The sequence below is a fragment of the Pseudopipra pipra genome, chromosome 16 (genome assembly GCF_036250125.1).
Source record: "Pseudopipra pipra isolate bDixPip1 chromosome 16, bDixPip1.hap1, whole genome shotgun sequence".
Classification (NCBI taxonomy): domain Eukaryota; kingdom Metazoa; phylum Chordata; class Aves; order Passeriformes; family Pipridae; genus Pseudopipra; species Pseudopipra pipra.
Window position 1 is genome coordinate 13,891,567 of NC_087564.1, and position 138,497 is coordinate 14,030,063.

The following is a 138,497-nucleotide window of genomic DNA, read 5'->3' on the forward strand; positions in this document are numbered from 1 at the left end:
TAATGGGTTTCTCCAAAGTATTTAATTTAGGGCCATGTGACATTTTCATTTGTAAAACTTGCATTATATGGAGTCAGCAGAGCAGACATCCGACGGCTGCACTGGCAGCTCCGGGGTGGTGGCCAAGGGGGCGAGTAATGGAGGAGGCTGAGAGGACCCGAATTTGCATGGGATGATGCTTTTAGCAGGGATGCTGAGGTGAGAGGGGATCACAGGGGGGTCCCCTCTGCCCAGCCTGACAGGCAGGGCCCAGCCTAAAGGTGGGGACACACGTGTGGGAACAAAAGATACGGATCTTCCCTGCTAAAGCACGGTGAGGTCCAATGGCAGCAGCAGCCACAGGACCCAGTGATAACCCAACTGGGAGGGTAATTAATCAGTTGTAGGAGAAGAGCATGAACTCACAGACATTTGGCATCTCTGGACAAGAGGAAAGCTCTGCTTGGTGGGGCAGGATTTACTGTAGCTTCTGGGAGAAGTTCAAGCCTCTGTGTGTGTGTGAAACCTGCTCTGGACCATCCTCATGCTCTTTTCCAGCTCCATGGGAGCTGCATCCTCCTCTGTGGGATGCATCAGCTGTACTTGAGTGCTGTGGATTTCCTCCAGTGGATAATTTGGGTCCTTTTATTTTTTCCAGTGAGAAAAATGGAATTGGATGGGGCTTTGAGCAACCTGGCCTTGTGGAAGGTGTTCTTGCCCATGGCAGGGGAGTTGGAACGAGATGATCCTTAAGGTCTTTTCCAGCCTCAACCACCCTATGATTCTGTGATTCTATGAAAATCAGGCACAGGAAAGGCAGGGCACAGAGACAGTTCCCAGGGCAATTCCTGGGAGACTTTCCCTCCATCCATGAGGGTATTTTTCACCCTATATGGATTTCTAACCTGTGGATTTCACCCCTGTAAGACACAGGATGGCTTGAGGACCATTCGAACCTCCCTTGATCAGTGGTTCCCCTGCCAGATGTTCCCCAGGCATGGCTGTGCTGGGGGCTCTGGACCCCCACACAACCAGGGGCTGCATTCAGCATCCTACAGGTTGGAGCAGGGCAGGAGGATGGGAGCCCTCAGAGGTGCCACTGGGTCCCAGCCTGAATCCAGAGGGGATCCCAGGGCTTGCTGGCTTTAAACCACGACTCCTGCCCTCTCCCCTGGGCATCCATCTGTCTGGCTCCACTGTAATGACGGCGAGGTGGCGGCACAGAGGGATTAAATGACTTGCCCAAGGTCCCGTGGGAGCGATGGCCACCCGGGAGGAGCACCCGGCTGTCCTGCTCCTGCCCCGGCAGCGCCTGGCCCTGCGGAAAAATGTGCTGCATCACAGCTTTGCTGGCAAAACACGGCACAGCCACAAGTGCCACATCCCCATCCTGGTACACCCTTGTGAGCAGAGGCAATGGATGGTCCTGGCGGGATATCCACACCATGACAGGGAGTGGGTGCTGCTCTTGTCTCACTGGTGTGTTCCCAGAGCTGGAGGGTTTTGCCGATTCCCTTCCCGGGCTGAGGCCGGCACAGCCAGAGCTGGTGACTAACACCTCCTGGTTTTCAGCTTGTTTACCTGGCGCTGGGGCTTTGGTTTGGATGGTTGACTCACCATGGCGCCTTCCCCCTCTGCCACTGCAGAGCTCTGACAAATACTTTCCATTTTCCCATTATTTTAATTGCCCTCGTTGGAGAAAACTGCTCCATACTGGCTCTGGGCTGCAGAGACCTGTTACACATGGCAGCCCCAACCTGTGGCGGTGGCAATGGGGGGATGATGGGGTGGGACACTCATCTCCATGGCACATGTGGGGGCCCTTGGTGCCATGGCCGTGCCAGGATCTGGGGCATGCAGGGAATGTCCTCAGCAGTGAGTTTCCAGCAGCCACCGAACGTGGCACACGAACGCCGGCTCCGCGCGGCTGAATGCGGCCCGACAGGTTTGCGGAGAAGCCCGTCCCGTTCAGCTGGATTTTTGGAGAGGCTGGAGCCAGCCCCAGCAGCAGCCGCTTCCCGCGAGGTGCTGCCGGCTCTGGCAGGGCCGTGTGTGGCGCCAGGTCATGGCCCCGAGCCACGGAGCAGCTCGGCCGAGTCTGAGGGCAGGCACAGCCTGAGGATGAGAGACGCTGTCCCTGCTCCCTGCTCCATGCCCTGTGCCAACACCGTGCCCTTTTTTGAGGAGACAGTGCCCTGTGGCACTATGGGAAGAGCAGCCCCTTTGCTCCTGGAGGGACCCTCTAGTCTGTGGGGTCTGTGCCCCGAGGAGGTGGAGACCATGAGGACAGCACATAGAGGTGTCCATGGAGCTGCAGAGGGGCTTTTTGATGGAAAGAAAAAGCTGGGCATCTGTAGGAGCTGCGGGATGCAGGGCACACCAAGTGGATGTGGCAGGGAATAATCCAACGCTGGGGATGAAAGGAGGGGGGGAGGAAAGTGGGATCAAGGAAGGACAAAAGCTGGTTGGGAAAATCACCCGCCCTTCTCCAAAGAGCAGGACTTCTGCAGTCATGTGCCAGGTGAACCCTGGACCCATGGCAAGGGTGGCAGGGTCTGTAAATCCCAGAGGGGAAAATCCTCCCTCCCTGGGGAAGGGTTGGGATGCTTTTATAATATTAGGATCAAGGAAAAAGAGGGAAAATCCACCCAAACTGGTGATGTGTGTGGGGCTGGTGGCCACGTTCAGCCTGGGAGCATCGTGTGGGCTCGAGGCTGGGTGAGGTTGCACAGGAATCACTGGTGTGGGAGTGGGGTCAGACCCACAGATCCGCTGTCCCATCCCCATCCGTGGCACACGGTGCACACTGCAAGTGGCCATGGCAGGGAGAGAGAAGATTAAAGCTGCCTTTGATGGAGCAAAAATTAATAAACAAGCAGGCAGTTGTGCTGGGCTTTATTTAATGGGAATGACAGCACGGAGCCGGCGTGGCGAGGCCGCCGAGGCCAGGTCCCACATCAAACGGCGGGGCAGCGCCAGGCGCAAGGGGACCACGCCACCGTCTCTTCTCCAACGGGTTTTTCCTGGTCCCAAAAATCCAGGAAGGTCCATGAGGCTCTTCCTTATAGCAGGGCCCTTTCCCATGCCAGCGGGGAATATTGGGGTGAGCAGGAGACACTGTGTGCCACAGCGGCATCTGGGTGTGGCGGGACGTGCCGGTCTTGGGGGCATTTTGGAGGAGCCACTTGGCACCTTTGCCCTGTTCCCCTGCTCCAGGGTCAGCATTCTCACCTTTCTTCTGCCCCAGTGATGTTCCACGGGCACCAAGGTCCCTGCCCTGGTCCTTTTATGCAAAGTGGGGGCTCTCCAGGTGCAGAGCTGGGAGGCCAAACCTGTGGCCTCACATTGGGTCCTTATCACCCAGTCTGGTGTATTTACCTGCCGGTTTCCACCGGATAAAAACTCACTGGACAAACAGGAGTTCCCAGCTGGCCCCGGGGTGGTGGCACAGCGGGAATGTGGCTGAGGTGGGACGTGCAACCCCGTCCCTGCTTTGTCCCCAGCTGGTCCCCAGTGCTGCAGGTCACAGAGATGCTGCAGGGGTGTGAGGCCGTATTGCCCCCACCAAATTTGGGTGTTCAAGGGCTGATGATCCCCAGTGTGCCCACCTGTGCCAGGGCTGGGCTGTGCCCAGGGCTGGGGATGGAGCTGGGGTCAATGGTTTGTCACCTCAGGGCAGTGCCACCGTGTGTCCCACTGCTGGGGGGCCCGGGCTGTGTGTGGGGCTGTGGGGGGTCACGGTGCTGTAGGAGGGGGGTCTGTGCATGGCAGGGCAGAGCGCAGGGGGCAAAAGGCAACTCCTCCTACAGGGGCTGAGCTGAGCTGAGCCAAACAAAGCTTGGCTGAGCTGAGCTGAGCCAAGCCAACCTCATCTGGGACAAGCTGCACTGAGCGAAGCCCAGCTGCAATGAGCTGGACTGGGCCAATCTGTGCTGAGCTGTACCAAGCCAAGCCGTGTCATACTAGGCCGAGCTAAGCTGAACTGAGCCAGGCTGAAGGGAGCTGAGTTGGGCTGGGCAGAGCTAAGTCAAGCCGAGCTCAGCTGTGCCGGGCTGAGCCAAGTCAGGCTGAACTGACTTGGGCCGAAGATAGCCGAGCCGGGCCAAGCCGAGCCGATCTGTGCCAGGCTGAGCCAAACCGAGCCTAAAGGGGTCCAGCCTAGCCAAGCCGGGCCCAGCCGAACCGAGCCCAGCAGCGCCGACCCCGCCCCCAGCTGTCATCGCCCCGCCCCCTCTCACGGCCACGCCCTTCCCTCGCCTCGTTCCCCATTGGCCGAGGCGGCCTTTTGTTAGCAGCGGCCGTGCTCCCCCATTGGTGGGTGGGACTGTCCCTCAGCTCGGCGGCTCCGCCCCCTTTTCCGCCTGGCTCCGCGGCGCTGGAAACTTTGCGGGCGGCGCAGTCGGGAGCGGCTCCCGCAGCGCCCGCACCCCGTCCCGCCCCGCCCCGCACGGACCCCCGTCCCCGCACCGCACCGACCCCCCCGCGCCGCCCCTTCCCGTCCCACCCGGCCCCTCAGGGCGCGGGCAGCGCCGCCCCTCCCCGCGCCCCGCCGCGCCGCCCGGGCCATGCGCGCCCGCTGAGCCGCAGCGGAGGCGGCCGCCCTTGCGCTTCGCTCCCGGTTTTTAATTTTTTTGCCTGCTGCGTTCGCTGGGGGGTTTTGTGCCGGTCTCGGCGCTGGCTTGACGCCCCCCGCGGGCGCGGGGCGGCGGCGATGGGCGCGGCGGGCGGGCGCTCCGCCGGGCGCTGAGCGGGCGCGCAGCGGGCGCGGGCCGCGCCATGGCCGCCAAGGACAATCCCTGCAGGAAGTTCCAGGCCAACATCTTCAACAAGAGCAAGTGCCAGAACTGCTTCAAGCCCCGCGAGTCCCACCTGCTCAACGACGAGGACCTCAACCAGGTGGGATCTTGCCCCCCAAACCGCGCCGTTTTCTCCCCGAAATACGCCCCTGGACACCTCCCCCAGGGCGTCCTGGGTCTCCGTGGGGTCTCCGCTGGCCCCGTGGGTAGCCTGAGGTCCCACAGGTTCCTTGGGGTCCCCTTGTCAGCGTAGGGTCCCATGCATGACCCCATGGATAGCTTAGGATCGTATAGATAGTATAGGGTCCCATGGATGTCCTGGGATCCCATGGATAGCACAGGGTCCCATGGGTGCCTGCTGGTCCCGTGGTTAGCACAGGATTCCAAGGGATTCCGTGGGGTGCCTGCTGGTCACATAGATATTGTAGGGTTCTGTAGGTGCCTGGTGCTCCCATGGGTGTCATGGGCTGTCAGAGGTGCTGCGGGGTCCCATGGAGTGCCCGCTGACCCCAGGGACAGCACAGGGACCCACAGGTATCCATGGATCCTATAGCGTGCTCAGGAACCCTATAGGTGCTCTGGTGCCGCAGGGTATCCAGTGAACCCATGAGGTGCCTTCTGACCCTGCAAATAGCACAGGGACCCACTGGTGTCCCGATATTCCATGGAGTGTTCAGGAACTCCATGGGTGCGCTCTGGTCCTATAAAGTGTCCGGGAGCCCCATGGGGTGCCTGCTGACCCCATGGATAGCACGGGGATCTGCAGGTATCCATGGATCCTGTGGGGTGTTCAGGAGCCCCATGGGTGCATACTGGTCCCATAAAGTGTCAAGGAGTCTTATGGGCTACCTGCTGACCCCATGGGTGGTGTGTGGTCCTATGGGGTGCCCGTTGACCCCACAGATAGCACAGGGACCCAGGTGTTTGTGAAGCCCGTGGGATGTCCAGGAACCTGTGGGTTCTCTCTGGTCCCATAGGGTGTCCCGTGATCCCACGGGATGCCTGCTGACCCCACAGATTCCCAGGTGTCCAGTGGGACACCCGCAGTCTCCACTGGTCCCTTAGGCCATGGCACACCCCAGTGCCACCTCCCCTGGGGCCTCACCCCCTGAGGCCATTTGGGGCCCAGCGCTGGCACTTGGGGTGATCCCGTCCCCTCTTAGGGTGCATGGCAGCAGGTGGGAGGTGTCCTGTGGGCTCCATCAGGCAGTCCCAAAAGTCCTGGGAAAAACTCGGCTGCAAACAAAACATTCCCTCCGTGCCGGACATGAACCCCCTGCCCTACAGCCCCTAGCTTTCCCGGGGACATGGAAAGGGTACCCTGGTGCCTTCCCGAGAAGGGCCGAGCGCTGGGGGGCTGCCAGGGCTGGGCCTTCCTCCTCTTCCCTCTCTTCCTCCTCTTCCTCCCAGGCCCGACAGGGGCCCAGGACGCGCGCACTCATGGCAGGGGGCACGGAGGGTGTTTTGGGGCACGGGGGCCCATCTGTGGTGTCGGGGTGTGGGGGAGCAGGGCCGCCCTCCCTCCTCCCACACCTTTCTGGGCCAGGGCTGCCATCCCCGCTCCCGATCCTATTATGGCAATGAGATCAGACATATTGCTGCGCTCGCTGGGGGGGCGGCGGAGGGGGGGGGGGGGCATCGTGAAATCTGAGGGCTAATATGGAAAAAATGTAACTGGAAAAAATGCCGTGGTGTGTGCGGGAAGGGGCGGGCGGCGGGGAGCGCCGCGGCCGTGCCCAGACAAAGGAGCCGTCCTGGAGGGGGGCTCGGGAAGAGCCCCCCGCTCCCTTCCCGCTGGGGGAAGCCGGCCCCTTCCCGCTGCCCCGCTGGGGGTTGTGCTGCCTGCTGGTGCAGTGTTATTTATTTTCCATTGGGGAGGGGGGCTCGGAGCATTGCACGCACCCCCACAGCGCCTGCCTGCCCTGCCATGGGGGGGCCTCCCGCCTCCTTGGGGAGCCAGGGCCCAGGGACGTGTTTCGGGCAGCCCCTCGCTGGCTTTGTTCCCGCCGGGATGGTGGGTGGCCCTGGGGGGGAGCTGCTCCCACGTCCGGCCCTCACGGGGTCGGGGTCAGCCCCGCGGCCGGATCCAGGCCCCGCGCGCGGGGGCTCCGGTTGGGAAAACGGCGCAATCCCCGCTCGGCTTCTCCCTTGCAGCTGGGGTGAAGTAATCCCGCTTCCCAGATAAGATGGTGGCTGTGGTGGCGTGTGATGCACGCACGCACCCTCCCGCCCCGCCGAGCAGCCCCAGAACGCTGCCCCCCCCGGCGCTTCCCCGCCACCCTGCCCATCTCCCCTCCCGGTCTGTGCCCCGTGTCGGAGGTGCTGCAGCGAGGAGCCTGGCTGGGCGTGGGGGTGTGCTCGCTCCAAAGCACACCCAGGAATAACGGTTCATTTAACAGCTCTGAATGCTTCTGCCTTTTTAATTCACTTTTTTTTTTTTTCGAGCTTGGCTTGGGTCGGGGGGCGTCCACACAGCAGAGTGGGGGCTCCATGGTCAGCGTGTCCTGCTCGCCCCGTGGACAGGGACAGTGTTGGTGATTACCTAGAGTCAGGCTAGAAAAGTCTTTGGGAGTCATCTGACCTTTGTACTTGGCTTGCAGGAAAGGTGAAGGTACTTCACACTTACGCACTCGTGTCTCTTTTGGATTTTTATTAGATAAAAATACCTGTGTGGGTGTCAGGAGCTGCCCCCACTCCTTCCCGGCTGCTCCGGGCTGATGGAGCTGCTGGGGCAGAGACTCGGACTGTGTTTGCAAAGAGTCACAAATATTTAGTGGTAGTAGTGGATTTCCATCGTACTTGGGAACTGGCTTAGGAATGGGGCTGGGAGGGGGGAAATCCAGCCCCAAACATCAGGATTAATGAGCTGGAGCTCTCTAATAATAATCAGACTTAGCGCTTCCAACTTCAAAGGGCTGTGCGGACGCTAAGTCCCTAATCCCGGGAGCGCTGCGTTCACGAGTTGTTTTTGTGCGTGGCTCTGCTGCCGGATGGGGATCGGTGTGATTTGGGGCAGCTACATGTGGTTCCCACCACCTGTTGGAGACATGACTGTCCCCCCCCGCCCAGGGCTGCAGGTGGGAGGTGACGTTCCCTTGACACCCACCCACCCCCAGCCTAATCCATGTTTGACCTTCTGGGGTGCATGGGAAAAACTGGGTCAGTCACCGCGTCTGTTCTCCCTTTGGGAAAATCTGTTGTGGGTCATGGGTGATCAGAGCCCTGTGATCCTGTGCAGGATGGCAGGAACACCCTGTGATCAGTGGCAGGATCTGGCCGCTGGTCCCTGGCAGACACCATGCTGGTAGTGGCTCTGTCCTGGCTGTGCCACCCACCTGTTGCCAGCTCACCTTATGCTGCTCCTTTCCCAGCAAGGGAGAAATTCCCTTTTCGTGGGAATTCCCTCTTTCCTGGCAAGACGTGCCTGTGTCAGTATCACATGGTCCCTTGTAACTACCTGCAAACTTTGTGTGGAGGTCAGCTTTCCAGAGCCTGCCCTGGGAAGATGGATGGTTCCTAGGGACCATATCCAGGAGAAAGCCAGCCTGGCCAGTGGGACCCTCTTCCCAAGCAGCCACCCAGGGTTCTGCAGGGCTGTGGGGCTGTCACTGGGGGATCCCTGGTCTCCGTGCCAACTGCCCTGGGCCGATCCATGCCTGCACACGCATGCCTTTGGTTTGTAAGATGAAGCCCCCACAACATGGGACAGGCTGGGAATTAACCTCAAAGTTCTGCCTGGCCTGAATTGGAAGAAGAGCGGAGTGTAAAACAGTTACTTTTAATTTTCTCCATGCGTGTGCTCTCCCGGGGCATGGGGACTGGCACAGATAGAGGAATTTGAGGACGTCTTTCCAGCTACCAGTATTTTTTTTGTTGTTGTTTTTTTGTTCCCTTTTTTTTTCTTTTTATTTGAGATCGTGGCATGGATGCCCAGAGGACCACCCAGTTAGAAAATGGAGCTTGTAGATTTTTTCCCACCGCCTCCTCCTGTGACACCCCTGCCCAGTGGCGGCGGGTGGTTATTTCCATCACTTCTCCATTGGACATTATCACTTTCCTACTGTTTTGGATGCCGAGCAGCTGGTGGCCAGCAGCCCTGAGGCTGGAGTGTGTCAGCGTTGGGTCGCAGGCTTGGCTTTGATCTGGGACATTGCATCGATGGAGCCGGGATGCCCTGGGCCCGGGGTCTTATCCTGGCTTCATGCCTTGTCCAAAGGGTGACAGGGTGAGGGATCATGTCCTGGCCACGCTTTTCCCTCTACCCCTGTTCCCTGGGGGAGAAAAAGCCCTCGCTTTCCTGGAAAGCAGCCCCCGCGCTTGCATTCCCTGCTCCCTGCTGCTTGTATCATGCTGCAAAAATCTGCCTCTACTTGACTAATTATTAGGACTGAACAGGGGGAGATTCTCTCCAAATGTCAAACTCGCCTGTGATGGTGTCTGTGGAGGGCAGGGACATGGGGGACACAGCCTGGGGGGCTGGGGTGGGCAGGGTCGCGGTGGCTGTCACCCCTGGGCAGCATCCCACCCTTGGAGAGTGATGGGAGAGCAGCAGGAGCTTGGGATGGGTGTCACATTGGGTGCTGGGGTCAGTTTGGGGTGCACTTAACCCACCGCATGTCCCAAGGGAAGGGACGTGGCGGCGCCTTTGGGTGCTGGAGCACCGTCCCCTTTGCACACTGCCTTGCTGCTGGGTTTTTGCCTGGCGCCGCACCTTATCTGCGCTGGCACCCGGCGAAGTGATAAATCCCCTCTCCAGCACTCTGGAGAGATGTTGCGGCTTCTCCCAGGCGCTGAGGAAGGCCAGTGGTGGGAAGTGGTTAGATACGCCTGCTTGCTGCCGGGCACGCCAGCTTCGAGGCTGCTCCAGGAGGAGCTGGAATTGCAAAGTCTGTTCTGTCCCACTTCATTTTGCTGCTGCTTTACAAGTTGCCAGTGCACGCTCCATCCAGCCTCATACAACTCCTGCTCCGACTGCCCAAGCTGATGGCAGCACTCAGACCCAAGCACAGCCCTGGGACCAGAACTGGGGTGTTTGCAGAAGGAGGCTGGCTGTTTGCATGAAGGGTGAATTGAACCTTTCCCCTTCCTGTTCCTCTAGTTGGTCAGTCAGTCCTGCTGCCCACGCAGCAAACTGCCCAGGCAGCTCCGTCCCTTGGGGGTTTGCCAGTGGCTGGGTTGGTGCTCCTGGTGTGCCAGAAGGGCTGTACCATGCACAGTGCCTGCCAGCTGCCCCATGGCAGCAGCACCTGGTGTTCCTCGTGCCCAAGGTCTAGTCTGTCCAGTCTGGTTTTGCCTCGTCCTGCCTGTGGAGCTGTGTTGGTGGTAAAAGCCTGGCCTGGGATTTGTAGCTCTGGCAGCAGTCAGCTCATGCCTGTGCTGGTGCAAAAATGTTTTGACAGGAGGTGGATGGAGAGGGGACTGTCCCCACACATCCAGGGTGGTCCCCCAGAGATGCCCAGGTCTTGTCCTGGAAGAAGCACTGTTTGGTCTGAACCCAGGGGTAGCAAGTGGCCACTTGGATGTGGAGTTGAGAATTGAGAGGGCTTTTGCTCTGGGAATAGTTGTGGATGCTTGCTGGTGGCACCACAGCCTCTGCTCTGGGGCTTGGCCCTGCTCCCCTGCACGTCGCCAGGTGACAGACAGCAGAGGGGAAATGCTTTGTGGGCAGGGAAACAGGGATGTAAGCGGCTTAACCACCGGGGCTGGGCTACATCCCGGCCCTCGGGATTGCTGCTGGAGCGCAGGTCTGCACAGCGGTGTTTGCGGAGCCTCCCGCTGGCCGGGGTCACAGGTCTCCAGTGGTCCTTATGGCATCCTGCTGGGAGCACGCAGGATGTTAAGCGATGCCTACCTCTCAGTTCCTAGAAGCTGTGCTGTGGGCAGGAAAGCCTGCTTGGGCATCGCATCCCATTCCCTCCCTGAACAGCATGTCACCTTCCCCATTCCTGCCGGGTGACGGCTGCTCCGACTCACCCATCAGCGATGTTCTCTTGGCTCCAAGGTGTGCAAAACTGAGAGCAGAGCAAAGCTGAAAACGCCCAGATTTCCTATTTTGAGGTTGCAACCAGTGTTTGTGGTGACTTTTCCCTTGAGCTGTGCCAGAAACAAGTCCCTGGCTCTGGGGAGCTCTGAGTGGGTCAGGAGCCAACACACAGAGGACAATGACCTTACTGTCCCTGCTCTGGGACTGTGCTCTCTGTGGGTCTGGCTGAGAGCTGTGACCCTGTTGTGCTGCCCTGGGTGTGGGGAGCAATAGGTACTGCTGTCAGAGAGGCTCCTTTGGTGAATATTGGGGTGGTGGGCTGGGTACTATCATGGGTTCACACCTGGTCCAGGTTGGGGACGTAGTTTTCTCCTGGGGCTGCTGGAAGCCCTGGCACTGCTTCCCTGGTGTACAGGGCTCTCTGCTCTCAGTGCTGCAGGCAGAGCCTGAAGCTCCACTGCAACAATCCATTTTTCTTCCCCTTCCCGCTCAGTTGCCAAGCCTGAACAAAACAAACCCTGCCTCCACCCGAGACAGGCTGATTACGTCTGCCAGCAGCCTAAACAGATTATCCCTCCCGCCACGCGCTCGGAGCCAGGAGTCTCTCCCGGCGATGGATTCGGACTTCCCTTGGAGCAGATTGGGGTGGGTGGGGACTGGCTGTGTGGGCATCCCAGCCCACCCAGGTGTCCAGCACCCCAGTGGGGATGTGGGTGCTCTGCCCTGGGGGTGTCAGGACCCTAAGAGGGTAAGTGGATGCTGGTACAGCTCTGCTGTTCCACCTTGTGCTGTGAGCTCCTGCAGACACCCAGCATGGTGCGGCTCTGCAGGGTGCTGCTGAGCATCCTGCTTGGCTATCTGGTCTGCACAGGGCATGAAGAGGTGATGGTACCACCAAAAACACAGCAGATGTGAAAGCTTGTGCAGCAGGCAGCTGGTTGGTGTCACAGCCCACTTCTAGCCCCGTGATCTGGTGCTCCATGGGCTGCCACGCTCCTGTGAGCCATCCTGCCCTCTGGAAGCAGGTGCCCTGGAGCTCTGGCGATGTGCAGGGGTTCCTGTGTCACCCTGAGCTTTGGGAAGTGCTGAGTGGCTCTGCACGTCCTTCGAGCCCAGTTCCCCTCTGCTGGGAGTCGCATTCCCAGTGCTGGTGGAGCTGGTTGGGGTGGTTTGTCCATGCCTGGGCAGCATCAGCACAGCAGCCTGACAGCTTTGTGTAAACCCAGCTGGGGCCGCTTCCTTCTCTGCTTCCTCCCACCCGCCGTGCTGCCGGCGCTGGGCTGGAGGCAGCATCCTCCCCCTGGATACACCTTAGGCCTGTGGGCCGAGGGGATGAATGCAATGGCTGGGACAGTGACCTGAGAGGCAGGTGAGGGGCTGTGGCTGCTCCACAGCCCAGCTCCAGTGGCGGATCAAAGGTGGGATGGAGGACTTGTACACTCCCAGAGGTGTGACAGGAAGTGGAGAGGTGACGTGGGCTTGTTTCTGCCTGAGTCAGCTTCCACCAGTCCCACTGGATCAGATGGAACTGGGCATCACCCCACTCCACCCCAGCAGCCACCCTCCACTCTGCTTTCCACGGCATTTTGTGGCTCACCCTACGGCCAGGTACCTTCTGGATAAAAGCAAAGCCATCCACCCAGTGCCCGAGTACCTCGTGTGGCTGCTACCTGTGGAGAAACTACCTGGAGCTGCCCCTCAGATATCCCTGGAGCTTCCCTGGGAACCCCGGGGTTGCTCTAACGCCATCCCTTAACTTGAGGTTGGACAGATCTGCTTGGAAGAGGGAATTTTTTTGCTCTGAGCTCTTGCTCGGTGCTGGGTGTTGCATTTTCCTCCTCTTGCTGAGATTTCCAGAGGAAGCCAAGCTGGTGTGAAGCAACGTGTGACTCCAGCTCCATCCTGGTGCTGCAGCACCCCCCGGACCTGCCTCCCACGTCGGGTTTATTTTAAACCTCGCTGCAGCAGGGCCATTCCAATGCAGGTGTGATGAGTTTACTTCAGACACTTCATGTTCTACTTCATATCCCTTTTATTTATATGTACCTCTCTGGGCATTTGCTTGGTTTTAGCAGGAGCTTGTTTTGGTTTGGCTTTAAAAAGCGCTGCTGTGTGTTCATCTGTTGATGGGTGGAACCAGGCTGCCCACGCTGCCTGGCTCTAATTCATACCTTTCAGCTATTTTGGTTTCAATATCTGAAATTGGATGCTTCTGCCAAATTAAGTGTAGCCCACTGGTGTTTTTTTATGACGCTGGTGCAGAAATGACCATGCTCTGTGTTAAGGGTGTGTATTTCAGGTGCTCAGTGCTTTATATTTAGACAGTTGAGCCAAAATTGGAGTGGTTGAGGGCAAAATAATGTCTGCTGGGGGGTGTGAGCCAGGCTGAGGTAGGGCAGGGCTTTCTGCCTGTGAGTCTGCTTGATGCTGGTGATGTCCTCTGTTTTGGTTTCATGGTTACCTCATCCCTGATGTGGCACTGGGACCTGCCTGCTGCCTGTCACACAGGGGGCTGTGTGGGACTGGGTGCTGTGGGGTGCTCAGGGTGGTGTGGGATGGCCCTGTGGGAGGGCTACAGTGTTGTGGCTTTTGCTAGGGAGAGATTTTGCTCATGGGGCTTCGCTGGGTTGAACACTCAGCTGTGCCCAGGGACAGTGCTGGGGCACGGAGGAGAGTATTGGGGGATGGAGGAGGGCTGAGCCCTGCAAGCAGCTTGGCTGCCTGTAGCATCACCAGTATGTCACCTTGGCATGGTGGTGCCAAGTGTTGGGGATGCTGAGTCCTGCCATCGCTGTCATCCTCTTGTTCCTGTGTAGTGGAGGCCACTTGAAAGATCTTCTCAAGCCCCAGAGCTGGTTGCTCAGGGCTCTCATGGGAATTTGGAGACCCCATTTCCTGTCACAGTGACCCACTAAAGGATCTCCAGTGGGCCGCCTTCAGTCAGTTATTTGCAATTTTGCTTTTTGCCTGTAAAACGGGAGAGAAATTTGGGAAATTCAGCTCTTCCGAACTGCCCTTGGCCACATGCCAGTGTGTGGTGGGGATCAGTGGGATTCCCCACTCCGAAGTCCTGCCGTCCCGCGGGATGGGCAGGGACGCGTCACGGGCGGCTCTGGGTGGGGTGTGGGGCGCGGTGTGCCGGGGGAGTGGCAAACGGGGCTCACCTGCCCTCACCCGCTGGCAGCGTGGGCGGCACAGAGCCGGGTGTGGAGCCAGTGCCGGGCGGCTGGAGGTGCCATGGGGGCCATGGGCGAGCAGGGCACCAGCATCCAGGTGAGCTGGACAGGGCTCACGGGGGTCTTGGGGCTCCTCACCAAACCAGGGGGGCTGCGGTGCCCGTGGGTGCCTTTCTGTGCCCCCAGCGGGGGTGAGGCTACCGCTGGTCATGGGAACAGGCGGGTGTAGGGGTGCCCTGGGATACAGGAAAGCAACTCCCCAAAGTTTGGATCCCGCTCCCAGCGCTCCGTTTTCATTGATTTTGATCCCATTTAAAGGGGGAAGGAAGGAAGGTCTTCTCAAATAGTGTTTTCCCAGCTGCTGGCAGAGCAACACACCGAGCTGGTATGTCACGTTGTGGAGGGGGATAAGAGATTTTGTTATTTCTTTTCACTTTATAAACAGTAAAAGGGCTCCTCCGGCGTGTTTCCAGTTTGCTTACTCAGTGCTTCATGCATTTGACAGTTTCTGGTGCATAGGCAGTTTCTTCTATTGTTTGCAGGGATTTTTCCAGAGGGGAAACTTTTTTTTAACATTACAAAACCACAGAAACTGGCAGGAGGAATCTAAGGGAGGTAACGAATTGGAAACAGTTTTAAACTTTAAGGAACAAGAAAGAAAAGAATGAAAGCAACAAGATGAACTGAATCATTTTAGAGAGGAGCTGGGAACGTGTGTCCTTGTCGCTGTTTGGCTGGGCTGGGCTGGACGTGCGTGGATGTTTCGTGGTGGAAAGCAGAGTTCCCAGACCCAGGGGCTCCTGGAACTGGATCTGCCCTGGGTTTCCTCCCTCCTGGCCTGTCATGGTATCTCTGTGAAGCCGCCTCACTGGTGTGGCAATGCCTTGCCACTCTTGCACCAGGATTTGGCCCCAGCCCTTGCCAGGTGTTGGCTCATAGTTTGCATCTTGACAGGCAGCAGGAGCGGTGCCTGTAGGACTTTGTGTGGGAGGACATTCCCAGTGCCTATCCCCATCCCACTGCTTGCCATGGCGTGGGCCTGCTTCACCCTGACCACTTCTGCATCTAAACCACTGGTGGAAGGAGCCTGGATATTCTTTTTTCCACTGATAAACGGCAGTGCTGCAAGTTTCTTTCCGGGTATTCTTTCCCTTTCTCTTCCCGGCCGGCTGAATGAGCTGTTTTCCCTCCTCCCGGCTCTGACCTTCCTGTGTGCTCAGCCGTGGGCTGCTGGCAGGGAGGAGCGGGCTGGCAGGGGCTGCCCTTGTGCAAGGAAGCAGGAGTTGGATGTGCACGGCACGGGAAGCGGCTGGGAGCTGGCGAACTGCCAGCGCTGGGTAGTTTTTCCTCTCTTAATTAACAAACGGAAAACACCGAGCTCTCCTTTGGAGTGTGTTATTGCTTTGGAGTAGAGGCACGCTGCCGATGGCGAGGAGAAGGACGGTGAGGACGGGCTCTGCAGCCTGGCAGTACCCGGGAGTTGGTGCTCTGGGCACGATGCCACGCAGGAGCAGCTGTGTTTGGAGTCTGTGCCTGGGGTTTTGCTTCCTCCCAAGTTCTCGTCTCAGTCCCCTTGGCACATGGCATGTGTCACATCACGCGTTGCCATCAGGCACCGTGTTCCCCGCACTGGGAAAGCTGACATTGCATGTGTGCAGGAGGCTGAGCTCACACAGCTGCCTTCGTGCTGAGTGCTGGTGCGGTTTCCCGTGGTCCATGACCATCGATTCCCTGTGGTGCTGATCCATGTTGAGCCGGTTTCCACTGTGCCTGAGTGTTTCTCTGCTGTTTCTTTGCAGGCCAAACCCATTTATGGTGGCTGGCTGCTGCTGGCCCCGGAAGGAACGGACTTTGACAACCCTGTCCATCGCTCCCGGGTAAGTGAAGCTGAGACATCCTCTCCCCATGACGTGGGCGGGGGTGGCAGGAGGAGTAGCAAGGGACTGTCCCTGCCCACAGGGGTGGCTGTGACCCCAGGAGTGCTGCAGGCGCCTCCATGCACCCATCCCCTTGTGCAAACCAGGAAGCTGGAAGATGTTTCCTGCAGCAAGGCTTGAATGCCTCCTCTGGGATGCAAGGTTTCCTGTTCTGGGCAGCAGCCTGGGGCGCTGCAGGTGCTGGTCAGGCTCAGTCTGTGCAGTTTTATTGCTTGTTGCTGTTGCTTTTTGATGCTGCACTGGTTGGCCTGACACGTGTCGTGCTGTCAGGAAGGCTCTCAGGCCAGTGGACTGTGGGCTGTGCAGCTCTGAGCCATGCTGGGACCATCAGAAGGCTCCTAGTTTTCCTTTGGGGCTTGGAAACAACTGCTTTGTTTTCTGCAACTCATCATGGGCATGCCCAGAGCTCTGGAGGGAGGCTGCATCCCATCTCCTAATGTGGATATGCTTGTGACAGGCAAGGAAGGGGCTGAGGGGTGGTTGCCATTTGCTATAACCCTGCAGAGCTCTGAAGCCAAGTGTTGGCAGCAGGGACCTGCAGACAGAGCAGGACACACTCAGCTCCTTCCCAAAGGGGTTTACTCATGGCTGGCACAAACACCAGCATCATGTGGGGTCGAAGCATTGCCCACTTTCCTGCCCTGGGGGGTGTGAGGCCCAGAAGGATGTGGCCAAGCCAGTGTCCTTTCTCTGCTGGCTTGTGACGAGCACTTTCAGCCTGTCCCCCAGCTTGTCTTTCACGGAACTTGCTGCTGGGGCTGCCAGGGTAGGGCTGTCTTGTGCGTGGGAGGGATGGCAATGGTCCCTGAACCCTCTGTCAAGCAGCCAAAATGCTCTCAGAGCTGTTGGTAATAAAAAAAATCGCTCCCGAGTGAGCAAGCATTGGGTTCTGAGTTCAGCCTGGGGTATATGGGTCATTATTTGGAGTCACAGCTAGTACCAGGCTTGCTGGCCCACCATTAAGGGGACGTGAGACCCTAGTTCCCTCCAGGCTCTAGGCTGCCTGCTCATCTGGGGCTTGTGGAAGTGCACAGGGCCCTTGGTAGTTTTGCTTGTCCCAGAGCACTCTGGACTTTGCCCAAAGGGCTGAGAAAAGCAAGATAAGAATTGCTGCACTGGGGCTATGAATCCAGGACCTTTTTTATTTCAGCTTGCTGAACCAGTTTTTGCTCTTGGCTGAAAACAAGCTGGCACACATGAAAAAAGCAGTTTTCCAGCCAGATCAGTTCTCCAATCTGGTTTGCTGTGCAGCTGCAGAAACAGCAGTGCCAGCGTGGTGCCAGGACCGCCTGGGCAGTGCCACCCTGGAGGTACTGCCACCATCCAAATCGAGCTCATGCACTGCTGGGGGACGTCTGACATGACACCCTGTCACCCTCCAGCACTGGGTGCTGGAATAGATGATGCAGGATGAAGCTGAGGGCTGGGAGCAGTTACTTCGGGAATCCTTCTGCTGTCCCTGGTATTCCTGGCATGAAGCTGAGTCAGGAGAGGTTCAGGTTAGATATGAGGGAAAGGTTTTTCGCCTAGTGGGTGGTTGAGCACTGGAACAGGCTACTTAGGGCAGTGGTCACAGCCCCAAGCCTGCTCAAGTCCAAGAATTGTTTTGACAACGTTTCAGGCATGTGGTGGGATTGTTGGGATGTCCTGTGGAGGGGCAGGAGTTCGACTCGATGATTCTGATGGGTCCCTTCCAACTCTATATATTCTGTGGTTCCTGCAGGTCTTTGGTGGTTTGGAGAGCAGTGACAGGGCTTGTGGATGTCTCTGCTGGGAGTGGAAGAGTCTTTTGTCTTTAGTTATTTTTGTCCTCTGTATAGTTAAACCAGGGCAGTTTGGGGTCTGTCTGAATGCAGAGAGGAGCGGGGTGGGGAAGAAACCCCAAAACAGCCTCCTTTGGGTGCCCACAAAGCCAGACAGTAAATTAGCAACGGGCAATGTGGGCCTGGTGCACGCAGACCCCCAGCTTCTGTGCACTCGAGGGACTGGTTGGCACTGCTGTGACCCAGCTCTCTGTCTTCTCTTGCAGAAATGGCAGCGCCGGTTCTTCATCCTCTACGAGCACGGGCTGCTGCGCTACGCCCTCGACGAGATGGTAAGTGCTGCTGGGCAGAGACACAGCCGTGTCCAGGATGTGGGGATCAGCCAGGGTTGTCTTCTGCCCTTGGAATGCTCTGCCAAGCTGGAGGAGAGTTGTGCTTGCTGGGTTTGGCTCAATGCCAGGCTAGGTTTGCGTGGGAGCTTGGTGGATGGTCTGCAGAGGGTGGTGGGTCCCGCCTGGTGTGGGATTGCTGGCAGGAAGCACTGGGGGAAACCCTAGTGTCATCCCCCCCGCCTCCTTCCTGCCCTGTTCCTTGGAGCCAGCTGGGTTTTGGTGGTGGTGAATCACCTTGGCAGTGTCCGGGAAGAAGGCCCTGCCTAGCGATGCCCGTGGAAAGTAGGTCAGCTGGAATGCCTTCCCACTGCTTGCCCGCCCCGGAGCTGCAGCATGCCACCAGCACTGCTCCTGTTGGAGAAACAGAGGAGGATCAAAGGAAGGGAAACCCCTCCACAGTGAGCTGCAGAGTGGGGCTGAAGAACCCAGCGTGTCAACCCTGCCCTGACCACCCTGGGCTGCTGATTTATCCTCCTGGCTACAGCAAACCTGTGGGAGGGTGCCTGAGGTTGTGTATTCTGGCATGGTGGGTACCCATGTGCTGGGATCCACCTGGGCAGGAGGTTCACAAAACCACTGGGCACAGTGCATCTGTGGAACAGGGACATACAGAAACCTGTGTCTGTGGCGGGGAGGCTCCCTACAAGGTCAGTGTGCCTTGGTCCTCCTCCAATGCCTCCTGCGAGGGCACCGCGGGATGGGGAGGCAGGGCAAGTGCGGCTCAAATTTCATGCCGTGTGTTTGTTTGTATTTTCACTTGGGGTTGGTCCAAGTGCCCTAAATAATTTAAATGTCTTCCGTAGGAGCGGGGGAGGCTTTAATACATTTTCAGTGTCAGCAACCTGGCTCTGCGCTGGGCTGGTGTTTTCTGTCCTAACCCTGATAGGACAGTGGTTTGTGTCTGGCTGGAGCAGGGAGATGCCCCAATGTGAGGCAGAGGTACAAGGATGCTGGGAAACACAGTCTGGGATTTTTTTTGCCTCTTTGCATCCTGACCTGCCCCAGATTCTGCTGCATCTGGGCAGAAGCACCTGGGCAGTGCCCCAGCCCTGTGCACCCTAGGGGACTGTTGCCAGAGAGCACGCAGAGGACAGCAGGAGCATCCTGTGGTTCTCCAGGCGTCTCTTGGGCTTTTTCCCCTTGAGAAGGGAGAAAGTGGAAAAATACAAACAAAAAGGGAACGTGCACATGTGCAGCGTGGGATGGTGTCCTGGACAGTGTGACATCCCACCGTGCTGGCACCTGGACTTGCTGCCCCCATGGCCCTTTGTGGTGCCATTGGAGGTGGTCAGGAGAGTCTGGCCTTGCCATAGCTGAAGGAGACAGTCACGGATCCTTCCTCCTCATTGGAGTCTGACACATGGTGTAAAAATACTCTCCTGACCTTTCTGTGGAGCACGTCCCTGCGTGGGATCTGTGCTGCTGCCTGCACCAGCTCTGCTGTCACTACCCCACAGCATCAGGCAGTGATGGCTGGGTGTTAGGGGTCACTGGAGGGGACTGGTGGCACTCAGGTCAGGCTGTGGGGGATGTGAGGAGCCAGTCCTGTGCCCCAACACCTCAGGCATTGCTGCAGAGCACTAATTCCTCCCCTGAGGTGTTCTGCTCCCTGCCTGTGGCTCTCCACTCCTCCAACTGTGCCGGCTCCTTGCCCACCACCTCCACAGGCTGGGAAGGAGTAACAGGGCTGGGGCCTCACCCAGGGGGACGCTGGTTTTTCCGTGAGGGATCCACTTTGCAGCCCATGCAAATGGGATGATCTACCCCCAGTGTGCCCCAGTTCCCCTCGGGAGCTGAGTGGGGGTCCCGTGGGGGCCTCGGTGCGGAGCAGCCTCCACAGTGTGCGATAGCTGGGCAGCAGCTGGCCAGAGACCTCCCAGGCAGTTCCAGGCTGGGATTGAATGGCTCTGCCTTGAACCTTTTAGACATTAATTTTGTGGGTTTGGCAATTTCTGCTGTTATTAAAAATGGGATTGGAGGGAGGGGTGAGCTTGGGAGGGCAGTCCAGGGTTGGTGATGGTGGTGGAGACGCTCCTATGCCTGCCCAGGGAGACTCTGCTCCCCGCTCCCAGCAGGTTGGAGGGCAGTGGGGTGTGGAGGGGTGGCTCAAAGGCACAAGCTGGGGAGACCTCAGGGGTCCCAAAAGATGTCGGTGCTGCAGAACAGAGTAGCCTTGGGCACAGGGGCCTTTTACCATGGGATGGGTCAAGTTTGGTATTGGTTTGGAGCATTTTGGGCATAGAAGGTGGGACAAGCAGGCACCAGCCACCCCACTGGCATCCAGCTCCCTCCTGAGACTTGAGCTGATCCCAAGTCTATGCTCAGGCTCAGCCTCCTTCTTTCTGTATGTCCACCCTTCTGTCTGTCCTTTCTCTGCCATATTTCTAGTCTGAAAACTCAAACTTCCGCATGATGGCCGCGATGGGGAGGATGTGCACAGACCTTTATCCCCTTGAACTAGGCTGAGCTGCCAGACTCTCTCTCTGGGGTCTCCCTCTTTCTGCTGCATGCAGTTGCTGGCACCCAGAGCCTGCCTGGCCCCTGGGAATGCCAAGCAGATCACATCCCCTTCCCCTCCATGGGGAGTGTGCCAGCAGCCGTTCCCAGCTCTGCTGAGCCCTGGCTAAGCCGAGCCTGCTCAGACGTGCAGAAATTCCTCCCTCCCAGCCGCGGGTGGATATGGAGGCTGTCTGATCACTCAGGGTTGCCTTCCCACGCTGAACCCCCGCAATTACCCCTCAGCACTGACTTGCTCCTGCTGTTTGATAAACCTTCATGCTGGATGATGACAGGGGTTGACGTTTGTGTGAAACAGCTGAAGCATCCAGCAAAGCCTGTCTTCCATTGAGGGAAGGCAGCAAAGAGGGTGACAGGAAGTCAGGGACAGGCTTGGGATTGAGCTGCTGTGTTGTGAGTGTCCAAGGACAAGTTTCAGTTCTCCTGGTAAAACACCCTGTGGTCCCCAGTGAAACCACAGCAGCTGCTGCCACGGGAGAGCAGCCTGGCACCACGGTGCTGGGGTGGTTTGGAAGGTTTTGGTTGGGATATGGGAGCTGCCACAAGAGCAGTGCCGAGCTAAGGGGACGGAGCCAATGAGTGGCAAGTGCAGAGCTTCTGCCTCCTTTTGTTTTGATTGCTGCGATCTATAATTAGCGGTCGAGGTCTCTATAAATAGAGCCCTGCTGCGTGGGAACGTAGTGGAGAAGAGGCAGGAGGGGCTTTGTAGGGATGGAGAGCACTGCCTAATCCCTCCCTGGACCTGCAGGTGGGCCCATGGCCTCGGTGCAGCCTGGGGATGGATCTAGTCCTGTGGCTAGAGCAGGTGAGAGGAGAGGGTCTGGATCTCCAGCACAGCTTGTTGATTATTCATTACATGTCCATGGGCCAGGCCTTGTCTCTGTGCTTCAGTTTGCCCCTGTGCCACTTTTCTTGAGCTGGGATTTTTACTAGGTTGGCCTTTTGCATCCTCCCTGGAGGTATTCTCATGTCACTGCAGGCCTCCTTTCAGTCTACCTGAGACTAATAATTGTGGGGGTTTTTTCCTTTGTGCATATGGTGGTTTGAAAGTAGGACAAAATTCAGGCTCACCTGGGAGCATCTCAAAGGTGTTGTGGATAACTAATGCCAAGTGATAGCATCTTCTGGATGGACTTTTCTAGTTGCCTTGCAGTGGTTCAGGAGGAGCATCCCTGGACATGGCATATCCTTCTCCCAACAAACTGGTCTCGCTCCGTGTCTGGCACCTTCCAGCGTGGTAAAGTGTGAGGATGGGCTGTGAGCCCTGATTCTACCCCTACCCCCTATTTGCTGGAGTCAAATTGCTTTCTAAAATTGGGAAGGGGTCTAAGAGGATGCTTAAACCACCTCAGTACCAGAGGTTACTGGGGTTGGGTGGTTGTGTTCTCTGTGGCAGCATTGCAGACTCTTCCTGGGCTCACAGCACAGTGGTCCTGCTCCTAAATCAGGAACTCAGATGGATCATAATATCATTAACCTCAGTACAATGAAATGGACATCCCTGCTCCAGCCTGTGATGGCAGGGAAGGAGGTCAGGAGGGAGCCAGGAACTGATGGGACTGGGGTGGGATGAAGAGCAAGGCCAGCCTGGCATCTGGGAATGGTTAGGGGAGCACTGGGACCCCTGGGATGGGTGTATAAATAGGAGAAGAGAGGCCAGCTCAGAGGTGGGAGGTCTGGCACCGCACAGGGGGCTGCAGGGTCACATCTGGAGCCCTGCTCGGCCCCAGGCCCCGCTCCTGGCCATGGAAACCTAAGGAATTGATAAATGGTTAAAAAAGGAGACAGATGTAAGCATTGGTGGCTGCTGGAGGGGGATCAGAGGGAAGGAGGGATGTGTGCTCGGTGATGCTGTGATCCACAGACCTGTGTAATTGTTTCCTAATTGACCCCCTCCAGAGTCCTCTTTATTTGGAGGAAAGGGGCATTTTAAAACGTCACTGTCAGCAGAGCTGCACGCGTTAATTTTCATCGTAGTTGCCTCCTTTGTCATCTGTATTGTTTTAAGAAGCCAAGAACCCGTGTGTGTGTTTTTCTCCTCCTTTTCAGATCAAAGCAGTTTATTTCAGTTTTGGCACAGAATGGAAATTCATTGGCAGGGATTAAAAACGGACCTTAAACATCCTGGCCTCTCTGTCCTTACTTTTTCCACAGGTTTTGCCATTTAAGTGTTTCCAAGCTCTCCCTGCCCCCTCCTCTGCTGGAGCACCAGGCTTTACAAACCCTATTCCCCTCGTCCCCAGTGGTTTCCCCCCATGGACATAATTTTGCCAGTGCCTCTGTTTGCCAGATCAAGACTTTCAGTTTCTGTTTAGCATAAAAAGCTTTTGGCTTGAATCAAAGTGTGTTTGAAATTTAAAGCAATCTGAGACAGAAAGGCTGGAGGGGAGTGAATGTGCAAGACTTGGACAGTGGCAGGGACCCCCATCCCAATTTTTTTCTGAGACTGGATGGGATCAAGTCAGAGTGGGTCCTGCAGGGTGGATGATGATCTGTGAGGAGGTTTCACCTGGGATGTTTAGTGCATATCTCAAAGATGATGCAGTAGCATCTTTGAAGGATTTGTTATGTTTAATTTTCAGTACTGATTTTGGGGAAAAAAATCCATGAACCTACAGGGAGCCCTGAGAACTTGTTTCCCCGGGCATTGCTGAAGCCAGGACCAAGCAGCCTTGAAGGGGGTGTGAGAAGGATACACAGATTTTCCTTTGTGGTTTTATATTAATGTCTTGCTTGATGCTGATCCAAATGTCATTACTGGGGTTGGGTGTGGGGATCCTGTAACAGTGACTTTGGGGTTCCTGTCTTCCCATTTCTTTCTGCCCAAAGTGTCCTGCCCCGGGTGCTGCTGGAGGTGGGTCCTGGTGTCAAGAACCTGTGGGCTCCTTCATGACTGGTTCCTACCCTACTGTGCCCTCTTGTGTTTTACCTCTTTTAGTTTGGCTTAGTGTGTTTGGGAAGGTAAAACTGCTGAGCTGCAGAAGGGCAGTTTGGGGAGGCTGAGGGAACAGGAAAGGGCTGCTCCAGGGATGGCTCCAACACCAGTCCTGGTGACCATTGATGGCCAGAGACCATCATTGGGACACCAAAAGTGCCTGGGTTTATTGTGAGCTTGGAGAACACTGTTGTCCCCATCCCAGTGCCCCAAGAAGGGCATTTGGTGCCTGCAGGACCCGCTCGGGAGAGGCCCAAGTGTGAAGCAGTCCATGGCGGGAAGTTTGGGAGTTAACAGGCAGTGAGAGGATAAAAGCAGAGTTGAGAGAGCTTGATCCAGCCAGCGACCTCCTAACACAAGCTGCTTTGATGACCTGGCCCAGGTGCTTCCTTCCTGGAAACAACACAGCCCCCATTGTCTTCTGCAGGGCGAGCCGCAAAGCTGGAATTGCTCTTAGGCTGTGCAGTGAGGACAGGTTCAAGTGGCTCCATCCTTCTGCTTTTTCCCCACTCCTCGTCTCTTGAGACCTAGCAAAGACATTTGTGTAGAAGACGTGTGCCAGACCAGCGAGGGAAGTGAGCTGGAGTTTAGATTGCATTTATCTTGTTCGCGGGAGGCAGAGTGAAACAGGCACTTAAAGCAGCTGGAATGACTTCTGGAAACCTGGGCTCCATACCCGTGGCCTTCAGCCTGGCTGTGGGCTCTTGGTGAAGGAAAGATTGTGATTTACTGTAAAATGTTAACGTAGAAATCAAACTGATGGCATTTAGCAGCAAAGATGTCAGGGCTGGCAGTGAAGGGACACAGCTAAGGCCGAGCACAGTTACCAACACATGAGCCCTGTGGTCCCCCTCAGGCAGCAGAGGAAGTGGGTGCCTGGTCCCAGCTCTCTCCAAGCCAGGGCAGTCCTGGGCTTCCAAGCAGCTGTGCCAGTCCACAGGGACAGGAGTGACCAAACCACCCAGGGAACCAACAAAACCACAGTTTTTTTGCCCTGCTGTTGCCTGGTGCTGGAAAGGGGGTGTGAAAGGAGGTGTCTGTGGTATGGCCCCGAACCTGCCACCTGCACTCTGTGGTGAGGATGGGCTGAATTTAATTCTTTCCAGCCCTGTCATTGGCCACCAGATGAGGTTGGCAAGGACCACCAGTGGGTAATGCTGGGCAATTGTATCCCTTTTCCTGCTGCTTAAAGGAATCTTTAGAAGCAGCAGCATCCCAGTGGCTGGCAAATCCCTGTTCCCGCCGAGGATCCCATCCCTGCTGGGTGGCACGGGATATCCTGGCGTTGCCTGATGGGATTCAGTGCCGCAAAACCCTCGGTGACAGCTCAGAGAGGAGGACGAGGACGTGAATGGAACAAGGCAACAAAGCTGCTCCAAAAATCAAAGCGCGTTCCCCCTTTTTTTCCCCCGGCAGAGATCCTGTATTCATTGATTGTTGACATGACATATGTGGGTTGGAGAAAGGCAGCGGCAGCTTCTGGCAGGGGAGGAAGGGGCTGGGGGGGCCAGAGGGGCTCTGCAAGCCGAGATGCTGATTACCAGGGGCAGCAAATAGCTTGCAGCTGCCTCTGCTCAACACGCTCTTTGTGGCGCTTGCAGCCACTCTTTGGACGCAGCTATTTTTAATTTCCCCAAGCGCGCACAAAGCAAAGGGGGTGGGCGATGCCGCCGGCGTCCCCCCTTCCTGCCCCCCACTCCCACCCCTTTCCCAGCCAGCCCTGCGCTTCCCAGCTTCCTCCCAGCCTCCGGGGAATGTGGGGAGCTGCACTCCCCTGGTTTTTTGGGGATTTTTTTTTTTTGGGTCCGCGTTTGGGAGCTGGCCTTGGCTTTCCCCCCGCCCTGCGCCAGTGTGTGCGGGGAGCTGGGAAAATGCAGAAATAAATAAATACGCAATTAGGCAGCCGTCCAGCCGTGGAGGGGGGGGTGTGCTGCAAAAAGAGACTCCGGCCAAATTTTGGAATGCCTGAGAAAGCGGCTGGAGCCGTGGGCGAGCGCGGGGTTGTGGGCTTCCCACCACCGTGGGCTTCCCACCGCCGCGTTCTTCCCGACAGAGAAGGGGCTGTGACCACCAAAGAGGAGGAGGAGGAAGGAGGGTGGCATCTCCCAGCCTTGCTCTTGGGGGGTTCCCCCCAAGGACAAGGCATGTTTGTGCTGAAGGTGTGATGAGAGTGAGGGGTCTCAGCCAGCCCCCGGTGGGCTCTTGCAACAGCTCAAGAGCAATTTTTCTTCCACCAGTGTTTTTGGGGCCAAAAGCCAAGGTGTGCCCTCTGTTCAAGCAGCAACACGGTTTGGGGTTAATAAATTACTTATTTGCAGTCCTTGTTCCTCTGTTAGGTAAGCATTGGTGAATATGATATTTCTGCTTTATCCCAGACATGAATTATTCATCAGGTTTGGAGTCTGTAAAAGGGATGTTGTCAGGTTAAAACTTGCGTGGAGACAAGCCGAGGTCTTCAGTGAGGTTTTGTAAACGGCTTTTCTCAGGGTTTTTGCTGGAGTCTTCCCCCTTTTTTCTGTGCTGTTTTGAGGCATTTTTGGTGAAAAGTGAGAATTTCCAGGCCTGTTTGATTATTGGTCTTGCTCATTGAGTTATCATGGACTGTAAGATATTAAAAAAAAAAAGCCATCAAAATACTCTTTTTCCTTCCTGCTGGACCAGGTAAACAGCGTGTGAATGTGCCTTTGGTAATACATGTTTTATAAGACCTTTTTATTTTGCCCTGTTCCTTCAAAGGTGTGGAAAAGACTTATTCCTGCAATCATTGAAGTCTGACTGCAAGTAGGCAGCAAGATAAAACAGCCAGACAGCCTTGCTGGAAGTTAAAATTACCATAGGTAAATCACGTGTGCAGCAACTTCATTTACCCTTCACCTCCTTCCTGCAGGATCTGATCCAAGAGCTGGTTTGTTGAAGTGTGTGCTAACAGGCTTGTACCCCTCCACCCACCACAGGCAGCTCAGCTCTTCCAAGACTTCTTCCACTGTTATGGGAGAGCAGGTCCCTGGGGCAGAGGTGCTACCTGTGGGACTTGAGGTGCTGGGGAGAGCTGGGAAGGTCCCACCTACCATGGAGAGTTTTTTCCCCCATGTTTTCCTGGCATGCACCCCACAGCCATGACCTGTCTTTGCTGTCATGGTACTCCCTGCCATGGGGCTGTGGGGAAAAAATCCTTCCCTGTGAGGGTGGTGAGGCCCTGGCACAGGTTGCCCAGAGAAGCCGTGACTGACTGCCCCATCCCTGGAAGTGTCCAAGGCCAGGTTGGATGGGGCTTGGAGCAACCTGGTCTGGTGGAAGGTGTCCCTGCCCATGGCAGGGGATGGAATGAGATGGTCTTTTAGGTCCCTTCCAACCGAAACCATTCTGTGATTCTATGATGTGATCCTGATCCTGTGTCCTCACTCTTGCACAACCCATGCCTTGGGTGCCATAGCTGTGGGTCTCCATGATTTTATGGCCAAACAGTGCCCTGGAAACCTGCAGCAAGGCCAAGGCTGCTCTTGCACCGTGGCCCACGATTGTCACCACTCTCCTCCCCGTTCCCTTTGCTGTGGGTGATGTGGTCCCTGGGCAGAGGAGGCAGAAGGGACAGGCCTGCAGGAGTGATTTTAGAAGTGTCCCAGCAGCATCCTGAGCTCACACGGGATTTCCACCTGTTGTGGTGCTGTGGCTGGGGAGAAAAGGTGGGGTTTTGGAGCACACCCAGCCTTGGCCCTTTCCTCCTCATTTCATCAGCTGTGTTGCGATCACATTGATAAAGTCACAGGGATCACCAGGGCGCTGGGGAGCTACTGGGATATAATTAGGGTTTTGGTTCACTTTCCTGGCTGCTTTCCCATTAGGGGAGGGGCAGTAGGGATTATGGATGGAGCAGATGTGTGGAGGGAGGGGACGTTTGGCTTGCATGGGAGGTTAATGCTGTGCACAGGCTGATGTTGGGGGGGTGAAGTCTGTCATCCCAGGCATGGGGGATGGAGAAAATCTTCTCGGGCTCAGCCCCCTCGGATTCCTCAGGCCCAGATTGCTCCTCTCTGCTGGGGTCGAATGGCTGCTTCCAAAGGAGAGGTTGCAGAGTGCTCCTGGGAGCAGCTCACGGCTGTGAACTGCCTCCTCTCCCTGAACTCCTCTGGAAGTGCAGGAGCCAGATGTGAGCAGCAGGTTTAGGGAGAAAACACTGCTCCCCTGGGACACAGGGACAGCTCCAGCAGTCTGGTGTGTTATTCCCAATCTTTTCCTGGGTGTTTGAAGCACTTTTTGCCCTGGATGCCACTTGCCTTTGAACCTGATGGTGCCTGCCTGGCCAGGATGGCTCTTTGCTGTCTGCACCAGCACCTCCACCACACCTTGCATGTGCCAGCAGAGCCCAGCTCGAGTTGTTGCTGGGTGGTCTCCTTGCCACACAACAGCTGTGTGTGCCTGTTGGGAGCTTTTCTTCTAGGAACTGGCCCAAAAGCCTCCCATTTTGTGCCATTCAGTGGGATGACCAACAGTCAAAGTTCAGAAAACGCTCTCCAGCTGTCGCCTGGACTGTTGGAAAGGTCTGCAGAGCTTGTCAGGAAGCTTCTGGGAGCAACGCAGAGCAGGTATGGGGTTTTTTGTGGGAGTGTGAGTGTAGGGTGTAGGATGTGGGTGCTGCTTGTTTGGCCAGCCCGACCCAGCCTCTTGTGCTTGGGTCGACCCTCGCCCCTCCAACTGCAGACCCCCAAGTGCCCTGGGAGCTCTGCTGCCTGGTATTCCCAGCCCTGCAGGAAGCTCTGCAAAGCTCATAAGAGCAGCGCTGGGGAATAATGAGATTTCCAGACTAATTTGTCCGGATTCAAGAACTTCCACTGAAGCATCTGTGCCCGTGGGAGTTGCCCGAGCCTCCGGTGGATCTGGTGCTGCTGATCCCCAGGATTGTCCTCTCCTCCCCTGCAGTTGTTGAGGGCTGGTGCAAGACACTGTATTGACAGTCCTTGCGGGTTGAGGGGGTCCTTGGGGAAACCCCACCACAGCAGCAGGGCAGTGCAGGGCCCTAAATTATCCAGAGCTCCAGGCAGCAGCTTTTGGAGGTGGCTTCACACAGCTATGATGGTGCTGATGGCTCGGTCTGTCGCTGTGTGTCTGCTCCTACTCCTCTGTTCAGTTGCATTTGCAGGAGAGGTTGTGGAATGGCTGGAGACTGGGAGACCTGTGCCTCCTTCCCTTCTGGCCTGGAGGGGAGATGGATTCACTCAGGGAGGTACAGAGATTTGATTGATTTAATTTGTTGCTTTCCTTGGATGACCCTTGGCCTTGGTCGTGTTTCCCTCACCCCCATGAAGCAGAAATCCAGGTCCAGCTGTGGTGGAACAGGGCTGTCCAACACAGGTGGAGATCATTCTGCCTCGATCCAAGTTTCCAACCCCCTGACCTGTCTCCAAAATTGGCACCACTGTGTGTATAACCATCTTTGTATGGGGGTGACCTTCTGGGAACATGGTTTCTGGTGTTTGGTGAAGCCCCTTGCTCCTGGGGAGGGACATGGGAGCCGGCATTCCTGGAGGTGGTGGTGAGCTCCTGCACATGTGAGCCTGGCAGCGCCGTGCAGGGACCACCTGGGACTTGTCTCCTACACTGAGGGGGTGGAGGATAAAGTTGACAAGGCCAGTTTGGAACAGTGCAATTTAAAATTCAAACATCAAGATGCAAATGAAACCCGTTTTTTCTTCCCACCCCCAGATGACTGCGTTTCCCTCTCCAGGCAACTCTCCCGCCATAATCCCTGCACCAAGCTCTGGTCCCTCCTGTATTTACCATCCTAGTGCGTGGTCTCACCAGGTTTTTGCCATCGGGCTGATTACCATGACAACTCCCTGGAAGGCTGTAGATATCTGCTTCCCCTTTGGCTGTTGAGCCTGTGCATTGGGGAGTGGGGAAGGTGCCACGCTGGCAGCTGCGAGCAGATGGGGTCGGATCCGTTATCATGTATTCCTCCCACCCTCTTCTAAGGAGGGGAGGAGGACATTTTGCATTTTAAATGCATCTAAATCCCGGAGAGCAAGAGGAAAGAATAACTCTTTGGTTTGCAGGGCTGTGAGGCGGTGCCTTTGGCATTGCAGGGCCATCAAGCATCTCTGCAAAGCTTGGCTTCTGCTTTGGTCTCCAAAGAGCTGGGATAGGGGTTGAGCGGATGCTTCAAGCTCTTTGTGCAATGTTTGGCTATTGCTTTGGCCTCCAAACAGCCGGGATGACAGCTCAGAGCAGCCTCTCGACCCCCATCCTAGTGGGACCTTGCTCTCATTTCCGTCACGGTGCCGATGTTCTCTGCATCTCTGTCCCTGTTCCCCTAGAGTGGCGTTGGATGTGGAGTGTGCATATCCATGGGCGCAAGTTTCCCTGAAGGACTCCCTGGATTTGGCAGTGCTGTTGAGGATGCACAGGCTCAGACCCTAGTGCTGAGGGAGGTTGAACCCACTTGGTGACCGCCACTGGGTTTGCTGACCCTCCTTGCCAGGCACGGGTGGTTGTGCCAGGACAGGATAAGGCTGTTCCCATCATGCACGGACCCCTTGGAGGCCGTTCAGCAGGAAAGAGGTTAACAGGAAGGAGGCAGGCTAGGCTCTGGCTGCCAGCTCCGACCCTGCTTTGGAGTGGGGAGCAGCTGGGAGCTGCAAGAGCAGTGCGAAAATAGCCTTATAAGGCCAAGACAAGCCGACTCCAGCCTCCGCACAGCCCCGGCCGGGCTTGCTCCGCTCCAGCACCCGCTCGCCGGATGGATACCCTTGGGGGCAGAGCTACAGATGGGATGTGTGGCACCGAACTTGCTGTCTGGGCACCCCCAGAATGGGAGCTGCCCGTGCCTGGCTGAGGTGGCACTGGGTGGGAGAGGAGCCCGAGGGTGCTCCCGGGCAGTTCGCAGGCAGCTCTCGGCCTCGCTCAGTGTTTAGACTCGCTGTCTGTGGACATAAACACCGACTTCGCTTAAAAGCGGCCCCTGGCTGAACTCTCCTGCCCAGCCCCTGCACTTCAGCCCCTTCTCAAACTGCTCCCAGGGAAGAAAATTCCTTCCCACTGGCAGAAGTGGAGCTGATGTTGTTTTATTTCCTGGTAGAGGCTCAGGAGGGCTCTTTAGGGGCCTGGCATGCAGAGACAGGCATGTGTGGCACTTGCTAACCCATCCCACCTCTTTGGGGTGGGTGACCTGGAGCCATGGGGAGCTCCTCCACTAAAACAAATTTCAGGAGCCTGCAGTCAGCACCTGTGATGAACAAGCTAGGGTCAATGGTGGGGAAATATGTGATGGGGCTGGAGAAGGGTTATGGCGTTTATCCAACTTGGGAGGGTGTTCCTGCGTCTCTGGCTGCACACCTGGACAGCTGTCCTGTCCCCTCCATGTGCTGGTGCAGGTTTGCTGCCAGTGCAGAGCCACATTGGCAGTGCCAAGGCCAAATCTGCAGAGGTGCCTTCTTCTGTGAAAGGGGATGATGGCTTCTGGCAGGCTGGTGAGTCCAGGTAGTGGTGAGATTTGGGGGCATCTTCCCCTGTTTCTTGCACAGGGGCACAAGATGTGAATGCAGATGGGCAGGGAACATGTGTTGCTTGATAACTCCTTGAGGATGTGGCACTTGAGGACATGTTTTAATGGTGAACACGGTGGTGGTGCTGCGTTGACAGATTTGATGATCTTAAAGGTCTTTTCCAACCTTAATGATTTTATTATTCTGTGATTCCCTTGCCAGTGGAAAAAACCTCCTCTTCCTTTGCCTGGTGCATGGCCTGAGCAAGCTAGAGGTTTCTCAGTGACTTCACCAAGCAGTAGATGCTGATACAGGAAGGGTCCACGTGGGAAAGGTGTGCTGAGGTGGCCAAGAAAAGATACTTGGATGGCACAGGGAGAGCAGAGCGCTGCTGTGGGAATGGGGGAGCCCATGCTTCTGCTGCCCTTTGATGGGGGACTGCTCCAGTCCATCCTTTTGCAGAGCCTGCAGAGGTCGTTTTCAAGAGCCTTTGTCTAATTTAATAAATCCAGGACGCTCAGCCTGCCAGCTGATCTATAAGTGTAATAAAATCCTCCTGCAGCAGCACTCTGGCTGTGGTGTGGCTGTATCGATAGCCTGGTGCCTGGTGGCAGGAAGCCTAAAAGGCTCATTAAAGCCCTGCTGCTGTGCCAGCCGTGCTCACCTGGTGCCTGGGCAGCTCTGGGCACACCGTGGCCACTCTGCCAGCACTGGAGCCAGCCCGGTGTGTGCATGGTGCATCCCCCAGTGGGGTTTGGGAGGTGCATCCTCCTCTGGGGTTTGACAGGCTGTGTGTAGCCTCACGTGGCTGAAAAGGGATCCCTTACAACTACCTGAAAGGAGGTTGTAGCCAGGTGCGGGTCAGTCTCTTCTTCCAGGTAACAAGTGATAGGACAGGAGGAAACGGCCTCAAGTTGCTCCAGAGGAGGTTTAGATTAGAAAAATTTCTTTACTGAAAAGGTGGTCAGGCATCGGAACAGGCTGCCCAGAGCAGTGGTGGAGCCCCCTTGCCTGGAAGTGTTCATAAACCATGTAGATGTGGTGCTTAGGGATGTGGTTTAGTGACAGACATGGTAGTGCTGTGGGTTAATGGTTGGACTCAATGATCTTAGAGGTCTTTTCCAAGCTTAATGTTTCTGTGAGTTTTCAAGGAGTTGGTGCTTTCTTGATGGCCTCTGGGCAGGAATGGTGGATGTGGCTCTGGTTTGCGTTCCCAGTGCTGTGCTGCTGCCAGGAGCTGCCTGTCCCAGCTGCATCAGTGCCCTTGCCCAAGCCGTAGTTGTGTCCATGTTGCCTGGATGTGCCCATGGCCATGGGACAGCAGAGTCTTGCTCCCTCCCACCCCACAGCCCTGCCAAGATCTCACTTGCATCCCACCTCAAGCACTGGGCACTGGGATGGGTGAAGCTTTTAGCAGGCACAGGAGCTGCCAGTTGCAGAGCACTCGGAGTGCTGCGAGTGAGCAGCGCACTCGGCAGCCGCCCTCATGAATATTTTAGCTCAGAGAATTAACATTTGTCGAGACGAATTTATGGAGGCAGCGTGGATGTGTGGATGTCTCTTCCCCAGGCACCACAGGCTTGCTGCTGCTCCAAGGCAGCACTGGGAGCCAAGACAGAGCCAGCCAGAGCATGAGCCCGTCACGGCAGAGTGGGACAGCAGAGCCATGATCTCCCCCCGGGACAGCCAGGCCCCGGTGCCAAGGCAACCACCCTGCCATGTGGGATAGACAAATGGTTGTGGCGTTTTGTTTTTTTTTCTCTTCCCCTCCTGGTTCTTGGCAGAAAGTAAAATGTCCCTTTTGTTTGGTTTCCTCCTCCCCCTGCCCCATCGCCTCTCTTTAAAGGTTGTGTTCCAGATTTTGTCAACCCACGTTGTGTAATAACCCCGGAGAATGGTGTGGGCATTGACTGTGTCCCACTGAGGCCGTGGCAGAGCCAGTCCTTGGGAGCTTGACCGTGGGGTTACCTGCTCCAAAACATCCTGTGTACAGCTGCTGAGCAAAACTGCCTTGTATTTTGTACTGAGCTCCCATGATCCATGTGTTAGAAATGACGGGGAAGGTACTTGGAGAAAATTCTGAGTTTTTTGAATCTAAATAATCCTCTTTTTCTACTTGAGTCCTGCAAAACCATATGGAAATTAGGGACTTGCAGATAAACTCTGTTAACTTTCAGCAGCAGCCATTGCACCTGGGAGCATCCAGCACTGTGCAGGAGGATGCAGTAATGCCCTGCTTGGGATTTCTTGCTTTGGGCTTCTAAGAGGTCCCTGTTCTTTCTTTCCCTCGGTTCTAGTGCCCAAAGAGGGGGCTGCTGGAGTTTCTGGGCTCTGCATCCTACAAGTATCCATCCAAAGGTCCCTGCATCTCATCTGGAGGCTGCTAGGATTGTTGATGTGGAGAGCATGGCGTGACTCACGTCCTGAGCACCCGGGGAGGGAGAGGAGGAGGAGGAGAATGTACTATAGGCTTTGTGTGTTGTGGAGAGGGACGCTGAGAGCACGTGTGTGTCAGTAGGGATCTGTCATTCCGAAGGGAAACAGCAATGCAATTGTTTCTTGGCTCCAGTTGCTCTGCTGGTACTGGCAGCATGGAGAGCTGTAGCTGCTCATGTGGTGCAAGTGCTCCCTTCCTGGTGCTAATGAGGGGCAGGTCTGTTGACTGGACTGGAGATGGCTCATGGCACTGAGGAGAGCTGGTAATGGTGCCCATAATGGTGTCCTCTGTGCTTCCAGAGGTGCACTCTGCTGTGCTTCCACTCCTAACCCCAGTTAAATGACACACCCAGGCACCAGGTCCAGTTCTGTGCTCCATCCCATTGGCAGCAGCATGGGAAATGGCAAAGGCAGGGCCCCAGCACCTTGGGGACGGGGCTGTCCCTGAGCTGGGGACCGACAGCAGCTGGAGCAGGAGCTGAATCTGAGCATCCACTCCTCACCTGGACACAAAGCCACCCCGGGCTCTGACGCTGGGTTCAGCCTTGTATCAAAGCATCTGCTCTTCAGAGGGCTGGTTGAAGTCCCAGCCTTGTTGTTGTTGTTTTGGTGTCTCTGCCATACGACACCTCCCTGCTTCTGCATTGATTTATTCCCTTACAATTGCGGGACCCACGCAGTCCTCACCTGGCCTTGGACTAGCCCAGGGACCAGCTCTGCTTCCTTCCCCAGGGATCCCCAGCCCTGAGAAACCCTCCAGCCTAGAATGGGGTGGTCAGAGGTGGGGATGGGATCTGAGTTGCCTCCTCCTCGGTGGAGTTTGCGTGTGTGCGCACACGCGTTTCCACCCGGCTCCATTTGCATTTCACTTCAAAGTGCCTGTGTTGCCTCCAAGGAAGGAAATAAATGGTGTAAAGGAATTTACATCCCGAGCGAGCAAGGCTGCTGGTCCATCAGGTTTCATCTGCTGCTGACAGGTGTGGAGGTTCAGGGAGGCTGCTGTGGGATGTCAGGTTCATCCCTGGTGCTGCAGGTGCCAGAGGGTCAGTCCTAGCTTTGCTCCCAGCCCTTTCCTGGCATCCTGGCTCAGAGGTGTGGTGATGGACAAGAACTCATGTGTCAGGCTGTGCAAGATGCCAACGTTCACCCTCACAAGGAGGGGTGAGTGGCAAAACCACTTTGCAGGGCCAGCCTGGCGGTGAGGGGGCCCCAAACCGGCTCCTCCGCTCCTGGCACACTTCATTCAGGGCGGGGTGTGAGCTCCAAGGGAAGCCGCCCTGAATGCTGCCGTGGGGTTAAAGAGGGAGGAGAGCAGGCGAATTTTGTCTCTTCCTCTCCTCCTGTGCCAGCTCCCTGCCAAATCCCTGTGGGGCCTTACAGGGAGTCAAGCGGTGCCTGTGGCAAGAGGGACTAAGTGGCCCAGGGCATCCCCGAGGGACTAGGGCTCCCTCCCTCCTCCTCGTCCCCTTTTCCCCCTATCCTGGTTTCATTCCCTTGTGCAAAACTACTCTGGGTGGGGAAGGGGTTGGACCTGGACCTTACAGTCCTGGAGGCCTCGGCTGTGCCAAAGGCCAGCAAGACAAAAACGGTTCTAAGACTCCACTTGGAACAGGAGAAAGTTTTTCCGTTGGGTTTTTATAGCTCCCGGAAAGCGGGGTTTTATTTTTGTTGTCTAAGACAAAAAATCCTCTTAGGAGCTAAGTACCCGCGGCGGTGCAGGGCGGGAGGCTGTGCATGCGCCGGGCCGGGGGTCTGGGCTCCGTCCCTGGGGTCTGAGCATGCTGATTTCCACAAAGGAAAAGAGGAGGTTTTGTTGTTCCTGATGTACAACTGGTCCCGTTTGCGTACACATTCGCTGCAGCACCCATGATGGCTCCGTGCCACCCCTGGGCTGTCAAAGGATGCTCCCACCCAGGGACACAGCTGCAGGAAAAGCCCTTTTCCTGGGGAAAGGGTTTTTTTCCCACTACTTGCAGGAGGAGTAAACTGGGGGCTTTGTGGGGCTGATCTGAATTTCCTGGGGTTGTAGGCTGGGACCATTGAGCTCTCCTCAGTCGCCCTTTCTTTGCATAGCGCAGGCTGCTCTTGGAGGGGTTTTGCTGGCAGGGGAGCTTGTTTCCATGGTAAAAACCTTAACAGCATCTGCCAAAAATCCGTCTCCTTGTTGGCCCGGCCATCTGGAGGGCACAAGGAGGCTTTGACAGGGTGACAAGGTGGCCACGGGCTGCTTTGGGTCCTCCTTTGGTGTAGTTGGCAGCTTGGAGGGGTCCCTCCCTCAGTCATTTATGCCCCAGGTGCAGGTTTGCTCTGGGATGCTGTAGGGCCCCCAGTGTCACCCAGCCTGGTGGGGACAGGCAGGCTGTGGATGGGGGAGCCATGGCATCCGTGCTCAGGGAGGGAGGGCTGCGGGCGCCATGCACCAGGAGCGGGTGGCCACGTTGTAATCGGATGAGCCAGCACTGCTCCAGATGGACCTGTCAGCTCTTGTCAGTGCTGACACCCCTCCAGGTGTCCCTCTACATCCCCTCAGGCCACAAGGGCCACCGCCTGTCCCACTTTACTGGGTCTCTTTGGAGCAAGGGGGCCTAGAGGTGACACTGTGTTCACAAAACCCACCGGACAAATAAGGTGCCATCCATGCTGTGGTCCTTCCCTGGCAAAATCCATGAGTTTTTTAATTTTAATGGGAAAAACCTGGCATGTGTGTCTGTCTGTCTGTCCCTGAACCGTCCTGTGGTGAGGACAGTGGGACCTTGCTACTTTGCCACCCCTTTCCCCAGGTGCCACCCCACCACCCCCGATGGTTCAGAGCTGCAGACCCAAAGCCGGACACGCGGTGCCTTTCCTTGGGATCCCTGTACTGCACCAGGAGATGCCCTGGATATTGGGCATAGGAGAAGTGTCTTGCTGGCAGCAGTGGACCAGACTGGGCTGGCAGGACTCGTACCTGCCCAGATGTGTGGCACAGGGCTTTGCTGTGTGCTGGCACAGCATACAGATGGGTCTGGGAACTTGTGATCAAAGCATCTTGATGTGTACGATCCTGATGTCCACCAAGAGAGGTTTTAGGGCTCAACTCTGCACTCTTCTGTTCTTCTCTCCTTAAACAATACCCGTTTCTCCTTCCCCTTGCAGCCGACAACCCTCCCGCAGGGCACCATCAACATGAACCAGTGCACGGATGTGGTGGATGGGGAGAGCCGGACAGGGCAGAAGTTCTCCTTGTGCATCCTGACACCGGAGAAGGAGCATTTCATCCGGGCTGAGAACAAGGAGATCATCAGTGGGTGAGTGCAGATCCGGGGCTGAGCCGCTGCCGTGCTCTTGCATGAGCTGGGAGGAAGAGGAGGGTGAGTAGGACCTTTCCCAAGGCTGGGTGCTGTGGCAGTGCATACCCAGGCTGATCCTGAGTCCTGGGGATCCCGATGGGTGCTGGGGTTACCCCATGGTGCTTTTAGCCTTGTCCATCCCTAGGCAGACACGGAATCCTGGGGTGGATGCAGCCCACCCCCGTGGTCCCAGGGGAGCATCTGACCTGCAAGGATGATTAAAGTATCATCCCTCACAGGAGTGCCTGCTGCTGACCTGCAGGGACTCAGAAACACTGATGATTAGCCACTAAAACAAGCAAATCAGGGTAGATTTCCCAACTCCAGGTGTTGGGTGGTGACCTAGAAACATCCTCTTCCATCACTCACATGCTGTCTCGGGTTGAAGCTGGAGCTGGTGAGGGTGCAGAGCCGTGGGAGAGCAGAGCTGCTGGCATAGAGCTGGACTGTGGTGGGGCTGCTGCTCACCTGCGAGCGTTCCCCACGTGGTGTTCCCAGAGCTCAGTGCCTCCCTCCCAAAATTTGTTGACATTTGAAACTCGAGCAGGAAGTTGAAGGGATGAAGCACTCACTCTTTCCCCCTCTTCCTGAGTCACGGCGTCTCCCACCTCCCCCAGCCCTGGCAGCAGCAGAGTCACCACTTTCAGCTGAGATTTCTATTTCCAAACGTTTTCTTTGGTTGTGACTCCCCCCGTTTTGGTAAACGCTTGTCGAAATATGATATTTTTCTACCAAGAGCTTGAGATTTTGATTAGATACGTGCTATCTTGTGTTGAAACCTCCCTGCTCTACTGAGACACACGAGCATGGGTCATTCCCTCTCTGTGAACCACTTTGGGCTGGCAGACCTGTCCCCCCCGACCCCGTTCACAGCAGTGGGGTTGCAGCGGCTGCAGAGCCGGGATGCAGAGGCACAGGGGAATCACGGCACAGGGGAGCCAGCTCCTCGCCTCCAGCCAAGGCAGGAGCAGTCACTACACCCCAAACCATGGCCAGCCCCCATGCCCTGCTCTCTCCTCCCTCTCCCCACGCTCCGGTTCACAGCTCAGCCTTTGTTGCTGGTCCTGCCTGCCGCGGGAGGGAGAGGCATTGCAGAGCGAGGTGGGGCTGATTTATTGCTCATCGGCCCAGCGATGGGTTTTGAAGCAGCGCGTTTGCTCCTGACTGCAGGCATTAATCATCCCAGAGCAGTCCCACTCTGGGGCTGAGCCAGGCGGGTTTCGTTTTCAGTTGCAGCACGACAGGAAGATTTCCCTGGCTGGGGGAGAATTTGTTCTGCGTTCGTTCCATCCTGCTGGCATTTATTGCTTAACCAAACCCCACTTGATGTGGTCATCTCCAAGTGCTTTACAGCAGCAGCGTGCGAAATGGGGGGAACAGGGGGGAGAAGGAGGGACATCTGAAGCAGGAGTGTTTCCCAGCGGTCCTCAGATACCTGTGGAGTTGGCAGAGATGCTGGGCAGGTCGTCAGGCTGCAGTGGCAGGGCACAGGAGGGTCCCCCCAAGTGACTTGTGCAGGGGATGGACTCCACAATGCCAAGTTCACGCTGTTCTTCCTTGGACAAAAGCACTTTGTGTGCAGTGTGCGGGTGTTGGCATTGCTGAAGGGGGAAGGTCCTGCTGGAGGCTCTGTCCCTCTCTGCTGTCTTTCAGGATCCTTGAATCTCTGCCCCATGTCAGCCTTGGCTGTGGCCTCGCTCTTGCAGTGAGTGGGGTTTGAGCCAAAGCACCCTGAGGTCATCGCTCTGCCCCTCCTCTCCTGGCTTTTTTTGTCCCCAGGAGCTGGTTGCGATGGTTTCTGGTACTGTTCACCACACTGACCCTGACCAGGTCAATGTCACTCCCATCCCTACGTGCTCCCCCACAGCACAGACCTCACCTTCTGCTTTCTCTGCCCGCAGGTGGCTGGAGATGCTGATCGTCTATCCCAGGACAAACAAGCAGAATCAGAAGAAGAAGAGGAAGGTAGAGCCCCCAACTCCCCAGGTAACCCCAGGGAGACACACACATTGCCACCCAGACCCTTGCCTCCCTCTCAGGGCCACAGCCTTGCTTTTTTCCTGAGGGAGGTCCCCTCTAACCCTCCGGATCAACTTTCTGCCAGCCTTCTGATGCTGCCTGTGCAGAGAGTGAGAGCTGGGGTGAGCCAGGACAGCAGATCAGTGTGAATTAATTCCTGATCATCACTTCCAGGGTCACACACTGCTTTCCTGGCTGCTTTGTGGCCACGTTTCACCTCTCGGGTGCTGTTTTGTGGCGCCGGCCCTGCCCACACTGTCTCAAGAGTGGCCACAAAGCCATGCGGTCCCTGTGGAGGACCAGGGAGAGGTGCTGTTCGTGGGCCATTTCAGCAGAAACAGGATGAAATTCCATCAGGCTCCAGTTACCCCCTTTGAGATGACCCCAGAGATAGTGGGAATGAAAGGAAAATACTAAAGGCCAGGGCCAGGCTGGGAGCTCCGGGGCCGGAGCCGGGCTCTCCAGGGACCCGGCAGTGGCTTCGTGCTCGCTTTGACTATAAATGGTAAAAAGTGGGGCTGACTGTGACTCAGTCATTCCTGCCGGGCTCCCACGTGGCCAGAGTGGGGGAGAATCCCACAGATGGGGAACGTGACCCCGAGGCCACCCTCGTCCCTCGCCGGGGCTGAGAACAGCCGTGTCCCTGAGGCCGCCTGACCTCCGGGCGTGCGTCCCGCCGCCATGGGGGACCGGCTGGGAGGGCTCCTCCAGCCGAGCCGGGTTGCACACCAGGGACCAAAACCAGGACTGGGGCTCCCCTGAGGCCTGGTTTTCAGGTCCCTGTTGATGGAAGTTCCCAGGATGGTCCTGGTGCAAACTGGGCCCATGGATGGGGTTTGTACGGCATGTCTCTGAATAAGTTTCCACCATGCCGCTGGATAAAGATGTTCTGGGCAACGGGAAAAAAAAATTAGGGGGAACATGATCCTTTTTTGCACACCAGGCTGGAAGTCTGAGTCACCTCCTGCCAAGGGCTGGGGTCCTTACAGCCCCTCCAGGCCCTCGAGTGCTTACTCTGGTGATGCTTTGGGGAAAATGCCTCTTCTGTCCATGACCAAGAGCTGATGCGTTACGAGTTGTCCATCCTCAATCCCCAGGGAGAGGGCTGGTGCATTTGGGGCACCCCAGTGAGCGGATGCAGCAGGGCAGGGATGCTCACCCCATCCTGACACAACACTAAACCCAGGCTGGGTTCAGGAGGGGGACGGGGCGGAGAGAAGAAGGGGCGCAGAGCCAGAAAAACATCATTCTGGGTTACATTTCATCACCATGGCAACTTCTTGGAAACCGTACAGGATCTGAGCTCCTGAGCACCAAATAAGGGAAGTGGCTGCGGGAACGATGCTGGCTCCCCACAGACAGTCGGGCTCCCCAGGTGCTTGGGGATGGGGCAGGCATGGACCCTCATGGAACATTGCCCCTCCCGTCTTGGGGCAGGCCACCCCAAGCCTCATTCTGCTTGCTACCCTCCTTCCACCCTCACCATCCTGTCAATCCCAGTCCCGTGGTGCTGGAAAAAGGCCCAAATTCACTTTACAAAGCCAGCCTCCATGTGGGACCTGCTGCCGGACGGATGCTGCGCTGTGTCGGACACTCACAAGCCACCTGCGAAAGCAGAAGCAGCATCTTTGCTGTTGTCTCCTGAATCCAGGCAGCTGCTCCAGGGAAGGAGAGGAGATGCTGAGGAGAAAATCAGCACCAAATCCCACTCTGTGAAATGGCTTCTCCTCAAGTTGGCTGCTGTTCAGCTCGCTCTCCGTGTGCTGGTGGAGAAAGGCTGATCTCTTTCTAAAGATGGCCACACGCTAATCTGGCAGCAGGTCATGTCTTAGATCTGCTCAGGGAGGGATGGACACCTTTGTGATTTAAAAAAAGAATTTAAACAATGGATATTCCTGCTATTTCTAGCTCTCACATAGTTTTTCTCTGTCTGTGGTAGAGCAGAGCTTGGTTGCAGCCGGGAGCTCCTGGGGCATCAGGGCCACTTCCAGCTCCCACCATCATTTTTTTTATCATCCCTCTGCAAAATCACCAGGATGGGAGCAATGCAGGGAATATCAGCTTTTGGACAGGGAGAGTTGTGTGTTTTCACTTTGCTTTGCAAGCAGGTTGCAGTTTTAGGAGAAAAAGGGCAGGTTTTGCTGTGCTCCAGCGGAAAGGTGCAGGCAGCAGGACAGACTGGACTGCCTGTGCCTGCCTGCTGCCTGTGGGAACTTGAGGCAGGGTTTGGGGCTGAAATCTGGGATTTGAGGCGCTGCCCTCTGTTTGCACAGGGGTGTGGCAGGCTCAGGTAAGGAGAGCATGCCCAGACACACTTCATGCAGCTGGAGGCTGGTTCTGCTGATTTTGGTGCATGCTGCTGTTTGGAGATGTTCATACCCCTGAGCAGCAAAGAGTTAATGTCTCTGCTCCCTTACAGACTTCTTTTTGGCCCACATCTCAGCCTAATTAAATACATATCTACAAATAATTTCACGGGGGTGTGTGTAAGGGATATATAAAAATATCCTGAGTTGGTGATTAGCTTCGGGCTTGGATCGATGAATGAGTGGTTGAGGGTGGAGGGGACCTTGGAGATTGGCCCGACCCCCTGCTCCAGCAGCGTCCTCTTCAGTGGGATGCTTGTGAACTCTGGATCGTTTACCTCCAACACTGCATTCCTTCGGTGTGAAATTTCCAAGGGGATTTTTTTAAAAATTGAGGTCATTTGCTGCTTGTTGTGGCTGTGCACAGAGCCAGGACCCACTCCCTGGGAGATCCCCGGTGGCACTGGCACAGTCCTGCAAATGCTGATTTGGAGGTGCAGGACTAAAACCCACCTGATGTGGGAGCAGGGGATGGAGAGGATGCTCCTTGCAGCCACTGTCCCCAGCCTGTGGCTGCAGGCTCAGGCAGTCCTGGATTCTCCCTACTCCATAGAAAAGGAACAAGCAGCTGGAAAACTTCCCACAATCCAGAGGGGAGTTAATTGTCATTGATTTATTGGTGGCTTTAAGGAAAATAATCTTCGAATGCTGAAGCTTAATATGACAACAGCAAAACATCTGGTAATGAACAAAGCTGAGGAAGGAGTTGGGAAAGCTGCTGCCTCTTCTGGGTCACACTCTGAACCTGGGCTGGCCTGGCTGTGGCCACCAAAGTGGCATCATCCATCATCTGATGGAATCTGGAGCTCCTTGCTAGCAAGAGAAGCATTTGAGATGATGGGGATTGTTTTAAAACAGCATGAAGCTGTGACACATGGCTGATCAGCCCTGTCCCATCCCTGTCGTGCTGTGATATGTCATGGGCAGCACCCAAACCCTCTGGGACCTCAGGGCCAAGCCTTTGGGGACTCTGAGTGTGGAGCTGGGGCAAACTCTCTAACCTTGCTGTGTCCCTTGTTCTTTCTAGGAGCCTGGTCCTGCTAAGATGGCTGTGACCAGCAGCAACATCCCCAGTGCAGAGAAGGTCCCTGCCACCAAGTCCACGCTCTGGCAGGAAGAAATGAGGGGCAAAGACCAAGTGGACGGGGGCAGCGGCATCAGCCCGGCACAGAGCCCCGTGCAAGGCCAGGCCGGGGCTGCCAGCTCCCTGAAGGATCCCGTGCTGGACAGCAAGGAAGGTGAGGGGCAAAGGTGCCAGCACTGATGTGATGCTGTGGTGGCCTGGTTCAGGCAGCTGAGCTGGCAGAAAACCACTATAGAGGGAGAAGTTTTCCCTGGGTTTGGTTCCTGGAGCATTCCAGCAAGGAGAGAGAGGCAGACCTCGTCCCTGCTGTGTGGGGACTAGTGTCAGGCATTACAAGCTGAAGTTCAGGAAGGAAAAAGTTGGCATTTCATGATGGAAAATCACAGTGTGGGGCCCAATCACGCCCTGGCAGGGAGATGGGGCTGCCTACCCTCACACTGGGAGCAAAATGCCTTTTCTAGCCCTTCCACATCCCCACTTGGGCACCCAGAGGGTGCAGGACCATATCATGCTCAGCCCAGGCATCCAGGCTGCCAAGCACTGAGCTCTGCTTCCTCCTCCAGCCCTGTTTTACATTTGATTTCCATGATGATTCCCTGGAAGATGCTGGATCCATGGCATTGTTCTCCCTGAAACAGTGGGGTTGGGTGCTCTTCCTGCCAGGCCATGGATAGGTCCCAGTGCTGGGGCCCTTTCAGGTGGGGAATGCTGCCCACTCAGGTGGGGAATGCTTTCCACCCACTCCCACTTGCCAGGAGTGAGATGTCCATTGCCTTGCACCCATAGAACTGTGGTTAATGCTGGGCTGGGGAGGACAGAGATGGAAGTGGGTGCAGAGCAGTGACTGCAGCCACCCAGTTCTTGGTTTGAAAATGTTTCACCTGTGCAAGCCCAACCCAAGAGTTGGACCAGCATCCTCAGTTCCCTGCAGACCATCCCACTGTCTCTGTGGGCATGAGGGAGAAAAGCCAAGGGTGCAAGAGATGACACAGGGCTGGGGCCAAGGCTCTGCTCTCATTTCCTGCCCTTGTCCTGGGTAGAATTGGGGTGTTTTTTGTTAAAAACAGAACTCAGACTTGAAACCAAGCATGGTGACTCCTCTGTCCCTTAGACGAGAGCTCCATGAACGGAGACCGGATAGACTGCGGGCGGAAGACGCGTGTCGAGAGCGGGTACTTTTCCTTGGAGAAGACCAAACAAGACTCGAAGCTGGAAGAGCAGCAACTGCCGCCCCCGCCGAGCCCACCCAGCCCCAGCACCCCGAACAACAGGTACAGTTATCCCAAATCGCCCTCACAGGAGCATGCCCAGCCCTTTCCTTCCCCAGGTACCCGATCAGGCGACCGAATGATTCACAGCTCCTCTCTGAACTCCTTGGACTCGAAGAGCAGTTGCTCCAAGCACAAGGACTCCAGCAACAGAGATGTAGGAAGGGGAGCTGAAAAATCGGGGCGTCCCCTTTCTTTTAAAGCCAGCCGGCAGTACACCACCCTGGCCGACGTTCCCAAGGCCATTAGGATCAGTAATCGTGAGGCCTTCCAGGTGGAGAGGAAGCGGCTAGAGCGGAGAACCCGGGCTCGTAGCCCTGGGAGAGAAGAAGTGGCCCGGCTCTTTGGGAATGAGAGAAGGTAAGGGATGAGTGGCTCATCTCCTGCTTGCATGCTTATAGCAGCACCAGGGTTGTGTCCTGGCCACAGCCTGGATGGAGCAGATGGAATTTGCCAGGTGAAGCCCCTTTGTGTTCCAGTGCTCTTGTGTTCAAGGATGCCTATCCACACCAGCCAGGTGGTGGGATGTCTTTAGTAGGGCCAGCGGGCAGGTGTCATCCTACCTGGCTGCTCTGGGGACAGCTGGCTGAGGTGGGTGATCACAGAGTCACAGAATGGTTTGGGTTGAAAGGGACCTTAAAGCTCATCTTGTTCCACCCCCTTGCCACAGGCAGGGACACCTTCCAGGCTGCTCCAAGCTCCATCCAACCTGGCCTTGGACACTTCCAGGGATGGGGCAGCCACAACTTTGGGCAACCTGTGCCAGGGCCTCCCAACCCTCACAGGGAAGGATTTCTTCCTAATATCCAATCTAAAGCTACCCTGATGTTCAGTGGTGTTGGGTGCCCCTATTTGCCATGCAGCCCACCCTCCCAGCCCGCAGCGCGGCACACGCTGGCAGCCAGCACCATTAATTAGGTGAGTTCTCTAAATGGTGTTAGTGCCAGGTGTGTTACGCAACTGCCTAATGAGCTGAGAGAGGTTTCAAAATGTCACGGCATTAATCTGGGAGAGGAGGGAGAGGCGGGTGCAGCGCCAAGGCAGGGCTGCAAAACAGCTCAGTGTGGAGGAGGACGGGGAGGGCGTCCGCGTGCGCCGGCGTGCCGGGTGCTCTCCGGGAGAGGCCAAGGACGGGCTCCACTTGCCCTGGGAGAGACACATTTGTGCAGTGAGGGCAGTGGAGCACACTGGGAGACAGGCCCCGGGTGAGAGGGCCGCCTGCCAGTCTGATTTTCCCGCCCTGGTTTTCCTCCGGGCATGTTCTCTCTCGCACGGTTTCAGCAGGAGCTTCTCCTCTGTTTCTTCCCAGCCCCTAAAGGACTGTTTTCCAGCCTGGCTTCTGAGAGCTGGGAGCAGGTCTGGGATGTACAGCACAGCTTTGTGCTGGTGCTGCCAGTCAGCAGGAGGATCCCAGACCTGGCCCAGAGCATGCACAGAGAGTGCTGGACTGGGAATAAATGAGGAGAGCTCAGGTTTGGCTTTCTCTGCCGTGGGAATTGGCCTTTCCCCAGGATTGAGGAGGAGGATGCCACACTAGTCCCTTGGCCACCCTGGCTGGGGACAGGGCTGAAAAAAGGCTGGTGGCTGCTGGTTTGCAAGCTGAGCTGATGCTGCCTGCGGGTGACATCCTGTCCCTGCTGGGTTTGCTTGCACAGGATGCCCTGGCCAGTGCCTGTCCCCAGTGTGACAGGACAGTGCATTCCTCCAGTGCCAGCAGTCCCTTGCTGCAGCTCTGGAGTATCATGCAACACTGGGATCATCCTGCACGGAGCTGGGGAGCAGATTTACAGCAGATAGCAGGGCCCAGGAGAGGACATTGCTGCCAGAGACTGTCCTTTTTTAATGTCAGCTCCACTCATTGCCTGCTGGCAAGTGCCTTTTCCCAGGGAAAGTCTGCTTTTCCCAGCCCAGCTGGGGCTTTATCAGTATTGGCAGGAATTTCCCTGTGTCAGCCCAGAGCCTTTATCAGAGCAGGACGGGTGTAGGGAGAGGAGCAGGCACTGCACCAGGCACTGGAGGCTTGCTGCCCGTGGGGCTGAGCCCAGTCCAGCATTTGGGAGAGGGTGATGGCAGAGTAGGGTGAGGGGTCCCCATCTGTGGGAGGGATTGCAGCCTGCGGTGCTGGAGGAGTGTGCTGTGAACAGGGATGGTTCAGTGGGTGTTTAGGGATGGGCACATTTGTTTTCTCCTCCAGTAACCTGGGAATTGGCCCATGCAGGTGGTGTGGGTGCAGAGGTCCTGTGTTCCAGAGCTGGGACACCCGTGTTGGAGCTCTCAGGTGGACTCAACAGGGCACAGAGACACGGTCCAGCGTCGCACCAAAGAATTAACATTCCCCAGCACCCTGCTCAGCTTGGCTTGGCTGCTTTTTAAACTTGAGTTTACTTAGTCCCCATATCCCTCTCATTTTTCTCCTCTGAGCTCAGACTGTGCTGTTTGAGGTTGAGCAGATACAATAACTCACTTCCATGCTGTGGGGTCGGCTTTTTCCCCCTGGCTTAACACCATTTCTAATAATCCTTCTCAGTAACCCACTAACATGTCAGGGGACACTTGCCCAAAATCACGTGCCCCATGCCAACCCCAAAAGCACCAGTCAGGCATTGTTCAGATCTGCTTTTCAGTGCAGCCAAACAAACTCACTCTGATTCTGTTGGTATTTTCAGCTCTTCCTCCCATTTTTTTGTGTAAATCAGTGCAAGTGTCAGAGCTATGGATGGAAAAGAATTATTTTAGGTACCCAGTGCTGCATCCTGAGTGACACACCTTAGGCTTAGCTCCAGCTAAAGCCATTTGTCAAGGCTTTTCCTCCTGCTTCCTTATCGTGACAGTTATTACGTGACTTAAGTCCAGGAATTTTCCGTGTTGACCATTTATACCTGACTCTGCCTACACGCCCCATGCAGACGTCTGAGCTCGCAGCCACTCAGAACCAGGAATCAGAAAACAGGAGATAATCTCCCTGATTTTGGCAGAGCGGCAGAGTGCGAGTTCCCTCTGCTGGCACGTGGCAGGATGGGGCTGTGGCACCCACTGGGATGTCCCACCGGGCTGGGGGAGAGGGGCTGTGGCTACAGAGGTCGAGCCATCCCCAGTCTCCCATCTCAGAGCCATCCCTAGGGCAGAAGAGCAGGGGCAGCTCTTTGGAAACCCCCTGGGTGAATCTTGAAGTTTTGCACACAAAATCACAGCTGAAGTGAGCTGCAGGGATGTCCTTGGGCGTCAGTCCCCATATCCCAGCGGGGCTCTGCAGCTGCGGGGATAAATCCTGGCACATCTCAGAGGAGGGTGCCAGCAGTTTTGGGAAAGAGACCACCATTGGATGGGGAGTCCCTGGGGTGCAGAGACCCAGAGCCCCTTCCTCTGGGTGTGCAGCTGCAGGCTCACCCTCCTTCTGCAGCTCCCTGGGGAGCACCAGGATTTCTGTTTGGCAAGCTTGGCTTTTTTGCACAATTCCAGGGGTGCAGCCTCTAAATCCATGGCTTTCTCAGTTGACCCCATATTCTTCTTATACTGGCAGGAGTCCACTGTGGCATCTGCAAGACCTCCTGTAGCAGTGTGATCAGGGGCTGAGGTGTATTTCTAGCCTCAATAAAGAGCAGAACTGCCTGAAATCACTTAAGATACTTTTTTCCCTCAAATTCCTTCTCTGGAGCTTCTTGAGATACAAAGCTCAGCTCTGAATTCTGCTTCTCCCCATACATAGGAGTGTCTGCTCTCCCAAATATAGGTTTTTATTCCTTGTAAAACTATCCTCTTCATACTTGTGGACCTCTTGGGAAAATTATCCTTTCTTTTCCTGACACTCACTATCTTTCTTGCTGCTAAATAATGAATGAATCCAATAAAAACAAGCCCTTTTTTTCCAATCAAAGAAAATCACTTTAACGATAGCTCGTGCTGGTTTTTAGAGCTTCCCTTCCCACTGCACACCCCCCACTAACAGCTGAGATCTGCAGCCCGGGTTTAGTGGCCTGGAAAAGATTAACAGCCTGCATGGCCGAGGAATTCCTTGGGATGAGCTTTTGTAGTTGAAAAGCACTAAATGGCACTGCAGCTTTTAAAATGCTTCTTCCTACCTGCCCCAGCCTCCTTTTGTCCACAAAGAGCTTCTGTGCAGAGGGAGCAGCTCTCTCTGACACGTTTTGGTGGGGAGGAGAGCCCTTCCCTCCCTGTTCCCTCAGGATCTCTGGCATTAACATCTCTGAAATGTTGATCTAATGGGAAAAAGAAAGATTCTTTCCTGTAATCCGGATGATATTAACCCTTGGGGCTGTGATTTGGTTGCAGTGATTTATTTTTCTCCTCCCTTTTTCAATGACGAATGAACCGGAATGATTTTGATTTTGTTTTGTATGTAGATACAGATATATAATTTCCTCTTCTGTTCATTCATTTTCCAGCCTTGTTTTCTTCCAGGTCTTGTTGCTCTCCACCTTCTCCTGCTGTGTTGCTGTGTGACGTGTCCACCTTTACTTCGCCTGCTTCGCTACCATCTCATCTCAATCTCAAGCCGTAGAACAACCTGGTGGTGCAGCCCCTTTCATGAGAAATCAACCTGCTTTTGATTTTGTTTTTATGGTTTTTTTTGGTTGGGTTTTTGTTCTTTATTTTTCTCCTGATTTGTTTTTTCTTCAGGCCTTCACTCAGTAGGGCACAGACAATGTTAATTCATGGATCTCTTATTTCCTCCTGAACTGAGACTCAGAGAAGGCTGGGCCAGTGTAAAAGGGTTAAAAAATTGGGACTCCAAAACAATTCCCTGTCTGTCAGTGAATGGAGAACATGGATTTATGTTCCACAGCCTGGCTTGTGTTGAACATCTCACAAGCAGAATATCCCAGGGAAACTGGGAGCTCTGCACAAGCCCAGGATCTGCCCACTCCCAGTTTGCAAACTGGGAGGTAGCAAGGGCTGAACAGATGTCCTGTAAAAGCATCAAAGATCTTTGAATTTACAAAGCAAAGTCTTTCCCACCAATTTTGTCCCTTCCTCTTTGGTTGTGTCCTGGCAGCCTTGGCTCTGAGCAGCAGTGGGGGGCCCCCAGCCTCCCAGGGGATGTGATATGCTTGGACTGTTCCTCTCATTTATGGAATTTGGTGCAAATGTTGGTTGAAAACTGAACATTTCATGGTTTTTGAGCCTTTAACCTGCTGTTCCTTTTTGTGGGAAGTGTTAAAATGGGTTTTTTTGGATAACCTATTTCCCCTTATGTGGTTGCCATTGTGATTTTCATGCAAGTCAGAGGTTTACACAGAGGAAGCACCAAGGTTAAATGTGGTACAAGTGGGTCCAAATTTTGTGTCAAGAAACCACCTGGATTGAGCTTTTTGGGGAGGTTTGAAATGGACCTTTAAACCTCACAGCTTGGAGCACAGCTGGCATTTGCTGGTGGTGGGTTATTGCTTCACGTTCCCAGGTTGTGATTAAGGACCTGAGGTTGATTCTTACCCGAACCCCTGGCAATGCAAACTCAGACACCAGCAGGTGCTTTGCAAATTCCAGGGCTTCCTCTCCTGTGGGTCAGTGAGCGGCTTTTCATGCTGAACCAGCACTTTTAATTCTACCTGCAAAGGCCTATTTGCTCATCCTTAGGAGCATCCCATTTGTTTTTATCCAGGGTTGGCTCCCGCTCCATCCACATTTCTTCGTAGTTCTCCATCCTCAGAGACACAAGTGCCACGGGTGTGATGGGCCACCAAGGCAGTGTCTGAGAGACCCAAGTTGTGCTCCCTGCTCTCCATATTTGATTTGCAGCCCAGTTTAGAGGAGGGAATGGCCCCAGGTTTTTCAGGGAATGCCCTGCCATGGCACAGGCATCTCATTCCCCTTCAGCTGGTGCATCCTGCGAGCCAGACCCATGATCTGGAGGCATCTATGGACAGTGTTCACTCCATGCAATCCTGTGGCTGTTCCCTGTGTGGGGCTGAGTTTTTAGAGGGTACCTATTGCAGTGAACACTCTGGAGAAACCTGACCCCCCTTTATTTCTGCACCCCAGCTTGGTCTGACATATCAGTGCTCTGTGGCCTGGGGGGCCATCGATAGCTGCAGTGCTAGAGGAGAGAGCCATGCTTAAGCCAAAGCTGCTCCACAGTCCCTGCTTCCCAAAGGGCTGTAAAATTCACAAGTAAAAAGTTACTGTTGGTTTTGCAAGGGTTTTCTAGTTATTGAAGGTGCTACCTGTGGAGCTAAATAGTGTGAGGGTTTTTTCCCACTTTAGCCATGGGTGAAAGGATGTGTGTCAGGGGTTTTACCCTGGATTTGGGCACACTGGAGCCCGCAGAGGAACAGGGACCAAAGCCAGGTGTGCATGAACACTGGGTCAAGCAATTCTGCAGCCTTAAATTTGTGGGGTTGTACAGCTCCACGCAGTTGCTGCTCCTGCGTTTAAACCTTCTCCGGTTTCCCCTTTCTCTCTGTTTTCCAGGCGATCCCAGGTAATTGAAAAATTCGAGGCACTAGATATTGAGAACGCGGAGCACATGGAAACAAACGTGCCGGGAGGGGCTGCCCTTTCCAGCGAGACGCGGCAGGGCAGGAGTGAGAAGAGGGTTTTCCCACGGAAACGGGTGAGCTGCTCGGCTGAGGTCTCCTGGTGGGCTTTGGGGGATGGCACCTGGGATCCTGCAGCACAGGATAGAGCATTCAGCTCTAGGGTTTTTCCCTGGGTGTGGATCTGGAGTCGCAGGCAGCTCCTGCAGGAGCCACATGCTGTGTGTGCTCAGCCTCTGCAGGTTTGCCACTTGCTGCTCTGCTCCCTTGGCCCAGGTGTAGATCAGAGTGAAAAATCAGGCTGTCTTTTCTCCTTTCTCCAAAATATAAAGGGAAACTTCAGATCTGGCATGGCCAGGACACATCAGGATGGGGTGAAGTAACAAAAGAAACAGGCAGGTTTGAGAGTCCCAGATACGCTTGGATATATTGGGAACAAATTAATGCCTGAGAGGACAAAAAATTGTATTGCCAAAGAAATGACACTTGTTCTGAGGCTGCGATGCCCCTTAAATAAAGCAGATTTTTATGCCATGAGCCAAGAGAGCAGGACTCTGTCCTAGTTCCTGCACTGATCTGGGCTAATTCTGTTCACACAGGACTTCACTTGCGAAGGAGCGGCCGTGGGCTCCATCCTGGACGTGTCTGCATCTCCCCTGTCCCCACATCGCCGGGCAAAGTCACTGGACAGAAGGTCCACGGAGTCCTCTATGACGGTGAGCCAGAGGACCATGTCCCCTGCCTTTTGGGAGGACATGAGAGGCCTTTCCCCAGCGGGTCCAGTGCAAACTGCACTGTCTGCTGCTTTCCTCACGGTCAGCACGTAGGACGTGGGTTATGCTCACTTTTGGAGCAGGTTTCAGTGACCCAGGTCAGATGTGACCAATCCTGTGAGTCAGGATTGGCTGTGGCTGGAGAAGAGCCACACTTTTTGCCTGTTGCAGAAATTAAAAGACTGAGTCTTGCGAGGAGCCCTTTTCCTCAAAGTACAGCAGGAACTTGGGAAGCAGCCCCGTTTTGCTTGTTATTTTCCCCTGGAATACCCAATTTCCTCGATGCTTTGCTTGGTGTGTTAGACCCTGATGCTGTAGGTCACCCTGAAGGTGCTGGGGTCACCTTGCCTGGCCAGAGCCCCTTTTAGCCCTCTGCTGTCCCCCAGCAGAGGCTGCAGCAGGGTATTTCCAGCTCAGCAGAGGGTCAGTCCAGTTTCTGGACTTGGACCAGCCACTGATGCATTTTCATAGAATCACAGAATCCTAGAATGTCTTGGGATGGAAGGCACCTTAAAGATCATCTCGTTCCAACTCCCCTGCCACGGGCAAAGACACCTTCCACTCAGCCAGGCTCCTCAGAGAGTTTTCAGAGAGCCAACACATGTCCCAGTTTTCTAATATCACTTCCTTGATGTTTATGCTGTTGGAAGTGGGTGTGAGTGGGATGAAGGCTGCAAGGAAGGGCTGAACCTGCCCTCCTGAGCTTTCCTCCCTTTGCATATTTCAAATGCTCACCAGGCCTGGAGGCAAACAGTACAGAACAAACACAAAATGCTCTCCTTTCCCTCACCACCCTTCTGCAGGGACAAAATAAATACACTTGCTAATCTCTCAGATAGATTACAGAGCTACTGTAAATACAAGTTGCATTTTTTGCGGACAGACAGCTTCTATTCAAGGACTTGTTAGAATAATGCAGTAGCCGACGTTTCTGGAGCTCTTTGGGTAGACTTGTACAGCCACAAGAGTGAGTTTTAAATTCTTGGTGGGAATAAAAAGGTGCAAGAAGTGCATATGAAGTGGCAGTGCACAGTATCTAGTGAAGGGAAGAAAATCATGCAGGTTTAGATTAGGTATTAGGAAGAAATTCTTCCCTGTGAGGGTGGTGAGGCCCTGGCACAGGTTACCCAGAGAAGCTGTGGCTGCCCCATCCCTGGAAGTGTCCAGGGCCTGGTTGGATGGGGCTTGGAGCAACCTGGGCTAGTGGAAGGTGTCCCTGCCCATGGCAGGATGTTGGAACAAGATGATCTTTAAGACCCCTTCCAACCCAAACCATTCCATGATTCTGTAATTCAGTGAATTACTTCCCTTTGTGCTTTTGTGGAGCGGGACTGGGTTCCCACCACCCTGGGATCATTCACATGTGGGATGTGCTGCCCCACAGCACAGGTTTGATTGAATGGGCTTCCAGACCCCAATTTCCATTTCTCCCCTTGCTGTAGCCAGTTTTAGACACTGCAGCTGAATTTCACACACTGCTGTCCTTTTTCCTCCTCCTCTCTGCAGCACGTGGAGCAGCTGGAGGAGTTCAGCCTCGAGGGAGTGAAAGCATTTCCACCACATCCTTCCCTGTACACGGGCAGGGCTGGGAGGAGGGTCTGGCAGCAGTTATCCCACGCTGTCTTGGTTGCTTTTCTCAGGGATTTGACATCCCCATGTACCTACTTTGGAGGAAAGAGCAGGTGTTGTTTGGGTGGTGCAGGGCTCAGATTCCCTGTATTTCCAGCCTTGGGAACTCAAGCCTGTTTTGAACCCTGCAGCCTTGCATCAACAGCACGTAGTTTTTCTTTCATAATATATAACAGAGGGACAAAACTGCCTGAAGTCTTGGTAATTCACTTTTCTCCTTCCTCTGTTATGCTGGTGGAGCAGTAGGGAATTGCAAGAGAAAATGGTAGGACGGGAACAGCTGAGTATACCATGCAGCAGGTCTCTGCTCCTCCTGGGTGCAAACATTTAGCCACCACACAGTGTAATGGTGCAGTCTGGACTAGATAACCTTTAAAGGTCCTTTCCAACCCAAACTATTCTGTGATTAAATTCTGTGAATTTAACTGTTGCTGGTCTCTTTTATTGCTGCACTGTATTTTATCAAGTCACTTCTGTTGCCTTCTGCGTGCAGACACTTCTTCCCTCTCCTCTGATCCCTCTCTCCTTTCTTCCAGCCCGACCTACTGAACTTCAAGAAGGGCTGGTTGACAAAGCAGTATGAGGATGGGCAGGTGAGTCAGGGGGAAGCTCTGCCCTTTATATCCACTCACTTCAACATCCCGGCTGTGCCGGCGGCATGTGGGGCTGCTCTTGGCACTGACAGAGCCCTGATGTCCCTGCTGGGTAGATCAGCCTTGGAGCGAGAACTGCTGGTCCTCTGTCCTGGGGAGGTTTCAAAGCCCCACAGGTGGATATTGTATCGTGGGTTTCTAGGGAGCCAGGGCAGCTTGGATAGCAGCGCTGGTTTCATGTTCCTGTTTTCTATTTATCAGTCTCATCTCCCTTGCAACCCAGTGACCTCTTTGGTGTCAGTAATGAGGCTCAGGTGAAGTCTCCTGAGTACCAGGGAAATGACAAGGCCAATAAATAAATAAATAAATAAATTAATCCCTCTAAGTTGGCACTGAGGAAAGCAGCTGATGCTGTTTTCCTGCTGTCTATTCCCAAAGGGATGTGAGATGTGCTGCTTCCTCAGAGCCTTAGTCATGGGCACTGATGCCGAGGCAGCATGGATGGTCCTGGCTGTTTGCAAACTGCCCCTTCCCTGGATTTCCTTCCCTGGATTTCCTTCCCTCCTGCTCAGCTGCTGAGGGAAAATGAGGGCGACTCGCCCATGGCTGTGAGTGCCATGGCCTAGGCTTCGCTGTGGGTACTGGGGCTGAGGGCACATCTATAGGCAGCCGAGGGGGAACTGGCCACTGGATTGTGCTTTATTGACTGAAAGCTGCCTTAGGTGAGCCTGTGCCTGGCTGGGAGCATGCAGGAGGAGGATTTGTATAGAGTAAGGGCCAGGAATAGACTCCAACTCAGTTTCTAGGTACTGCAGATAAAACATGAATGTTTTACTGCTTTTCTTTTGTTGTCGTTAAAAAGGTTTTAAGTGCAGTCACTAAAAGCATCGTCTTGCAGTGAAGCTGCTGGGAAGGCTCCAACTGCCCCTGTGGCTCTCACCGTGTGTCACTGTCACACACAGGGTTGGTGCTGCTGAGGGTGGAGCACCTGTAGTGTGGCAGCACCAGGGAATTCGGGGTCCTGGGGGTGCAAACCATCACTGTCCCTTGCCTTGCTGCCTGTTTGAGTCTCCCCTTCCTGTCAGGAGGGTCTCAGTGAAGCCGAGTGTGGAGCTGGGAGGGGAGAGGCGTTGAGCTGCTTCCCTGTGGGGCATCTCTGCCAGTGGACCTGTGACAAGAGCCACTGTGTTTCCGCTGGTGAGAAAAGGAGCAGGATTGTAACTGCCCCATTTTGGTTGTTTCCTAGTGGAAGAAGCACTGGTTTGTGCTGACTGACCAGAGCCTGAGATACTACCGGGATTCAGTGGCAGAGGAGGTAAGTGTCTTCCCATTGGTGTTCAACACATCACTGCACGCTGAGGAGCTCCCAGTTCTCCCAGACTGCCCCCTGGCTGGCTGCCTTCCCAAGGTCCTGGGGCGTAGCTCTTCAGGGCTTTGTGCTTCCCAGGGACCTGCTGTGCCTCCCTGTGAGCCCACTGCACTTCAGGGCTGCAGAGCTCTGTGGCTTATTTGACTTCTTCCCTCTGCAGGCAGCTGACCTGGATGGAGAAATCGATTTATCCACATGCTACGATGTCACTGAGTACCCAGTTCAGCGGAACTACGGCTTCCAGATCCACGTAAGGAAAATGTGGGGAGGAGGAAGAGTCCAGCTGCAGGACAGCTGATGGGGATGCTCGTCCGTGACAAGGGAAACATGTCCCCAAACACCCAAGAAAGGCCACCCAGCAGCCCCCAGAGTGCTCCAGAGAGCTGTGGCCTTGGGTTTGAGAGCTGTTTTTTTGTCTGGGGGAAAGGGAAGGAGGAAAGGCAAAGATTTGTTTCAGCCTTAGGATCTCAGCTGTGACAAAATTAGCCTGATTGCTGGGAAACACTAATTCCCACCAGGAGCATGCTGGGGAATGGAGGGGCTGGGTGCGACCTCTGTTTGGCCAGCAATCAGTGGCCCAACACTGGGCTTGGGACTGGGTGCAGAGTGGTTTTGGGACAGTGCTGATGGGTGCAGTCAGCTGCTCTGAGCTGTTCCTCCTCTGTCCCTAGACGAAGGAAGGGGAGTTCACCCTCTCTGCCATGACGTCGGGCATTCGCCGCAACTGGATCCAGACCATCATGAAGCACGTTCGCCCCACCACTGCTCCTGATGTAACAAGGTAAGGGGGGAGTGTAGCAGCCCCTGCAGTTGTGTGGTTTGCTGTGCAGGAGTAACTCTTCCCTCATCCCTTTTTTTTCCTGTTTCTGAGCCTGTCCGTTCCTGGAAGCTGCGGCTCTTTCTCACGTCCCTCTCTCTGGGCTTAATTTGGATACACTTTGTGGGGACGCTGATATGCTGAGTTATTCTTACACGTGCAGATTTCAAAGAGGGTTGAAAATGTGGCTTTAATTTGTGCATAGGAATATGAAACACTGTTTCTATATCAAGGCTCCTTTGGATTCTCACCAGGTATTGTGAAACCACTTGGATTCAGTTGTGCTGGGTTCCCCCTTTCCTCTGGCTACTGTTCAGCATGAGCTGCCCAGCCCCTCCACGGGTCATGGCAGCAGGAGCCCAGGGTTCAATTTAGAAGCTGTTTGGCTCTGATCTATTTTAAACTCCAGCCAGCAAATCGTCTCCCCTCCTCTTTTGATCTTCCAGAAGCTGCCGCAGCTCCTTCCCCTTACGTGTTAGTAACGCTGTTGTCTCCTGTGTCAGTGCCAGAGGAAGGGAGCCCCTGCGTCACAGAGTACCTTCTGTGGGTGCTTGTGGCTGTGGGTACAGAGTGTTTGGTGTCCTCACAGCTGACCCTGCTGGCCACACTCATATGGGCCACCTCTTACAGGCTGCCTGGACATGGCCACACCACTAACTCCATCTCCTGTCCTTACTGTAGCTACAGCGAGCAGGTTTTTGCCAGGTTTGTCCCCAAAGTTCATGGAATGGCTCTTCTCACCCAGTGCTGTTGACCTGGAGATGCTCCAGCCTCTCCTTCCCTATCCCACTTGGCACTCAGCCGCTGTTTCCCAGCCCTGCCCGAGCTCTGGTGGATCTCACGGGGGTCTCGGGGAAGCCGCCTCTCTCCTCACTCCTGTGTATGTTTGATTTCCATGCAATCCCAGGAAAAACTTCTCTTTGAAACTATCCGTGCTGAAGCCCAGGTTGGAAAACTGTGTTCTCTCCTGTATTAACGTTCTGTGGTTTGTATATCTCGTGATTCACTGCATGCTCCTCCTTTTCTGCACCTCGGATGAGAAGTCCTGCAGTTTCCATTTATTTTTCTTTCTTTTCTTCCCCCCCCCTTCCTTTTTTTTTTTTCTTTTTTTTTTTTCTTTAAATAAAAGCCAGAGAGAAGGGAAGAAGCAACCTGGTCTTGACACTTGATTTCCCCACACTGGTATCTTCCGATGTGACTAGATATGAAGATGAAGACCAAGGAAATTTGAGGGGACCTCTCTGCCTTTAAAGAGCCAGATGTATTTATGGTTGCTCACAGGTTACTGCAGCACGATAGTCCTGTGCTCACTGTCTGCACCTGCTCCGAGCCCACACAAAGTGGTTTCACTTGGCTTTCCCTCTTGAGAGGGTCCAAGCGCAGGTCCCGGCTGGGCAGTAACTTGTTACGCTGCACAAACAGACTGTGAATCCATCCTGAGCTGGGAAAAGGGAATTATGTGTGTGCTTCTGTCGTTTCCCACCAAGCTGGTTTTGGGTGGGGTGGAGGCTGGCGTGGGTTAGTCACGTTGCTGAGAAGTCCTGTGCTGTGTGTGCAGCAGGGCTGTGTTCACCTGGTGTGGGGTATCCCAGCGCATCCCACCTGGCTTTGGGATGCCATTACATTCCGCACCCGGGGAGTGGCTTGTGAAGGGGGCTGCTGGAAAGCTGAAGGACAGACTGCCCAGGGCTCATGATGAAGGGTGGCAAATGTTGGCACAGTGTGGCCCGGGTGCAGGAGGGATGTTAGTCCGGGTGCTCAGCGTGCCGGGGGGGCGATGGAGTTCACCCTGTCCCCAGGGCCTGTCCCATCCTGCACGCTCCTGCAGACCTTTGCCATATCTCATTAACCTGCTGCCATGTCTCCACCAAGCCAAACACACCTTTTCTTGGTTTCTCAAGTCCTAATGACTGTTTATATTGCTATGTGTGTCAGCACCCAGCATGGGGAGCAGATGCTGTGCTGCTGCCTGCCCTCAGCAGTGCCCGGCTGTCTGCAGAGACACTCATTACACTCTGCTAACGATGACAGGGCAAATAGAAAATACCCCCAAGAAAGCACTGGATCCATATTTTGCTCACAGCCCTGGTGAGGCTGAGTTCCCCAGTGCTTCCCCAGTTCCCTGCAGCCTTCATGAGCTTCTTGCCACAGTGTGCTCAGCTCACAGCTTGCACTGCTCCCACACCTACCCCTTTTTATTTTGACCTATAAATAACATTTGGAGGCAAAGACCCCCTCCCTCCCATGCGATGTGAATTAGTTTGTCTGGGATGGAGGAGATGTGAAGTGTTTGAGCAGAATTCATAGCCATGGGGCACTTGCAGGAGATGAAATGAGAAACTTTGGGTCAATCTCCTGAGTCTCTTCACTCCGTTCCCAGCAGCTGTCCCTCCACTCCCTGACACACATCCCATGCCCTTTGGAAAGCAGCAGAGGAGAAATGAGCTTGTGAGAGATGTCACCTCTAGAAATGCTGAGATTCTTTCATGTGGGATTTAAAGCAGCATAATTTCTATGTCCCAACACCATCCGAGGGGCCCCAAGACCCCCATTTTTTTCTAACACTCATCTCCATATTAAGACTCAGTCTCATCCCCGTTTTACTTCTTCAAAATGCAGCTGTAATCACTAACTGGCTCCAGATTGAGAGCCTGGCTTTGGAGTTGTGGTTGAGGAGCAGCAATGTTTCATCGTGGTGCCTTTTGGGTTTATTTTATTAGCTGCAAGTGACAGCGCTGAAGAAAGAATTATCTCTGAGCTGGTTTTAGCCTGTAACTGCCAGAGTTTCTCAAAACCCAGCTCTACTGAGCCTGTGGTTTGATGGTGGATGACAGTGCATCGGAAGATACTAGCCTGGGCCCCACGCAGAGCCATCTCTTCTGCTCCATCCTTTGTTTTGGGCATATGCACATCCATGAGGTTGTTGGCTATGGGAGCTGGGGTGTGTTCCCGAGGCGGGAGAAGCTGTGATGCTGCTGCTGCTGCTGCTCCCGGTCATGGTGGTCTTGATGCATGTGGTCCCAGGGCCTGCAGTGAAGGGCCCAGGGAGCTGCTTTCCAGCTCTTCCAGAAAGCTTGTTGAGGATGTGCTGGAGGCGGGACCCCAGGAGGATGCTGTGGTTGGAGGAAGCAGGGAGAGTCAGGAGTCAGCCTGAGCAGAAGGGCTGTGCTTCAGGAGGCATCTCGGGGGGCTTCAGACAGCAAAGAGGGTTTAGCAAGTGCCCACCACTCCTTTGGGACAGGCTTCCTCCACAAACTTAGCATACTGCTGTTTTCTGTTCTAATTTTGATGTGCATGTTACAAGGCTGGCATGTCCACATTTAATAAGCTAATACTGCATTATGGATTATCTGTAGGTTGGAAACGGTATTGCCTTCCCCTATTAACTTCCCCTGCTTGAGAAGTATGTCTCCCCCCTCAACCCACCACCCTCTAACTTAGCACTAAAAATCATTCCTTGCTTGAGAAATTGGTGTTTTCAGTGATTTCCACTGTGTGTTGAAGAACTTGCTCTCCTTGCTGCACTGACCCCTGCACATACAGGATGCATCCCGGTGCTGGGGGGGCTGCCCATGAGGCTGGGTGCCCCAGGGGAGGTCTCTACCTTCAGTGCAGATAGTGGCACGGAGAAGTTTTCGACCCGCTAGTATTTTTCCAAGCTCGAGGGAAACCTTCCCCTTGTTTCCCAAGACCTCTTGGAGCTGCTCTGTGCTTCCCCGTCCCACAGCTCCAAAGCCAGCCTGACTTTGGTGGGATTGGTGGCATCCTCCCTGCAAGCACGTGACTATGGCCCTGTCTACCGGCGGGTGTGCATGGAGCCCCACAACCCGGGTGCGGGAGGAGCTTTCGGAGCCTCTTCCCTTGCTGGCAGCACAGTTTGGGGTCGCTGCCTTGGCCACGGGCTGCTGCTGGGTCGTGGTCACTGGCCCTGGTGTGGCTGCTGAGGAGGAGCAAGGTTGGGATCAGCCACTCTCTGGGGGCTCGGGGGTCTCGGGAGCAGCTGGGACCGCTTGCACCGAGGCTTTGCACACCAGCACAACCCCGGGGAAAGGCAGCGGAAGCTCCTGCACCCAAGAGGCGACAGGAGATGGAGGGGCAAAGGGGCACCCACGTGGCATTGGCTTGGGCTTCCAGCAGCCCCTTTCCACCCGGCTCTCCGAGGCATGCATGGGAGCGCCTGGCCATCTCCAGCACCCACTGACACTTTCCTTCACCCTCTCTCTGTCCTCACAGCTCGCTGCCGGAAGAGAAAAGCAAAACAAGCTCTTCCTTCGAGACTGGTCCGAAGCCGAGCGAGAAGCCAGATGCGGAGCAAGCTGAACTGGACCCGGAGCAGAAGCGGAGCCGTGCTCGGGAACGCCGACGAGAAGGACGGTCCAAGACCTTTGACTGGGCTGAATTTCGCCCCATCCAGCAGGCCCTGGTGCAGGAGCGTGCGAACGCTGCAGACTCCTCCAGTGGCGGCTCAGCCGCCTTCCCCAGGGACACCGGTGCCACCGACGCCGACCCGGGAGAGCTGGAGCGGGAGCGGGCCCGGCGGCGGGAGGAGCGGCGCAAGCGCTTTGAGATGATCGACGCTGTGGACGGGGCAGGGTCGGAAGAGGCACTGAGGATGGAGGTGGACCGGATCCTGCCCGTCCCGGCAGACATCAAGCCGCAGAACGTGCACGTGGAGATCGAGCAGCGCTGGCACCAGGTGGAGACCACCCCGCTGCGGGAGGAGAAGCAGATCCCCATCACGCCCCTGCACCTCGCCCACACCGAGGAGCGGGACGAGGGGCTGGCGAAGCAGCACCTGACCACGCTGCTGGAGAAGGAGGTAAAGGGGTGTGTGGGGTGCAGGCTGCCTGCCAAAATGGCCTCCAGGCCACGGTGGCCACTGTAGGAAGTCTGGGATAGGCTTAAAAAAAGCTGCATTTATTGCTGCCTTGTAGTAGCAATAAGTAGGGATGCTGTAGGTCCTCTGGGAGCTGGCAAGGCACAGATCCGTGTCCATTCCAGTTCAGCTCTGCCAGCAGCTTTCATGTTCCCACGGTTGCAGAAAGGGCTGTTCTTACAGCCTGGTACTTCCTTGCCTCCTCCCAACCAACGCAGCCAAATTTGTGTTGGTTTGTAGCCACTCTGTCTGATGAGATGGGTACAGTCGAGGTGTATCAAATAGACCCCAAATTTAAGCTCTCAATCCTGTGTGCCTCTGCAGCTGCAGATCTGTGTCTGCAGCTATAAACTGCCTTGAGTTGTAGCACACGCCACAAAGGTTCCCTTTTTGTGGAGCCTACATCAAACAGTGTTGCAATTTTAGGAAAAGAAAGGAGGAGATTCAGCTCACTTGGAAGAGGTCCATGCCTGGGATAACAAAGATGGTTGTTAGTTGGGATTAAGGTGTATTAGCAGGAATGAAAGGGGTGCAGGCATGGAATAACCAGGAGTATCACCGAGCTGAACCGGGCAGGGATTTGCCGGGGTCGTGCCTGGCACGAACTGGTGCCGTTCATCCTTTGCTGCAGTGAGCTTTACGAATTACACTAATGCACAATTTAGTTCCTTCAGGGGGGAGGGATTTTTCCTGGCAAAATGAAATCCAGATTCCAGAGCAGAGCAGAGCAGCGGTGCCATCAAAAGCCCTGTTCATTCTGCTCTGTGTCCCCTCCAAGCCACTTGTTCCTTATGGCTGATCCCCTGCCCACTCCCTGGACGCTGTCTCTGTTCGTGTCCCTCCAGCTGGAGCAGAAGCAGAAGGAGGCCCTGGAGCTCCTGGAGCAGAACCGGCACCTGCAGGACCAGCTGAAAGTGGCGCTGGGCCGGGAGCAGAGCGCCCGGGAGGGCTACGTGTTGCAGGTAGGAGAGCAGGGAGGAGAGAGAGATCCGCCTTCCTCTGCACCCGAGGGGATCCCTGGTGGGCTTCAGTCTGGGGTGTTCCTGGGGACATCCTGGGTGACACAGGGATGTGCACCACTGAGCGGGCTCCGAGAGATTTGACCTTCTTGCAAATGTTGCTAGTTCTGTAGCTTTACCAGAATCATCTGCTGAACAAAACCTCTGATCTGGGATGGGGTAGGAGGTAGCATTACCTATTAGCATTCCCAAGGGAAGACAAAACACAGCCGTGGTAGGCAGAGGAACCTCAGCAAAGTCCATCTCTGATCCATCCCATACTCTGCAACAGCTGTCTCCCCCTTTCTGTTCCCCACATATTCCCCTCAGGAAGTGGGGTGCACACAAGGCTTTCCAAGTATCCTGTAGCCCAACAGTTGCTCCTGGCTGGAGATTTTGTGTGACAGTTACACGGGCAAACACAGCACACTCAGGTGTATCTCCCAGGCATGTTCCCTGCAGCCAGAGCGGGATTTGCACGAGGACAGCCTGGTGTCTTGGGTCACTTTGGTGGTTTCTTCTGTTACAAGATGCCTTTCCTCAGCTAAGCCTAGAAATGTGTTTTGGAGGATCTGGCAGAAGAGACAGGATGGTCCCTTGGGAAGCCTTTCCTCCCGTCCTCCAAACAAAGTGAACTTTTCCCAGCCCTTCCTTTGGGAACATCCATGCCGAGAGGAGCTGTGACACCCACAGGGCAGCTTCTATCTGCTCTTATGGGTCCACAGTCCTGTTCTGTGGAGGGGCAGAATTTTGGCCTGCTCAAATCTACTTGACCAAACTGGCTGTGGATCAAAGTGCCTCATGCGTGGCCAAACCCTGCACTCCCGTGGCAGCAAAACCGGTGTCAACGCCAAACCTTGAGTCCTTATTTCTCACAGGAAAATTTCCCCTGAAGAAGCTGCACAGGCAGTGGAGCCAGCCCTGGGAGGGGGACATCCTGCTTTCCTTGCCCATGATCTCCCAGGAGGAGTTATTAATTCATTTATTTCTGGAGTCTCTGAGCTGACAATGCCTGCTTGGAGGAGTTCCACTTTCACTTGGCAGTGCTGGAAGAGTAACTAACTCCCACTTCCCTGGGGCAAAGGCATCCAACCTCCCTTTGCCTGAAGCATGGAAAAAAATCAGGGAATGGGGCTAAAAGCTGGATGCTTAATCCACCATCGGATTGTCTGTGCTTAAGTTGGCCAATATGAGGAGGGGTAGCAAGAGGGGAAGTGTGCAGAGGGGCTGGGCAAATCATTGCTGCCATGAGCAGTGACCCAAACTTGGACCTGGAAGTTGGAGAGGGTTTTTGGAAGGGTTGGAGAATTTTGCCTGCTCCAGTTTAATTGTTCTGGGGATTTCCCTTGTGTTTCCTGGGAGCCAGAGGGATTAAAATCCTATTGTAGAAGGGAGTAACCCCACCAAAATGTGCTGGGGTGGAGGGAGTGGAGTCACTGAGGAAATTCTGCAGCCCCAGACTGCAGGCAAACATCACAGCATTTTTTTTTTGACAAACCCTCAGAATTTCATGTGCCCCCACCTCCATCATGCCTAATTTCGGGGAGGTTCCTACGTTGTCTCTGGGGAGGGGTGATGGAGGAGCCTGACTGCTGCCAGCCCATCCCTCCTGAGCTGCCTGGGGGTCACCAAGCCCAGGGCAGCCACTGACACCCACCGATGCATGTGCCGTGCACCGAAGCCTCTCCGGCCTCATGTAACCCCTCTCTTGCTCTGAGCTTCCTTGGGACCCCGACTTTGATCCCTACTGGGAGAAACACTTGGGGGCTCCTGCTCCTCACAAAGGGACTGGAGACGGCGGGTGGGAGGGGGGCACGTACTAACCTGTCCCAGGCGGATGTTCTTGCATGTTTTTGGTGTAAAGCATGAAATTTAACTTAACATAACTGAGTGTCACATCTGTGGGCTTTCCTTATCAGCAACCAGAGTACAGCAAGGCAGGCCAAATTCCCAGGCTTAACGCTGTGCTTCTCTCGCCTCTTCCTGTCTGTGTTTTTTTTTTTTTTTAAGATACATAATTTCTGTCGCCTTTTGCATGACGCTTTCTGTGAGTTTTCTTTTTGCATGCTCCATTGCTTTGGTTTGAATCTCACAAAGGTTGGTTTCTTTCATTTTTACATTCTCATCACACCTTTTCCCTCCCTCCACTTGTCGGGCTTCTTATTTTGTCCTTTGTTGGTTTATTTTATTTTGCAGGTAGAGAAATTAGATCCTCCCTAGCCTTAAGCTTTAGTGTAACAGCATCTCTTTAATGCGTTGAGCAGCCACTCAGTCCTGTTCTGCAGGCACAGAAATGACATCTCCACCCCAGCTGGCCCGTGTCCCTGTGTTTGGGTGGGATGTGATGTCATTTGCTGTCACCTCACTTTCTGTTGTTGCTTTTGGTTGGTAGGACTGTGTTACCTGAACTGTGCACTTTTTGTTTCACAACCAGATGAACAAACCTGCTAAAAAAAAAAGCAGTTCCTTTCTCCTCTCCTTGTTCCATCCCCTCCTCCTCCTCATCCTTCCCATTTTTCTCTTGTGTGTCTGTCTCTGTTTTACTGCTGGTGTTTCTGTTTCATTGTTTTTTGGTTCTGTTTGAGTTTGGGTTTATTTTTTTTTTCCTTTTAGCCTGTTACTGTACAGCTGTTTTGATGTCGTGGTCAGTGTTTTCTGTTACTGGAAAGCAGTTGTTGCTCATTTAAAAAAAAAAAAAAAAAAAGTAAAAAAGTTGGTTAAAAAAAATAAATTGTGCCAAGAACAAATCATCCCAATTGGAGCATGTGAGTAGCAGCCAAATCGCTGCAAGGAGCTTTTCCATGGCCTGCCTGGCCAGAGGTGTGACACTCAGAAGGGAAAGCCAGGAGTGTTACTAATCTAGTATTTAATCAATTTTTTTAAGACCGAGGTGGCCGCCTCGCCATCAGGTGCCTGGCAGAGGCTCCACAAAGTCAACCAAGACCTCCAAAGCGAGCTGGAAGCCCAATGCCAGCGTCAAGAGGTGATCAATCAGCAGATTCAGTCGCTGAAGCGCAGCTACGCCGAGGCCAAGGACGTGATCCGGCACCACGAGGCTGAGATTCAGAGCCTGCAGGCGAGGCTCAGTAACGCGGCGGCCGAGCTCTCCATCAAGGAGCAGACCCTGGCCAAGCTCAAGAGCGACCTGAGGAGCGAGAAGGAGAAAGCCAAAGAGCAGCTGGAGGAGTGGCAGCACGGCGAGGCTGCGCTGAGCTCCCAGCTGAAGGCCAGTGAGCAGAAGCTGAAGAGCGTGGAGGCTCTGCTGCTGGAGAAGACCCAGGAGCTGCGGGACCTGGAGATGCAGCAGGCCCTGCAGAGGGACCATCAGAAGGAAGTGCAGCGGCTCCAGGACAGGATCGCGGACCTCAGCGGGCAGCTGAACGCCAGCGAGCAGGCGCGGGTCCTCATGGAGGAGAAGCTGCAGAAGAACTACGAGGCTTTGCTGGAGAGCTGTGAGAGGGAAAAGCAGGTTTTAATACGGAGTCTGAAGGAGGTGGAGGACAAGGCCAACGAGTACGAGAACCAGCTGCAAAACAGCGCGCAGCAAATGGAGATTCTGCAGAAGGAGAAGCTGAGCGCCAAGTTCGAGGGCAGCGAGCTGGTCCACCAGCTGGAGGAGCAGCTGGTGATGAAGGAGGCCAGCATCCAGAAACTCGCTGAGCACATCAAGGAGCTCGAAAGGGAGAGGGATCAGATCAAATGTCGGTTCCACGAGCTCATGAATCAGGTTGCCGAGTCAGATAACGAAGTTGCAAAGCTACAAGCAAAGTTGAAAATGGAAGAGACCAACTACCACAACCTGGAGCAATCGTTGGAGGAGGTGTCGGATCAGTTCCGGGGTGTGCAGGAGGTGCTGAAAGAGAAAGAAGAAGAGCTGAGACATGTCAAGGAAATGCACTTGAGAATTGTGGAGAAGAAAGATCAAGATCTCAGTGAGGCTTTGGTTAAAATGGTTGCTTTAGATAGCAGTTTAGAGGAGACTAAAGTAAAGCTAAAGGCCAAGGAGGAGGCTCTAAAGAAGTTAGCTAGTGTGGGCACAGGTCCATGTGCTGAGGAGGCAGAAGACCTTGGTCCCAGTCTTGAGGCTGACGAAAGTCATCCATCCCAACTGGGGCAGGCTCTGCAAACTCAGGATGTCCTCCCAGCTCTGACTTATGCACTGAAAGAGGAGGAGGATGAGGTTCTTGAGACCAGCCAGAGGCAAGCAGAGGAATTTGGCTCCCCATCCAAAGCTCTAGAGCTCCAGGACCAAGAGTTGGTTCAGAAAGCCTTAGCAAAGCCTGATGTGGGAATCATGGGAGCCAAGAGGCAAAGGATCCGTTTCTCGAGCATCCAGTGCCAAAAATACATCCATCCAGATGGAACAGAGAAAAACTGGACAAGCAGTACCTCTTCAGACACGAGCCAGGACAGATCGCTGTCTGAGGAAAGCATGTCCTCAGAGCCAGCTCTGGGTTACCCCTCGTCAGGGACAAGCGACTCTGAGACTTATCTCTCCATCATCCATTCCCTGGAAACCAAACTGTATATTACAGAGGAAAAACTCAAAGATGTCACCATGAAGCTTGAAAGCCAGCACGGCCATAACCAGGAGACGCTCATCGCCCTCCACCACCAGTGGGCCAGCACGGAGTCCCAGCTGCGGGAACAGCTTCAGACCAGCTTGTCCCAAGTCAGTGCTTTGATCTCACAGCTGGAGAACGAGAGGCAGGAAAAGTTCAAGCTCATAGAAAGTCACGTCAGCGAGCTGGGAGGTTTCCAAATGAAAAACAATCAAGCGCTGACTTGCTTAGAGAAGTGCAGGGAGCAACTAAGAGCCTTGCCCAAATCAGACAAGGAAAAAGAGGGTGATTTGTTCCTTGTTAATCTGTCCAGCATGGAAACGACGTTATCAAACGCGATCCAAGCCTTGAGCGGGGCGCCAGTCCCGTTGGAGTATCAGCAGAGTGAAAGCCTTATCACAGAAAGCCCCGCTCCAGAAGGAGGGGTTTTGGGAGAAGAGGAACACGTCTCCAAGGAGCAGCGAGTGGAAGTGTTTGATGCCAGCCAGCTGAGATGGCTTTCTGAGAGGGTGGCATTTGAGGCCTCTCTCATCAACCAAATAGCAGAGTCTTTAAAAAATGCAAACTCTGAGATAGCCCAGCTTCTGAGAGAGATCCAGGGAACAGCTGAGGTGGTTTTGTTGGAGCCGACAAGTGTTTCTCATACAGCCGTCGATTTGGCCGGTGTCCTATCTAAGAAGCTGCTGCTGGAAGGCGAGTTCTGGAGCCAGGTAGAGGAGCTGAGAGCACACTTGAGCACCAGAGACAGAGAAGCCGAGGACAAAACAGAAACAAGTTTAGGGGTTTCCCAGTGTTTTCTCAGTGCTGTAGCAGATGCTTCGTTGATCAAGGCAGAACTTGGGTTTGTCGCACAGAAAATGAGAGAATCTTTTCATCAGAGATTAAAAACAATTGAAGAAGACCTCCATAATACCAAAACAGCTCTCCAACAGCACAAATGCATGTTAGAGGAGATCATCAAAGCCTACAGGACTCCTGAGTTCGACAGAGTTATGCACCAGATTTCTGAAGCACTTGAAATACAAAAAGATGCTTCAGAAAGAGCCCAAATCTCCTGGGACGGGAGTCATGTCCAAATGGTGTCATGCCGGGAATTAGCCAAGGTGGAGGAGACTGGCAGCATGCCAGACCGTAGTAGTGGAGCTCTTGTTTCCATTCAGGAAGATCTTGCCCAACAACTAAAGGACAAATCCAATGTTCTGAAGGAGATATCTGTTGCCTTACTCTCTCTGCCTCCCGAGGAGGCAATGAGAGACTGTCAAAAGCTCCTGAAGATATCCCAGAGTCTTTCCTACCATTCGTGCATGGGAGACCTGGAGCGGTATTCCTCTTTGTTAGTCCACGATGCAATTGTTCAGGCTCAGGTTTGTTACGCCGCTTGCAAAGTCCGTCTGGAGCACGAGAGGGAGATGAAGTCCTACAGGGAGTCCCTGCAGAGCATGGACGCGCTGTGCCAAGAGCGTGTGAAGACGGTCTCTCTCCTGCGGGATGAGTACGAAGACTTGCTCAGGAAGCAGCAGGGTGAGTACAGCGAGGTGATCGCCGTGCTGGAAAGGGAGAACGCTGATCTCAAAGCCAAGGTGTCCCAGCTGGACAGCCAGCGGAGGCTCCTGGAGGAGGAAGAGCACAAACACAGCAAGAGCTTGAGCGAGCTCCAGGGACGTTACGAGGAGGAGATCCGGAACGTGATAGAGCAGCTCAACAGGACAGAGGATGCTCTGAAGGCCGAGAGGACCGAGGGCCTCAACCAGCTGGATGCCATTGTCCGCGACAAGCAGAACATGGAGCGGTATCACCTGGAGCAGATGCAAACGCTGGAGGAAAAGTTCCAGGCCAAGATCAAGGAGCTGCAGGTCATCCACGGCGAGGAGCTGCAGGCGCTGCAGGAGCACTACAGCCAGAACCTGCAGCGCCTGCAGGAGACCCTCGATGAGTACCAGAGGCAGCACCCAGAGGTGTCTCCCGCGGTGGTCCCGGGCGCTGGGGACACCTGGGCGGCCGGCGAGGCGGGTGGCTCCGGGCAGGACCCCGGCAGGGACCTGGACTCCATGCACGGCCTGAGGGAACGCATCCAGGAGCTGGAGGCCCAGATGAACGTCATGAGGGACGAGCTGGAGAACAAACATATGGAAGGGAGCGCTTCCACCTTGAGGGAAAAATACCAGAAAGACTTTGAAAACTTAAAGGTTTTGATATGTTTAACACTTTATGCTTTCTGCTGCTGAGTGTACGGGAGGGCACGTGCGGTCCTGGGGTTCGCTTGCTGAACTAAGGGGCATCCCCCGAAAGAGTCAGCGTGCCAAAGCAAGTCCCAAGGTGTTAGACAGGCCTCTGTAAAGCATGGTATTTCCTTTTCTCCATGCTGGGATATTCTAAATGCATTGCTGAGGGCTTGGGAGGGTGGATTTTTGGAGGTGGTCTCTGTGTGGAGAGGGAGAGAGAGTTTTAAAGCGGCTCGATAACATCAAGCTCTCCTTCAGCACGAAGACCACAGTGTTTCTCCCTGTACCTGAGGCATACATTTTGTTTGTGACTTCCCTTTAAAAGCATTCCTCAACTCTGTCTTTCCCAATCTGATCCAATCTCCAGTCTGTTTCTGCTGCCTTCAAAAATGCAGGATGAAATGGAAACTTGATGCTCTCAAAATGTATGTTCCTGGGGAAAGTAGCTGCAAACAGATGCCAAATTCTGTTGCAAAGCAAAGCTCCTCTGCAGGAGGCTGTGAGGACCCTGCTGGTGTTGGACACAGCAGTCATGTACACAACAAACAGTGCACAGTTACGGGACACCCAGGTGAGGTGCAGAGAAACCCACTGGCAGTGTAATGCCACCGTTCAGATTGCCCCACCAGTCAAACTGGCTGTAAAAGTGACCCGAGATGGTCCAGCATCTAAAACAACCTCCTGGGTTTAGTGTTTTGCTTTTCATAGGAGAGCATTCCCAGTTAGGAAGTGAGTTTAGGGTGGTAGAGGACTCCAGCAGCACCAAGAGAGGCTGCCAGGTTGAACAGGAAACTAAAAGGGCAGTGATGCAGAGGCTGTGCTGGTGAGGCTTTCATGGAGCGGTTGCCCTTCAGAGTCATCAAAAATGTGGGAGAGCTTGCTTCCAGACACGAGATCCAGCACACTGGACTGGGGGTTAAGTGTGGCTCAGCTCCAGCTGGTTTTATCCTGGGAAGAGCAGTAGTTCTGCTGCAACCCCTTGGAGTGAGGTGGTGGTGGTCAGTGAATGCTCTCTCCTCCCTCTTAACCCTTAGGAAGGAAAACTCCCTCTTGACCCCCCCGGTTAAGGTCAGTGGGACAGCTGGGTAACATCCATCCTGTGAGCCAGGCACCAAACAGGGTCACTTGTGTTTGGGGATGTTCTTGGTTTGGAAGAAGCAAAAAACCCATAACCAAAGTGGAGGGTGAAAAGTAACAGTGAGCAATGGACGTGACCTCCCACCTGTGTTACCGACTTTGCTCTGCCAAAATTTGCCTGGTGGGATGGAAGCAGCAGCTCTGGGTTAGAAACTTCGTCTGGTCAGAAAGTTAACCAGGTGATTATAAACCTGCCCACAGGTGTCCAGAATGGCTTCAGTGTGCTTGATTCTTCTCTTCAGAACCTGATGGAGAATGTAGAATCAGTAACATAAAAGTAACTCTTTAGGCTGGAGAAGAGAAGGCTCCAGGGAGACCTTAGAGCCCCTTAAGTGACTCCAGGAGAGCTGGGAGAGACTTTGGATGAGGGCGTGGAGTGACAGGACAAGGGGGAATGGCTTCCCACTGACAGAGGGCAGGGTTAGATGGGATATTGGGAAGACATTCTTGGCTGTGAGGGTGGGGAGGCCCTGGCACAGGTTGCCCAGAGAAGCTGTGGCTTTCCCATCCCTGGAAGTGTCCAAGGCCAAGTTGGATGGGGCTTGGAGCAACCTGGGATAATGGAAGGTGTCCCTGCCCATGGCAGGGGATTGGAACCCTGATGAGCTTTAAGATCCCTTCCAACTCAATTCCCAACTATGATTTTATGAGGTACCAGTTTGTACATGTTCAAGTCTCCTGGATTTGTAGCAATGCATTTACAATACATTAAATAGTGAATCTGGAGCCAGACCTATAGAGGAGTGTTCACCTTTTTCCTCTAATATTAGAGGTGTTTCAGGAGTTGGACTCCATGATCCTTGTGGATCCCTTCCAACTCAGCATATTCTGTGATTCTGTGTGCAATGAAGAATCCTGCAGGGCTGCTCTGTGCCACTCCAGTCAGCCAAGTCCAGGCAGGTTCTGGCACAGAGTTAGGAGTTTGAAAAAAACCAACAAGGCTGAGAAAGTGAAGACTGCCTTGGGATTAAAACTTAGAGGGGAGGGAAAAAACCACTGGAGTTGAAAATCGAGAATGAGGTTGGCAAAGGTTACAGAGCATTTGACAATAAAGGGATGCTGAGGGGTGCATGTTAGTGAAGGTCAGTGGTGTTGGACTGTCCTGAGCAGTTTTGTTGCTGGGGGAGTGAATTTGTCCCCTTTAAATTTCCCGTGGGGTCCCTAGGTGACAGTTCTCCCTTCCTCTGAAAAACAGTAGTGCTAATCAAGAAGGAATCCATTGAAATCAGGGAATAAAGCCAGCCTGTGACATTAAGAAGGAGAAAGGTGCAGCGCTTGGTATCAGGTTTGGCCCAAGCTGTCTGATGGGGCTCAGCACCTTGTCCCCGGTGTGTGCCCTTTCTCTGCTCGTGGCTTGGGCCTGCCTGTGGCTTTGCTGGTCCTGCCTCTGTCCCGCAGCCGTGTGTCCATCCGGGATCCCGATGTGCTTGGGCTGACAGCTGAGCTGGGAACAGGCTTTTGCATTTGTCTGCTGTACAGGCAGGAGCGGGGTCTGTGCCGGGGGCAGAAGGGCCAGGCTGGAATTCAGGATCTCTCCCCTGATTGCTACTCCTGTGTCCTGGCCAGAGTTCACTCCCAGTAATTCAAATAGCAGGTAACTGCCCCTGCAATGTTTGCAGCAATGCTTGGTTGGGAATTAAAGTCCTGTTCTTGTCACATGTCATCTGCTTCCACCCAGAGGTGGCCACATAAAACCGGGCATTGAAAAGAGAGCAGAAGGGGCATAGAAGGCTTTTTTTTGGTTGTTTTTTTTGGCATATATTTGCATTCCCCCATTGGGTCTGCCCCCAGACCTACCCTGTGCTCCCCTTTCACCAGAGCTATCTGGGTCAAGCAGCTGCAGGAATAAGCCCTGACCTTGCAAGGTTCATTCTCCTCCATGGCTGAGGAAGGGGAAGATGCATGATGCACCTACTTGACCATGAGCTGACCTACCTGCTGGCATGTGGCTCCTGGTGGGCTCACCACTGCTGTGACAGCAGCCCTGTGCTCCTGGGCCAACCCCTTCCCCTCATCCCTTTGCAGGCAACATGTGAAAGGGGCTTTGCAGCCATGGAGGAAACACACCAGAAGAAGATCGAGGACCTGCAGCGGCAGCACCAGCGGGAGCTGGAGAAGCTGCGGGAGGAGAAGGATCGCCTGCTGGCAGAGGAGACAGCTGCCACCATTTCAGGTACAGGGACACATCAAAGGGTCCCTTGTGGCAGCTCTGTGTTGATGGGGACATAGGGATGATGTTTGCTCCATGGAGGAGCAGAGCAGGGATGAGATGAGGGCTGGGTGGGGAGCAAAGGGAGATGGGAAAGGGCTGGTGGGAGAGATGTTTTGGATGGAGGCCCATCTCCTGATCCTTATCCAGGTTTGGTGCCCATCTTCTTGGCTGTTGCGTGGTCTGATCTGTTTTCCATTCCAACTCAGAAAGGCATTAGTCATTCCTGTGGTTAATTTATTGACAATTCCTCACTGAATTCATTCTTCAGTGCCCCGGGGATTGTTAAAACGCTGGAGCTTGGGGTCTCTGCATTAGGAGTCCCACAGTCCAGGAAACAATGTGTGAATTGGACAATCATTTGAACTTGATGAAAAAATGGGATTTGCAGAACCCTGAATGCAGACTGAAGGGGCTGTGATGCAGTGGGAGCTTTGCTGGGATCATTCAGGTTTTTGTTCCTTTAAAAAACAAGTAAGAACTCAAAAAACCTTCCCATGAGTGGAGGGTGCTGGGTGCTAACTCTGTGCTGTCCCACGCAGCCATCGAAGCCATGAAGAACGCACACCGGGAGGAGCTGGAGCGAGAGCTGGAGAAGTCCCAGCGCTCCCAGATCAGCAGCGTCAACGCCGACATCGAGGCCCTCCGAAGGCAATACCTGTAAGACCATCATCATCCTCAGTCTGTCGCTGTCTTGTGGGGAGATCACGTGTGCGGGAGACTCTTCTCTCCCCTTTGATTTTGGCAATGGGTTGGGGCACACCTGCCATTGCAGGGGCCTCTTCCTTCCCAGCCCAGCTGCACCCACCGGAACCTCCTGGTTGCCCATAATCTTTCAGTCCTCAGATCAATGTTCCCACATTACCCACATTCAGCTGCTTTGTGGTCACCAAAAGTAGCAGATGTGCAGCCACGGTGCTGCTTTTCACGCAGCTGCAGTGGAAGGGTCGTTCAGCCAGATGTAACAGGCAAGGAGGAGGTGCTGAGCTTTTCGTGGCAAGGCTGTTCTCCCAGCTGGGACAGAGAAGGGTTGACTCGCTCCGGGCTCCCAAAGGGGGAGTATGCAGTCCTCATCCTCAGTGTTCAGATCCCTGTTGGGTTGTCCTGGGATGCTGAAGGAAGAGTGGGCATGGGGGGGTTTGTATGTGGAGAGGACACTACCCAGCGTGTGTTCCGCAGGGAGGAGCTGCAGTCGGTGCAGCGGGAGCTGGAGGTGCTCTCGGAGCAGTATTCACAGAAGTGTTTGGAGAATGCCCACCTGGCGCAGGCGCTGGAGGCTGAGAGGCAGGCCCTCCGCCAGTGCCAGCGGGAGAACCAGGAGCTCAACGCTCACAACCAGGTGAGGGTCCCCGCCATGCCCAGGGCAGCCAGCACGGGTGATGTTGGGCTCTGCTCCGAGCAGTGGCCGTGCTCCCCCTTCCCACAACGGCTCTCCTCCTCTTCCCAGGAGCTGAATAATCGCCTGGCTGAAGAGATCACACAACTGAGGAGCCTGCTGATGGGGGAGGGCGGGGGAGAGGCTGCTGGGTCGCCTCTCACGCAGGGCAAGGACGCCTACGAGCTGGAGGTGAGCTCTGCCGCGGCTGTGCCGAGGGGCACGTGGGTGGGCACATGTGCTGTGGCCCCTGGGAGCCATCCCATGTCACTGTGTCACAGCCATCTGTCCCTCTGACATCAGATCTGCGTGGCTGGTCAGCACTGTGCATGGTGGGCTGCAATGGGGCCAGGAGATTTTAGGGTCCTGATCTTCCCTCCTCACTGTGTCAAGTCAGACACTTGCTCTTCCTTCTCCAGTCTCTGCTTGTCCCCGGGGTCCAGTCCATGCAGAGCAGTGGGAATGAACTGAGGACTGTGCAGGGACCACATCAGTGGTGCAAGCTTGGCCAAGTTCCCAGGAGATTCAGGAGGAATTTTCTTGCATCAGAAGAAGGGTGAACCAGAGGCTTTGTGGGGCTGAGCCTCCAGCCCTGGCTCAGTTGTCACTGGGCACAGCGGGCGAGCATCTCGGGATCAAACTGCATTTGCTTGGGTGGAAAACATGCTGGGTTTGTTCCCACAGGTCCTGCTGCGGGTCAAAGAGTCTGAAATCCAGTATCTGAAGCAGGAGATCTGCTCCCTCAAAGACGAGCTGCAGACAGCACTGAGGGTAATGCCAGGGATGGTTCTGCAAGTCCTCTTTCTGTGCTCTGCTTCTGCATGTGTGTGTGTATGCGCTCTTAGGTTTCAGCCCACTTATACCCAGATTTGAAACAATATTCATTTTTTCCCCTGAATGGAATTCAATACCCATTTTCCTGTCATCAGTAGAGCACTCCACTGTGACTGTATCAATTTAGGACTTATTCCACAAAGGAGACAGTGTGGGAAAACATCCCCTTTAGTGTGATTTCCCCATTTTCTGTCACATCAAATCAGACTTAAATGGCAGAAATAATCAGCGTTAAGAGATCTGCCCAGCCTCGCAGCAGTGGATCTGGTTTGTTCTGGACAAGCCAAGGCCATTTCTGGGAATTCTGCTTGAATTCTGTGTGTTGGCTAAAATCAAAAGCCACAAACAATCCTGTAGCTGAGGGGCTGCCTGCACGGGCAGCACTGTGTGCTCGCCGTTGGCTCACAGCTTTCCGCCTGTCTCAAATCCTGTAGTCCCGTAACGCTGTTGGAAGCAGCTTCGAGGGTGTGTGTTGCCCCAGCCAAGCATTTCTCCTGCTGCCGGCTCTTCTTCCGTTGGCATTTGCCAAGCTCCTCTTCAGTGCATCCACAAACCCCTCGGCTCCAGCTGTCTGTCTGGCTCCATCGGGTTGTTCTTGTTCCCTTGCCAGGATAAGAAATACGCCAGCGACAAGTACAAAGACATCTACACGGAGCTGAGCATCGTGAAGGCCAAGGCAGACTGTGATATCAGCAGGTTGAAAGAGCAGCTGAAAGCAGCCACAGAAGCTCAGGGAGAGAAATCCCCTGTGAACACCACTGTATCGGGATATGGTCAGTCCTCCTCCAGCAGCTCTAAGTAGTCCTGGGTGTCCCGAGCTAACACGTGCATCCGGGCCTGAGTGTAGGACTTGGCCTTCCAGCCCACAGATGGGAAGCTGATGGGCTTTGAAGGCCTTCTGGCATTTTGCATCAGGAAAACCTTGTGATGCAGGGGGGCAGAGACCCTCAAAAGCTCCCTCTGCCTTTAGGGCGGTGCTGCTTGAGCCGGGCTCATCAGGACACCTGCCCGGGCTGGGAGGGCAGAGGAGCCCCAGCCCTGCAGGAATGCAGTGGGCACCAGGCTAACCCCACTTCTTTTGCTTCTTCCCAGATATTATGAAATCAAAAAGCAACCCTGATTTCTTGAAGAAAGACAGATCCAGTGTTAGCCGGCAACTAAGGAATATCAGGTCAAAGGTGAGCTCAGATCTCCTGCCCAGTGGGATGGGAATGGGGAGTGCCTACAGTACTCTCCAGTGGGGGTCCCAGGTGGGAAAAAATTGGTAGGGGAAGAAAATTGAGAATTTCCCAGTCACTAGTGCTGGCCTGGATGGTTTTTGACTGCAAAAGGGCTGACTGTGCAGCCAGGCAGGGCCCGATCCCCCACTCCTGACCCTGCTGAGCTGGAGGTGTGAAGCTGCTCCCTGCTTGGAAAAAAAGGATGAAGTTCACCCTGTTCTTTGGTCTTTCACAGGAGGACTATCCCAGTATTTGCTCCCTGTTTTCAGTTGAAATTGAAGTGGAAATATGCACATCATTATAGGTTTTAGGGTTCATGACTGCAAGATTTTTGGTCTTTCTGTGTGGCAACGATGCCTTGGTCCTGGGCCTATTTAACACACACTTTCCTTGTGTGTTACCATGGTGCAGATGGTCCTGTGCCTCTGTGGGCCTTCTGTGCTTGCTGTTGGTCCCAAAGCCCAGTGATGCTGTGCCAAGCTCTCCTTGGCAGCCAGTTACATCATATGGGACTACAGGGATAAAACAGGGCAAATAATGCTGATCAGGAGTCAGCATTAAACATAAGTCTGCTGGGAGGAAGATGAGCATGAACAAACCTGCTTTGCCTCTCACCTGGTGTCTCATGCTGATGTTTGAAGTGGTTGGGCCCTTGCAGGAGAGGCAAAAGGCTTCAAGCTCGGTGCCCACATGGGGAAACAGTCACTCCCAGAGCTCTGTGAGCGGCAGCTCCTCAGCTCGGGGTGCCTGCACTGCACCCAGTGAACACAGAGAGACCTCTGCACATTTTGGGGCAGCTCAGACCTGCTGGACCAGTCTGATATTGGGTTTCCCCTCACCACTTCAACTCAGATCACTTTTTCTGTGGTCTCTGTGTGTGTTGCTTGGTGGGAAAGGAGGAGAGGAGAGGAGAGCAAGCACGGTCTGTGCCTGGGTGCTGTCGCTGCGGGGCGGGGGCTGGGGCTGCGCCAGCGCCAATGCACTTGGGATTTATGAGCTTCTTGTTTTTTGTTTTTGTTTTTTTTTTTCTTTATTTTGCTTTTTCCTTCAACAGTCCGTTATTGAGCAGGTCTCATGGGATAACTGAAATGAACCCGAGTCCAGGTTCCCTGCCACGTAGGTAAACAAACCGGCACCCGCCCAGCGACGCAGCTGCCCACGGGAGCGGCCCAACTTTTGCATGCCCTGCTCACACCTCCACGGCAAACCAGAGCCCTTCTTCTCTTGATGACTGACCCGTTTATTTACGGCTAATTCTTTTCCTGGGGGAGGGGGGAAGGGAGGGGAGAAGTCACTGCACCCAGGATCTGTATGAAACACGGCCTCTCTGGCTCTTCCCAGGGGAATATGCCTTTCTGGTCTTCTGCTCCTCCCACCCTCTCCAACACAGCTCACCGACACGGAGAGGATTTGGGCATGGTGGGGCACGTTTTCCTGTTTGCTGTGTTGGGAGCGTGGGACACTGAGTGTGCACGCCTGAATGACTCTGCATGCCTCAGACTAAACTCCAGCACCATCCAGGTCTCACAGGAAAACACCCAGTTTGCTGTTAGCCAGGTGGAGGAATGGTCAGGGATGCCTGTAAGTGCATTTCCCACAACAGCCTGGAGCATGGGAAATGGTGACCCCTGCCTCAACTCCAGAGGATGATGTCCTGGGCTGCCTTAAATGTCCTTTGCCCATAATTGCTGCATCTTCAGGTTGATTAGGGCCTGAGCAAGAGTCTTCCTTGCCCAGTAACCTCTTCCTCCTGCTCTCCAGTTCTCCTCCAGCCCCCAGTGTCCACCCAGCTGCTCTCCATCCCTTGGCACTGCACCTCATCCCACACAGTGGCTTCCAAGCTCATCCAGCAAAAGGAGGGAGCTGTTGAGAAATGAGGCTGACCCAATGAGCCAGATATCTCCATTAACTGGAGCAATAGTTAAATTTACTGGCCTGTGGCAAAGACTGAGGTTGGAGCACCTGCAGAGGCAGTTTAGAGGAGAGGGGAGCTCCCAGCATGGTGACAGAGGGGTGGCTGGAGAGCCCCAGGAAGTGTGATGGAGGATCCCTTTATCTCAGATATCATCCCATATTAGTCTCACTTCATCAGGCTCCCCTCATCAGCAACTCAAATGGGTTGTGAGACTGCCTGGGGGCTGAATTTGCTGGAATTTGTACCATCAGGCAGAATGGTCTAATGATTCCTGGTGCCTCCTTCCATCTAATGAGAAATCAGATGCACGAACTGGAATGCACGGGTTGCTCCCATTTAAAGAGGCCCAAAGTAAACTTCCCTTAGGAAGTGTGTGCTCAGAGACTCACATCCCAGGAGACTCTGCTGCCCATTGGAAAGAAAGCACAGAGCATTTGGAAATTCAATCCAATTCAGTGCTTTCATTTCCGTGCTGCCTGGCAAAGCCGTTCTGTGTTTGTGGGTCTGTGGGAGGAAAAACATTTCCAGAAATACAGTAACCATGGGAATCTGCACAGCCTTGGGGCAAGTTTATCATGGAGTCCTGCCTTGATAAACACATGGGAAAAAAAAACCATCCAAAAAGTCTAACCTGCTGCTGTGATTGAACAGTCCTCTGGCACCACAGTCAGGGAAGGGAAAGGAAAAGGAGAGATGGCTGCCTGTTAATAGGATCATAAAGTCCCAGAATGGTGTGGGTTGGAAGGGATCTTAAAAATCATCCAGTTCTAACCCCCTGCCATGGGCAGGAACACCTTCCATTATCCCTGGTTGCTCCAAGCCCCATTCGACCTGGCCCTGAACGCTTCCAGGGATGGGAAAGCCACAGCTTCTTTGGGCAACCTGTGCCAGGGCCTCACCAGCCTCATAGGGAAGAATTCCTTCCCAATATCCCATCTAACCCTGCCCTCTGTCAGTGGGAAGCCATTCCCCTTGTCTTGTCACTTCATGCCCTTGTCCAGAGTCCCTCTCCAGCTCTCTTGAGCCCCTTTAGGTACAGGAAAGGGCTCTAAAGTCTCCCTGGAGCTTCCTTTTCTCCAGGTTGAACAATCCCAATTCCCTCAGCCTTTCCTTATAGGAGCTGAGTTCCATTCCTCCAGTCTGTGCCTTTGAAGGTGCAAGTCTTAGTCTGTAAAGCAAATAATGTTCCAGCTGCAGAGTGAATTCCTTGCAAGTTCCAAGGAACAGGCTGGCAGGCAGCTGTGCCAGCAGTGGGGCATGAAGGGGCAGAACCCTGGCTCTGGAGGCTGTTTTTAGGGGGGATGGCTGTGCCAAGTCATCCACAGCAAGCAGGGACAACTCATTTCCCAAGACTTTGCTCCCCTGAATCTCTCATGACACAGGTTTGAGGCTGGAGGAAGGAGAGAGGCTGGTGTTAGGTTGGTGTGTCCCCTCGGGCTGGTTTCAGCTTAAAGCTGACTTACAGGAGTCAAGCAATTTGTTTCTGGGTTTCTGCCCCTCTCATTGCTGTTCTCCTGGGTTCCCACATGTAGGTGAGGGATTTCACAGTTCCAAGTGCCAAGGGCTAGGAGGGCTGGCCTACGTGATGGTCAGCTGAGCGTTGTGCCTTGAAATCTGGATGCTGCATCTGAATTGGATCAGCCATCAGACCCTGCCAGACCTGAGCAGAATTTAGGAGTTGTCTGTCTAACCCTGGGCAGTCGAGGCAGTTTTGGCTTGGGATAACCCCAGGCTGGGATTAGAGTGGTTGAGATGGCCACTGGCAGCACACACCAGTTTCCAGGGCTCCTGGAGCAAATCCTGCATTGACCAGAGCCAGAACCGTCCCCATGGGTGCCACAGTGGTGCAGGAGGCAAGGAAGGACCAGTGTGCAGGTCCTGCTCAGCATCCTGGGGCTTTAGGGTACCAAATCCCAGCTTCATCAGAGGTTCCCATGGTGCCGGAGCTCTGCTGGAATTGCCCCATCCAGCACTGCACCAGGGGCCCAGGGGGTCATCTCCCAGTCAGCTAATCCCGCTTGCAGCATGGTGTGTGCCTCTCATTCGCTTCTCGTCCGTCGCCTGGTTCATTGCAATCTCACCCTCTCTCTAGGCACCAGTAACCGCCCTCCATAACCGTGTGTTTTCTCTCAGCATGTCCCACTAATCTCTCCGCCAAGGAGCCCATCCCTCCACTGCCTCGTCTCCTCTGCCTGAGCATCGCCCCCTCTCCGCGTGCCGGGCGCCCGCCCACGTCCCACGCTCTCTTGTCTTTTCTCTCTCCCAGAGTCTGAAGGAAGGTCTGACTGTGCAAGAACGCCTGAAGCTTTTTGAATCCAGGGACTTGAAGAAAGACTAGTTCTCCCCGCTCCGCTTGACCACGCGCACCTCCCAGCTTGAGGCAGCACAGCACCAGCACCGTTTGTCTCTCGTTCCTTACGACTGTCCTTGCTGTCGTTCGTCTTGAGGCTCCCGACGGGACCCGGCGCCGCGGTGGTGCCCCCCCCGCCGCCCCCTCGCCTCCCCGGCTCCTTTCCCTGCTTGTGAGATGCTCCAGAGACTCTGAGAGAGAGAGAGAGAGGAAGGGATTGGATTGGGGTTTTTCCCCCCCCTCTTCGGCGCTTTGTAGGAGAATCCTTTCTTTACTGTAAACCATTACACTAAGTGTCAGTATTAAGGCTCAGTAGCCTGTTAATAAGCTATAGCTCTGTCGTACCGGCCGCTCTGGTGTGCAAGCAGGGCCTGGGTGGTGTCGGCCAGACTGAGCTCTTACTGCTGTCTAGAGACCCAGTGCTCAGAGCACGCCAGGAGCCTGATCTAATCATTGATCTCGACTGCATTACTTGCACCTACAAGGGGGGAAAGCCCGGGGGAAGCCATTGGGGAGCGCGAGTCTGGAGGTACAACACTGACATCCCGCTGGAGAAGGATACAAGAAGTGATTCTCCTGCCCCGTGACTGTGCCGTATCCTGAATGTAGGTGCCACCGAAGCCTGGCGAGCTTTGGTGGCTGCCCAGGTGGTTTTGGATAGGGAGCTGCAGCTACTGAAGTGCACCAAGTCTGCCCCGTCGGCGCGTCTTTGCTCCCGTCTCGCTGGTGGTCGGAGTTGGTGCTCCAGGGGCTGAGCTGTAAGATCACTTTCTTGCTTCTGTTAGATCAAGCCCAGCACTCTCTTTTTTTGCTGTTACTCCCTTCCTCTCATTGAGTCCCGTGTATCCCAGGGTCTGTGCGCATGTGAAACTCCCTTTTCCTAGTCAAAGGAAAGTAGAGTAGAAAGTAGAGCCAATATTGACTGAAAATGCACAGTGCTCAATGCGTATAATGCTCCTTTTTTATCAGCTTCTTGAATTCAACTCTTCTTGTCAGCAGGGCAGCTCCTATTTTAATTCTTTAATCTTTTCCTGAAATAAAAGTCTCAAAACCAGTATGTGCTTCAGACCTTCTCAGTCCTAGTAGCTTTTGTATTTAAAATACACAGTTTAGCACCGTGAGGCCGATAAATGGATACAAACCAAAAGTGAGTTGAGGAGCTGGTAGCACTAGATGGTCGCAGCCAGCTGAGCAGAGGCTTCCTAGAAGAAGCCTGTGCTGTTTTGTAGCAGCTGCCCAGGTGTTGGGGCTTCATCCCGGGCTAAATTTCAAGATGCCACCTGGAAAGCCCCCAGGTCCTGCCTCGCCACTCACCAGGGCTGAAAGAGCTCTCCAGCATCTTGGCTTCCCAGCCCTGTTCATGTGCCAAGTGAACTGCGTCACATCAGGCTGGGATGTTAAAGGTACATCCTGGCCTTCACCAGGAGCAAAGATTCCTCTTGTCCTTGGGCACTCATCACGTGGTTGAGGCAGCTCTGTCTCCTTCCCTGCTGGTTTTGGGTCCGCTAGGTGGGCAGTGCAAGCGCAGCTCTCAGCACCACAGGGCTGGGGATGGACATCTCCAGTCCTGCCAGGCTGCACCACAAGAGTCGCCCTCATCCTCCTGCTTGGAGCAGCATCTCCCTTCCAGCCACCAGGCCCTCTGCAGGAGATGATGTCATCAGAACGTGGTGGGAATCAGGCTCTCGTCCAGCTTGTGTGGCCTTGCCATGGCCAAGTGCTCGGCTTGGATTCTCCCGGGGCACTCGTGGCAGCGCTCGGGTCCTGCCCACAGGAGCACCACTTGTCCCCAGACAAGATGTCAGCACCTGTCAGTGGGCAGAGAGCACATCCAGGGACACTCTTCTGCTGCGATGGTCTGCATGCCCCGGTGTGCATGGAAGTCCTGGAGATGGGAGCAGGGTAAGAAAGATGTCCTGGAGCATGGCTTGGTCACATCCAAAGTCATCTGTTCAGCTCTCAGCAGCGATAAGCTTTACACTTCATCTCTGGCTGCTCTGGGTCCTTGGTGAGCTGTGATGTCCCGGCAGAGGCTGTGGGATGCAGCATGGATGTGGAGTGGCATGTGGGCCTTGTCATTGTCATTGCTCTTCCCTTAGAAGATGTCACTGCCTCTGGGAGAACAGCGTCCTCCTCCTCCTCCTCTTCTCTTAAGACTTATGATGGGACTTCATCCTCTTTAGCCAACTGAGCAGAACGTGCTGGTCTCCTTCTTGCCATGTGGACCTTGACCCTTATGTCCCCCAGCAAACCCTGCTTTTCCTTTGGATGCTTCATTGGCTCAGGAGCCGTAATTCTAAGTGTGAGGACTGGCACTTGCTATTTGCATTGGCTCATTGGTGGCGTTGGGGACACAGGATGGGCCCTTTCTGATACAGGATCATGTTGCTGAGCTTTGGGAGGCTCCCCATGGAGAGAAGTTTTCTGCTGTACATTTGCTCATACCAAAAAAATCCTCTCTTGCAGCTTAGTGTCCTGCCTGGGACTAGTTATTGAGCCAAGTAAGAGCACTGGATTTCTTTGCCAGAAAGCTCCTGCTTCCAGGCTGATTTCTTAACATAGAGACCAGCTGTGCAGGTGGAGGGCACACATGAAGCAGATCATCCCCAGCTTTTGACTCAGCATCTGTAAATACATTAATATGATTTTTTTTTTTTTTAAGAAAGGGGTGAAGATGGGCAGCAAGACACTGGATGTGTTGGCAAAGCTCTGTGCTGAAGACAGGGAGGGTCCAGAGCTGCCCTTTCTGTGTGGTGCTCCAGCCCTAAATCACCCTGTGAAGAGAGGCTGGTGGGGGATATTCTTATTTATACACATATAAAAATATTACTGCTGGTTACTGGGGGGAGAAACAGCCCAGGGACACTTGTGGAGCTCTTGCTCCTTTCCTGTAGACATGTCCCTGGGCTAAGCAAGAGATTATAGAAACTTCTGGGCCACTTTTGTAAGTTCTTCACCCAAGGCACTGCACTGCATCTCTCTGGTGAGGCACTGCCAGGGATCCAGCAGCATCAGGAATGAAGCTGGATTTTTCTTCTCTCTTTCCACTATTTTTTTACCTTATTGTACAGAAAATGTCAGTCCTCACATCACCCCCCTCCCTCTTTTAGGGGCTCCCGGAAACATCTGTAAAAGGATTTGAATTAAGGATTACCCAGACTCTGTATGATCAGCTCCAGGGAATCAGCTGCTCAGAGGTTTCCTTTTGTTTAATCCATATTGGCCCAGACCTTCAAATTGCTTTAGAAAAGCAAAACAGGCAGGTTTGCTGGGGAAAAACAAACAAACAAAACACCCTGGCACTACCAGGTGTAGCTGAAATAAAAGGTGTTGGCTGGCAGGAGAACAGCCCCAGGGAACAGGGAGAACAACCACAGGGATGTGTGTGTGCAGGGATGGGGGGACCAGCCACCACTGTCAGGGCTTCAGTGGTGTTTAATAAACCAAATCAATTAATCTCATTGCTGAACTTATTGGTTGAAAATACTTCTCTCTAAGCCAGGGGGTCTTTAATGAACATGGTGGTGGTGTTCTCTTATTCAGTAAAGGGAGAACCTGCAGCACCAATAAAGAGCCAAAACCTGAAATTTTCCTGCAGAGAACAGTGCTTGAAAATAAGGTGGGGAGAGGGGCATGCAAAAAAGCCAGCTGGGAGGCTTATTACTCATAGCAGTGGTCCTTAGTTATCCTCTTTCTTCTTCCTGCTCCAGGCTTCATCTGTCTTTTGGGATTAATCAGTGGTTATTTAAATAGGAAAGTGTGTGGGCAAGCTGCTGCATTTTGCACCACTCCACACTATTGATAGCACTGACTTGGGTTTAGGAAAAGTCAAGTGCAGTGAAGGCACAGGCGTCTTCTCGTCAGCTCCAAGTAATCTTATTTTTTTCCTGAGTAAAATTTTCCTCCCATTTGCACCATCTCCCCTGAACTAGACTGAATCCTTCTTTAAATGTCACCTTTTCTTTGCCCACTTATAAAAAAAAAAAAAAAAAGAAGCAAGCTGTGTTCATTTGCTTCAAAACCAGAATTGTGTAGAACTGGTGCTGACTTGCAAACCAGAAAAGTCCCTATTTTTTTTTTGTTCTGTACCAGAGAACTGGGCTGCAGTAAAAGCTTCACCACCTCACACTGCAGAATATGTCACTTTTGTACTGACTGTACTTGATGGCACTTCCATGAGACCTTTGCATTTTTTTTCCTGGTTCAGATACTCAGTTTGTTGTGGACACTCAAGCACACACACGCTCGCTGTAGCTGACCTTTGCTCTGTAATTTTTTTCCATTTTTTAAAGAAAAAAAGCTTTGTTATTCTTCTCTTTAAAAAAAAAAAAAAAAAAAGGTAATTTAAAACCTGTATAGTGTTCCAAGCACGCAGTGTAAATATTTATTCCTCAGCAATTAGCAGAGGGTTCTCTTTTGCGACTGAGTTGTGGGTTTGATTTTTAAATCTTGTTCCACGTGCGGGTTGGGAAAGAAGCGATGAGTGTAACGTGTCCAACCCACCCTGTCTTCCCTGATAAACCATTTCTTTGGGGTTTTAGGACTGTTATAAATATATTTTCAAGCCTTTTCTGCTGACCTACTCCTTTAGTTATGAAGGTACCTGTCCAAAGATTGTGTACAGTCCCTTTGACCGCTGTAACCTACTTTGCTATAAATTTGGGTTATTTTTTTTCCATTCAGAGGACTCAGTAATCTTGTGTTTGAAAGTGGCATCGACGCCGTGCATGTGCAAACTGTTACCTGTTGTTATAGAGAGCAGCAACAACTCCTTGGTGTGACACAGCTCTCCTTGCACAGTCACCTGGGGCTGTCATGGTGAGCACAGTGAGCCCCCGGATTTGGGAGGCACCTGTAACACTGTGCTTCCTTGCTCAGCACATCTGGGATTCTCTTGGACTTCCCAAGGGATCCACAGCCCCTGCTGCACAGACTCCCATCCCACAGCAGTGTGGTGGTGCAGTGTGTGTAACCTCCAGCGTAGCTGTCCCTACAACGTAGTTACTCCTGAGCTGAACGTGATCCTGTAGTACAAACCACTTTTTAGAAGAGGATCCAACGTGCTGCTGCAGGAGCAGGGAGCACCAGGCTGGGAACAACGTGAGCCTGGCCTCAGTGTGAGGCTGCTAAAGAAACAGAGGGTGTGGGATTTACTAGAGAAACCTGATGAGCCAGACGAGTTGGTTCCAACTGAACTAACCCAGCTGGCCGTGAACTTGTAAATAATGGGTGCAATTACCATTGTGTTCTTCATGCTTTCTTCACCCTGTGTGCAGGACGACAGGAACACTCACTGTTTGTTCTAAACTAGAGACAGTAAAGCATGTAAAATACTAGAGACCATGGTAAGTAGAAAACAGGAATGCTCTGGCTTTGGCCTGGGTCTACCCTCCTGGGTCCTGGAGTTCTCGGTGGCTTGAGAGTTTAAAGAATCATTTGAAAGGATGAAGGTTTGGGGGGACAGAAGGAAGCTCTGCAAGGCTGTGGGTGGTGTCTGAGCAGGCTATTCAGGTACTTCACTACCCTATGGAAAAACAGCTTTGCCTTGGTTCTCTCAGAGAACAGTTTTACCCCACGACTGACCTGTAACCAGTGGGGACTTGTTCTGGGTTAACTCCATGGTCTGCCACTTGTACATGGAAATGACCCAAAGGAATTGTGAGCAAGGAGGGGACAAGAGTCATCTCTGTGATGAGGGGATGCAGCAGCCAGCCCTCCACCTCTGACCTGTGACGTGGCTGAGCAGCAAAGTGGCATCAGAGCCCGGGCAGTGCTGGGATGCTGCAGCCCCTGACCTCCCACACAGGGTATTTTCCCTCTGCAATGGGGAAGGGTGTGGGAGGCTCCTGTTTCTCAGTGTGCGTGAGCTCCTCTCTCCTTCCCTTCTCCCTTCCACTCCCAGTTTATTTCAGTGCTTTTTTAAGAGCCACCGTTCCCCATTGGCTGCTTGCTGTAATAGACACATCCCTCTTTCTCACAGTATTTATTCCTTACAAAACCTTGTGTGACATGCTAGGCTCCCCTGGATGTAGCTGATCATTTTTACTTTGTAAATATAATTACCTAACTTTACATTAACTATATCGTAATAAACTATTTTTGCACCACCCTTTGCGTGCCGTGTGTGAGGTGTTCTCTTCCAAAAAGAAGAACAGGGCAGAGGCCAGAGCCTGAAAATGAGGGAGCTGTTTGCTTTTATAGTCACACTTCGCAAAGGAAATGCAACAGGCAGCACTTTAATAAGCAGTAATTTATTTAGAGTGGTTTAAATCTAGTGCTGTTGAACGGGATTTACTAGAGAATGACCTTCCCCAAGTGCTTCTGTAGTTGCTGCACCACAGGTAACATCGTGTTCTTTCCTCCATCCGAACTTTCTCAGGCAGAACAGAACAAATCTACAATCTCTGGTGATATCCATGTATCCTAAATAACACCTAAGGACCTACAGGAATTGCAGGGCAAAAACCAAATGAGGATGTTGAGGTTTTCTGTGAAAATGGTTTATTTGGCAGTGCCAGTCACAGCACCGCTGGTAAAAAAACTGGTAACAGAATATCAAATAATCTCTCAACGTGAAAAAAGGTTAAAGCACTTTGTATTCAGTGTGAAACAATTCTTACACAGCCACTATTCAGAGTTTGAAATCCTTTGGTTTACACCATTTTTCTTCCACTCTGAGCTGCAGGGAGAGAGATGTCACCTCCCTCCCCTTGTTTTTCCTCCCTGCTGCTGCCAGCACAGGTGAGGTCACTGACCCAGACTAGGACATGGGTGTCCCAGCACCTGAATAAACCAGGGTTTCCAGACCTCTCCCAAAATGTGCGACCCAACTCCAGCCATGTCTGTTCTCCAGACAGACAGACCGACTGTTCCCAGAGAACAGTTTTCTCTTGTTTCCTTCCAGTCTTGCCTACACTTCCTTGCTGGAAGACAAGTCTGTCATTAGTATCTGTGCTCATTCTTTTACACCAGAGCTCTCTAGTAATCTTTAACCAAAAGAAACATATACACAGTCAAAACTTAGAAATTTCTGCCTATTTCCCACAAATTTCCTTTTACAAACTTTCAACAATTAATGCTAACAAGAAATGTAACTCAGGTGCTTAATCTATACAAACTCAAACTGCTGCAGCCCTCTAATCTCTCCTTTAGTTACTGGTGTAGAGGAGCCATTGTGACACAATTCCATTTGCAGTACCCCAAGTTGGCAAATGTGACTTTTACCACTGAAAAACCTGCCCAGGATGGTATGAACATACCTTGACTGCACCAAGGCACGGCAACGAGTCTGCCCAATGTTTTAATGCCTCTGAATGCAGCTCTGTCACTGTCATCCTCACAAAACAACTCACAAACAGGTGGGTCATTCCCTCTAGCACAGGAATGACCCGCGGCAAGGGATCTGTGGCATTTTAGGGCACTGAGCACTTCATTTTTCTGGAGGAGTTTACCCAAGTTGCACCCAGACGGATACAAAACAATTATGTCTACAAAAAATAATAAATTCGTGGTGTTATCTGTCAAGTGCTCCACCAGCCCTGTACGGCAGCTCAATCAGTTACTGACTTTGGGAAAAACGTAATTGGTGGGATTGTACTCTTCCCAAATCCTTTCGAACTCATCCAGAAAAGGCTTCACACACGCGGCGTCGTCCACGACGAGCACGTTCTCCCTGTTGCTCTGGATGGCCTGGGTGGTCCAGTTGAGGGAGCCCGTGATGAGCATCCTGCGGTCCACGATGGCGAACTTGTGGTGCATGAACCCGCCGTGCTGGTCGTGGCGCACCTGGATCCCTACAAAGACACGGCAGCTGTTGAGGGCTGTCCGAGCCTCCCCCGTGTCCCCGCTCCCCCCGCTCCCGGGGTCGGCGGCGCTCACCCGCGTGGCGCAGGCGGCCGATCTGGGAGCCGTGCAGCCCCATGTACTGCGCGTCCGTCACCAGGCGGACGCGGACCCCGCGGCGGTGCAGCAGCTGCACGGCTCGGGCGAGCTGCGGGCAGGAGAAGGCGAAGATGCAGAGGTCGAGGGAGCGGCGGGCGGAGAGGAGGCGCCGCACGAGGCGGCTCAGCGAGGTCTCGGCCCGCGGCAGTGGGCACGGGCAGGGCAGGGCGGGCGCGCCGGGCGCCTCGGCCAGCAGCGCCTCGAGGCAGCAGGGCCGGGACGGGAAGAACAGAACCTCCCGGAGCGGCCGCGGCCGCCGCCAGGCCGCCACCGCCAGCGCGGCCGCCGCCGCCGCCACGGCGAGAAGCGCGGCCCGAGGGAGCCCCGCGGGACTCCACATCCCACAGGACACACACCACAGGACACATCCCACAGGACACATCCCCCGGGAGCGGCGCGCAGGCGTGGGAGGCACCGGGGAGGGGCTGCCGGGCCTGGGCCTGAGCTTGAAACTGGGCCTGAGCCTGAGCCTGAGCCTGGGCCTTCCCCACACAGCAAAACCCCACACACCGAACCTTTCCCGAAACACTGAACCCTTTCCCATACACCAAACCTGCATGCACACACAAGCACTCATACACTGAACCCTTCCCTTCCCCACACATCCAACCCTTCCCCAAACACCGAACCCTTCCCTAAACACCGAACCTTTCCCGAAACATCAAACCCTTCCCCACACACCGAACTCTTCCCCAAACACCAAAACCCTTCCTCACATACACCAAAACCACACACACAGAACTGATCCCTTCCCCACACACCAAATCCTTCCCCACACAGCAAACCCTGCTCCAAACACCAAACCCCCAAACACCAAATCCTTCCCCATATACCCAACCCATCCCCAAGCACCAGCCCTTGTGCTGCAGATATGCAATAGGGACCCTAAAGATCATCCAGTCCCACCCCCTGCCATGGGCAGGGACACCTTCCACTAGCCCAGGTTGCTCCAAGCCCCATCCAACCTGGCCTTGGACACTTCCAGGGATGGGAAAGCCACAGCTTCTCTGGGCAACTTGTGCCAGGGCCTCTCCACTCTCACAGCCAAGAATTTCTTCCCAGTATCCCATCTAACCCTGACCTCTGTTAGTGGGAAGCCATTCCCCCTTGTCCTGTCACTTCATGCCCTTGTCACAAGTCCCTCTCCAGCTCTTCTGGAGAGGGAAAGGGCTCTGGAATGGGCTCTCAGGTCTCCCCAGAGCCTTCTCTTCTCCAGGCTGGACACCCCCAGCTCTCCCAGCCTGGCTGCAGAACAAAGGTGCTCCAGCACATGGAACATCTCTGCGGCCTCCTCCTAACTTGCTCCAGCAGCTCCACGTCCTTCTGATGTTGGGGTCCCACAGCTGGACACAGCACCCCACGTGGGGTCTCACAAGGGCAGGATAGAGGGGGACAATCACCTGCCTTGACCTGCTGGATCCTGCCCGGCTGAGGGGACAGGGGTGGCAGAACTGGTGCAAAAAGGCTTTGTCTCTGCCTGCACCCAGCAGTGACCCAGCGCTGGCACTCTGGCACTCGCCGCTCCCACCTCGCTCCCGGGTACGCGCTGCTCAGCCAGGCAGGAAAGGAAATCAGCTCGGAATAAAGAATTATCCTGCCTTAATCAGTTTGTCTCTAAGGCGTATCGTTTGGAGGGGAGGAGGGTGGTGAAAGATGTCTGCAGACATGACGTTTTGTTAATTAAGTTGTGCACATTCCAGCTATCGCTGACGGCAAAGGGAGCACCCGCGGCCTCAGCGAGCTGCAGGAACTTGCCCAGACAACTATTTGGTAATCCCACGTATAGATGTGTTCTGGCAGCCAAGCACATCTGGGTTATATGCTCACTGACTTAGCAGCTCTCCCCCTTCTTTCCTGTGGGCATTTTATAAGCGCTAAGTTAGTGGTTTCCTTGCCCTGGTTCAAAAATGATGTGTTATCCAGAGTCTAGTTGTCCATGACAGCCTTGTCAGGTCAGGATGAAGATGGAGCAACATCACATATGACTCACCAAGCACAAGGAAGAAGCAGCAGCCTCAGCCTTGACCTTGTGACCACCTTTTCACTGTTTTGGAAGAAATGACTAGACTAGGTTTTGATGTTGGATTGCTTAGGAACTGGTTTTTAAAAGATAAAACCAGTTCAGCAATTGAGAAGGTGTAAATGCCAAGTAATGTCTCACCTGCTGTGTTACACAGCTCTGAATAGGACCAGAAGAGTTTTCAAGTACAAAAATAAAGACTACCCGGACACTCTACAATAAACTAACACAAACAACGTTAAGAGGAAAAGACTATTAAATTCTGTAGGTTAGATCTAGGCTAAGATGCAGGAATTTTGTGGACCAACTGCTGCTTCCACCACCACCACACACACAAACACATTGCAAATTAACACAAAACCAGGCTTTGTTCCTTTTACAAAAATAGCTCTTATGAGATTTAATGCCTGTCTCCATTTTACAGATGTTCCAGACAAAAATCAACCTGCATATTTTATATATAAGAACAGAATTCGTGACAAGTTGGAACATCCTCTCTGAGCTTGAATGAGTGTAGAAGGTCACCTGGGTAAAACCTGCCTTTAGCTTGGTCAGAATGTCTGTGGTAATGTCAAGTTTTCCCAATAATGATCCAGAAAAACCAAAAAAAGACATAAACTGTAGACTTCACAACAGAAACAGTGATTCCTTACAGTACAGATAAGGAATATCTGTTTAGGTAATTAAAAAATGCACCAATGTTTCCATGAACTATTAAGCAAAAATGGCTACTATAGAGTTATATAAGGGAGCACCTACAGGTTGAATCTCTTCTGCTTAACTTAATTAGGAAGCTAAAAAACTACTTCTGAAGACAGAAGAACTCCAGAACCTTATCCTGGTGAGGGTGTATCTTCATTACCTGGAAGTTCTGCAACCACAGGCAAAACAAGGCAAGTATTTTACCCTCTGAGAGGAAAGCAGGCTGCATTTTGAGACTTCTTATTTTACAATTCGCCCTCCCAGACAAGATTTCCAAAGCAAATGCTGAAACCTTCTCAAGTTAAGATATAAATAAATAGAGAGGAGTGACAGGACTCCCATGGGATATCCTGACTTATGCTACAGCAGAAAATAGTCTCTTAAATCTGAGCATAAAGTGGTTTGAAATAATTTACATGTGATCCACACCCTGTGACGTCTCTTTTTTTTTTTGGTTCTTGTTCTCTCAGGCATTTTGGAGATTTATGTGGGATTTGCTGAGATTAACCATATCCAATCCCAGGAGCTCTGGATGTTGTCATAGGCATCTGAGTCTTGCCAAGGAATCTAGATCTGAGGTCTGCTGCCGCACCAGAATGCCTGACGAGGACAGGATGGGATTTTAATTAATTCACACTGATTCTTTGAGCGTTGCTGTGTTTTAGTCTGGAGTGTGCAGGTATAGATTGAGAGTTGAGTTTCAGACAGAGAGCAGCACTGTGTATTAGCACTTATTAGTCCAGTCTCACAGCAATTAGAAAAGACTCAAGTCACTCTTCAAGTTGGTTTGAGGACGGGAGGACAGTGCTGGAGCTGCACCATCCACCTAAAGCACGTGCTGCAGGCTCAGCAGAGGTAACTCGGGGTTCCCTGCTCTGAAGGCAGCAGGGGAGGTTGGGCACCCTTTAATTTCGGGACTCTGAGGACGTTGGGCTGCGAACTGTTGACATCAGGTGGGACTTGTACGTCTTGCTCAGGCCGGTCATCCAGAACTTGAGAAGCTTGACGTTGTCCTCCTCTGCAGCTCCCAGAATGCTCAGCAGTTTTTGGGTATCCTCCTTGGGTCTGCTGTCCACTTTAGTGAATTTAAAGAGGACTTTCACTTTACTGCAGAAACAAGAGACTCCTGTCACTATTAAATGGACTCACTCATCAAATATGGAACAAGCAGGAAGTGGAGTTTCTCTTGGCACCTACTGCAAATAAATATTAACAAAAGCTTCAACCAGTGTTTTATGGAAACTATTCTCATGCTTTGATGAGGAAGAGGGATTAGTTAGGGAGGTGACTCATTTTCAGTAGTAACAAGCATATTTCTAGTTTGTTTTTTTCATTCTAGCGGAAAGTACAACAACTAATTGTGACAACTGGGAATCTCCCTGGGAGACACATCTAGTGTCCATCTGGCCTTCAGGTAAATTCACACATTCGTGATGTTCCATGAATTGCTTCACATGACTGACTGGTCTTCCTTTACAGCTACTTGCACCTTTGAAATGTAGTGCCTGCAGGCACAAACCTGACATCTGTTTGGCGTGTTACCTGCACTGGGATATGGCTGCACACTGACAGGCACTGAGGTATTTGCATATTTAATCCTCCTAAGGAAGGTGAGGCAGACAGGTGTTGTCATGCAGGTAACCTACAGATGTGTGAACTGAAGCATAAAGGTTAAAAACTGCTGAAAGCCAAAAAGAGAGTTAGGACTAGAGCAGAAAAACTCTGAGATTCTTAACTCCTGACTTAATTTACTCCTGTAAATCCAGCTACCGTCGAGCTACAGCAGAAGTTACCTGACTACAAGTCTGTCCTGCACTCTGCTGTATCTGCTCCAGGATCAGTGCCAAAGCTGTTTCTCTGAAAGCAAAGCAGCTGTACTTACTTCATCCACTCCTCCTTCAGGCAAACAAGGCACTGATCCACAACATCTACAGAGAGGTTCTGGTTGGTCAGGGCAGCTTCGATCTTGTTTAAGATTGTTGGGCCAACTACAGGAGCAGAAAGAGGGGGAAAGGGTGAGAAAGAGGACACACAAGCTAAAGGTTACCTGTTTACACCTTTACTACTACTTTAGTACTGTTAAATACATCCTCCAATGGCCTGCCTGGATTTCATTTCCATGGAAGAGGAGCTAAAGATCATCCCACTAGAAAAGCATCTGATCCAAGAAGCAACATGGAATTTAGTGAAGGACCCCAGGATGTGCAAACAGGAGCCTTTGTTTTCTTCAGACCCACTTTTAAATGCTACTTAGATTTTGTTGTTCCCTTATCAAAAGTTCATTACAAACACAAGGTTATGAAAAATCTTCATGCTTTGTACAATATACAAACGTATATATAAAAATATAACCCCTCAATTCTGAAGTCTCCACTTACTCTCAGTTTAATGTTCCTCTTGCTAAAGGTAGTTCCAGGATACTTAGTGAAAAAATAAACCAATATCTAACCCAAGGCACTCCTGGACCACGTTTTGGAATTCCCTAGGAGGCTTTTTTTCCCAGCAGTCTGTGGCCTAGTAAGTTTGATGCTTTGGTGGAAAAAAAGACCTTTCAGTGACTATTTTTGTCCAGAAGCTTCTGGACATGTCACTGGTTGGATGGAAAGTAGACTAATTGTACATGTGGGATCTACAACAGGAAGAACACTATGGAGAGAACAAACCTCTGCTTTGCATCTGCATCTTCAAGGGACAGAGCAGGAAGGATGAGCCATATGCCATGTCTTTTGAGACACTCAGTGAAGGCAATTCATCTAAATTAAGACTTCCCAGAAAACACAAGACTGATGGACCTGACTCAGATCACATCTGGGTGCAAATGTTCAAGTGCTTAAACAAAGCTAGTAAAATAAAAAAGTCTGGGTATTTTTCTAGCAGTCCTACCTGCCTATCAAGTGGAACGTGGGAGATGAGTAATGCCATGGTTCTTATAAGTTAGCCTTACTCAAAATAAACACACAAATATTTCAGGATAGGAAGTGTTCACTGTGGGTTACAGAATTTCCCTACAATTATTCCTGTACCCCTGTTACAGAATCCATTTCTCATTTATGAAAATTAATAACCAAAATGCTGATCTGGTAAAGCAAATCCTGTATAATTAATCAGTCTGTTGTGAACCTCACCTCAAACAGCAACACTCCAGTTGCAAACTAACTGGCTTCTACTCAGACTTCCTTAAGGGCCAGTACATGAACAGCACAAAAATCAAGTAAAGATCAAGATGCTCTTTTAATCTCAGTGACACAGGTTCTTTTCTGCTTTCAAATCACCCACCTCTATCTGCTGCAACAGGGCTACCACTGGTGACAACAAACTCATACTTGTTGAGGGACTGCTCATCATCAAACAGAGTCGGGTAGAGACTGGAGCGGGTGGCAGCACGGACCTCCACGAGGACTGCAAACTCTAGAGCAATAAGAGCCCAAAAGAGCATGAACTGTGCTAGTCCAGACTATAAAACACAGCTACAGGCCCTGCTAGGATCAGTGCGTGAATAAAGTGTTGCACCTTTCAACCACTGATCAGGCAAGGACACGGGGAAAACAAAAGGAAGTGGCACAGGCTTTAGTTCATGCAGCCAATACTTATTAAAACAAAAAAACCAGCCTGGTGTCCTCTAACGTAAGATGACAAGGGAAGGAGAGGGTTCTGCAGCAGGTTCTTACCAGATGATAGGATGTGGGGTGGGATTTGGACGTGTGGGCTCAGCCCTAGGAAGTTACACCGATAGGCCTCCTCGTACTGGTCGCTGTAGGGGATGATCCGCACACACCCGATGGGCAGCATCGTCTGCAGAGGGGAGGAGACACGGCAAGAGAAACGCTGGAACTAAACAAGTAAAGTACAATTTTCTCCCTGAATTCCAGGGCTAGCCAAGACCTGAAGCACTGCTCAGGCAGATGCTCCTGATTTGGGGGATCAAATTATCCTACTCAGCTTGAAAAACTACGCCGCTGCCGAGGACAAGCAAGGCACCCAAAGGTTGAGGGGTTTTGGTTGGTGCATGTTTGGTTTTTTTGTTTGGTGTTTTTTTGTTGTTGTTGTTGTTTTCAAAAACACAATTTAGAACACACTCTTCACAAGGTTGAATGTCAGAGACAGGTCATTATAAAGACTGGACTACTAGAGAAATACATGTAAAAATATACAGCCAAGAAACGAAGGAAAAAGTTTCTACCCGTAGCACGTCAAAGGCAGACTGGACAAGATCCACATCTCGAGCTTTCCAGATGACCTGGTTCCCCATCAGAACATGCCAAGCCAGCATTCGGAATGCTGATGCCCCAAGAACCTGAAAAACAAACCCAAAGCATTCTGCACTGGTTACGAAAATGTGTGAAATGTCCAGTTTGCCCTGTCAAAAACATGGCTGACATGCAGGATAATGGCTTTGAAGATTCTGCACAACCTCTGTATTAGGTTAGTGTCACTGCTCTTGGGAAGACGAAAAATACAGAATTAAGAGTGAAATCATATGATCCCAACCCACGTGACGGATGATCACTAGAGGCCCATGTGATCCCAGAGCAAGGGAGTGTCCCCAGAGATGCAGTTGATATCGTGTTACTGCCTGGGCAGGCACTGTGCTGAACACAGAGCCAGGAAAGAAGTGCAGGCTGCAGGGAATAAATATACCTTTTCGAAAAACATTATCAGGAGCAAAGTTTGTGAATTCAGCATCCTCTTTTACCTGTCTCATGTGCCTGAGAGAGCGAAAGACAGACAACCTTCTGTGAGCTACATTCCAGCTGTTGCAGTCTGGCATCAGAGACGTTTCAGGTGAGCATTTAGACAGTTCCTGCCCTTCCACAACATCTGGCTGGGAAGAAGGCTTCTCTTCTTCCTCAGAACCATCCCAGCCTTCTGACTCTTCTTTCAGATCTGGCAAAAAAAGGCAGACTGGTCATAAAAACTGCTGCTCTCTAGGAATGAAAACTGTCTCAGAAGTGCCCACATGCTGCAGCCATGTGATTTTGGCTGTATGTGGGAAGACAGAGCTCAGAACACAGTAACTGAAAGCACTGGCAACAGCACAGACAGACCTAAAAGTTAATGAAGTGTTAATTCAGATAAAAGATAAGTGTTGAAGGGTCAAGAAGGAATTTTAATCTTCTACAACACATAGAGTCACATCTTTTGACAGCAATGTGTTCTCTAGTTTTAAAGGTTATGGCCAAAGCTTTAGTCTAAATTGGTTAATTAAATAATTCAATGCAAGAAAAAAAATTATGATCCTTTAATTTTAGAAAGTTCATAGAAAAAAGAAGCAAGAAGTCTATATGTGGTGACTGCAAATTCCTCTGGCTGTAGATTCATTGGGAGGGCCAGCACAGCCAGAGAGAACAATAATCATGATGATGCAACACTCCTACTCAAGTGACAAACACCACATCTTCGTGCAGAGAGCCTTTGAGGCGCCTGGATTTCACATTCCTGTCAGAGTCATCTCCAGATGGGAGAGAGCATCAGCTGCTGCAGAGACTGCCACGAAGATAGAGCTGATGAGAGATGCTGTGCTTGTGATGCTGATCAAAGGATGTGGTGTTTATGCACACAAACTATTCTCAGAGGGTCTTTCCAGCTCTGGAAACTTCTATCTCACCTGCAAGTTTTTCCATCTGAACAAGGGTGTCTTCTGTGGGTGCTCCCTCCAGAAGTTTCTCTGTAAGTCGGCTACCACAAGCTTTCAGAAGCCTGGAGACATTGAAAGAACAAGAAGCAGTGTTTATGCAGGCTGCTTGCTGGGTGCAAAAATCCAGTAAGAAATCTGGTGCCATGAGCTCAACAAAAAATCCAACCACCAACCACTCTGTGTTTCCTTCCAACACATCCTTGTGTTTTCCTCAGTGTGGAACTATCAACACATCTTACAGTCACTGCCATGCAAAGTCACCCAGATCCCACCACTTCGCAATTTCTTTTTGCAACACACTCATCCCTCATCCAAATCACATGCCAGTGTTGCAACCCTCTCTGTGGCATCTTTCCAGGGAAGTTTAACGAGACACTCAGGCACTGGAGCAACTGGACTCCCACAGAGCCCAATGGCTGCCTCTCCCACACTGCTGATTACAAACCATGGGCACTTCCAGGTGAACCACCATGGTAGGTCAATTCAAGGTAGAGCACACTGGGAGTAGGAGCATCTTTTATTCTTTTCTTCCAGACTTTTACACTGCAAAACCTTTCCATCTACATAGACATGGCTTCTATTAGCTGCCACATTAGTTTACTTTACAGCAAAAAGACATTTTTTTTTGTCCTAAAGGCATCAGCACTGGCTCCTTCCAATTAAGACACTACTCCGCCAAGTCCCATGTATTACCTCAAGAGAAAAACCACACAAACACTCAAAGCACATTCCCAGCCTTTCAGAACATGGCAATTTTCTCCTCGGGAAGGAGCTGTAGAAGCTGGAAACACTGTTGGCCTCACCAAGCAAAGGAAGTGTGCAGACATGCCCACAGGTTCTCGTCGTTGGTCAGGGACGTCAAGGAGCGGGCGGCGTTCCCGTTCCGCTGGTGCAGGAAGGGAGTGAAGGCCGTGTTCATGCGCTGGGCACGCTGAGGGCACCCGAACTGCTCTGCCTCAAACACCTGCACGCAGAGGAAGGGCAGTGTCAGACACTGAGAAAGATTAAATGTTCCCACAGAGCCGAAAAATCACAACGAAAAATCACAACAAAAAATCACAACCAAGTGAAAAGGGTGCGACACACACATGCTTGTCCAGTTATGGGGAAACAGAGAGAAGGGACATCTTGTGCTTAGATTGACTAAAATTATCATTAAGTAACACTTGTGCTCAAAAATCACTGTCCTTCACAACTTTAGTTACTTAAATTTCTCACAGAGCTATTGTCTAGCAGGTCTGTGAAAAACACTAACTCTTTAAAATGACAAAGGCATCCTGTTCCTTCCCTCCTACACCCCCAGATACAGAATCCTGGAATGGTTTGGGTTGGAAAGGACTGTAAAGATCATCTTGTTCCCATCCCCTTGCCATGGACAGAGACACCTTCTACAGGTTGCTCCAAGCCCTGTCCAACCTGGCCTTGAACACTTCCAGGGATGGGGACAGGCACCATCCTCTTGTCCCTTGTGTCAACCTTAATGACCACCCTGGCATGAGCTGGATCAGCTTTTTAACTCAGCTGTCAATCAGTCATCATGATGTTTTGCTGCTGTTGAGTCAAAGGCACTCTGTGCACTGACCCACCTTCAGTGCTTTGCCCTGCAGCTCATCAATGATGCCTCTAATTTTTCCCAACAAGAAAGGCCAGGAGTTGATGAGGTAAATCCGGTCCATCATGATAGTGATGATGCTGTACCAGCGCTGGAAACCTCGAGCCAGGCTGTCTTTGATAAAGAAGGTGTGGCTGAACACAAACCCATGCTGTTCATCTCCGAAAAAAATAGGGCCTTCACGTCCTGGGCAGACCTGAAGGGAAGGGACACTCACATTAAAGTAGCTCAACACATCAGAGAGTAAAAAACTGAACAGCTTCCTGCACTTTAACACACACCTGGTGAATAAACGAAGCCCTTTTTAGGCTACTATCCAAGAAGTGTGGTCAAACAGCCCTCCAGAGGTATCCTACAAACACTCAATTTAACAGTATTTTAAGAATTCAGCTCCATTCAACTACAATACTGAGAGTCCAAAAGGGATTTTGCTGATCCTGACACAAAAATGCTCATTAATCTGTAAGGTTTTCCCTTCACTTATATGAGATGATGAATGCCAATGGTCCACAAAGACCAAATATTTCTTGGCGCTCAACAACAGATTCAGACATTTTACAAAACTGTTTTTACAAAACAGTTTATCTTAGAAAGAAAGACAATAAACACAAGGAACAAAAACAAGAGAGGGATATTTTTAGTCTCACAAGGTGAGAGGAAGGAACCCTCGAGGTTATCAAAGATCAACCTTACAAATTACCACCAATTCTGGAACGAATCCAGGCTTCTGTGCCTGTCTGTCCACCTCATTCCCTCCCTGTTTCAGGCTGCACAGAGCAGCCAGGATCAGCAAAGCAGTATCTTGGATTTGAAGCAATGCAGAGGGCCATAAATGGGTCTCTCCCTGTCCCCCAGGGCCGTTACCTCACAGCTGAGGCTGCGGACGCAGGCCTGGCGCACGATGCTGAACAGCTGGGGGTGGTTGGGGTGCTGGTGACTGACATACTTGATGGAGGTTTCCTTGTCGTGGCTGACATATCCTGGGTGTCCTCCTGCAAGAGAGCGGCAGCCCTGAAGGCAGAAAAGCAAATCCAGCCATAAATGAGCGTGCAGTTATTCCGGTTTCCAAAGACCTCTGAAAATTCCCTTCAAAACACCGGGAAATGTTACTTACACGTATAAATAGGAACACAGCTACTTAGAAGACAAAGAAATGTGAGTCAGGGTCAGGATTTGAACCCACCTCCTCACACAGAACTCTGTGATATACTTCCTCTGCTCTTATGCTCATTTGCTGCTATTTAATTTCACTGTGAACTTGGTGCTGGCTCTAAAAGTGGTAAAATTCAGTTACAGCAGCTGTGAAACCAACTGGCCAAAAAAACCTGGCCATTACAGAAGGGAAGGTGAGATACCTCAGAGGAAATATTAATAGAAGAAAGTATGAGAATCATAGAATCCCAGAATGGTTTGGGTTGGAAGGGACCTTAAACATCACCCAGTTCCAGTCTCCCACCATGGGCAGGGACACCTTCCACTAGCCCAGGTTGCTCCAAGCCCTGTCCAATCTTGGACACTTCCAGGGATGGGGCAGCCACAGCTTCTCTGGGCAACCTGTGCCAGGGCCTCACCACCCTCACAGGGAAGAATTTCTTCCTTATATCTAACTTGAATTTCCCCTCTTTCAGTTTGAAACCATTGTCCCACCCCTACAGTTGCTGACAAAGAGTCCTACTCTGGATTCCCTGCAGGCCCCTTCACATACTGGAAGGCTGCTAGGAGGTTTCCACATGAACTTCCCTCCTTCAGGATGAAAAGTCCTGAATGATTATGTATTTTATCTATTGTTTAAATTGGTTTTGCATTTTTTCCTGTTTCCTAATCAATACTGCTCTTAAAATTATTATTATTAATAAATGGACTGCCCTAATCTAACAAAGTAAATGCTCTTCAAGGATGAGAAAAGCATTTCTCAGACACAGGAGAAACACAGGGTTTAATGAGACCTCAAGACAACATCCTGTCAAAGGTCTATGTACTCAGCAACAGCTCCTTCATCCTCTTGTCATGGATCATTACAGTTTATGAGGACTTGGAGATCATCTGGCACTAGCAGTCACACACAAAAAGGTGCAATTCACACTTTTTTCCCTCTCTGAATAACTCAATTTGCATTAAAGAATTGCAAGCCCTTTAGTCAAGCCAAGGGCTGCTGATGTCCACACTCAGATCTTCACACTTGCCTCACACATGTCTGACTTCTTTGGCCCTGGGCTGCTGGAGTCGGCGCTGGCCCCTTCTGCCGGGCTGTGCGAGCGGATCCGGCTGCTCATCTGGATCCCACCTTCCTCCTCCTCCGCCTGCTCATTCTGCCCAGAGATGTCCCCACTGCCCGCGCCCTGGGGCAGCGGCGAGTGCAGAACCTCCGTGCAGAAGAGAGTGCGAGGGCCGTGGAGCTCACAGAAATGGCAGAGGGCAACGATGGCATTCATAGTGAGAGCTCAGCACACCCCCCAGGCCTCCTGCAGAGGGGAGAGAACACACAGCATCAGCACATGGGATATTACAGCATCTCTTGGGTCCGAGTGGTGCCAGTCCTGCTCTGCATCCCTCCAGGAGCAGTTGGCTTTAAGCTTAGCCTAAGGGAGCAGCACGACTCCACCTGATTACAGAATCAGAGTCATTTAGGTTGGAAAAGACCTCTAAGACCATCCAGCCATCCAGTCCAACCTGTGACCGATCACCACCTTGTCAACCAGACCAGGGCACTGAGTGCCACGTCCAGTCATTCCTTGGACACCTCCAGGGATGGGGACTCCACCATCTCCCTGGGCATTCCACTGATCCAGGACCAACCCTCTGTGTCCTGATGGGATAGGAGCGGAGCAGCCCAATCCCCCCCACCCATATCCAGGTCCTTGTCGCTAAGCTAGGACACCTCAGGCCCCACTGGAGGTGCAATGGGGCTCGACTGACCCCTCATGCCCAAATACCTCTGGCCTCACAAGGGCAGGCTCATAGAATCCCAGAACGGTTTGGGTTGGAATGGGACCTTGAAGAACACCTCATTCCACCCCCTGCCATGGGCAGGAACACCTTCCACTATCCCAGGTTACTCCAAGCCCTGTCCAACCTGGCCTTGAACACTTCCAGGGATGGGGCAGCCACAGCTTCCCTGGGCAACCTGTGCCAGGGCCTCACCACCATCATAGGGAAGAATTTCTTCCTAACATCTAATCTAAACCTGCTCTTTTTCAATTTGAACCCGTTCCCCCTTGTCCTGTCACTCCAGGTCCTTTTAAATAGTGTTGCCCCATCTTTTCTATAAGTACTCTTCAGGTACTGGACGACCACTATTAGGTCACCCCGAGCCTTCGCTTCTCCAGGCTGAATAATCCCAATTCTCCCAGCCTTTCCTCACAGGAAAAGGGGCTCTATCCCTCTGGATATCTTGGTGCCTCCTCTGATCAAGGCTGGGGTCTGACAGACCAGACCCCCCTCCCCCGAGTCTCAGGCCGGGCCGGGCCGGTCCTGCTGAGGGCCCCCGGACCCGAACGCCTCAGGCCCTGCCGGACCCGAGCCGAGCTGTCCTGCCGGGCCCTGGTCCCGGTTCCCCGGTCCCGGTTCCCCGTGGCCGCTCCCCCCGGCCCGGCCCCGCTCACCGCGGATCCCCCGGCCCGTGTCCGCGGGCGCCTGACACCGACTGACCCACCGGCCGTACCACCCCCACCGCCACCTGGGGGGGGACAGGCACAGACAGCTCCCCGCCCGCCCGCCCGCCGCCGCCAAGAAGCAGAGAGAAGATGGAGGAGAAGGAGAGGGAGATGAATGAGGAGCCCGTTCGTACCGCGGGACCGAGCCGGGACTTCCCCTTGTCCTTCCGAGGGTCCCTCACACCCCCCCGGCTGTGGCAGTGGCACGGCCCAGGGCCGCCCTGTCCACAGGGGCCGGGCGGAGCCATTACCTCAAGAGAGGGGGGAGATGAGGAGGACCGGAGGCACCTCCTTCCCTCCCGCGCTGCCCCCTTGCCCCGCTGTCAGAGCGCAGAGCGCGGACAGCAGTGTCCGATCACCGAGGAACCGAGAGGAGACGAGCCGCCGCCTGCGACCCACCGGTGCGGTACCGGGAGCGAGCCGCGCTCCCCCCGCGGAGTGGTGCGAGCCGCGCGGCGGGTCACGTGACCGGCGGGCTCCGGGAGGGGCCCCGGGCGGAGCCCCTGAAGGAGCCGGGATGGGGACTGGGACCGGGGGCACACGGCGGGGTCGGGAATTGTGGCTACCGCGCTCACGAGCTTCGCCACCGGCTGCCACACAGGCCCTTTCCCCCTCTGTAGCCCCTAGGGCGGTGCCGTGCTCTCCGCAGCCCGGGCGTGACTTCATCAGAGACTCAGCACGCTGGCAGCACCGTGTGTTTTAATTCCTTAAACTGCTTAGAATTTAAGATTAGGGCTGATGAAGACTTCAATGCATTGTCTTCCCCCAGTTTATAAAGCAGCTCAATCGAGGTGTTTACACAGGAAGGACAGGGAGCCCAAGTTGTTGAGGTTCTTCATTACAGACCCTTCACTCCATTAAACTACTCCAGTTTCTCTTCAGGGTATCAAGTTTAAGTATTAGACGATTATTTTGCTCTAGGAATCTATGATGTAAAATAAAATGTAAAATTCCATGTGAACTATGAATCTTTTCAGACATCAAAATAATAAAAGCTCTGGATCCCCCTCTGCCCCTTACAGACTTTTAAATAACCCAATCAAAACAAAAGTAGTTAAGTTTTCAACAAGATAACAGCATAGATCATTTAACTGAGTAAAACTTGTCCTCAAATCCAAAAAAGTGCAGCTATTGCTGACACCACTACAATACTCACATGTGGATCCAAGCAGTCACACACAGGCTAATCATTATGTCTGATGAACACAATACAGAGATGGTCAGCGAGATGGATTACTATGGAAACACAGAGCTCAGATATGAATCCCAAAATGGTTTAGGTTGGAAGGGACCTTAAGGACCATCCCGTTCCAACCCCCTGCCGTGGGCAGAGACACCTTCCACTACACCAGGTTGCTCTGAGACAATAGAAGTGTTCCTTCCAAAATCCCATAGCCCATCTCAGACACGGACCTGCAGCAGCACGTCCTAAGGAAGACACACAAATACTGTTCCTACTCAGGATCACTCAGGAGAGCTCAGAGATGCCCAGAGCAGAGCTGGAACAGCTCCTGAGCAGAGGGCACAGCCACACACAGTAACCAGCAGCCTCCCACCCGTCACCCAGAGTCGCATCCCGAGAAGCAACAGGAACAAGAGGCCCCCCAAAATCTAAGGAAAACCCAGACACAGAAAACCTACAATCTCATTTAAGACAAACTAAGAACGACTCGTTTGTTATCTTTATTTTCCAATAGCACATTTAAACAACTTCTCAGGACTAACCTCCTGGGCCATTGTGGCCACACAAGAGAACATTTCCTAGGTTATACAGATGCCTATGACAACACAAACACCGGCTGTGCTGCGGGACACAGAAGGGAAGTTGGGAAGGAGGCAGCTGGAGTTACACAGTGGCACGATGGCAGCGCTGTGGGTGTCAGCGGAGGTCACAAACTGGGGCTCCTCGGTGGCACAAAAACAGGAGGGGGGTGTACACAAACAGCTTCGAACCGTTTCTTCTTAGAAACATTTAGAAGTCTAACAGGAGCTGGCCTAGGGGCCCCTCCTGTGGCTACGAATGGTACTTGCATGTCTAACACTGCCTTCAGAACCACCCTTCGTGTCTGTGCTAATTAAGACGCATCAAAATTGAACTCAGACATCAAAGCGTGCACTCAAGTGTTCCGTGGATGACGCCTAAAATGTGGCCATGCAGGATGTGAAGAACCAGCCACAGGACCTCTGAGAGTCCAAGTTCAGAGCAGCACAGCACATACTGTTCTTAGATTTGAGCAAAAGTTCTTCCCTGCAGTAAATACAAATTAAAACCAGAAAGCTCAAGTGCTTTCAAAGCATCTCAGCTGACCAGCCCATGCAATTAGTTCCAAGATTTGAAGGAGCTGCTTCATTAAAAATCTGACTTAATTTCAGCAGTATCTCAAGACATGCAGATGCCAGACCGTGTGTGTTTATCAAAGTAGGACTTAAAAGCCCTTCCCTGAAGCACTTTAGGTGAATGTTTTATCTACTGATTCTACAGGTGGGACCTGACTCGGAATTTTTAACAGAAATCAGAGATTAACAGCACAACTACCCATGTCAGAAAAGGAATCTCAGCAGTTCTCTAACTTTAAAAGCATTTGCCCTCTTAAAAATCAGATATATAACTTGAATCACTTGAAACTATTACACAGCTCTTTCTGCCATCCTTTTGATGTGAGCGTGGATTTATTTTATCTACTGTAGGCAAGAAAAAAGAAGAGAAAAATGTAGCAGCTATTTGCCAGCTGCATATATTAAGTTTGCTTCCAATTCCACAGCTGGAAAGCCATCCTGCAGCTCTCAGCAGGTAAATCCATGCTCACTAATAGGAACTAGTGGTGTAAAAAGGGACATTTGTGGTGTTTCTCCAACTCCAGGACACCATCCTGAATACTTTCTCCCCTGGCACGTGTGCCCTTGGCAAGGAGAGGCGAGCCAGGCACGTTTCTGGATGGGTGGGGTTTGGGGTAGGTTGTTTGCAGTTCTTTCTGTGAGTGCCACAGTGATTGTAACAACCACCCCACTTGGTGCTCGAGCCCACAGCATCACTAATCCACTCATTTAAGAATTCCACGGGAACAGAGAGGAAAATGGTGTATGTTCAGCACTGAAATCACTGCAGGATAAATTAGGAAAAAAAAAAACCTTCAAAAATCATAAATCTCTTTAGTTACAAGAGTGGTAAGGCAAGTTATGAATAAACCCAAGATTTTGCTTTAGGATCACGTGTAAAAGTTGCCTCCATGGAAGCCTCTACAGCAGGAAGCACAAGTGCTCAGTGGTGAGCTGCTCACACCACAGACCTACACTGTGTTTGATACTAAATTGCTATTTCGTACTTTCAAAAACACCATGCACCATCAAAACAACCTGGGACACCTCCTTTCACCCACTGTCACAGAGGTTCTGCTAGAATTGAGACACCAGTTTGGGGTGAAAGCCCCAACACTTCTGTATCAGCACTGGAAGCACAAATGGGATATTTTCAGCCACGGGTGCCCTCAATACAAACAAACTTCACACAGCAAGAGCCAGAAATGCTCAGCTCCCACTTGGGCTCCTGAAAACAAGCTGCCAGGTTAGCAGTGCCAAGCAGCTCCTAGTCAGGTGTTTCAGCAGAAAGCAGAGGCTGCTGAGCTTCTCGAATTCTGACTTGATGAAAGGTTTATTTCTGCCTGACAGCAGGAGAATTGCACTGACAGGAAGGTGTTTGAACAGTGAGAATCTTCGGATACACGAGAACTACAGAAAATTAAGCAGCCCATTGATTTAAGGGGTGAAGCACTTTAAAGAATTCAACAACAAAGTTTTAAAGTTTAAAATAGTGAATTAAAAAGCAGGTACCATTCCAGCATGTTATCTCAGAATAAAATCCTGCATTTTGAGAGCTGTTTAAAATTCTATTTATGTTCCATGTAGAAATACTGGTTTCCACCACAGAAAAGCCTCTTGAATACCTTTATGGCAGTTGTATAGGAACAAACATTTAAATTCCTTTCAGTGTAAACAACTTCCTATCTAGAATCCTCCAGAACACCAACATCTTCCAAATATCCTTTTGTTCAGGTCTAATAAGTTTCATCTAAGAGCAAATAATATTAGCAAATATTTTGTACCAGAAACTTAAAATCATAAACTGCTGTCATGTCTCGTTTCCCTATAGTGATTCCTGCTTTGCAGCAAACTTCCTCGCAAGGACTTGCCAATATCCTCATCCTTTTGGGAAGAACAGTTCTTATTTCCTCATTTAACAGACAGCACCAGCTACACCGGCCATATGCAAATTCTCTATATTATGATTTGCTTAAACTCCACCCCTCTGCCCCCACCACACATATAAATCTGCACTTTGAGCCAACTTTAAATACAGAATAATGAACCAGTAATTATCTTGTAAGTGAACCAACACTAGTTTGTATTCTTCCCTGAATAACACTTTTTTTTTTTTTTGCAGAAGAGGACTGCTACAGAAACACAGCAACATTCAAACCCTTTAAAACAAAAGGTAGATTATTTAATGCATTAACGATGTTAATCTGAAGATAAATAAATCCACAACAGACTTTTAAGTTTCTTTTGAGATTTCCTTTTCTTTGCAGAGAATATTTCTGATATTATACAGTACTGAGAGGGTGTTCTTTTATTTTCTTAATGTCCAGGTGAAAAGCAAAGCTCAGTTCTCTCTGCTCTCTTCGTGGAACTCCTCAATGCCCTATTCCAGGCGTGATTCTTTCATAAGCTTTTACTTGAAAGCGGAGTGGTGAGCAACATTAATTTCAAGAATAACTGGATGGTTTGGTCCCTGAGTCATCTTCTTGAGAGCCCATACTCTGAAAGGGAGAGAGTTAGTTCTGTTCAGAAACAGGCCTGAAGGTTTGAGAATGACAGTTCTTTGAAGTTAACAGGTAGGAAAATAAGGTGCATATGAAAATAACATGCACTTCCTTTCTGATTGAAATCCCTGCAGGATTAATTAGGACAAAACTCCTTCAAAAATCATAAGTATCTTTATGGTGGCTTGTGATGTTTATGCACATATTATTATTAATAATATGGAATATTAACACTGTAAATAACAACATTCAGTAGAACATACTCACTGCACTGAATGAATCTCTCATATACTCTCACAGGACATCAAAATCAATTACCTTCTGCACAAACTGAGGGTTCACAGTGATCTCTTGATCCATGGCTTTCAGTCGTTCATCAAGCTCTATACATTTCAGCATCTTAAAAATATACATTAAGTTGATTACTTTGTCCAGTCTGGACATGATCTTCAAGACATTTTATGGCTGTACCATGTAGAACCAGTAACTTCTGCCATTGCTAAAGTTCCACATCAAAATATTCTCATCCCTCATCTCACAAACAAAAGTGTCAGACCATTTTTAATCCCTTAATTTGATCCATGACTTCATCCTTTTTAAGGCCACTGATAGACAGTCCCTTGAGGGTCACCCACAGGCAGGTTATTGACAGCCAGTGGAAGGGATGCTTGAAGTCTAAAACTCTAAAAACAATCTTTCTAATCCATTCAATTCAAGGATCTTCACATCACCAACAGCAAGCAGCCAGTCTCCTGAAACAGCTCAAGGTGTGCAGGACACAAGAGAGAATATACTGACAGTAACTATGAATGTAAAACCTTTAAATACTGGTACTGTGAAATAGTCAAATAACGATTCACAGTCCTCAATCTCTACATCTGTAGTTACCTACACTGGCTTCTCTGTTTATAGACTAAGGTTCTTTGGTCAGTATTCCAAAAGCAGTTAAAGATTTACCTCCTGATCAATGTTATGAAGCATAGCTGGATTGTTATATTTTTCAGGATTATCATGGAAACAGACCATACCATCTTTCTGATTAATACTTGCAAAGATTTCACCATCTTCTATCTGAAATGAGAGAGGATTTAATGTAAGTTATCACCAAGAACCGAATTTCAGGTAACTATAACACACACATTCCTTGTGGGATAATCTTTAACTTGGCTGCTTTTACTTTTTAACAGCTTCCCAGAGACACATAATTCACACATTAGGTGGACATCAGCTTTTTAGATATTTTGAGAACAGTCTGAACACCACAGCAGACTAACAGCATTTCCTCCACCCTGAAAAAGAACAACTCAGACCATGTACTGCCAACCCAAACACTAAGTTTAGCACAGTTTAGCCAAGTCATAGGTCTTACCATGTGGAGGACGTATTTTTCTGCTTCTTGGGGCCCCGACAGCTGCACTCGACTTGCCATGTCTTGTAATGACAACGTTAAAAACGTCTGAAATTCACAAAGTATCAAATTGTAACAACCAGATGTTAAGAATTTTCCCTGTCAATCCTCTGTAGCCTAAGTAATCTTATTTTGAAAGTCTGATGGGAAGAGACAAGTGTAACATGTAGTTATTACTTATTAAGGGACCATGAGTCAGCTCTTCCTCCAAAGACATGAATTTGTTACACTGTGCACTTATGGGGTCATTACCCATTTCTGCAATTCCTTTTTACCCAGCACAGTTCTGACCACATCCCTCTCCTTTTTACATGAAAAAGGTGACTGTCCATCCCTTGAATTTCCTTCAAGACATGCCTATACTGCTTTCCTTCTGAGGTTTGGATTAATCCAATCTCTCAGGTGAAGGAACACATCACTCCACTGCTTCTGTCTTCTCCTTTTATTTCAGACACTTCCAAAATCCGTCCTATTCGCTTACTCTTCCCTAATGAAGTAGCCTGTACAGTCCAGCTTTACCATTCTGTGAATAGAGATGAAGGTCACTGGGTTACACTGCTCACTTTTTTGGTTATGTATGAAAACCTCGTGGGCAAACGCCTCTGACAGAGAGACTGAATCACCTTTTAAATAATGCATAAGTAGCCAAATGAATTGCCTTTCTATGTAAAGCATTTTAGTCTCATTTGCTTCAGACACAAACCTCAGTTTTAGTCATTTCTCTGCCACGTTACTACGTCATCACTTTGCTCTAAATGGAATATATTTCAGATATACACTCTTAGAGGAAAACCACTCACAATTTCTCTTACCTTGGTTAGCCTCTGAATATTCTTTTTGTAGAGAGATGACAAGCATTGCTTAACCAGCCCCATATTGTTATCCCTTGTGAATGTTTCACTGTGTTTGTTCACCAGATTTCGAAGCTCCGAGGGTTTATTGGTTGAATAAACTTGCGCTAATTCGTGGTAAGCATTGCTAAGAGGCTGCAATTAAAAAAATGAGAACCCTTCTTAAAGAACACAGCGTTCACCCAGCACCACAAAACCTGTTCAGAGCTTTAACATTAGAAGCCATGCAGGCAGAGAAGTAAATTTAAGTAGCTCGAGCATTTCTCATAAAACATACATGATGCCCACACGTGGCTTTATGGCAATGACAGATCCTCATACACTAAATCTTTATTACTGCAGTATAAGATTTAATAAACATCATTCAAGGACTCTGTGTGACAGTTTTACTTTCAGCAGTCTGAAAAAAAAAAAACCCTTAGCTGACCAGCACAAGAAGAAAGCTGAGTCTGAGGTAAGTAGGATATTGCACAGTCACTGCCCACCCATTAGATTTGCTTTGCCCTCTAAGACACTCATCCTTGACCACGATGTGTCACAGCATGGAAAACAGACACTCAGGGTCAAACTAGTTCATTTAAATCACCTTAAAATGGTTTGAGCTTGTTTATTAGTATCTGAAGTTAGAAGATTTGTGGAACTCTCCAGAAGTTTGGTCACAAATCAGCAAACTCAGTGTTAAATAAGAACTAATTAACTGTGTGTTATTTACATAGGATAAGAACTCTCTCACTAGCAGTTTTGTCTCCCACCCTAGACCTCCTTCTCTAAATGCCTACAGACTCCAAACTTGCAGCTTTTTCAGAAGCTTTTATTCTCTAAAAAGCTAGAGTTTGGGAATAAACTGTTTAGCATTTTGTACTTCAATTAGATGAAGTACAGGTTGAATATTTTCCCAAGGACACTACATCTTCAAAGCCAGGTGAAATCTGAGTATTTTTAAAATTCTAACATAAAAAGCTATAAAGGGATGTGCAGTAGCAGTGAAGAGAATATTGGTGAGTACTACTCAGCCCTGAAGTTTTTCCAAATTTAAATTTAAATACCTGTATCACCGATATCACAGAATCATGGAATGGTTTGGGTTGGAAGAGACCTTAAAGGTCATTGAGTTCCAACCCCTGCCATGGGCAGGGACACCTTCCACTAGCCCAGGTTGCTCCAAGCCCCATCCAACCTGGCCTTGGACACTTCCAGGGATGGGGCAGCCACAGCTTCCCTGGGCAACTTGTTCCAGTGCCAGAACAACACAGTTTGCTTGTAACAGATGCAGAAATTGCCAAACAATCTTTACCTACTGCATACTGGAAAGGCAGCATGGGGTTGTACTCTGGCACACTGTGAATTATTTCTCATGATCTCCAATGTTAAACAGCACCATCAAATGAGGGTAGAAAAAAAAATCATTTACAAATTCAGATTTGTTGTTCTACTATTTAGCTGTATTCACAAGACTTACCTTAATGAATCTACCAACTATCTGGGAAGTGTATTTTGGTAGCTGCTGAACTTTGCCAAGTAGTATCAAAGAAACTAGGATATACTTTTTATATGATTCCAACATAATATGACTGACTGCCATGGCTGGAGTAGTTATTGCCTAAGCAAGAAAGAAAGAAACAGAACAGAAATTAAGTATACTCACTGGTAGATCCTGCTAGCTACTGCATTAATAAAAATCTCAGTTTCAACCTGCATGCAGAAAGGACACAATGACATATGAAATTCTCTTTTGAGCACTGAAGCTTAACTAACTTCTGTCAAAATTAATTATCCAAAAATACCCAAAAAAAAGACGAAGATTGTATACAAGCTACTCAAAACATATCACGTTATAGTGATGCCTACCTTAAAATAATCCTGTCCAGATTGAATCAAAACTTCTTTCCTTGCCATATATCTAAAGTTGTACCAGAAATCACCTGTAGCTACTTGTTAACCAGGAACGATTAAACAGTTCCCGTGGAACCTCGATTTGCACCAATCCCTAAAGAGGTTTTATAAAGCTATTACATCAGCAGATCTCATATTTAGGTATGAAAGAGGTCTGCAGAATAGGGAAAGGGGATTTTAGTTTGCTCTGATACTGAAACTTCTCAAGAGCTGACCCTTGTTTACAGAAAAGAAAAATGCTGCACCAGCTTATTTTGCACATTTACAGGACTTTCCCTATACACAGAGTTTTCCCAGTTTTGCTATTTTCTTTTCTTTCCCTGAGAAAATAAAATCAGAAAATACTGTAGTAGCCTGGAAGAAGTGTAAAAATCAAATAAAATTAGCAAAGGCTTTAGCAAAACCTGGACTGTTTTTTAAGCAAATAGAAAATTGTGTGTCAGCCTGTGACCTGTTTCTGTGCTGCAGTTCTAAGCACGTAGCTGAAAAATATTTATAGTGAGATAAATTTAACATCACCCTTTGAGCTGCACAGCTTCATGGTGCAATAAGGCTGTAAGAGGCCTTCTTAAAGGAAAACACCTCTAAAGGCAGTTTGCTTGTGACAATTCAGAGGTGCTGTGTTCTCTCAGCACTATTACACGTCTACTTTTGCCTTTCCACTGATCAGACTCCAGACTCACCACACTTCATTTAGAGTTACCTGTTCATAAAAGTAGAGTGCTCTTTCAAAGTTCTTTAGCCCAGTGTATATCATCCCACCATAGTAGTAGTAGCATAAAAAGTGCTTCGCATCATATGCCCCATTCTCTTTACAAATATCCATCATGTCCACATCTAGATACGGGAGGGCAGGTTTAAAGCATTTTGCTAACAAACAGAGCTACAAGAAAATAAATCAAGTTTTCATAAATTAGCCATTTCCATTCAAATTTCCATGAGGAAGAGAAGTTGAAACTAAATTAATCAGCACTATTTACTAAATATCACTTCTCCACAGGTGAAAAAACAGAGCGTGTCAGTAGTGCTGTAACACAGTTTATTCATTGTATCATGGCTGAAACCCCTTAACACAGATTATGAACTGTTATAAATTATCTGACTCTTAAAGAAATTAAACTTTGACAAAGCTGCTTGAAACTCCAGGCCTGCCAAACTACTGTGCTGGCAGCACTAAATATTGCTCTAAACATTCCTGTCCAACCCCAACTCCCAGGAGGCAAGAACGAGACAGGAGTGCAAATCCAGGCCAAAGACACTGAGACAAACATGTCTTTTGTCAGAGCTGAGCAGACAGTAGCTGGATATTACAGTGATATTCCTAAAATAAGCTGTGGGTGACTTTTGGCCCACAAAGAAGGGATGTCAAAGCACTTTCAGAAGTCATCAACAAAACCAAAGATCTGGGGATATGCACTGAACGTTTAAAATTAATAATTATTCTGTATATCAGATTTGGACTTTATTTCAGTATATCATATTATTTACTACTGGAAAAAGAAACCCAAACCAGTTGAAAAGCCATTTTTACACTGCAATATGTGAGCATGCATTTCCTCGAAGGGTTATAGGTATTTTATAAGCTTTTACTGCCACAAAAAGCCCTTAAGCTCCCCTTACCTGGCAGAGATCTGCGTGTATTGAGGTCAGCTGGTTTGTGTTCATCTGCATCTTGTCTATGGCTTGTCTGAGAATGCTAATTCCTCGCAGGGGCTGTCAGAAATTACATCTCTTTCAGATAATTTCTCATAGATGGCAGCACATTGGATCTTATGTTGACACTTACAAATGAAAAATAACACTAATTGACAGGTTCCATTAGGTAGTAGTTTATTTGAGGTTCCCTTTTTGTAGGATACTGCAGTCTCTCAATAAATAGAAATCTTGATCTCTGCTTCTACCTCTGGCCAGATTTCACTAAAGTGGCCTGAAGAAGTCAGTATCTTAGCTACAAAACCACTGGTCAAATATTTCCTAATCAAGTTTCCTGTACATTTTAAGGCATCTCATTAAGACCATTACATAACACCAGTGAGAATAACACCAAACCTGGTATCACTGGCTCACCAGTTCTAATAATTTTTGCAGCTCTCTCCGACTCACACACACATCACCTGAAGAACACTCTTGGTACTATAGATTTAATAATTTGTGTGACAGAGCATGCTTTTAAGTGACTCTCCTCCCAAAATATTTATCTTCCTTCTGTTTTCCTTAAAGAAATCTTAAAATCTTGGGTTTGTTCATTACCTCTCAGTAGACTGAACAACTAAGTAGCTGCACAGAAATACTTAATGTGAAGTTAGTGGCAAGTCTTTATGGAGTAAGAGACTGGTAACATCCCCTTTAAACCTTGGATATGTAGTAGCTTATTTGTAGTAGATGATACTTGCTCACCTGTTTTCTCTCCACAAGGGCATTTGTTAACTGGTGGCACAGGCCAGCAACTAAATACAGTAAAAAACAAAAAAAACACCACAGTGAAAAATCAGTAACACCAAACTATCAAAAAAAAATATATAAAGTCTGAAATTAAACTTAACTTACAAGTGTCTGTTGCATATCTAATGTGTTCTCCATTACAAGTGCTGATAAAAAGCTGCACCTGTGAGAATAATGTTTCGAAGTCAGGGATGCTGGGCATAGAAAACTTCACAAACCTGAAACACAGAAACAAAAGGTTTAGCACTTAATGTCTAGAGGTTAATAAAAAGCTACATCTTCATTGCTAAGTCTCTGCACGTAGGTGCTTGCAAACAAATCTGAACTGTTTATGACAGCTGGTGTAAGATTTCCCCAGGAGCTGCACAACATTTGAAAACACTTTTCCATGCACACCCCAATTCTCAATTTAGTGCAAACTACAATTTAGAACAAACTATGGCAAACAAAAATCATTTTACCTGGTACAATGGTTAAATCATAACAGAAACACTGATGAATTTTAATACTCAGCCACACAACTTCTCTGGACACTTCTGCCTATCCTGCAGCCACCTCCTGCTTGAAGGTGCTCAGGAGTTCTCAACTATTAAATTATTGGATGTTTCTCTCTTGTTAGGAGCCCTTTCCCTTCAGTTCCAGTTTCTCTCCATCTCTGGTGGTTCCTGAGCATCTGTGGGCTGTAGCCTTGCAAAATGCATTTTTACAAGGTGCTTGTGAATTGTAACATCAAGTGCATTATCTCCATGTGTTACAGTATTATGCTTCAAAAGGGTAATAGAATAAATACTAGAATTCTGATCTTTCCCTTAAAAAGCAGTTTTAAAATAATAGTGGAACCTGCAGATACTTCACTTGCAGTCAGGTACAGCCAGTTTGAAGTTCAGGGCCTCACCTCAGCACCCCCAGGGCAATTCAAGCATTATCTTGAACTACAGACAGCAGCAAGAGCCTCAGTGCTGTCCAGAGACAACCCCCCAGGAACTATGATAAACCCCACATTTCACTGGAATAAAAGTCTCGCTCCGTGTTTACAGTTCAACACACTAATGCCCTGAAAATCAAGTTTTGAAAGCTAATTTTATAACTTTTTGCTGAACACATATGGAAAACACTTATAATAGAATCAAAGAATGGTTTGAGCAGGAAGGGACCTTAAAAGATTGTCCAGTTCCACCCTCCTGCCATGGGCAGGGACACCTTCCACTAGACCAGGCTGCTCCAAGCCCTGTCCAAACACAGCAGCAGAAAATATATATGTTTTATAAAAATTTATGTTTTATAAAAACATACACAGGAGAAAGAAATACAGCCCGAGGGAAAATGACCCCCCACATCTTACCATTTTACAGTAATGGCATTTGCATGCTTCAAAGGTTTTTTTCCTTTGAAAATACAAATTTGCCTTGGTATTTTCATTGCTAAAACGTGCACCACCGAAGGAAACCAACCCACTGTAAAAAATGCAGATTGAAAACACTTGTGTCCAAAAGAAAAACATTTGGCTGACAATTCAGCACGTTGCCTGGAGTTTTAATATTAAGATATTTAACTAAAAGCAAGCAACACTTACAAGACAGCAAGAACCCCTAATGAGTGTTCCTGCACATCCAGGGCACCGAGCACTGTATCCAGATGGGAAAGATTTTTTGCTAGCAGCTCTCCACTTTTATTGATCAGTTCACAAAGCTGGGTCATTTGCCCTGAAATACAAAGAGCATTGTTGTCAAACTCTAATTAGAGAACGCTCACATATTCCCATCCCTCATTACAACCCTATGTAACCTCAGGAAATAGTAAGATCACCTCAAGATTTAATTTCCTTTAATTCAATAGGCATTAGTTTTCAACCCACCACATGTTGGTTTTTTTAATAAAACATACACCAGAGCTTGTTCCTTGCTGCTCCTCAAGCCCTACCCACCATTCAGGTCTGCTCATAAGCATTTTTTTGAACGTTAAAGATAAAACTAAGTACCTACAACAAAAGGATGTAAAAACCTGTCCTTAAATTTACTTTGCATAATTAAACCCACAACATTTTCTGTTTGCACGAAACATTTCTATTTTAATCAGGAAGGTATGGTAAGCCCAAAAGTCCCTATGAAGAAAGCAGATCCATTCTCATGAACTGCTTTCAAACTCTTCCTCCCCACCTATTAATTGAATAAATTAAAACTACGCCCTTTTGAAGCAGAGTATTGTTTCAATGGTCAATCCTTGGAGATTAGAGAGAAAAAACAAATGTTCTCTCACCCTTACAAAAGTGTTCATAAAATGAGGAATAGTGCCTCCACCCAGAAAGATTTACACTATCCTCAGTTCTATGGCCTTTTCCTTTGAAAAAGGAAAACCAGGGAAGACCCAGCAATGAAGTGACAGAGGGATCAAGAAGTTCCCAATAAGGGACCAGAGCCCAAGAGTGCCGGAAATCCACCCCCAAAACTGCTCTCTCCATACAGAATTAAATCTTCAGACATACGCATGGGAAGAAACAGGGCTTGTAAAACTCTCTGTGGCTTGATAATGGTATTCAGGCACTGCAAAACCTTAGTTCTGGCAGAGCAATCCACCTACTCTACAGTTCTATCATTCCTCCAAAAAACAACACAAAGAACCTCCTCAAAACAGGCTCTGAGCAACACAGTCTAGTGAAAGGTGTCCCTGCCCTTGGCACAGGGTGGGACGAGATGAGCTTTAAAATCCCTTCCAACCCAAACCACTCTGGGATTCTGTGATCCATCCCTGTACACACACACTGAACAACTTAGTCTAAGTAGAAATTCCCACACCAGGCCCAACTAAATGTCCCTTTATGTCACCTCTCAGGCAGCCAAATGGTGACAGCCAGAAACAACCACAAGTACACATGTTCTGTGTGCTCTCATGTCCTCCAGATGCCTGTCTGGGTCTGGATTTACTTTCACAGAATCACAGGATGGTGATTCTGTGAAAGGAAGGGACATTAAAGATCATCTCATTCCACCCCCCTGCCATGGGCAGGGACACTTTCCAGTATCCCAGGTTGCTCCAAACCCCATCCAACCTGGCACTGGACATTTCCAGGGATGGGGCAGCCACAGCTTCTCTGGGCAACCTGTGCCAGGGCCTCCCCACCCTCACAGGGAAAGATTTCTTACCGATATCCCATCTAACCCTGCCCTCCATCAGTGTGAAGCCATTCCCCCTTGTCCTGTCACTCCAGGCCCTTGGAAATAGTCCCAGTCCATCTTTCTTGTCAGCCCCTTCAAGTACTGGAAGGCCACAGTTAGGTCACCCTGGAGCCTTCTCTTTTCCAGGCTGAACAATCCCAACTCTCCCAGCCTTTCCTCACAGCAGAGCTGCTCCATCCCTCTGATCATCTTGGTGGTCTCCTCTGGACTCTCTCCAAGAGGTTGATGTCCTTCCTGTGCTGAGGACTTTCTCACAGAGAATGCCTACCTGGCTCATCCCTAATGGGAGAACTTCCATAAAGCCAAACAGACTCTTCTTGAGCCTTTCGCATCCCCAAAACCTTGTGACAGAAAATTCTCCAGCTCAACTACAGGTGTGCAAAGAACCATCTTCCACCTGGTTTGTACCCGCACCTTGTAGGTTTAATTTATCTCTTATGCGTGATATCCCCAGTAAAAATACTCTATATTTAACATGTTAAACCAAAGTCAGAAAAAGCTGGAACTCCACCCAAGAACTGCCAGAGATAAAACTTGGGACCACAGAGGAAAGCATCAATTTTTGATCAATTCTGGAGATCAAACATTCCAGGCAGAGGAACACTCAAGACCCATCAACAGAGAGGGAAAGTTCAAGAACCAGGAAAATTAGGAGTTTGGCACATAGGAAAATTAGGAGTTTGGCAGTGAAACTAAGGAATTCTAATTGTGGTTATTTAAACACTTTCTGAACACGTGGTTACGGTCTCAGACCTGTCATACTGTTCCGTAGTGGGTCAGGACTCTCTGTCCATGCTCTGCTTGAAGATGTAGAGCATGGACGCTTAGACCCTTCAGAACCGTATTTTAAACCACTCACTTATCACAACCTGCCCGCTCGTCAGGGAGGTGACAGCCTGGGCTATAAAATCCCAGTTAAAGACCCCGCGGTGCCCGCTCCTCCCCCTGTTTTAAAGGCTCAGATTCGGGTACGACCGCCGGCGCTAAAACCACCCCCTGGGAGAACCGGGAGGGCACCGCCGGCCCCTCGTGGCCTGTCACACCCCCGGGACCCCTCCGGGGCCGCCTCGGATTCACCTGCGCACGGTCGCCGCAGCCCCTGCGGGTGTAGAGCCCGAATGAACCCCGGGCCGGGCCCCGGGGATGCGGCGCCGCGGCCCCGCGTCTGAGGGAGCGCCGAGCGGGCGGGCAGGCCCCGGCCCGCCCCCCTCCCGCCCCGCCGCCACCCGCGCGCGGCCCGGCGGGCTCCCCCGGCCGCCGCCGCCCTCCCGCGGCCCCGCGGGCTCCCGCGGTGCCCCCGGTGTCCCCCCGTGCCCCTCACCCTGGGCCGAGAGCTGCCGGACGCTGTTGACGAACTGCTCCAGGGCCGACGCCATCTTGGCGGCTCGCGCCGCGGCCGCGCGCGCGGGAGGGAGGGGCGGGGCCCGGGGCGTGTGAGGGGAGGGGGTGTGGGGGGGAAAAGCGGCGCGCGCCGGGAGCCGCCGCCGCCGCCGGCCAATGAGGGGCCGCCGCGGGCGCCGCGCACCTCCCGCCGCCGCGCGCCGGTCGCGCCGCCTCTCGCGAGAGGTGCGGTCGCCGTGGCAACCGCCGGCCCCGCGTCAGGAGGCGCGGGAGGGGCCGTGACTCAGCAGGGCCGGAGGGGGGAGAGGTGGTGACGTCATCGGCGTCACCTCCGCGCGACTCGGGGACCCCCCGCGACACCGCGACCGTGGCGACATGGGGACCATCGCGACAGGGGGACCCTCGCCATACGGTCAAGCCCTCCCGAGTGCTGGCACTGCACGAGCCGTGCAGATTTAATCCCTCTTGTCCCCTGGGAACGCGGTGGTTGTCCTCTGATTCCGTGTAATGTTCGCCCGGATATCGGGGAACGGGGTTTGTATCCCGCTGGTTGACTCGGTTTATATACGTGGGAGTGTGTTTTCCATCCCTCGGGAGCTTCTGCAGGCAGAGAATGTGTCAGTGCTTCAGTATCCATGGAGATGATGGAAGCCTGTGTGGAGATCACGGAATTATAGACCATCCTGAGCTGGAAGTGCTGAAAATGATACAACCTTTCTAACATTTCTAGTGGCTTTAATGAAACCCTTTAATTAGTTGGTTTAGCTTATGTGTTAGGCCTTAAATCACTTTTAGCCAGCATACAGCAAAAAGTTGTCATAAGGCAACTTTTGTGAGACGACAGCTTGGGAAAAGTACTGAAACTGTACGTTTTGTTAAAAGTTAACCTTTAATGAACAAAGCCCGTGAGAGAGAAATGTGATGTTGAAACTGGACATCTGGAAACAAGGACCTTTTGCAGAAACCAGCAGATAAGGAAGAAGACTAACAAAGGCTCAGTATTTGTGTCAGAAAATCCCTACCAGGGGAAAAAGATACTAGAAAGATGAACTAATTAGCATAAGCAACGAGAGATTAATAACCAATAGTGGATGGAATACTAATTAATGAAAGGGAATTATGTAATTTAGAACCAATGAACATTAATTAATTTGTTAAAAATGTATAAATATGTGAAAAAGGAATGAATTGGTGTTTATTCTTCATGATGACTTTGGAGGTATTTGGCAACAGAAGGGACCCACAAGGATCATCCAGTCCAACTCCTGGCAATGCCCAGGACACCCTAACAAACCCACCATGTGCCTGGCAGCATTGTCCAAACACTTCTTGAGCTCTGTCAGCCCTGGGGCTGTGACCACTGCCCTGGGGAGCCATAAATTTCTATGTATTCCCTCCCTGCTTAGTCAGGAACATCCAGCTGTGTTGAAATCCCATTCCTCGCAGGGAGCAAAATGCCTCCAAGTGGGAGTGAAAGCACAACACAGACTTGAACTTCCCCCGTTTGCCCTCCCAGCCTCACTGCTGGGTTCACCACCCAGCCAGTTCTCCTTCCCTCACTGTGACCTTCCCCAGGTCACCTGATTCCTACAGTGCATTTTCATGTCCTTTCTATGATCCAAGGATAATATATTTCACTGGAAAACATTCTGGACTTGAAAAATTAAATATAGTGGAACTGTATTATTGCTGTCAAGCAAAATCTTTCCCAGCTCAGCGATTTCCTAATCCTGTCAGTGCCACTTGGAGAGCTGCCCCTTCTCCATCAGTTTTAACCCTCACAGCACTTTTTGACCAGATCTTTGGTCCCGTGTCAGAACATTCGTGGTGCTGTCGGTGCTTCTTTGGGGTCCCGGAACCGGCTTTTTGGGCTCCGGCTTTTAAGGGTTCCTGACACCCTGGCCACAGCGTGTCCCCTCCGCGTGAACTGGCAGAAAAGGGTGTATTTTATGCAAAGATCACGTTACTGTGCCCCTACATATCTGCGCCCCCAAACCCCACCATCTCTGCAGGCAGGGACGGGCATGGGGGCAGAGGGCGGGATCAGGGACAGGGTCCGCAGCAAGCGAGGGGAAATGGAGAATCCCCAAGACTGAAAGAGAGGGAAACAGGCCGGGAGGAAGGGAAAGGGGAAGGAGAAGGGGAAGGGAAAGGGAAGGGGAGGGCGCGGGGCCCGGGCAGCCTTAAAGCGGGCGGGCGGCGCGGAGCAGCCGCACTGTCACAGGCGCTTGTGCCGCTTTAAGGCGGTGCCGGCGCTCCGGGCTCGGCCCAGCACCGGGAAGAGGAACTGGGCTTTGCACTGCCGGGTCGGGGCGAGCTCAGCGCCGGGCACCTCCGGGCACCGGCACCGGTACCGGTCCCCCCCCGCCGCCCGCTCCGCGCTCGCTGCCAGGGAGGGATGGGACGGGGAGGGGGAGGACGCGCTGGGCGCCAGGACGGGCCTTTGCATCCCCCCCGCACCCTCCCGCAGCCCCTCTGCTCCCCTTCGCATCCGCCCCTCCGCTCCTTGCTTCTGCTGCAAAGGGATGCGCTTGCCACGGCTGCCTGCTGGCGGGGTGCCTGCTTGAAATAAAGGCCCCTCTTTTAGCTGGAGAGTCCCCCATCTCCTTCCTCGAGCCCCTCATCCCCAGTCCTGAGACCCTTATCCCCTTCCCCAAGCACCCCATTCCCTGCCCTGATCCCCATCCACTGTCCTGAGCCCTCCATCCCTGAGCACCTGTTCCCTTTCTCGAGCCTCCCATCCTCTGCTCCAAGCCCCTCATCCCCTGCCCCAAGCCTCCCATCCCCTTCCTTGAGACCCCCATCCCCTGCCCTGAGCCCCTCGTCCCCTTCCCCAAGCCCCCTCCCATCTCCTTCCCGAAGCCCCTCATCCCCTTCCCCCAGCCCCCTCCACCATGATTTTGCTGAGCTGCTTCTTGCACCTGCGGCCCCGGCACTGCAGCCCCTTGGCAGGGCTGGGCAGGGGGCTCGGCCCCGCCGGGGGGTCCCGCAGGGCCCTGCGGGTGCTGGTGGACATGGATGGGGTGCTGGCCGACTTTGAGGGAGGCTTCCTCAAGAAGTTCAGGGCCAGGTACCCCGACAAGCCCTACATTGCCCTGGAGGACCGGAGGGGCTTCTGGGTGTCGGAGCAGTACGGGCGCCTGGGACCTGAGCTGAGTGTGAGTTGTGCATCCCCCGGCTCTGCGTGGGCTCTGGTTGGGGCTGGAGCTCGGCCCCGCGGGACCCCCTGACCCCCAGGTCGTGGGTGCAGTGCTGGGGAGGGCTGTGGGTGCTGGCCAGAGCTCCCACCAAAGCACAGGTACAGGTCTGCACACAGGAGAGCTTCCAGTGTTGCCTTTTTTCCCAGAAATCCAGTGTCTCTTTCATAGAAGCATGGGATGGTTTGGGTTGAAAGGGACCTTAAAGCTCATCTCGTTCCAACCCCCTGCTGTGGGCAGACACGCCTTCCACTAGACCAGGTTACTCAAGTGGTCTAGTGGTCTTTTTCCCTGCATTCATGGATGGAGATACATGCAAGGAAAGGAGATGTTTCAGAATATCTGTCTTAAAATACCTCGAATTGCATAGCTGGCTTTTTCTAGCTCTGATTTGGACACATGGATTGATACTGTTCCTAGATGGATTATTTAGCTCCTCAACAGCAAAGTGAGGGGTGGGATGCAGCACAAAAGTTGAGAGCAAATCATGCAATTAATGCTTCATGTAAGGGCTTACTTAAAATTAAAACAACCCCAGACCCTCCATGCCTGAAAATTACTGTATTCATTTTAATGATTAAAGCCTAAAAGCAGAAACTCTCTTTATGTTGTACTTTATCTTTTAACAATGGACTGATCATAGCAGAGAGTTGGTTTCTGCCTCTTCAAGTTTCTCATCTCATCCATGGATTGCAGTTGCACTGGTTGAAAGGTGTTACAGCAAATAAAAGTGCTCCTGTTTTTAGTAGGATGATGGCTACAAGGAAAGGAGCAGGAATAAGGTCCGGAGCTCTCCCATGGGCAAAGTCCTAAACATCTTGATGAGCTAAAGAAATAACATGTCCTCTCTGGGTGGGATTGGCGAAAGGGAAATGGAGAATGTCATTCATGCAGTAAAGCAGATGTTAAAAGTTTGGCAGGGGTAATGCATGATAATGAATTTTTCTTCCTTGATCTTAACTACGTTGGATGTGTTAAATGAAGTGAGCTCATCTTGTGTCTGCTGTGATCATGTAAAACCACTGAAACCTTGGGCTGAACAAGGAACAAAATTTCCACAGATTGACCTCAGAGCAGTCCTGGTTTCACCCATGGTTTCAGAACAAGGATGAAGAGAACAGGATCTGCTTTGTGGATGTGGGCACATGGGCCATTCCAGTCCCCCTCCTCAGAGAGAACCATTGACCTGATGTAGGGGACTAGAAAATAGAAGCTGAAGAGTCCAATGTGCTGCAGGCCCCAGCTCTGAAAGAGAGAACAGCTCAGCAATGCACTGAGCACACAGACCTGGTAGGATGGGAAGCCCTGGACAGGCGGGGAAATTCCTCATGGGGAGACATAAGAAGAAGGAATTTGAGGGTGTGTCCTTCTGACACTTGGTGGGATTCCCAGCCCAGGGGATTTTTCCATCTGCTGGGCCAGCATGATGGTTGTGCCACAGAGAGTTATCCTGTCTCTGGGAGCCGAATGGGTCTTTTCCTCAAGATGAGCTTAGTTCTTCCCTCCTCAAGCTTGATTGCAAAATGCTTTTTGACATAATTGGAAGCGGGATAACTGCGGAAGTCCTTGCTGAAAGAAAACACTTCAATGGAGTTTGAAGTGCTCTGCTGCATCAGGCTGTGTTTTTCAGGTGTCTCTTGTGCAACTGCAGTCAGTGTCTTAAAAATAGAACATCATTGCTCACTAATTTGAAGCAGAGCAACTCTAGTTTGAATATGTGCCTGACCCCATGGCAAACTTTTAGGGCAGCTGTTCTTGCCATGGAGCCAGGAGGCATTTCTGCTGGCTCTCTGCACAAATCAATGTGTTTCATTTTGGACAGCCATGAAGAAGGCTTTTATTCCCTCCTCTGATCCACCGATGTTTTCTGCTGCTTGGGCAAAAGGAAAGAGTGCAACAGAGTCTCTCCTTTTTAAATTGGGTGTCTGGTCTTGTCATGTTACTTGGGATTTTTTGAGAAATACAGGGTTTGATTCTGGCATGTCATGTTAAAAGCTCAATGCCCAAATATGTGATGGGTTGATGCATTTACCTTCCTGAGAGGAGGCGAGGTGTGCAGCCAGTGTCCTGGCACTGGCTAAAGCAGGATGGGACTCCTTAAGCGATCCTGTGTTTGCTCTGGGGTGTTGCTGCCCTGAGCTTTGTAGTTCCCAGTAAAGCCCCAGTTGCTCATGGTTGCCTGCTTTATTCCCCCAGTACAGGCATAGTAAAGGCAAAATGTGGTGGTTACTCACTAGATTCCCACTCATCAGGCAGGAGGGAACTGCCAAGTGCCAGATTGCAAGAAGGCTGGGATGGGCTTGAAGTTCCTTTTGTCCCTGTTCCTCTCCCTCAAATTTAGAAACAGAAGTGTTCAAAATGAAAATCAGTCCTTCAGGGCAGAGCTCCCTTCAAAACTTCTCCCAGCTGCATCTGCAGCTCCTCAACTGCATCACAACACCAGGAAAGGGCTGCTTCTGCTTCTTCCCAGCTCTCCTCCCCAAGGACCTGGTGTTTGTGCAAAATAATTGCTTTCCTTGGTGCCTGACAAGCTGTTACCTGTTTGAGGCAGTGCAGGGGATGCTGTTCTTTAGAGCTGTGCTGGATCCATAGCAGGCAGCCCCTGGACTCTGCCCTCATCCCAAGGTTTTGCTCCCTGTGGTCTCATCTCTGTTCTCCCTGTGCTATACCATTGCATCCTGGCTGCTGACCTGGATGTTAAGTGTTTCAAATCCTTGCCTGGAGATGCTCTATTTGCTTGGTAGACCTTGCCCAGGCATCCCTGAGGAAGAGCATCTGCATTCATCCTGACATGTGGTTCATCCTGTAATGTACTTGCTCCTGGGAGAGCAGCCCGGCTGCTATTTTAAGTGATCTCATGGAGACAAATAGGCCAGACAGCATCTGTGCCTGAGCAGCATCACATTACAGCAGGGCTACCAGGCCACGTCAGCTGGATCCTCGTGGGTCCATCCCTCTGGACCCACACCCAGGGTTTGGGTCAGATCTGGATAATCCCTTGTGTTTTGCCTTGAAGGAATGTGCTGCTCCCTCTCTATCCGGGGCTGCAGAGGCAAACACAAGTCTGTTGCAGAGCATCTCCAATCTAAATTGAATGGAATGGGTGCAGATTGGCAGGTGGGGACCAGAGGCATCCACAGAGGCAGGGGGAGTTAGCAGGAGGGGACTGGAGCTGGTGCTCCCACCTTTCTCACTGTCACCATCCTCTATCCTCGCAAAAGGTGAGGAAGACTTGCATGCCAGAAGAGTAGCAAGAAGCCCTGTGCAGTAACTGCTCTCTTTCCACTCACAGGAGAAAGCCATCAGCATCTGGGAATCCAAGAACTTCTTCATCGAGCTGGACCCGCTCCCTGGGGCTGTGGAAGCTGTGAAGGAAATGGCAAATTTGGCAGAGTGAGTAGGAACCTGCCCCGTGGTGTGGGGATGGACGGGGGAGTAGCTGTGGCTTTGCAGGCTCATCCACCTCCTGGCAGAAGAGCTGATACAACATCAGCATTAAAAATAAATTGACCCCAGCCACCAGGGATGGGAGGAGAGAGAGGGCTTTGATTCCTGGAGCAGTCACCAAGAACATCAGCCATGTACAGCCCCTTCCCGTCAGCTCTGCTCCTGTGCTGTGGGTGTGGGTGAGATCCTATGAGATGGGGGATTAAATCACCCTGGTTTGGTCTGTGTGTGGTGGGGGGTCACCTTCGGGGTCCTGCCTGCTCTGGCACAGAGTGACACTCTGCCCCTGTTTTTCTCCTTGTGGCAGCACCGACGTGTTCATCTGCACAAGCCCCATCAAGAAGTACCGCTACTGCCCTTACGAGAAGGTGAGCAGGTCCAAATCTCAGCTCCCCCTCCTGTCCAGGCTGCCCAGCAAAGCCAGCTGACCCCTATATGCCTCCAGCTGTAAAATGGCAACAACATTTCCCTGTGCCATCAGTTTTGTCCCTAAGCATCTTCACAGAGCAGCAGCTCCGCCATCAGCCGAGCTCTGCCATTTGCACACACTGAGGTTCTTGGTCTTAGGATTTCATCTCGACATCAAAAGCTGCTGGGCTTTAAAAGAACTTATGCTCCAGCAGCATCCAAATCTATCCCACTAAAGAACGTATTAAGAGAGAGATCATCCCTGTATAGAGCCCAGGGCTGCTTCCACTCCACCAAGCAGCCCCTGCCCCATCCATCAGCCTTCCCTGAGCTCACCTCCTGCCTCTTGCCTTCCAGTATGCCTGGGTGGAGAAGCACTTTGGACCTGAGTTTCTTGAGCAGATCGTTCTGACGCGGGATAAGACAGTGGTTTCTGCTGACCTGCTTATAGATGACAGACCTGATATAACAGGTAAGAGGTGAGGGCTGAGGGAGTGCCTGGATGCAGCCAGTGATGGGTGTTGGTCCCTCCATGCTTGATTAGGCTCTTATCAGGGTTTTGTATCTTCAGGCTCTTCACGTTGGAGCAAAGTCAACCTCAGTGTCTCGCAGGGGAGTTGTCCAGAGCACTGACCTCTCTCCTTGCTTTGCAGGGGCCGAGCTGAACCCCACCTGGGAGCACGTGCTCTTCACTGCCTGCCACAACAAGCACCTGCAGCTGAAGCCCCCCAGCCGCCGGCTGCACTCCTGGTCCGATGACTGGAAGGCCATTCTGGACAGCAAACGCCTCCCACCCGGCCAGGCCACCTAAACACCGGCCTCCCACGGCCACCTGGGGCTGCAGCCACCCCCTCGTGTCCCTGTGGAGTCCTGCTGAAGGCTGAAAGCACGGATGGACAGACAGACAGACACTGTCCCTGCTGTGGAGAAGAAGAGGAGGGTGAGCTGAAGCGCCACAGCCACCTGGACCTGGAAAACAGACCCCAGCCCAGCTGTGCCACAAGAGACCGCAGCAGGATTGGCCCTGTGGACCTGACAGCCTGGCCAGGGGGCATTTCCCACTGGTTTCTGGGGTCTTTGTGCTGCATCTGCACCCCCCACGAGGCCAGCCTGGCATTTCTGATGGACAAGGTCCCCCTCAGCGTGTCACTGCCCTTGTCTGGTGCACTGCAGGGCACAGACCAGCTCTCTACCCTCCCCTCTGCGTTACAGTCGGGGATCATGTGGGTGATTTGTTTTGTCCACAGGCTTTCATCACAAGGGGCTGCCTCGGGGGTGTTTCCCCTCCCAGTGCCTGGATCTGCAGAGAGGGGTGGCTGGAAGGGCTGGGGGAGCAGGTGGATGCTGCCCAGGCTCCCTGCACTGGCTCAGCTGGGCTGTTTCTTGCAGCTGATGCAATGGGATGGCTAAGTGCTTCCCTGCTGGAAGAGTCCCTGCAGGGGGATATGGGGACAGTACCATTCCTTCCATGGATCAGGCTGTGCAGAGAGAGCCCTTGAGGCACTGTTACACCTGAGATGTAGCCATCCTCCAGCTGGTGGAAGGGATCCCCACTTGTCCTCATCCCCAAGGAGCTGCCACAGCTTCAGAGCTGGGGCTTTAGAGTTGATTTGGGATGAAGAGTGGGGCTCTTCTCCCAGCTGCTCATCGCCCATGAATCACTCAGAGCATTTCTGGGGCAGCAAACATCCCAAAACCTTCAGTGTGGAGCTGCCTGGGAAGATGCCACTGGGGGGGAAGCTGGGCTGGTGGGGGAGCTACAGCATAGCTGAGAAGGGGGTGAAGCAGAGGCCTCATGAGTGTCCAGAGGACAGCTTTGGGGTTGTGATTGTGGAGGATTGTCACAACCACTTCCATGGATGCTGTTTGCAGTTCTCACATGCTGCAAGGGAAGATGTTTGGGTAGATGTTGCTGTTAAAGGCTGGGGAGCTGGTTTCAGCTGGGGTAGAGTTAATTTTCTTGGCAGAAAACAGCCCCATAGCAGCTGCTGTGAAGAAATTTAACTCTATGCCAGCCAAAACCAGCACAGGAGCCCATCAGTGGTGCCCAGCAGGCTGTGTCACAGGGTCAGTTTGTTCTGCAGCTCCACCACTGTCCTGGCTCTGTATGTCCGGGGCCAGAGCATGTGCCAGCCGCCACTGCCGGGTGACTGTGCTGGGCCTGATGAGCTCTGGGAACAGCCAACACTGCTGGGAAGCTAGAGGTGAGCACCAAAAAGGGAGTGTTTGGACCAAGGGACAGCTCCAAGAGGGATGCTTTTGGCATAGCTGTGCCCACATCTTCTTCCTTCCCTGTCTGGCTCGTTCCTGCCTCTCTGAGCCCACAGCAGTCTGGCCTTGAACTGCAGCAACCTGTCTGGCACCAGAAAGCAGCCACTGCTGCTGCTCCTCTGCCCAGCCCAAGAGAAAGGACATCCCAGCAGCTGGGAGAGCCTGGCATCCCCTCCCTGCCTACGGCACTGCCACAGGGCAGCCACGACCTGGCTGTCCCAAGTGGGAGCTGGCACTGGACTGCCCCAGGCAAAGCCCCAGGGATGCACCAAGTGCATCCCTGCTGACCCCACAGAGGCCATCAGCCCTCAGTGCTGTGTCTCCACGCTGTCTGGGATCCCACCATGTGCTCCTGGCCCAAGGACTTGCTGGCTGCAGGGGTAAAATTCCCCCCGGGACACAAAGCCCCATGGGCAGAGGTGGTAGCCACGACTTGGCTGGGATTAGCCACCCTGTGCTCCTTGCTCACACCTTTGGCTTGGCTCTCCCCTCTCCTCTTGGCTCTCCCCAAAAGGACATGAGCTTAAAGCTACATAACCAACAAATAACCCAATTCAGCAGTGGCAGCCAGACCTCCCCATCTGGGATCTGGAGAGGTTCTGGAAGTGGTGCTTTGGAACCTGTGCCTTCCCCAGCTGCTGCAGCAACAGGGACAGAGCCTACATTGACTTGAGGCTTTCTGAAAGCAGTTCTTGGGGGGGGGAGTGCACAAAGTTGACATGGTTGGCCCAAGGTAATGGGAGTTACATACCACAAGCAACATTTTTTTTCCTTTTTTTTTTTTTTTTTTCACTGTTTAAACCACTGTGTGCTTCTCTGGGTGGTGAGTTTGCTTTGGGGAGGTATACTTGGGATGTGCAGCCACCTGAAATGCAGCTCCCTGGCCAAGAGCTGCCTTGGATGCAGGGTTTGCAGGCTGGGAGCTGGGACAATGTGGGAGCACCATGGGCAGCCCCCACAGCTGCTGAGCATCACAAACCCTTTGGCTCCACCAGACCCCCACTGGCTGTCGGCCCCTCTCTGCAGCCGGGGTGGCTTCATGGGATCCAACCTGTTTTTTTCCCAATGGTACAATGTAAACACGAACTGCCCAAGCTCTCTAGAGCCTTCTCACTGCCCATCCTCGAGCCAAAACAAGCTGGCACATCATTACAGCAGCTGCTCAAACCTGTCTTCTTCCCCCAAGACAGGGGCGGACCCAAGGGATGTGGCTCTCTAGGGCCAGCGGGTCTTTTCCCTGTGCTGGGATATGATGCCAGAGACACCACACGGGTTCACACCAAATACACTTGAAAGGAGAGCTGGAGTTGTTTGTGCTTGAGGCTCTGACTCGATGCACAGAGATCCTGAGCAGGTAACTGGCCTGTTTGCTCCCACCACACTCGGGACCAGGAGGTGACTCTCCCTCACCGACGGATCAGCCTGTTCATCATTCAAGCCCAAATGTGTCCAGCTGGGATACACAGAGCTCTTATTTTTGAATGTACATCTATAGACCTGAGGCAAATGAGGAGCATTGCAATAAACACTGGCATTGATTGTCATCCAGCTGCCTAGAAATGGAGTTTGGGTTTGCAGTTTCCAAGGCATAGATCTATAAGGGAATGAGGGGGTCACCTCCAGGCTTGGGAATGTCCTCCTTGTCTAAAAAACCTGGAACCAGCCCTGCTGCCCTGGCAGTGCCAGCACCCCATTAGACACAGTCCCTGTGGGCAGAAATAAAGCTGAGGGGTGGTTTTGGGAAGAGATCATCTTCTTAAAGGTCTTTTATAATAAATAAAGCCATGAAGTGTGTCTGCTGTTGGGCCACAGAGCAGAAGCTATTAAAGGGGCTGGCTCTCCCTGGGGTTTTGTGCCTTGTTGATCACTGCTGGCTGCTCCACATCCACACACAGAGGCTGTGAGGTGTCTGTGGGCTTCCCTTGCCCACCGTGGGACCATGACACAAGGATCCCTGTGTTTGACCAGCACCTGCATGCTGTGAGCAATGCCATAGCCCAGCTGGACACAGGGGACCAAAGGCAAGGAGGAAGGACTTTAGGATCATACTAGCAGGGCTGGGAAAATCATAGGATCATGGTCAGTGCCACAGCTCATGCCTGAGATGTGTGTTTCTGGGCCTGAAATCTGCTTGGCTGTGACTGGACAGCCTGAGGCCTGGCTCTGCTCCCCATGGCACCAGGTTCAGGAATGTCCCATGAGTAGTGAGACAGCGGGGAGGATTGGATATTGGCAGCAGGGTGTGTGGTCCTTGCACTGGTGTGACTCCAGGTCATGACACAAGGTGTTAGCAGGATCACATCCATGAGCTGGAGGTACAGTCCTGCTGAAGCCAGGACACCAAGGGTTTCCCAGCCTTCAAGGGACAAGGTGATTTGGCTGCCAGCTTGGGCAGCACGGCCTGCACTGGGTGTACATCTCCCCAGGGTGCTGCTGTGGGGGCCATAAAGCTGCCCCAGGGCTGGTTTGGGTAACAACCACCTCTTTGCCCTTCCAGCTGCTTCCTGGGGCTTCCTGGTACCAAGTGTTGGACCCCAGTTGCTTCTCCATCCCTACTACCTTCACCCTGTACTGGAGGCCCTGGAGGGGACACTGTCCTTTCCTGGCACAGGGACGAAGGCAGCGGGTTTGACACCAGCTCTGCTCTGAACTGAGGCTGCTGAGGGGGGGCACTGGGGCCAGGATTACATGTTTCCCAGTAAAAGATGGAGCAAGGTGGAGGACCGCAGCATGATGGAACATCACGAACTGTGGTTTGCAGATGTGTCCATTCCTCCACGTTCTCCTTAGTGCCTTTTTGTCCCTTGAAAAGCCTCAGGTTGTAGATATCACGTATCTTCCGGGTGACAAGCACAGTTTCCAAGGCAGGGAGGGGCGGAGAGAGGGGGAACGAGGTGGTGGTGACCTGGCCCTGAGCACAGAGCATCACTCCAGGCCAGTGCCAGTGGGAGCCTTCCCACCCTTCCTATGGGCAGGAGCTGCTGGACAAAGGTGCAAGCATCCACCTCCCTTAGGGGATTCACCCTGAGAGCATCCCACTTTGTCCCAGTCCTAGCTGGACTAAGCTTGCAGGGTCTGGCAGGGCAGGGGCAAGCGATGCTCACACCTGGATCTCTTGGAAGAAGTTGCCACGAGGGTGTTCATGAGCTCTTCCTCATGTTGGCTGATGCCCAAATAACTCCGAGTGGTGTGAAATCCCGGTGGAGAGGGAGAGTAAGGAATGCAGGGCCAGCTGGGGCCAGCCCTGACGCAAGGACAGCGGGTGGTGTGGGACAAAGCCAGGGCAGGGGACGGAGGGAGGATGAGTCACCCAAATACGCAGGAGGGGAAGGAGTGAAGGCAGCGATGGCTCAGCTGGCGGCAGCTGGATGGGGCTTTGGTCCTGCCACCATGCCCAATTTTGGGAGAGGAGTGTGATGGTACCCCAGGGCCACTGCTGGAGTCAAAGTTTGGAGCCCTTTGGTGCCCACACAGTGTGGGCAGGACATCCATGTCGATGGAGTAGGAATATCCACTAGAGGGGACTGTGGGATCACTTGTAGGAGCACACTGCTGCCAGCCTGTGCAAAGCAGGATGTGGCCAGTCCTCCTCCTAGTCCTCAGCCTTCCCAGTTATTCCAATGCCCTCTGCATCCCTCCCGCTGGGCACTGCAGGCCAGGGGGTCACAGCTTACTGGGACCAACTGGAGCACAGTGGGGTACCAAGAGGCAGCTGCAGGCACTGGGAAAATCATAGGATCATGGAAGGGTTTGGGTTGGAAGGGACCTTAAAGACCATCTAGTTCCAACAAGGGTACCTTCCACTGGACCAGGTTGCTCAGAGCCCCATCCAGCCTGGCTTTGAACACTTCCAGGGATGAAGGATTGTGAAATGTGGGAGTGGGGAAATGTGGGAATTGGGAAATGTGCTGGGCTGGCCCCTGCCAGCTGCTGAGCCCCCTCCTGGACACTCATTTGCTTCCTCCCCAGTGCGATGGGGCAGAGAATGAGATGGGCAAAAGCATGAACAACTTGTGGGTTAGAAGATGAACGAGGAGTCTTTAGGGTCCATGTAGAAAACCACAGCCTGCAGACCCTTGACCACCCAGGACTTCCCTCTTCCTCCTCCGTGCCTCCCTGCTCAGCTCTGCCCCTGCTTCCCCCTGGGCTCCCACAACTCTCCCAGGGCTGAGCTGCTTGTCCTGTCCCTGAAAGCCTGAAATCCCCCAGGGACCTGGGACATTACTTTGCCTTTTCCTCTCACTCACCCTGAAGCCAGAGCCTGTTGAGGGGAGAAGAGTGGGGGCAAAACTGCCAGTGGGGAGGACAGGCAGAACCTGGCAGTTTCCACTTGCCCTTCTCTTCTACTTCGATACCACAATATTGTTTCCATCCTGGTTGGATTAATGGAATTTGCTTCTCTATTGGTACACAGGGACTTAAGTAATGCACTCCCCTGAGAGGAATCAATTTCCCTCACCCCAGCAGTGCTAGGGAGGCCAGAGCAGTGCCCACAGTGATAGGCTGCACCAGCTTTCTCCTGTCCCTCAAGGCTCCACACACATTAAGTCCATTCTCCTGGCAAAAATCTTGCAAAATGTTTATTTGTGACTATGTTAACAAACATGCTTGGGGAACATGTTGTATTTAGATGTGAGCATGCCACCTTCTCCCTGCCTCCCTGGGGCCAGGACTGTGGGCAATGTGGGGCCAGGGCTCACAGCTGCCAAAAACTGGCTGACGCTGCACTGGGAGCACCGCCGGGACCGGCAACCCCGAACACGAGGCCCCCTCGCCTCCTGCTCCCACCAACCACCAAACCTGCCAGCAACATCCCACCGGCACATTTTTCCTGGAGGTTCCCAGCTAATGGCTTTTTCCTAGAGGTCCCCAGCTCGTGGATGCAGCTGGGGAAAGAGTCTGACCACGACCTCGTAGAACCCTGGTGTCCTGCAGCTGCTGGCACATGGACACAAGGGCTCCAGGGATCCCGTCCAGCTCTGTAAACATCCGTCATAGGGGAGGGCACTGGTGTCAGGCCACCCTGTGGGTGACCAGTGGAGCTGAGCTTGCACACCCCACTTCCATGAGCACCCTTGACAGTTCTGAACTCATCCCCATCCCTCACCCACCTGCTTCTCCTCGTCTGACGGGTGTCAGAAATGATCCTGGGATGGAGAAAGTGTCCTGGGAGAAATGGTGCTACTCCTTTCCCAGATCAGACTCACCCTGAATACACACTATTTTAAACTCTAACTTGCCAGATTTGTGGGAACTTGCCTCAGCTGTGTCTGGGTCCAATCCCCCATATCTCGGAGTCTGCATTCAGCATCCATAGGTAGCTGGGGCTGGAGCTGGGTCTGGTTTCCCGAGGTCCAGGGGAGGGAGATAAAGAGCAACAACTGAAGGGCTGTGAGTGAGATACCAGATGAGAGCACTTGAGATTCTATGGATATATAACTGGCTGTTCCCAAGCCCCACAGGTCCCCTGTGACCTGCTGGGTGCCCATGGCATGTTTCCATCGTGTCATCCCAGTGGGAGTCCCAGTCGGGCAGCACCTGCTCTTCCTTCACTGCTCACATATCCGTGCAGTGAGTCATCCAGTGGCTCTTGGGGATGGCTTCAAAACACCAGAAGACTCAGAAAAAGTCCCAAAGGTGCTGAGAGATGCAGCAGGAGCAGCTGTGGATGCTGGGAATTGGTTTCTGTTTAATAAAAGTGAGTCAGAGGGGCCCCATTGCATGTGCCAGGGGATGTGTGAGGATGAGAAGCAGCTTGTGCTGCACGAGGTGAGCCCTTTCCAGGAGAAGGGATGGGAAAGGCAGGGAACTGCTGCACAGCAAAGCTCAGTGCTGTCACCAGGGTTGGAACTGGATGGTCTTTAAGGCCCCTTCCAACCCAAACCATTCCATGTTATTGCTGCTGAGGGCACCAGCTGAGAGCAGGCAGCAGCCAGCCCCAGCTCTCAGCCAGCTCCCCATCCCAGTGGGACTGGGATCACTGGTGCCCATGTTACCCTTTGTGGTCCTGTGCCCACCTACATGGGGCTTTTGGCCGGGCACCAGCCGGGAAGTTGCTGGATCATCACCTCACCCCAGCAGGTCTGCGGGGGCGATCTGTGCCCTATCCCCCTGCGGGCCCTGCTTGCTCCCCCTCCCAGTCACAGCCACGCCAGCTGATGACTCCATCTGCCCTGAGGAAGCATCCCTGAAGCTTTCCAGGTGTTACTACCCCTCCTCCTGCAGTCATCTTCTTTGGTCTCAATCCCAGACCCTCAGGCTCCCCACAGCCTCTGGAAAAGCAAACTCTTGCCTTGGATGCCTGTTTTATAACAGATTTTCTTTTTCCAGTCTAGCAGCGCGGTCCCACAGCTGTGCTTCCTGCTCATGTACCTCGTACACATCCTTTCTTATCCCAGGGAAAGTGCTCCTGGGCTGGCTTCTGGGGGCAGACACTGGTGCCCGTGGCAGCTGCAGCCACCCAGGCACATCCCCTCGCTGCATCTCAGAGCACGGATGATGTGTGTTGGGACTGCTTCATTCCTGAGCTGGAGCCAGTTCATTCTCTGCAGGACATACCAGTCTTCAAGGAGACACATCTGACTATATAAATGTCACTGGTGTGGCATGTCCTTGGTCCAAAATTGAACTCTAGGTTACACATGACTTTTCAGATTAGGAAAGTGGAGGCACAGAAAGTGATCTCGTTCCTTCCCATGTAGTGGGGCTGGGACTGCCACACCTATGCGAGACAGGAAAGGGAGGCGAGTGTCCCACCTTGACACTCGTCAGAGTGAGAGCCAGAGTCAGAGCCTGGCCCTGTGATGGGACTTCATAAACGGAGACCACTAAAATGTCCACAAAAAAAGGGCAAATCTTCATTTCTGCTCCTCGTGGCATTGCCTCAGGGCACGATGACAGACTCCAGCATCCCCCTCTCATCAGACCCCCCTGCACAGGGCTTCTGCAGCAGTGAATGTTGGCTAAAAGGGTTTCAGAAGCGCCCAGACCTTTAGGGCTGCATGTTCCCAAGAAACCACAAACCCTCCTGCACCTCTCCCCCCAATTTTGCAACACTGCAGCTCCAGCCCTGAGTCAGTACCTATCCAGCCCTAGAGATCCCACTTTGCCACATGTCTGTGAACACGTTGAACGTGCCCACAGGAATGTTTCAGGTCCAGCACCTGCTTTCACCACACAGTATTGTTTCCCCAAAGCCTGGGAGAACAGCAGCAGCTCCACATAATCTGACCCCTGTCAGACCCAACCGGCTCTGTCCTGCTCTGAGGTGGTTGTTTCATCCCAAACTAGCTAATTCTTGCTGCTTTTTTTATTCTTGCTTTTGAAGGAAGGAGGGGAGAACAAAACAGCCCTTGGGGTGAAGTTACCTTCTTAATTAACAAGACTGAGAGCTTTGCAGATATTGTGCAGAAGGAGAGAAAAATAAGGAAAACTGGGCAAAACCGGAAAGGATTGGGTTCAGTTGTCAGACCAATTAACCTAGATCCGCGCTCTCCCTCTGGATGAATAGCTCGTTACTATGTAATTGCTCGGGCCCAGCTCCTGATTGAGAGAAATTAAAATCAGACACTTAACAAGGCAACCTGGTGTGGAGATGGGATGTGGGAGCTGCCTGGGGATGCCATGCACAAGGCAAAACCGAGCAAGAGCCCAAGCTTAGAGGATCTTGCTGAAATCAGCATTATCTGCACCATTTGCACCATTCTGGACTCAAAGCATGGCTGGGCTGGAGGTAATTTGGAAAGGCCCTGGAGATGGTGAGAGGTGGAAGACCCTGATTTAGCCAAGCACTTCTGCATCTGCATAATTACGATGTAGCTGCAGGTCCAGCTCAGCTCAGCATGGGATTTGAGTGAGACATGTGGTGTGCTCAGTCAAGAACAAAGTGATTTGGGAGCTCTTTTGTCTGCAGAAGAAATAAAATTCATTGTAAGCCCTTCTTGACTCTGCGTTAGGACCCATCTGCCCAGAGAGGAGGAAAAATTCCATTATTTTAGACTTTTAAATCTATACCTATTAAAAGAAGCCACTAATCCTAATAAATCAGCCTGGGAAAACCAGCCTGTGCCATAGCTGAGCACACTCTTCCATGTGTAGGGCTCACGTGCAGAGGGAAATTCGAGCGCAGTGTTTGGGAAAGGACGGTGGTTTCAATATTAGCTTAAGAGTAGGCAAACATGTTTTCCTGCTGCTGAAGGAGAAGGGGATCTCCTTGCAGGAGCACTGGCCTTTCCCACCCCCCCTCTGGTTTCATCCACCTCTTTTCCTGCCTACGAACTACCCCTGGAGTGAGGGAGCTCTGCAGAAAGCCCCACGCCTGGCTGCACCCTGGCACCGCTGGCCCGAGGTGCGATAGCAGCTCTGCTTCCAGCTGAGCCCCGCCAGCACTGTCCGGCTGCTGCAGCAGCTGCTCACCCTCCTGAATCGCCCTCAGGAATTCCCCCAGGAATTTTAGGGTGCTGCTCCTGTGTCTGGCTCGTGTTTGTGGCCAACTTGTTTTCAGCCGCGTGGTCAGGCCACCAGCACTGACCCCCACCCTTAGCCAGACCACGCTGCGGTGTGTGCTTGCTGTGCAACACAAAGCTGGTATGATTAAAGAAAAAAAGCCCTGGATACCTTAAATTAAGCAGTTTTAGCTTATCCTGGTAGCATCCTCAGCTGCTGTGTCCAGTGCCTGCTGTGTCAGTCACCACATCCCTCAGTTCACACCCCGGGTACAGCTTTAACCCACCTGACTCGCCCCAATCATTCTTGGCATATGCTTGAATTTTTGCTAATGAATTGGGTGTCCCAACAGCTCATAAAAACTGCCACAGGTAGACCAGGAAAGGGTGAGAAGATCCCAAGCCAACACTCTATCTCCAGCCAGAAAACCCCAAAGACTCCGGCAACACGTGCCTTTAGGAAAACCACCAGTGCTCTGGCTATGGCTACACCACGTGTATTTATTGACATAGAAAACAGCCGCCGCGTGTTTTCCAGCTCCAGGCACAACCCACAGCCACCAACACCCTTCAAACATGTCTCTCCCAAGATGCTTGACACCTGCTGTGATCCAGGAGAGTCTGAAGGGTCCATCCACGCTTGGGCGGTTTCATCCAACGGTGAACTGGGCTCAGGATTTTCCTGCGAACGCCCCAGGATTAAATTAAAGAGGATTTAAGCAGATGGTCGGTTCTCTGCTCGTCGTAGTTTGCGAAATGGGAACCATATCACTGAATTGTCTGCCTGCACTAATTAATGTTTGTACAGAGCTCTGCGCTGCAAACCGCTGCCGACGTGCTAACTGCTGTCATTAGTATTATTACTAAGCTGTTTATGCCTGTTCCAGTGCTTTCTCTCCTTGTCCCAAAGGGCTTTGCCTCTTTCCTGTGCAGATGTAGTGGGCTAGGAAGAGGGATCAGCCCTCCCAGGCTCTGGCTGGCTCTATTCTAGGCTCAGACCCCCTGTTTGCTGGCAAAGCCCTCTGGCTGTGCCAGCAGCACCGGCTCCATGGTGAGGGCAGCAGCAGCAAGGACCAGGGGGTTCTGCCCAGAGATGGGGTTTGGTATGATCCTGCCCAGCCCTGGGTGAGATGGTTGTCTCACTCTCTCTCTCTCTCTCTCTCTCTCTCTCTCTCTCAGCCCCTCCTGACTGCAAAATGGACAGGATGTTGCTTCCCTGCCTCCATGTTCCCTCAGGGAAAGCTTTTTTGTGCTCGTAGGGGCTATTTGCATCCTTCCCTCTGTCACTGCACAGCAAAGGGTTTTGTAAGGGAAGGGAGGGATCACTCATCCTTCCTAATGACCTAAGAGGAGACTGAGGCGCAGAGGAGCTCAGTGATGGATGAGCTCAGCCCTGCTCTGTGACAGGCCCCTGTCCCTGTGCAGTAACCTGGCAGTAACGTCTGCTGCCACTGGCAAGAAGGGACGATGCATTCCCTACAAATAACCGTCCTGCAAGACAGTGTTCTGAAAAGCTGCAGGATGGCTTTTCCCTTCCCTGCTCAGTGAAGTCTTCAGCAGAGAAGTAGCTCACAAAAAGTCATGGATGCTGCCTCTGGAAAGCAGTGAAAGGGCAATGATCTGCTCGTGGGTGCACAGAGCACCCAACACTCCCCAAAGCCACGCTGAAACATCAAAGCACAGGATTGTAGAATCATGGAATGGTTTGGATCGGAGGGGACCTTAAAGGTCACTGAGTTCCAACCCCCTGCCATGGGCAGGGACACCTTCCACTAGACCAGGTTGTTCCAAGCCTTGTCCAGCCTGGCCTTAAACACTTCCCGGGATGGGGCAGCCACAGCTTCTCTGGGAAGTTCCAGTCCCAGGCACAGATCTTTATCCCAGTCAGTGTTTTCAAGATGCTGCCCTGAAATCCTTTGCTCAATTAACCTGACCAGGCAGGATGTTCCTGAGCATCCCCACTGGAATCTTTTGGACAGCAGAGTGACTTTCATGACTCAGTAGTGAAAGAAACTGCCCAAAACACAAAACTGGGGCAGCATCTGAGAGGGACCAACTGAAATACAGAATGTGCTGAGCCAGGTACCCAACCTGCTACAGGGACATAGCAGGCAGCATCCCCACCCCTGCTCTCTCAGGGTGAGAAGGGCGCCCTCACTGCTGTCACCTGCCCAAGCAGGGAGAGGACTGTTGTCCTTCCAGTGGGAAGTTTAGGGTGTGAATCATCCTTATTTTCCCCCCATAGCAAGTGCATGAGATGAAATGAGACTCAGGAAGCTGGATGTGGGATGCAGGCAGAGCAGGCAACTCCTGGAGCGGGAACAGGGATCACTCCAGCCTGTCCTGGCCCCACTCTTGCCCTGGGCCAAGCTGCATTCAATTCACAGAGGTTGTTTAGCCCAAACAAAGAATAGCAGGGAAAACAGCCCCAGCAAGCAGGCGATCAACATTTTCTGCGTGGTTTGAATTATCCATGACTTTTGACCCAAGATTAAATCTAGTGTGTAACTGGTGGTTATATATTGAGTCATATGAGCAGGCTAACCGCAGGAACCCCGCGTTCTCCAAACAGCCTGCACCCCGCCAGGGCCGACTGCGAGCCGCTCACGTTTTCCAGCCGGAGCACCCTGCAGCTTTTGCATCATCCTTTTAATTCAACACTCACAAAGCATTTCTTTTCGTCCCACGGTATCTAGAGCCCGGAACAAAACAAACCCAGCGACGCCTTGAGTGGCCAGCCCAAGGAAGCCAGATTTCCCAGGAAGTTTTGCCTCTGGGTGGCTGCTCCAGTGTCTAGCAGAGGGCTGGGCTCACACCGCAGCGTTTTTCTCAGCAGGAGCTGTCTCTCCATCCACAATTCTCCCGATGCGCATAGAAATTGCCTTTTGACTTCTACCTCCAGTGCAATTTGGGTGAAAATGAGCACAGGAGTTGGAAAGTATTAGTGGGGGGTATGTGGCAGGAAAATGGGCTCTCCTGGGGTGCAATGTCTGCTTTGATACCCGCTGAGAAGGCAACAGGGCTTGGCACAGCATGGCCCCGGCTCTCCCCAAACTAATTTTTAGTTGTTTGCATGTCCCTTCCCTCTCCTTAGGGCTATGGGTGGCTGAACCCATTCACCTCTCCCCGAGAGCCTGGCTAAGAGCCGAGAAAGGCCATTATCAGCCAGAGTGATCAGGTAATACTCCAGTGAGTACAGTCCTGCGGGATCACAGGGTATTTCCCAGCACCAATGACCGGGAAGGGACTGGCAGAGCCCGTGTGTGCTGGAACTCTTTGCCATCCCTCTTCCCAGGCAGGTTGGTCAGCTAGGCCAGCCTGGGGACCTGTGGAGGACCCAAAACAGGGATGATCCAGGGTCTGCCCAAACTCTGGTGAGTGGGAAGTGTGTTGGAATAAACCTGTATTGTGCAGAGGCTTGCACACCCAGGGCTGGTAGCAGGGACCTCGCAGGAGCAGGGCAGGGAGGGATGCACAGGGAGCATGGAAGGAGCGGGATGAGGGTCCCACTGCCCCAGATCCATGCAGGCTCGGAGGTAGGGGAGAGACACCTGGCTTTTTGCAGCAAGGATGAATTAAGGCTAAATCCTCCACTTCCTCCTGCAATAACTCACTGGCTGGTAGAAACCCAGCTGGAAGAGCATGACCTTGGCATGGGCTGGTTGTGTATCTGGTATGGAGCTGCTCAAGAGGCATTTCATTACCAAAGGCTCTTTGTCTGGAAGGCCAGCCATCATCCCCAGCTGTCCCAGGAGGGATGCTGGTGATGTGGGAAATAGGGAAGGTTTCAGCTCCAGGTTCAGGAGAGGGATAGCTCCATCCCAATGGCCCCAAACCCACCTGAGGTGCCCAGGGGATGGTGATCCCCACCAGTCCCCCAGGCAGTGCTGGCTTCAGTGTGACCCCACATGCCCCAGCACTCCCAGTGTCTCCCAGTTCATGGCAGCCCCAAAATCTGCACACCCCATCCCATCTCAGGGATCCCTCCGTGTCCCCTTGTGTTCCATCCCACCCCCCAGGAGAGTGACCAGTTCCTTGCTGGTCTGAACTGGTGCAGGCATCAGCACCGGGCTTTCATCTGCTCTCAGTCAAGGTGGTTCTGCATCACTTTGCAGTGAAAATAAAGAAACAGCTGGAGGGGAAAAATTCCTGCTTAGTAAACAGAGCTGAGCAACCACAGACCTCTCACCCAGGAGAGGAGGAGGAGGGCAGGGACAGTGGAGTTGCCTGGGAGCCCTCAGGGTTGGATTTCGTCACCCTGCATAAGACGGGATGCTTGTGCTGAATGTATTTAATTGTCTGGGTCCCAGCCCCATGTGCAGCGGGGGCCACAGAGCCCTGCACTGATAAGAAGAATCCAGGCAGGAAGGGAGCAGTGGTGGCTGAGGGATGAGGGGAAGTGGTTGGGATC

At 52.2% G+C, this 138,497-nt stretch overlaps 5 protein-coding genes across 15 annotated transcripts; 2 read left to right on the forward strand and 3 right to left on the reverse strand.

Moving 5' to 3' along the window:
- The first annotated feature begins 4,361 nt into the window (after nucleotides 1–4,361).
- MPRIP (myosin phosphatase Rho interacting protein) lies at nucleotides 4,362–79,885 on the forward strand. 8 transcript variants are annotated; one of them, XM_064673272.1, is made up of 26 exons: nucleotides 4,364–4,875; nucleotides 15,734–15,811; nucleotides 17,901–17,966; nucleotides 36,528–36,679; nucleotides 38,623–38,707; nucleotides 42,134–42,344; nucleotides 43,302–43,461; nucleotides 49,888–50,029; nucleotides 50,552–50,668; nucleotides 52,891–52,947; nucleotides 54,194–54,262; nucleotides 54,477–54,566; nucleotides 54,988–55,097; nucleotides 56,041–56,118; nucleotides 59,367–59,952; nucleotides 60,855–60,971; nucleotides 63,892–67,755; nucleotides 70,954–71,101; nucleotides 71,680–71,797; nucleotides 72,317–72,476; nucleotides 72,585–72,704; nucleotides 73,197–73,283; nucleotides 73,957–74,119; nucleotides 74,439–74,524; nucleotides 75,621–75,686; nucleotides 78,748–79,885. In XM_064673272.1, the coding sequence occupies exons 1-25, from the start codon at nucleotides 4,756–4,758 to the stop codon at nucleotides 75,651–75,653; spliced, it is 7,017 nt and encodes a 2,338-aa protein (XP_064529342.1). In that variant the 5' UTR covers nucleotides 4,364–4,755; the 3' UTR covers nucleotides 75,654–75,686; nucleotides 78,748–79,885. The 8 variants fall into 8 exon arrangements, with proteins under 8 accessions (XP_064529340.1, XP_064529341.1, XP_064529346.1 ...); XM_064673273.1 differs by having other exon boundaries at nucleotides 75,621–75,682; XM_064673271.1 differs by lacking the exon at nucleotides 75,621–75,686 and having other exon boundaries at nucleotides 4,363–4,875.
- Nucleotides 79,886–85,315: 5,430 nt separating this feature from the next.
- On the reverse strand, nucleotides 85,316–87,151 carry PLD6 (phospholipase D family member 6). The gene is made up of 2 exons (XM_064673288.1): nucleotides 86,710–87,151; nucleotides 85,316–86,624 (listed from the first exon to the last, which is right to left on the reverse strand). The coding sequence occupies exons 1-2, from the start codon at nucleotides 87,110–87,112 to the stop codon at nucleotides 86,386–86,388; spliced, it is 642 nt and encodes a 213-aa protein (XP_064529358.1). The 5' UTR covers nucleotides 87,113–87,151; the 3' UTR covers nucleotides 85,316–86,385.
- A 2,007-nt stretch (nucleotides 87,152–89,158) lies between these two features.
- FLCN (folliculin) lies at nucleotides 89,159–100,661 on the reverse strand. 4 transcript variants are annotated; one of them, XM_064673282.1, is made up of 12 exons: nucleotides 100,646–100,661; nucleotides 98,925–99,203; nucleotides 97,606–97,752; nucleotides 96,716–96,937; nucleotides 95,933–96,093; nucleotides 95,100–95,191; nucleotides 94,188–94,378; nucleotides 93,675–93,788; nucleotides 93,163–93,286; nucleotides 92,771–92,902; nucleotides 91,377–91,482; nucleotides 89,159–90,601 (listed from the first exon to the last, which is right to left on the reverse strand). In XM_064673282.1, exons 2-12 carry the CDS (start codon nucleotides 99,171–99,173, stop codon nucleotides 90,400–90,402), a joined length of 1,740 nt encoding a protein of 579 aa, XP_064529352.1. In that variant the 5' UTR covers nucleotides 99,174–99,203; nucleotides 100,646–100,661; the 3' UTR covers nucleotides 89,159–90,399. The 4 variants fall into 4 exon arrangements, with proteins under 4 accessions (XP_064529352.1, XP_064529350.1, XP_064529349.1 ...); XM_064673280.1 differs by lacking the exon at nucleotides 100,646–100,661 and adding an exon at nucleotides 100,529–100,619; XM_064673279.1 differs by lacking the exon at nucleotides 100,646–100,661 and adding an exon at nucleotides 100,344–100,407.
- Nucleotides 100,662–102,064: 1,403 nt separating this feature from the next.
- Nucleotides 102,065–116,440, reverse strand: COPS3 (COP9 signalosome subunit 3). Its single transcript, XM_064673287.1, has 12 exons — nucleotides 116,300–116,440; nucleotides 113,379–113,508; nucleotides 111,911–112,023; nucleotides 111,761–111,810; nucleotides 110,984–111,076; nucleotides 110,067–110,246; nucleotides 108,930–109,070; nucleotides 107,432–107,605; nucleotides 106,581–106,667; nucleotides 106,169–106,282; nucleotides 105,530–105,610; nucleotides 102,065–105,208 (listed from the first exon to the last, which is right to left on the reverse strand). The coding sequence occupies exons 1-12, from the start codon at nucleotides 116,352–116,354 to the stop codon at nucleotides 105,155–105,157; spliced, it is 1,272 nt and encodes a 423-aa protein (XP_064529357.1). The 5' UTR covers nucleotides 116,355–116,440; the 3' UTR covers nucleotides 102,065–105,154.
- A 2,104-nt stretch (nucleotides 116,441–118,544) lies between these two features.
- On the forward strand, nucleotides 118,545–127,186 carry NT5M (5',3'-nucleotidase, mitochondrial). The gene is made up of 5 exons (XM_064673289.1): nucleotides 118,545–119,477; nucleotides 122,809–122,909; nucleotides 123,271–123,331; nucleotides 123,729–123,843; nucleotides 124,025–127,186. Exons 1-5 carry the CDS (start codon nucleotides 119,214–119,216, stop codon nucleotides 124,180–124,182), a joined length of 699 nt encoding a protein of 232 aa, XP_064529359.1. The 5' UTR covers nucleotides 118,545–119,213; the 3' UTR covers nucleotides 124,183–127,186.
- Nucleotides 127,187–138,497: the final 11,311 nt, after the last annotated feature.

Bases quoted from the DNA above. Each gene is read 5' to 3' on its own strand.
- MPRIP (XM_064673270.1), top strand. From the start codon at position 4,756: ATGGCCGCCAAGGACAATCCCTGCAGGAAGTTCCAGGCCAACATCTTC. The intron at 15,812-17,900 runs GTAAGTGAAGCT...CTTCTCTTGCAG, and splicing joins ACCCTGTCCATCGCTCCCGG to AAATGGCAGCGCCGGTTCTT. The intron at 74,525-78,747 runs GTGAGCTCAGAT...TCTCTCTCCCAG, and splicing joins TAAGGAATATCAGGTCAAAG to AGTCTGAAGGAAGGTCTGAC.
- PLD6 (XM_064673288.1), bottom strand. From the start codon at position 87,112: ATGTGGAGTCCCGCGGGGCTCCCTCGGGCCGCGCTTCTCGCCGTGGCG. The intron at 86,625-86,709 runs GTGAGCGCCGCC...GTGTCTTTGTAG, and splicing joins CGGCCGCCTGCGCCACGCGG to GGATCCAGGTGCGCCACGAC.
- FLCN (XM_064673282.1), bottom strand. From the start codon at position 99,173: ATGAATGCCATCGTTGCCCTCTGCCATTTCTGTGAGCTCCACGGCCCT. The intron at 94,379-95,099 runs GTGAGATAGAAG...TTTTTTTGCCAG, and splicing joins TCAGATGGAAAAACTTGCAG to ATCTGAAAGAAGAGTCAGAA. The intron at 93,789-94,187 runs GTAAAAGAGGAT...TTTGTTTTTCAG, and splicing joins CTCTCAGGCACATGAGACAG to GTTCTTGGGGCATCAGCATT.
- COPS3 (XM_064673287.1), bottom strand. From the start codon at position 116,354: ATGGCGTCGGCCCTGGAGCAGTTCGTCAACAGCGTCCGGCAGCTCTCG. The intron at 110,247-110,983 runs GTAAGGGGAGCT...ATTTTCTTGTAG, and splicing joins TACACGCAGATCTCTGCCAG to CTCTGTTTGTTAGCAAAATG. The intron at 105,209-105,529 runs GTAATTGATTTT...TCTCCCTTTCAG, and splicing joins ACCCTCAGTTTGTGCAGAAG to AGTATGGGCTCTCAAGAAGA.
- NT5M (XM_064673289.1), top strand. From the start codon at position 119,214: ATGATTTTGCTGAGCTGCTTCTTGCACCTGCGGCCCCGGCACTGCAGC. The intron at 122,910-123,270 runs GTGAGTAGGAAC...TCCTTGTGGCAG, and splicing joins GAAATGGCAAATTTGGCAGA to CACCGACGTGTTCATCTGCA. The intron at 123,332-123,728 runs GTGAGCAGGTCC...CTTGCCTTCCAG, and splicing joins GCTACTGCCCTTACGAGAAG to TATGCCTGGGTGGAGAAGCA.